The following is a 116,981-nucleotide window of genomic DNA, read 5'->3' as shown; positions in this document are numbered from 1 at the left end:
CAGAAATTGGGTTGGGTTGGGTTGGGTTGGGTGAGCTGGAGGTGGGGGGCGTGAGGATGAGGCAGAGGATAATATCTGGTTGTCACTTTGGACTTCCCTAAACTCTTCATCCCACTTGAACATATAATACAAACGTGCTCTGCTTGAATCACCAGGGCCTGCTGTCTCTGGCAAGCCTTTGGTTTCCTGAGCAGGTGGTGCTGTGTGTTCTGAAGGCCTGATTTTGACCAGAAGACCGTGCAAAAATAGTATGGTTCTCTGATTTTGATGGGAGACAAAGGTGCAGATAAGCTTCTGATGGAATCATTCTGCAATATTTTTGGAAGCATAACACATTTTAATAGTCATGAATTTTGGCTCTTTATTGCTTTTCCAGTTAATCAGGAATTGGGTATCTAGATGAATATTTCTGAGGCAGTTTGCTCACCAATATTGGACAAAAGTGAAGTCGTGCCCAAGCACTGGGTGGGGTGTGAACAGAGGCAGCTTTGAGCACTTACACCCTATATGGTAATCCAGGCACTGCTCTACACAGAGAAATATATTTTAAAACTTGCACTCAAGGGGTGCCTGGGTACCTCAGTCGGTTGAGTGTCCGACTCTTGGTTTCAGCTCAGGTCATGATCTCAGGGTCATGGATTTGATACTCAGCCAGAGCTGAGATCTGCGCTCAGCATAGAGTCTGCTTGAGATTCTCTTCCTCTCCCTCTGCCCCTCCCCACCGCTTGCACACACTCTCTCTTTCATGAATATATAAAAACTTGAACTCAAAATTGTTTCTTAAAAAAGTTTTCTGCTCATTTAAGGTTATTAGCATTCATAATATATGCTTTACATTATTTTCCCTTCCAACTGTGTATTTTTCACAATATATATATACAACGCTGAATAGGTTTGTACACGGTCTATTCAAATGAGCTCTTGTAAAGAACCTATGCTTAAATGTTTGGAATTTTTCCATCCAGCTATTTTACAGGAACTCATGTATATAAAGCCATGTCTAGTATTATTGCTTACCTGGCTGGTTCTTAAAAACACAGAAATTTAGAACTCCGCGAGACCCCAGAGATTACTTAATTGCCTTTCCCTTTCAAAGATGCTGAACAATATTCTCGTAAGTAGGACTATAACCACAGAAGTTGAAAACCAGACTTAACTAATTGCAATCATTTTTACTAATAATTTTTTACATTTAATAATGCACTGAACTCACGTTTTTTGTGTGTTGAAACCTGGAAGTGAATAAATACACACACTTTTGAACACCATGCTTATGCTATCTTTGGAATGTTAAATCCGGGAGTCTACCCTAACCTGACTAAACATTAAGTTCTAACATAGAATTATAACCAAGGATATTCTCAAAATGTTAACTGAGGAAGGTGATTTTTGCTTCCATGTGTACCATTTTCCCCCTCCTCCTTTCAGGTAATCCATTAAATAATAGCCAGAATAATCTTTTAAAATATAAACTGAAGTATTAACTCCCTTTCTCAAAATCATCCCCTCGGGGGAAAAAAATCCCAATTCTTTTCCATGTCCAACAAGACTTTTTATCATCTGACTCTAACTCTCCAACCTTATCTCTTACCATTCTTATGACCTTTCAAGACCTCTAGTCACACTGCCTTCTTCTGAGAATACCAGGTAAGTGCAAAGCAACACTTTGTCCTTGTTCTTCCTTCTGCTTAGAATATTCTTACCTGTTTTCTCCTCAGATTGCTCCATTTCATCTAAATGTTTGTTATGAAGTCAGTCACCTCCTTAAGCATTCTCTATCAGAATTTAACCTCTTACTCTATTTTTCTTTATAACACTTTTCTATGTTACATAGAATATATATATATATATATATTACTTATCTTTCTCCCCTCTCACAGAGAATTTATCTGTACTACCCACTGCTATCACCTTGGCCTGGCTCATAGCAGGCACTTAGCTGAATGCACGAGTTTCTTCAGTGGCTGACTGGTATATGTCGGCTTGGGTTCAGGTCTTTCTGGCTGTCTATGATTGTCCTCTATTTCATAATGCCACTCATTTCACAGTGGAAAGAAAAAGACAAAGTTTGAAGGAAGGGAAAATATCGTTTGCACCAAAATAACAAGCTTGGTATTATAGTTGGAAATAGGATAAATAATGTTGGTTGTGGCACAGGAAAGATGAAAGATCAGTTTTAATCCTGTCCTTTCCATATTTAAAAATGTGCAAGGGCTCCTATGTTTATCAAATTCTCATTCCTCAGTGTGTCATTAGGGCCCATATTATCTTGCCCCTATTTGGCTTTCTAGATTCAGCTGTTAATCAAGTTGACTAGATTTGTTTCTATTCCCTGACAGTGTCCTGGGATTCCCCCCAACAGTGTCCACTGCAGGGCCAATGGGATGAATCATTTGAAGGCTTAATGCATCCTGAGCGACTTCTAAAGAACAGTATTTGCCAGCAAACCTCTGGGAGCGCAGGTCACTGATTTGGGAACTCCCCTGGATTTTTCCTCCTAACCTTCCCAGCTGCTAATTTATCTTTGCCCTGATCTTCTTTGATTCTGACCTCAGTCTAAAAATTTTACCTGTCCTTTGATCCCTGTGTCAGAGAAGCTCAAACCTCTCCTGCTCACATGCCTGCTTCCTTGCCTCTGGCTCAATTTCCCTAACTGCCAGGTTCAGTTCTGACAACCGCCTACCCTGAGCATTCTCCTTTGCCTGGGCTTGGGGGGTCTCTCCCACACTACCCTGACTCACTTTCTCCTTTTGTGGAAAATCTGGGAAGACAACAGGAAAGGTCTCAAAGAATTCCTAATTTCATTTTACACCTCTGCTCAATAAGTAGAACTCTGTTTCACTAGAATGTTAAGGCAGAGGTTGTTTTATCAGACTTCATATCTAGTATATAAAGGGTGGTCAATAAATACATGTTTTCCCCCAATGAGTTAGGAACTATTGCAAGGAGGCAGTGATAAAGGTCAGAAAACAGCAACTTCCAGTGATGTCCTGCAATCCACTGTACTAAGAGGTGACCGTATCCTCATCATCCAATATACCAATTTGTTTCAAAAACAGGAGTTAGTTTTACTGAATTAAAATGAGGCAGATGCCTCATTTTAACCACAAGTCTTTGTCAGGGACTGTGGAACTATACCAAAGTGACACCTGTAACTCTGGTTGAGGGGGTTCTGAAATACACATTTCAGAGAGAGGCTGGCCTTATTGATTATCTGGGAGAGCATCCTCCCAGGGCAGTGCCACAGCAGAGCCATTAGAGAAGCAGCTCCCATCAGGGTAATTGATTAAGGCTCTGCTACCTGAGCAGATCACATAGTTACAAAGTAACTAATTTTGCCTTTGCTCGCCATGACCACCAATTTGAAGTCTTGAGGAATTTCTTCTTCACAAACAGGTCAGAGAGTCTTAAAGGAGAGGGCATGTATTTGTATGTGAAGGCAGGGGATAAGGCAAAGGAGAAAAAACATGTAGGTCACACTTCCCTGGTGAATATGTAGATGTACACTAATGATTTAAAAGTCAGGAGTAGGGGATCCCTGGGTGGCTCAGCGGTTTAGTGCCTGCCTTCGGCCCAGGGCGTGATTCTGGAGTCCCAGGGTGGAGTCCTGCATCGGGCTCCGTGCATGGAATCTTCTTCTCTTTCTGCCTCTGTCTCTGTCTCTCTCTCTCTGTGTCTCTCATGAATAAATAGATAAAATCTTTAAAAAAAAAAAAACTCAGGAGTAATTTTTATCTTTTATTATGGAAAATTTTGTACAGATCTAAGAGTACATATATTAGAGATGTACAATAGAAAGTATGTGAATGTGTATATACCTATGACCCTGCCTAACAGACTACCAATAATTTTTGAAATCTTTTATGTGCTTCTCCCATTCCCATTCTCTTTTCTCTCTCCCAAGATACAAAGCTTACTCACTGATAGATTTTCTTGGCTACTAACACCTAAATGGATTATGCTCTGAGAGAGAAATAAACCTTTATGCTAAGCCTCTCAAGTCTGGAATTGTTTCTTATAGACATAATACAGAATCAATTGGATTTGGGTGCTGTATTAACAAAATGCCAAAATAAAGAAAGTGATGTGGCATTAACTTAGCAGATCTGTAGTGGGAGGCAGGGCAATGTGTGAAAGAGAAGAACTGGACTTCCCTGTTACACAGAGCAGACCAAGTGCTTACCAAATCTGTAGGTCGAAGAAAAGATCACAAAAACCTACTACTCACGGTTTGTGGTGCATGTTACTGCCGGCCTTTGAAGGAAAGATGAGCTTAGGATATCATTAGCCAGTTCGCAAAAATTAAGAAAAGAAATAGAGTCTGAGAATCTTGAAATCTGGGGCATCGAAGGGCATTCAAGGGTTCAAAAAGCCAATACTTTTAGAACCCAAAAAGCAAGAGATAAGACAGAGAAGGGTTCTTAGCAACAGGAGGCCCTTAAGACAGTCCTATGGCAAAGATTAGATTATGGGTATTAAATATTCACCCTGACATATTAGCTGCCATTAGGTAGAGAGACATATAGGCCAAAGAAATGAATCATGCTCTGAAATTACCATTATTATACATGGAACTGGCTAATATTTTGATGCAGTTATATTAGCCAAGAAACCATAAACTTTGACTAAAAGCTTTTGACTTTTTGAACTGTGAAGTCACGTCAGAGTACTTAACGTTTGTTCAAACAGAAAATGAACCCTAAAAAAGCTGTTCATCCACAAAGGAAGGCCTCATCTCCAACATCCACTTCAAACATGGGCAAGAAGACTGAAAAGGAAGAAACTCCCATGGAGTAGTGCCGGAGGCCACTGAGAAACATGGATAAGAATATTCTTCTCTGGAAACAAAATCAGAATCTGATCAAGGAACCTACCCCATTCCCAGAGAAGAGGGCTTTCACCATATCTGCCCAATGGGATTCCATAAATGCTATGGACCAGTGATGTTGTGCATTCTTCCTTTTTTGAGTAAAGGTGAGTATGGGTATGCTCCCCTGCTCAGGCATTGGTTGGTGCATTCCACCAATGTTTGAGCACAGTCTCTTTGGCTATCAGTCTGTATAGCCTTTGTACTAGGCTTAAAAGAACAATAACCTAGAAAGTCATTGATGGAAAAGCAAGAGATTCTGTTTAGTAAAAAATAAAAAAATAAAATTCTAGTTATGTTCAGCAAACTGAAAAATACACTGAGTTAGAACCAATTTAAAAACATCAACTGAGGGGTGCCTAGTGGCTCAGTCAGTTAAGCATCTACCTTCAGCTCAGATCTTGATCTCAGAGTCCTGGGATCGAGCCCTGCATCAGGCTCACTACTCTGAGGAGAGCCTGCTTCTCTCTCTCTCCCTCTCCCTCTGCCCTGCCCCCTGCTCGTGCTCTCTATCTCAAATAAGTAAATAAAACATTTTAAAAAATAAAAAATATCAATTGAGGGGTGCCTGGATGACTCAGTTGGTTTAAATATCCTAAATATCCAACTCTTGATTTCAGCTCAGGTCATGATCTCAAGGCCATGAGATTCAGCCCCACTTTAGGCTCTGCACCCAGCACAGAGTCTGCTTGAGATTCTCTCTACCCCTTTCCTTCTGCCCCTCTCCCTACTCCAAAAACAAAAACAAAAAATATCAATTGATGTTCTAGAATTTGACTCAATGATGCAGGCAGGCCAGAGGCCATCACTACCAATAAATAGCTAAATTTATCTCTATGTGGTTTCAAAGAACAGTATCATTATCTACTGAAAAGAAAAAAAAAATACATGTAAGACTTACTAAAAATAATTTGGTGCTTTAATAGTGAATATCAGTTAACTGTTTCAACAAATAAAACCCAAATCTCAGTGACAACACATGCACATGCACATACACTCATTCACAGAAGGATTTACTTTTCCCATACACCACAATCAAATGAGGGTCAAGAAGCTGAGATCAGTGAATCTGCCATATGTAATAATTCAGGCACACATGTTTCTTTCATCTGTGGCTCTACCATGCCCTGATGCCTTGGCATTTACTTCTCAACCCTAGATGTCCACTCATCAAAATTTTCAAAGAGCACAACCAAGAATGATCACCTGGGTGGTTTTTATGGGCCAGTCACAGAAATGTGTATCATATATGCCTAGATTATATATATAGTCACAAGACCACACCTAGCTGCACACGTTTCACAATCGTATTTCTAAACACAGCAGCATATATACATTAACCACTACTTACCAGCATGTTTCACACATGTATCACTTTAAAAAAAAGTAGTATATGCACCAGGCACTGTTAGACCAACTGTTTCACACATGGAAAACGTGACCTTGTTCTGCCCCATTAGAGAAAAGGTAAGGAAGTCTGGTAAGCACATAGCAGCCTCACCACAGTCTATCAATTTGATCACCAAATATCCTTTTGTTCCTTTCTTCCCAGAATATACTTACCTCCCCACCAATCAAGACAAGACAAAGCCCTATCTAGTCATTTTACCCATTGTAAGTTTCAGTGATTAGGGTGAGAGAAATTTATTTAGGTGATAACATAAAAAAATGTTATAGACTGGAGTGTCTATGTGGCTTAGTTAGTTAAGTGTCTACCTTCAGCTTGATCCCAGAGTCTTGGGATAGAGCCCCATGGTTAGGTCCCTGCTCAATGGGGAATCGGCTTCTCTCTCTCCCTCTGTTGCTATCCCTGCTTGTTCTATCTCTCTCTCTCTCTGTCAAATAAATAAATAAATAAAATCTTTAAAAAATTGTTTTAATGCAATGCCCCCATATTTCTCATTTACCTCTATCTCTTGGCAGGTTATTATTATAAGAGTTACTCTCAAACTACAGTTCCTTTTCTTAAGGCCTTGATTCTTGGGTTATTCATATTTTGCTTTGTCATTCTTATATTTTTTACACTACAAGACTTTTTAATTCCTTATGTGCTTAAGGGTCCTTATAGAACATTTACCTTATGTTTAGATCCACCTTTTCATTTCTGATATTTAATGAGTGTCAAAAAAAATATGCATGTCCCTGAGGTAAGTTCTGATGGAGATACAAAGATGAATAAGACATGGCCCTACCTATACCCAGCCTCACCCTAAAGTCCTCCTCCCCCGCTGCCGCCAACTCAAAACCTGTCCTAGAAGCCAACTCTCTTGTAACAGAAAAGACATGGAAAGCATACAAGAAAATAAACCTATCATTCAGGACAGAAGGTGGTTAGAGCCACAGAAGTGGCATAAGCAAGGTAGTTAATCAAAGGAGTTTATTTACTAAAGAAGTCAATTCTAGTTAGGAAGATTAAAGAATTCTCCATGTCCATCAACAGGAAGTATTATTGACTGACTCTCAACACCCTAGTATGAAATTTTTACCCCCTTTTTCTCCTTTGTCTAGCTATCTGGCTATAATAAAGGCTTAACTAAGTTGTAACAATAAGAAAAAGGAAACGATAGAGATAGAGGAAAATATTATCCCTGAAAACTCCTAAACCCTAGAGTGAAATTATTTCATTGATCTCTTCCCACTATTTCCTTATTCTTTGCCTCAATTCCTTCAACATTATATAGACAAATTACTCTAGTGCTGTCAGCTACTTTCAAAACTTTCTTAACTATTTACAAACTGGAAAGTCAGAATAATTTTCTAGATACTTTATGATGTTCTATAATTTCTATTACTTGTTTTTATTACATTAAGATACCAGAATTATTGCAATAAAAATAATAAAAAGGTTTATACTCCCCTCTCTGTGCCACACACACACATAAAGGTACCTTTGAGATCAATTATTTCTATCTTCACTCTACAAAGTAAAATCTTGACAGGAAGTTAAGCAAGCCTTCCTAAGTTCGGCACTGTGTCAAGGTATGCTCCCTTGTACTCCACAGGTCTCCTCTTCTCCCTCCCGCTTTTCGCTAGCTCACCATTTGGAGCCTAATTCACATTCCTTTGTAGAGCTGGACAGTAAATTTGTAAAGCAGAAACATGTCTTTTGGCATAAGTAGACTAAAGCTCCCTTTTTGTCTCCTACAGATATATTTAAATAGTTAAAATCAATGAATTGACTTTGTACCATTATGTTAACATTCACTACTAAATCATCCCACGATATTATAAACTCTGTTTTGCAAACATTCATTTAAGTTAAACAAAATGTATTAACTACCTGTCCTATACTAGGTATTAAGCTAGCTGGTGACAAATGATGAATAAGATTGTTCATTTAAGTGCTAAGATAAATGACATTGAAGTGCTTCAAGTGCAGGAAATGTATGAGAGGAAATAATTTCAATATTAGAAAGTGCTGATTGCCGCATAATAAACTATGTGGATGAATCACAATCCACTTATGCATATAATTGTACAGTGAGGAAGTCTCCATTTTTTGGTATTATAAATGCTGTTAAACCATTTAACATCCTGCATTTTCTATACGCATGATTTTTCATTACAATAGATTATAGAAATATAATCATGGAGTCAATGTATGAATGTTAAGGCTAATTGAAAATATAATCAAATTGTTTTCCTAAAGAATTATATTTTATATCCCTACCAGCAGTATACTAGAACTTTTAAACTTCAGATGTATTAGTATTGAAAATTATCATTTTGAAACCACTGTTTAAAGAAAAAAGAAAACCACTGTTTCTTATAGATGAAAAAATATCTGTTTTTGGTTTACATTTAACAAGTGGCCATTAATAATACTATACCTGGTTTTGTTAGTTGTGGCTACTGGTAAAGCCATAATGTTTTTGTTTTTTAAATTTATTTATTCATGAAAGACACACACACACACACACACACACACACACACACACACACACAGAGGCAGAGACACAGGCAGAGGAAGAAGCAGGCTCCATGCAGGGAGCCCGACGCGGAACTCGATCCCAGGACTCCAGGATCACGCCCTAGGCCTAAGGCAGGCACTAAACCACTGAGCCACCCAGGGATCCCCTCCATAATGTTTTTGAAAGTCCATATTTACAGCCTACATGATACAATCACATTTCAGGAAGTGGATTTTCGTCTCTGGTTTTCTTATCTGATAAATGAGCAGGGAATCACAGAAGGGATTTTTGGCAGTCTTTGAATCCAACTTCCACTCATTGCAGGAATTCTTTCTAAGACATCCCTGACAAAGGTCTCTCAGCCTTGAACATTTCCAATAATGATAAACTCACTGTTGGGTGGTTCTCCAGATAACAAGGCTTTCCCTGTAACTGAGATAATATCTATGAAATTGCCTTGTTAAAATAAAAGGATATTCTATAAATTCAAAAATTTTCTAATTCATAGATCAGATCAATCTATTAGCTTCTTTTTATTTTTATTTGTTAAGATTTTATTTATTTATTCATGAGAGACAGAGACACAGGCAGAGGGAGAAGCAGGCTCCATGCAAGGAGCCCGATGTGGGACTTGATCCTGGATGCCAGGATCATGCCCTGGGCCAAAGGCAGGCGCTAAACCGCTGAGCCACCCAGGGATCCCCCATCACTGTGAATTAAGAAACATCATAAAATGATTTAAATTACTATGTGCTAAGTAGTAGGACCTTGTAGTTGAATAAATATTAGTTGTTTTTTTTTATTTTTTTTTATTTATTTATGATAGTCACACAGAGAGAGAGAGAGAGAGAGAGAGAGAGAGGCAGAGACACAGGCAGAGGGAGAAGCAGGCTCCATGCACTGGGAGCCCGATGTGGGATTCGATCCTGGGTCTCCAGGATCGCGCCCTGGGCCAAAGGCAGGCGCCAAACCGCTGCGCCACCCAGGGATCCCTAAATATTAGTTTTCTAGCAAAGTACAAAGCTTAGAAGTTGTATCATTTGCCTCCATCATTTTACAGATGTGGGAAATAAAAATGAGATGAAGGAATCTGCCCAAAATCTCCTAAGTTCACGGCAGGGTGGGAATTATAACCAAGCTGATTATTGGTTCAAGGCTATTTCTGTAACACCATGATAGTTCAAATCAAAATTTAAAATCCATCTGATTTTGGCAGCCCTGGTGGCGCAGCGGTTTAGCGCCGCCTGCAGCCCAGGGCGTGATCCAGGAGACCCGAATGGAGTCCCACGTCAGGCTCCCTGCATGGAGCCTGCTTCTCCCTCTGCCTGTGTCTCTGCCTCTCTCTCTGTGTGTCTCTATGAATAAATAAAATAAAAAATCTTAAAAAAAAATAAAATCCATCTGATTTGTAGCTTTGTTTAAACCATAAGTTTAAAAGACCCAAACAGGATAGAGCCTATAATAGCCAAATGTTTTGATGAATTCATATTTTTAGCTGATAGTCAACTAGAAACCAAATATAATAGCAATGTTACTATCAGCATATGTTATGGATATATTATTAAATGTTAAGTGTAATAATGCCAACCTTCAGGCTTTCTAGGATATTTCTAAAATCATAAGCAATGCTATTAGATGTTTTAGGATCTATCACTTGAGAAAATTATTTTCATACAGACAAAGGAACAAACTTCTGGAAGAGGAGCTAAACAGAAGTTTGATAGTTCTTTCTTGTCTATTTCATTCCCTGAAAAATGTGTTAAACATTAACTTCACCAGTTGAATATTACAGATGAAAAAAAGGAAGATATAGAAATCCACCCAGTTCTACAATTACGGATTGAGTTTTGGAAGATGGTTTGATCTTGTAATCTTTTTTACTGGTCCTCTCTTGGCATTCATTGTCTTCTGATTAACTGAATTATATCTTCTCCTGAAATAAAAGAAGTGTTAATCATAATTCTTCAGTCATCATCATGTACAGCAAAAACATGATATGCTTATAGTACCATCCTAAACAGCCATATGTATTACCATATTATCTCATTACAGATAGAGGAAACCAACTCAAGGGCAGATAATCCAAAGGCCTGGAAGGAGTCCATGAGGTGGCCTAATGTAAAAGGCTCTGACCAAAGAGGGATGAGATGGACCATTCTGATACTGCCTCTGGAAATATGAATTAAAGCTAAGAAAGTAGAGAGAAGCCATGAAGTCAGGCAGGGAGAATAAAGAAATAAGGATCTGTGAGTAAGCCAAAGATATGTACCTAAAATTATAATAAGATTGAAACTAAGATATACCAAGGTCTGTGATATTAAAAAAATGTAGAGAGTGAAGACGGCAGTCAGTAATGAGAAGAAAAGTGAAGTAGAGACTGAACTAGTTGATTATATAAAAATAACAGCAACATTTTTAAAGAACATAATTTATGTCAGGGACTGTTCTAAATTCTATTTATTAACTGATTCACATCAACCTCACAAAATCCCTATGAAGTAGGTACTATTATTAACCCTGTTATATAGGTGTGCAAAACAAGGTTATATAGTTAGTAAGCGGATCTGGAATTTGAATCCAGAAAGGCTGAGTTCAAAGTCTATGCCTTTAACTACTTTTCTGTATGACAGACCACTATAGTAGTGAACTAAGATGTTCTGCTCAGGTTTTTAAAGCTTCCTTGAATTCTAGTTTTAATACTGTGGGCTCAGTTATACTGGGATTCCTGTTCTTGGATTTCCATGGGACCATCTTTCCTTTATTGATTTACAGATCTTTATAAAGCCAACTTCCCTACACCCTTACCTAAGAGTAGAGTCAGCTTCAATTCCCTGGAAGGTGCTTTTCACAAGTACCTTACTCAGGGAGTGATGTCAGGAAAAATGACAGAAGGAGGACTTTAGAAATTTTTTTCCTCCATAAAAGCAATGGAAAAATTGGGAAAAGTGGTCAGAAGAAACTTTTTCAGAGCTCAGGAAAGTAACCAAGTACTTGCAGCAATCTTGGAGAATTTATTAAACACACTACACACACACACACACACACACACACACACACCTGAAACTTAGCAAAAATACTAAACTTTGTAGCATTTTAACTTGCCCCCTTTCCCCAGCTGTGTGGTATCCCTATGAAAAAAGTTGAAAAACTGATCCTAAAATTCATATGGAAATTAAAGAGACTCCAAAAAAACAAAACCATCTTGAAAAAGAAGAATAAAGTTGAAATAATCACCCTTACTTATTTCGAAACTTACTGAAAAGCTAGTCATCAAGACAGTATGGCACTGGCATAAGGGTAAAATTATAGATCAACAGAGAAGAGCTGAGAGTCAAGAAATGTATGTTTATGGTTGACTGATTTTTTAAAAGGGTGCAAAGACAATCAAATAAGGAAGAATAGTCCTTACAAAAAAAATGGGGGTTAGGACAACTGGATAAACATGCACAAGACTGAAACTGGACCCCAATCTTACACTATATACAAAAATTGACTAAAAATTGAATTAAAAAGAAGCTAAAGCTATAAAAACTCTTCGAAGAAAACATGTATAAATCTTTGTGCTCCTGGATTAGGCAAAAATTTCTTAGATATGATACCTAAAGCACAAGTAACCAACAAAAAAGATTCTAGGAAGCCAAGATCAATTGGGCTTCATCCAAATCAAAACTTTTTTGCCTCAAAGAACATCATTAATACAGGAAAAAAAAACAATAACAGAATGGGAGAAAATATTTGCAAATCATGTATCTGATAAGGTCTAGTAACCAGAATATATATAAAGTACTCTTATAACACAAGACAAAAACCCAGTTTAAAAATGGGCAAAAGGGGGTGCCTGGGTGGCTCAGTTAGTTAAATGTTTGTCTTCAGCTCAGGTCATGATCCCAGGGTCCTGAGATCTAGTGGCATTGGACTCCTGCTCAGTGGAGAGCCTGCTCCTCCTTCTCCCTCTACCACTCCCCCTACTTGTGCTTTCTTGCTCTCTCTCAAATAAATAAATAAATAAATAAAATCTTTTTTAAAAAATGGGCAAAAGATTTGAACAGGCATTTCTCCAAAGAAGATATACAAATAGTAAGCAAGTACACAAAAAGATACTTAACATCATTTGTCCTGGGGTAAGTACAAATCAAAACTACAATGAGATACAACTTCACAAGTACTGGGATAGCTAGAAAAAGAAAGAGTAATAACAAATGTTGATAAAGATTTGGAGAAACTAGAATCCATATACATTGCCAGTGGGAATATAAAACGGTACAGCTGCTCTGGAAAATAATTTGGCAGTTCCTCAAAAAGGCACAAGAGTTACCAATTGACCTAGCAATTCAATTCCAAGGCATATACCCAACAGAATTAAAAACACATATGCACAAAAACTTGTGTAAGAATATTCATAGCAGCATTATTCATAATAGTCAAAGGTATAAACAACCCAAATGTCCATCAATTGATTAATGGATAAACAAAATGTGACAGATCCAAAAACTGGATTATTCAGCCACAAAAAGGAATAAAATACTTATATATGCTCCCACATGAATGACTTTGAAAAATTATGCTAAGTGACAAAGTCATGCACATAAGGCCACATATTGTTTGCTTCCATTTATAGGAAGAATAAACAAATCTATAAAGACAGAAAGTAGATTAGTGATTGGTAGGGGCTGGAGGAGGGAGGAATGGAGAATGAATGTTAATGGGTAAAGGGGTTTTGGGGGGATGTGAAAATGTTCTTTAAGTATATAGTGAGGATGGTTGTACAACTTTGTGAATATACCAAAAAGCAATGAGTTTCACTTTAAAGGGATAAATTATGTGGGAGATATAAAACTGGACCACTTATGTGGAAGAATGAAACTGGACCACTTTCTTACACCATACACACAAATCAATTCAAGATGGATAAAAGACTAACTGTGAGACAGGAATCCATCAAAATCCTAGAGGAGAACACAGGCAACAACCTCTTTGACCTCGGCAGCAGAAACTTCTTGCTAGGCACATCTCTGGAGGCAAGGAAAACAAAAGCAAAAATGAATTATTGGGACTACATCAAGATAAAAAGCTTCTGCACACCAAAGGAAACAATCAACCAAACTAAAAGGCAACCTATGGAATAGGAGAAGATATTTGCAAATAACAGATTGGATAAAGGGCTAGTATCTAAAATCTATAAAGAATTTATCAAGCTTAACACCCAAAAAACAAACAATCCAGTTAAGAAATGGCCAGAAAACATGAATAGACATTTCTCCAAAGAAGACATACAAATGGCTAACAAACATATGAAGAAATGGTAAACATCACTCATTATTAAGGAAATACAAATTAAGACCACAATGAGATACCACCTCACACCAGTCAGAATGGCTAAAATTAACAACTCAGGAAACAACAGACATTGGCAAGAATGCAAAAAAAGGGGAATCCTCTTGGACTATTGGTAGGAATGTAAATGGGTGCAGCCACTCTGGAAAACAGTATAGAAGTTTCTCAAAAAGTTAAAAATAGAACTACCCTATGACACAGCAATTATACTTCTAGGTATTTATCCAATGGATACAAAAATAGTATGATTTTAAATCTTCACTTATAAGTGAAATTTAAGAAATGAAACAGATGGGGTGCCTGGGTGGCTCATTGGTTGAGCATCTGCCTTCTGCTCAGGGCATGATCCCAGGATCCTGGGAGCAAGTCCCACATCAGGCTCCCCTCAGGGAGTCTGCTTCTCCCTCTGCCTATGTCTCTCCTCTCTCTGTGTGTCTCTCATGAATACATAAATAAAATCTTTTAAAAGAATGAAACAGATGGACATAGGGGAAAGGAAAGAAAAATATAAAAAAGATAAAGACAGAGAGGAAAGCAAACCATTATGAGACTCTTAACTACAGGCAACAAAATGAAGGTTGCTGGAGGGGACGTTTTAAGGGGGGATGCGGCAATTGGGTAAAAGGCATCCGGGAGGACACTTGATGTAATGAGCACTGGATGTTATATACAACTGATAAATCCCTAAATTTAACCCCTGAAACTAATACTACACTATATGTGAACTAACTTAAATTTAAATAGAATCTTGAAAGGAAAAAAAAAGGGGGGGGTAAATTTTGGGGTATATCAATTATATCTCAATATAAATATTTTTAAATGTTGTATTTTGGGAATAAGCCATTTCCTGTGCAAAGAGTTTCCTTAATTAAATAACAATGTTTTAGAATAATTTCATCTTCTGGTATAAGAGGTAATTAACCACAAGCATTCACTTATATCATATTCAAGTAATAGCTCATTATTGTTTACTATACTACATGCTTTTATATTATGCTAAGGCTGTTTTAAATAGCTTCCTTAATATCAACCATTTCCATAAGATCTAACTGACATGATGACTAATCATCAAGCTGAGGTACATAACTCTAAAAACATGTTTAATCTACTAGGCCTCTTTTAAAACCGTGTTTTTTGAACTGCAGGATGCAATTCAATAGTTGATTGATTTAGTGAATTATAGCAATATAAAAAATAGAACAAAACAAAATATTAGCATGCATCACACATAAGGCTAAGTATTATTTCATACATGGTTTCAGTTATATATAAATATATATGTGGGTATATTGGGTCACAATATGTGATCAGCCATGGTCAACAAAATTTGACCTGAGTATCATAGTTTTTCATTTTTCATTCCTGAGTATCATAGTTTTTAATACATGAGAGTAGCTGAGACCCTTGCAAGATTACGCAAGCATAACAGTGTTATAGCTTTGTCACTTGCAGTTTCAAATTATTGTCATATGTCTTATTTTCTTCCCACAAATAAATTCTTTGTTACTTTATTCTTTATATTCAATAAAATACTACATTGTAGAAAATAATAATAGCTGATATTTATTGAACTGGAGATTTTTCAATAATTTCTAATTCTCATATTAGCCATTCAATTTGGATTTTGTCATTCTCATCTTATAGGTGAATAAACTAAATCTGAAGGAGTTACTTACATAAAGCCACATTAAATAATAAGTGGCAGAGGCAAAAACTGATTATCTGCTCCAAACCCAGTGCAAATTTTCATTTACCACCTTAATTTTACCATACTATTTTTAAAAATACCACACTGGATTAGGTACACAAATATTTACACTGTTGTTTTGACTTGAGGTATTCTATAGTCATTCTAGGAGATGGACTTTATTTTTATTTTATTTATTTTTATTTTTATTTCTCTTTTCTTTTTTTAATTTTTAATTTTTTCAGGGCAGTTGGATGGTTCAGTCAGTTAAGTGTTTGCCTTTGGCTCAGGTCATGATCTCGGGATCCTTAGACTGAGCCTCACATCAGGCTCCCTGCTCAGTGAGGCATCTGCTTTTCCTTCTCCCTTTGCCTCAGCCCTCCACTTATGCTTGCTCTGTCGCTCTCTCTCTTTCTCAAAGAAATAAATAAAATCTTTTTTAAAAGATATTTTTTTCTTTTTTTAAGTAATCTCTATACCCAATGTGAGACTCAAACTCCTAACCCTAAGATAGATCAAGAGTTGCATGCCCTACCGACTGAGCCAGCCAGGCAACCCTTGACTTTTCTCCTTTTTTAAAAAAAATTTTTTTAGTTAAGAGAGAGAGTGAGTGCATGAGTGGGAAGAGCAGAGGGAGGGACAAGCAGACTCCATGCTGAGCACAGAGCCCTGTGTGAAGCTCCATCTCATGACCCCGAGCTCATGACATCAGTTGAAATCAAAAGTCTGATGCTCAATGGACTAAACCACCCAAGCGCCTCGATTTATCTCCTTTAATATAATGTAGTTAAAAATTATTATGAAGTATACATACTCTTTTTTTTTTATTGGCTGCCCCAATCTTACCCTACAAAAACAAATGGAAACACTAACAGCAATTAGACACAAGTATTCCGTTAATAATTACCCTGACCTCCTATATATGTTTGGTTCCAAACGAAGTTTAGGTTTTTTTCTATATTTATTTAAAATCTGTATTGTTCTTTCCTTAGTAGAACCAATGGAACCTTATAAAAAACAGCTCCTTATCTTAAATGCCCTTTTTGAGCTGGGTAGTTTTTTGTTTTTTTTAAGATCATATTTATTTATTTGAGAAAGGAAGAGAGAGAGAGAGAGCACGTGCACAAGTAGGGGGAGCAGCAGAGGGAGAGGGAGAAGCAGACACCTCCCTGCTGAGCAGGGAGTCCAGTGCAGCTAGATCTCAGGACCCTGGGATTATGACCCAAGCCAAAGGCAGACACTTAACTGACTGAACCACCCAGGCACCCCAAGCTGGGTACTTTAAATTGTGTTAAAAGTACACATATTCTTATAGAAAATACTACAAAGTACAAATATAAATTATCCATAATCCCATTATACTATTTTGTATTATAATTTTTCTTTACTACTATAGGTAAACATTTAGCTGTATCAATTATCTATTTTCCTAGAATGTAACTTTTTGTAACTTTATAATATCATCACAGTTAATTGAATTATTCCCTTAATTTTGGATATTTTGGTTGTATTTTCTCTACTCTAGCTGCTTTTCTTATCAAAAGGAGGTTCCCTGAACAATCTGTCTCTCAATGAGTCTCAGAATTTCCTTCAGGTCCTGTGGATTCCAGGGCACTAACGATTGCCTTGTTACTTTCTTCTCTAGAGTTCTTAATCACTCTAGAACACTTCTAAGCAGAAAAAAAAAATGAGGATGTTCACACTAAAGAAAAAATAAATTTTACAGTTTTCTACTTTTAGGAATCATTACTAGTGGTATCAGCTTTTGAAGTCTTTGCTTCTAGGAAGATGATTTTTTTATAGTTATATGTGCCATGAGTCATTGTCATAAGGTTAACTATTAAGTTGGCAATTCCAAATCTCATGCTAAAAAGATCATTTCTCCTATTTATCTTAAAGGTGATATCTCTTATTTATCTATCTTTTTTTTAAGGTTTTACTTTTAAGTACTCTGTACACCCAATATGAAGCTCGAACTTACAAACCTAAGATCAAGAGTCACACGCTCCACTGACTGATCCAGCCAGAGGCCTCATACCCTTTTTTCAAATAAGTATATATAAGGATCTCTAAGATACATCTTACAGTAGCAGTATATCTCATTCATTTTGTGGCTATGGTTCCTCAAAGTAGGAATATATGTAATAGCTAATATTTAGTATCCCTCTCTGATAGATTTTTTTATAAATAGTATATCACAGTCAAATAGTTATTTTCTTCCTTTTTTTTTTTCTTTTTTTTTTTTTGAGAGGGAGAGAAAGCAAGCAGGGGAGGGTGAGGGGTAGAAGGAGAGGTAGAGAGAGAATCTTAAGCAGGTCCCATGCCCAGTTCATAGCCCAACATGGGGCTACATCTCATGACCCTGAGATCATGACCTGAACTGAAATTAAGAGTTGGATGTTCAACCGACTGAGCCACCCAAGTACCTCATCTGGGTATTTTTTAATGCTCTGATTTATTCTGAACATTAGGAAACTCCATAGTCAACATTTAGCATTAGCATATGTAAGAGTATCAACCAAAAGAAACATTAAAAGCCACTAAAACTTTATTTTTAAAACACTGCTTTAAGTATAGCACATATAGAACAGTGCACAAAATAGAGAACTAAGTTCCATGAATTATAATAAAGCAAATACTCATGTAACCACTACCTAGGTCAACAAACAGAACATTGCCATCACATTGGAAAACCTTCTATTTATCCCAATCAGCATTCTACTCCTTTCTTCTTTTTTTTAAAATATTTTATTTATTTATTCATGAGAGAGAGAGAGAGGGGCAGAGACACAGGCAGAGGGAGAAGCAGGCTCCATGCAGTGAGCCTGACGAGGGACTCGATCCCGGGTCTCCAGGATCATGCCCTGGGCTGAAGGCAGTACTAAACTGCTGAGCCACCCGGGCTGCCCTCTACTCCTTTCTATTGGTAACCACTCACTATCCTATCTTCTGACACCACGGTTTAGTTAGTTGTACGTGTCTTTGAATATTATATAAATAGAAACATATTATATGTATTCTTTTATTTCTGGCCTCTTTTCCCTAATACTGTAGTAATTATTCATGATTTTGTGTGAGCTGGAGTTTGTTTTTATTGTTATTATTCATATGTATATAATATAATGTTACTATTCATAAATATATGAATATTTGTTTTTACATAAGAATAACATATGTATGAATATATATCTCTCAAAAAATCTTATCCAATCTACTATTGATGGATATTTGAGTTCAGTCTATGGCTGTTATGAATAAAGCTGCTATGAACATTCTTGTACAGGTTTTTTGGTATAAATATATGCACTACTCTTTTAAATATATAACTAAGAGTGCAATTGTTGGTTTATAGAGTAGGTGTATGATCAGCTAAATGTATAAAGTAATACTAAACACTATTCCAAAGTGGTTGCATAAATTTACAATTCTTCCATATATTTGATAACACTTGGAATCATCAATCTTTAAAATTGTGGTGGCCTCTCATAATTTTAATTTGCATTCCATTGAATAAGTAATGATTTAAGTCCATTGGCCATTTGGATATCCCCCTCTGTGAGGTGCTTAATACTAAAACTTGGTTTAAAGACTAAAACTTAAAAATAAATAAATAAATAAATAAACAAATAAAGACTAAAACTTGAATCAAAAAGTTACTAAATTCCAGAGTTGAGATAGTAACTCAGAATAACAATATTTTAAAGTATAACCAATTATATATAACTAATTTGGAAGGTTATAGGTATATAGAAATGTTTCAATTTGAGTTATGTGGGTTATTAATATTTCCAGAAAGTTTTTTTCCCATTTGTATGATCATTTATTCACTCATGAATTCATTTAAAAAATTAGTAAACACCTATTTATTTATGCCAGGCACTGTATTCAACATTAGGTTCCATCGAAGGTGGAAGTGACATATCCAAAATCAAGCCTGTGCATTGCCAGAGGGCACAGACCAGCTTACTGAGCAGGTATCCCAGACCATGTCATCCACCTCTGATGCACTAGCACCTCCAGCTCAGTTCAGGCCTATGGCATGGAAGGATCCAAAGAGGAACTGATCATCAGGATGATATAGCAGGGGACAAGGAGGAATGGGTTGGCATCCAGGTCATCTACTTCAGTGTCCTTTAGTATCATCTTTCCCAATTTGACAATTAAGTGGATGAGAATCACTTATACATGGCCTGGAAAGGACATGGAAAACAGGGCTTTGACCGGGTAGGTCACCCCATCAGAGGAAGAGAAAGCCCACACTTTATTCACTTGTGAGTCAGCTTGATACATGAAGACTGCAGCTGCACTGTAGCCCTATTCTCTCCTCCAAACCTATTTCCTTCCCTTACCCTTGAGGTACTCATTCTAATAATGCTCACAAGCAAACTTCCTGCATGCTGATTTCCATTTCAGAGTGTACTCCCTGAGAGATCCAATGTACAACAGTATTCAGTGGAAAACTAAACCGTCCTAACAGACCTATAGTCTAATAGTACAGATGTGTGTGTATATGTTAATATGTGATTAGAATGAATTTTATTTGCATTTTCAAAATCTTTCCCCATTATTTAAGCAAATTTGAATAAAGAGGTATTATCTTTCTACAAGAAATTTGATTTGGAAGATAAATGTAACAATAAAAAAGAAATAAGTAGGGTAATTGTGCAGAAAGAGTTACTGTAGCATGGGATGCCTGGGTGGTTCCGCAGTTTAGCGCCTGCCTTTGGCCCAGGATGTGATCCTGGAGTCCCGGGATCGAGTCCCACATCGGGCTCCCTGCATAAAGCCTGCTTCTCCCTCTGCCTGTGTCTCTGCCTCTCTCATGAATAAATAAAATCTTAAAGAAAAAAAAGAGGGTTACTGTTGCAGGCCTAAAACTGCTGCCCTCAGAAAGACCTGTATGCAAGACTGGTTTAGTGGTAAAAAGTTCTCAACACTAATATAGAACTTTCCTTAAATGAAAAGGAATGGCTCACTGTACTTAAACTGTACAAACAATATGGTTTTCTGTCTATATATCTTCCTTCTGGAAGTTGGGAATTTAGTATATGTTAAGCAGAGGTTACCTACATGACTGGTCCCCAGTAAAACACCTGGGCTCAGTACCTAATGAATTTCCCTGGAAGATAAAATTTCATATGTTGTCACACATGTTACATGACCTATTGTTGGAGGAATGAAGTGTGTCCTATGTGACTGTACTAGAGGATTTTAAGAAGCTTGTGCCTAGTTTCCTCCAAACTTCATCCCATACACCTTTTTCCTTTGATGATTTTTCTTTGTATCCTTTGGCTGCAATACATCCTAGCTGTATGCACAAATATACATTGAGTCCTGTGAGTTGTTCTCGCAAATCACTGAACATAGGACTGGCCTTGGGGCCCCCAAGTATACTAGTTTTCAGAGGGAAGTAATTTTCCAGAATTTAATGTTTTAACCATATTATATTTCTATTGATAAAAATGTACAGGATAATGAATTATAATTTATTGATTTTATTTTTAAAGATTTATTTATTCATGACAGACACAGAGAGGGGGGTGTGTGCAGAGACACAGGCTGAGGGAGAAGCAGGTTCCATGAAGGGAGCCTGATGTGGGACTCAATCCCAGGTCTCCAGGATCAGGCCCTGGGCTGAAGGCGGCGCTAAACCGCTAAGCCACCCGGGCTGCCCCATGAATCATAATTTAAAATATTTATGACTACTCAAGGAAAATACACTTTCATCTAGCTATCAATATATTGGACAAAATGTTGCTATCCCATAAATCTCCACCAAAAATACTTGCTATAATATACCTTGAATGTCCATATTTGAAAAGAATTCTGATTTACAGCTAATTTTATATCATGGATTACTTTTTTCATATTGTTAAGTTATATAAGGATATATTGCCCCCACTACATAGAAAAGGTTATGTAAGACAAGGATTACCTGGATTAATTCTTCTGTACTCAGTACAGAACAAGAAAATTATGGGTAGATATAACCTCCTAAACCCATAAAATATTCCTCTGTTCTTTATTCATGCTACATTGCTTTTATTTGCATAGGAAAACACAGTTTATTATTTTATTTATTTAAATTTTTAAAGATTTTACTTATTTATTCATGAGAGACAGACAGAGAGAGAGAGAGAGAGAGAGAGAGAGGCAGAGACACAGGCAGAGGGAGAAGCAGTCCCACTTCATGCCAGAAGCCTGAAGTGGGACTTGATCCTGGGACTCCAGGATCAGGCCCTGGGCTGAAGGTGGTGCTAAACCGCTGAGCCACCTGGGCTGCCCAGGAAAACACAGTTTAAACTGCACTGTCCTCTACACTAATTTCAGTGTCCACATTTCATCACTAAAAAAGTTAAGGCTGGTAATTTAATTGTATTTATATTGTTAATGGTGTAGATTTATGTTCCTCTTGGGTAGGGTATTGTTTTAGTTTAGAAAATAAGAACTTACCATATTGGAAGACAAAACATATTCTTGGGATCTACAAAAATGTATATAAATAGTGAATAGAGAGCACAAAGTTCTTTAAGTTCTTCTACCATCTGTCTGTTATTTTATATCATTGCTATAAAATCTAGAAGTTACGCTTCCAAAATATAATGGACACCTGTTTTGTCAGTACCATTCACATGCAAATATAATTAATTAGAAAGGAAAGATATAGTTAGACTTACATTTTCACTAGATTCTCTTTCACTCTAGGCAGTTGATCCATCTGTTGCCTTTTAGAAACTTGGTATGAGTCAGAGATCTGAAATACAAACATTTGAGCATTTGATCTCTTATTTCATGACTGATTTTGGAGATAAGAGTTAATAGTCCATTCTCAATTAACTCTTTTATACCAGTATTAAAAGGTTTTTAAAGATTCTGGAAACTCCTTTATCTCAACCCCACATTCCATGTAGTATTTAAAATAAATAGAGGAAATTGTGAAAAGCATATCATTTTGTGATATAAAGATCATTGAAGGTTTTCATAATAAACATTGAATATAAATAATACATACACTTTGCCATTAAGAAAGATATGACAATAGTTTGAATTCTAGAAATTATAGATCAAACTAAAAGGATAACTCAGGAAGCAAATATACAAAATATTCCCTTAATCTAGGAAACTTTTATCTCCTTTTTACGTTTTTATAAAAGCTATAAATTTTCCTTTTACTTTCTATATTTAGAAAGTTGGTACATTTTCTCCCATAATTCCAACATATGTTTGTTTACCAAACCAAACCAATCAAAAGCCTAGAAGACTGAAAAATGTAATTTACAGTGAGAGGAAACTCTTAAAATTTGGAAGACAATAAAAGTTACCTGTGACATTTTAGCTAGGTATATACGGCACTCATTGTTGGTCTTATGGTAAGCCTACAGGAAAGATATAAAAGTAAATAATCTAACATCAGAGAGGATTTGCAATACTAGCAAGACTATTCCTAAGTCAAGTTTATGTCTCTATACTGTTTTTTAAAATAGTGTAGGAAATAGTTTTGTAAGCATTTTGGGATAATAATATAGTAGATTTGTAGATAACATATTAAAAATAATGGCAGTTACAAAGAAATATCTAGTATAGAATGAAAACAAACCTTTGAATCTTGTTCCAATCTCAGTGCACAGTCTTTCACTTAATTTTCAAGGCTCCTTTTCTCTTTTTCTAGCTATTTAAGCAATGTATTTAAGGATTCCTGAAAATATAAATAGTAAATTTTTACATGAACTCATGCTCAAAATAGCAGTAAGAAATTTCTTCTTTGGTAAATTCCTCTACCTCATAATGTTCTGTGACTTCAAATTCTCTAAAATGTACCTACTAAGTAATAGTAATAATAATAATTACAATATTTATTGAACCCTAACAACATGCCAAGTCAGTACCTGTGCTAAGTGCTTTCCACAGATTATTTCATTTAATCCTTATAAAATCCATGAAGATGACTAATATATTTATTTCCATTTTACTGTTGAGAAAACGGCATCTGACAGATATTGAATAACTGGTACAAAGACATACAGCTAATAAGTGGTAGAGCTGGAATTAGAACCCAGGTAGTTTGGAGTGCTACTACCAGTGGCTGGCTCAGTCAGTGGAGCATGCGACTCTTGACCTTGAGCCATACGTTAAAGATTTTAAAATAAAATCTTAAAAAAAAGAACCCAGGTAATCTGACTCCAAAGCCCACACATACTAAATAAACAATTATATATTTTTCATATGACTGATACCAGTGTAACAACAGTACAGTAGAGGAATAGACCATAAAGTTAATGACCAGGAGAAATGAGAGAATATTGCAAAGTGGGACAGTTCTGGAAACTAAGACCTCAGTCCAAATGCCATTCATCACAAATAGTTGGAGCTAAATATAGGTTTAGCCAAATGCCAGAGAAATACTGCATTACACCAATTTGGTTTAAAAATTTAATCCCTAAACCAACAACTAATTATTTGCAGTAACTCCAATTATTTCTCATATTCTTACACATTACCACAATAACATTAAAAAAAATCTCCAAATTGAATTCTACATAACCCTTGTTGGTCATGATCTAGGTAACTGAATATATTAAAAGAAACATTTAAAGAAAAACAGAAGCAGCTGATTTAAATATCCACAAAGTGACACTGCAAGATATTTTAGAGCTCATACCCTCCTCCTGAAAAACAGCTAATTCTCTAAAAATGCTTCTAGATACTTAATACTTATTAGAATTTTAAAAATTGTATTGATAGGATAATTAGGTCAGCTGAAACAAGACAAGTTCTTGTCTCTAAAAATAACACCAGTGATAAAACAAATCCCTTGTTGTGACAATTCTTCACTATGTATATTTGATAACCATTAAAACATAACTGGGTGTTATTTCTTAGGCAGGCATTATTTGTCTTTGAATATCATACATTGGGCATCATAAATGGCTTTCAGTCCCTTCCCCCAAATATAAACTTGCTCCAGAAGAAAGTCCATGAAAGCTCCACAAATTTAAGAGGTTAAACTGGGTTATCTTATAGAAAATTAAACCCTTATGAAATAAACCACTGCTCAAGTATGAAGAGTTTTTAAATTCAAATCAAGGAGTGATGGAAGTAGTTCAAAATTTTTGCTGTACAGATCCTTGCTAGGGGAATTCCAAGCTTAGCCTACCATAGTAATATGGTTTAGTTACATCATTTGTTAAATGCATTTTTATAAATGTAAAAGAGAATTTAACTCTTTTTAATATTGTTTCAATGGAAAAATGCACTCTAAGTTCTAAGAGAAATTAGCTTATTAATAAACTAATACTGGAATACAAGTTATTTTATATTAAAGATGACCAGAATGAAATATAATCCCAAACTCTAGAAACTCATATAAGAAATGTGCATAAGAAATGGGTAAAATTTAAAAAAAAAAAAGAAATGAGGAAAATTCGGGATGGCTGGGTGGCTCAGTGGTTGAGCGCCTGCCTTTGGCTCAGGTCGTGATCCCAAGGTCTTGGGATCAAGTACCACATCAGGCTCCCCACAGGGAGCCTGATTTTCCCTCTGCCTTTGTCTCTGCCTCTCTCTGTGTGTCTCTCATGAATGAATAAATAAAATCTTAAAAAAACAGAAATAGGCAAAATTCAAGGCAATATATGATTAAATGCCAAAATGTGAAATATAGATAATAAATGCCTTACAAGTTTTTAAAAGAAGCTGATCAACATGGGCTAGAGCACTCACGATCCCCCAAAGAGGAAGGATTTGGATGGACAAAAAAGAGGGAGACAGGAGAGATTGATATTGATCAAAGACGAGTCAAAATGATTGCTTAGTGGTAATAATAGAGCTGAAGCAAAATATTTGAGCAATAAATAAGAAATAAGGTAACATAAATAAGGAAGGACCTGTTTAATAGAAGATTTAGACTGCCAGGCTCAGGAAGTAAAACACTGGGAGCTATTGGAAATTATTAAACAAGTGGCATGATGAAAGCAGAGGGTTAGGAATACTAATCAAGTGGCAGTTCTTATGACAGAAGAGTGTTTTCTGTTATTTCTTGATGTGGATTTGCAGTTCTAAGCTTTGTAGCTTAAATTTATTTATTTATTTATTTACTTACTTACTTACTTACTTACTTACTTACTTACTTACTTATTGAGAGTGTGAGCGAGGTGGGGTGGTGGGAAGGACAGAGGGAGAGAGAGAGAGAATCTCAAGCTAGAACACAGAGCCAGACACAGAGCACCATCTCACAATCCTGAGATCTTGACCTGAGCTGAAATCAAGAATCAGACACTCAACCAACTGAACTACTCAGGTTCCCCCAAAGCTTAAATATTTTTAATATGCTTTCTTTGGGTTAGACTATATCTCACTACTATTCCTATCCTGACTAAATTCTTTGTCATTTAATTTTACAATTCATTAATTTTACTCAAAATACATTAAAAAAATACATTCATCGAGCAGCTCCTATGTGCCAGACATTGTGCTAAGGATACCACTGAGAATTACAAATCCAGACCCTGTCCTCATTGAGCTGAGTGTCTTATATGGTTTACCTTTATGAATGTTACATAAAAGCTTGAGAAGAATCTGTATTCTGTCTTTGGATGGAATACTTTATAAATGTCAATTGATTGTGTTGTTTGACACTGCTGTTCAGGTCAATTATGTCTTTATTGATTTTCCTCCCTTTTTGACTTATCAATTACTGATACGTTCAGTATTGAAGTCTCTAACTTTAATAGTGGATTTGTCTATTTTTCCTCCATTAATTCATCAAAATCACCATTTAAGTGTTCCTGCTAGTTTATGTTTCCAGCATCTTCTGTTCCAGGTAAGCAGAGGTTAGTGACTATCTGGATTTGTCTATTTATTAGATTTCAGGATGGGAGTTTGCCTAGCAAACTCAGGTCACTGACTGACTGATTTTCAGATTATTTACCTCTTGCTTGTTGTAATGACAGCACTATGAATATTGGAGCCGAAACCAGAAGTTGCAACTGTTCTTGGTCCTCTTTTCTAATTGGAACAAAAAGAATACGTTCTCCAAATCAGTGGTTACACGCCCTACACATGAAAACTTATTAGTTTGCTTAGTGGTAATACTACATCTGGCAAAGCAACTGCAGTTGGGGCTACTAACTGGTTAAGCCTGCAATGGCCTACAGTGTTTCTCCAAAATATATCCAGTTTTTGGGACACCTGGGTGGCTCAGTGGTTGAGCATCTGCCTTCGGCTCAGGGTGTGATCCCTGGGTCCTGGGATCAAGTCCTACATTGGGCTCCCCATGGGGAGCCTGCTTCTCCCTTTGCCTATGTCTCTGCTTCTATGTGTCTCTCATGAGTAAATAAATAAAATCTTAAAAAAAAATTCAGTTTTTGCAGAGGCCAGACTGGCAAATTAAACAGAGTAATAGCAGGCACTAGGACCCTTGCATCTTTTAGGTTTTTAATTGTGATACTAATCACTGCTGTCTTCCCTGGGATAAAAAAAATGGTTTTTGCTTTACAATTTTGGCATTGGGTTAGGATGGGACAGTTTCTAAAGCTCCCATTTTGTTTTTCCCATTGTAATAGTTTTTACTTCAGAGATGAAGGTCTAGTGTGGGGGTTAACTTCAACTGCCAAGTATATCTGTTTTAATTATGTACTCAGGGACTGGCAAAATGACAACCATGGGGGTAGAGGAGTCTACAGACACATGGAGCCCATGTGATTTGGACTCTAGGCCTAGATTCCTATTTGAGGAATCAATGTCAACTCAGATCTCAAAATGTCTGGTTGTTTCCTTTTCCACAGTGTACAGGCACCCACATAAATGGTTAGAGGCCTTTTTGGGGGAAGATTGGAGATATGGTCATGATATATATGTGGACTGTTATAGGGTCCTTTCTCCTAGGAACCCAGGTACCTCTTTGGTCAATGATTTCTGGAACTGAAAAGTGGTTAAGATCTGGGAAATGATCAAAGAATTGTGCTTTCTATTGGGTTAACTGTCCTCAACCTCCTGCTCCCCCATTCTGTTTTTTTTTTTTAATAGATGTTGAACAGCACCCTCATTAACTGGCCTGGCAGCCAGAAGAGGTGGAGGCAGATCTTGAGGGGAGAACCCACTGCTTTATCAGAGAGAGGACTCTGTAGCATCTTCTAAAACAGTGAGTATTCTAGCCCTTACTAGAAGTATACCTGGGCCAGAGGGTCCAGCTGGAGTTGCAGAGTCAATATCCTTAGGCCCATCCAGCCAGATGTCCTCTTATACTTTCCAGGATTCCTGGTTATTCTTTTTAGGGCCCTATCTTTTGCATAACACACGTGCATGGCCTGAGCATTTATTTTTTTATTTATTTTTTCTATTTTTTTTCTTTATTTATGATAGTCACAGAGAGAGAGACAGAGAGAGAGAGAGAGAGGCAGAGACACAGGCAGAGGGAGAAGCAGGCTCCCTGCACTGGGAGTCCAACGTGGGATTCGATCCCGGGTCTCCAGGATCATGCCCTGGGCCAAAAGCAGGTGCCAAACCGCTGCGCCACCCAGGGATCTCGGCCTGAGCATTTAAATGTCTCTGGAACTCTGTAACTCACAATCTGGTCTTCAGCTTTATTATTCTATGGTGTCTGCCCTTCTACTACGGGTATAGAAGACTTTTACCACCAAGACACTCTGGTTTTCACTCTTAAATATTAGTGCTTGTTCACTGTTCTCAGTCTCATTTATCCTTACACAGGGTGTCACTACAACTTAAAAATAACTCCATCTTTTCCAAATGCCTACATCTTGGATTCTTCTATAACATTTCCCTCTGTCATAACATTTTCCAAGGTCACCATCAGTGAGGTTTTTAGCAGTTGAACTGCTGCACTGAACCAGGATCTGCTATTGCCATATCTACAAATCAGGACAGCATCCTCTGCCTGCCACACAGTAAGTGAGCCAGGCCCAAATCCCCATCTTACCTCCTGTTTTTTTTTTTTTTTTTTTTTTTTTTCGGTTGTTTTGTTTTGTTTTGTTTTGCATCACTCCCAGTACATCTAGTTGTAGGCTTAGTCTTCTGAGAAGCAGACACCAAGATGGGATTAAATGTGAAAGGATTCTGTTATCAGAAATGCCTGCCTGAGAGGAAATAGGGAAAGAGCAGAAGGATGGGAAAGTAGTTTGATTATAATGCAAGTCTGAGCCTTAGGGAAGGGGAAAGGGAAAGAAAGTTAGGTAGAAGTAGAAGCATGCTAGGCTGGCATGCAGCCTAAGGAAAGTTTGGCAAAACCATCAAGGAATCCTTAAGCCAAAGTCACGGACAATGGAGTCCCATGTTTCCCAGGAATAGGGTTGCTTTTAGTATCCCCCCTATACCTACATGGGCAAAGAGCAGCCCATGGGAGGTGTGGCTTTGATGCAAAAATAGTAATGTATTTTGAAGCCCAATTCCTCAATTAACTTCCCTATTCTGGGAAGTCTGTGAGATGCATTCTCTGGGGAGCCACACTAACAGTCTTTTCTTTTCTTTTTTAGGATTTTATTTATTCATTTGAGAAAGAGAGAGACACAGAGATAGACAGAGAGAGAGATCGCATGAGCATGAGGAGCAGGTGGAGAAGAAGAGGAAGAAGTAGATTCCCCGCTGAGCCGGGAGCCCAACATGGGGCTGCATCCCAGGACCTGGAAGTCATGACTTAAGCAGAAGGCAGACGCTTAACCATCTGAGCCACGTAGGCACCTCACTAACCATTTTTTAAGGGCATTTCCATTTTACAACTGAAGAACTGTCCAATGTCCTACCTTAGCCATTTGTTTTCTGTGAGTAGTGCAAGGGGAGAGAGCTGAGAGTTCCATTATTCGAACCACATATTTTTGTTTAATTCCATCATTCTTAGACCTCTATCTCATTCTCATCCTCCTCTGTGCCTGAAGGCCCCAAATCCAGAGCTTCTGCAGTTTAATTTCTCCAGTGGGGCGGGGGGGGGACACTAACTGAAGGAAAGTATCCTATGTGGGATGGCAGAGGGGTCCCAGTGGCCAACTGTTCCATGTCTATATGTTCAACTAATTTCCCAGTTTCCTTCCTCATCTCCACCTTTTTCAATACTTGGGGCTGCCAAGTTCCAATGCACTAAGCAGGTCTAAAGAGTGACTGCTTTGTTTTTACTCATATGCCTTCCTCTTGCCAACTGCTTGTTGTTACTTTCTCAACTTTGTCAAGTGAATGACTACGGTCCACCTGAGGATCTTCAAAAATTTGTTTAAGTCTCTCACCTCCTGAGATCTTCTATATTCTCCTTATCCATTATAAACTATCATTTCACTGCTAATAAATATCACATCCAAATCTAAATCTGTGTGCCTATTCTTAACATTTGCTTGATGCCTCAATTTTACCAAAACCACTTTAAAACAATGTTACACAACTTCTATCCCAATAAACCCAATTCTTTAATGGTACCAGGCATAGTTTTCTAATTTCACATGGGATATTTGGATTTGGTTAGGAGGGAGTATTTTAGGACTTCTGTACATAGTAAGAAGAGTAGGAAGAAGGGTTTGTGAGACAGGGTAAGAGTGAATATGCCAAACAATGAATTGTAGTACTTGTTAAAATTTTTTTCCTAACAGATCTCAGGCCTGAGAGCCTACTACATATACCATCTACCTTCTTAATTTTATAACAGCAAAAAAAAAAAAAAATCTTGACCAAAATGGGAACCATTATAATTAAACACATTTTTAAAAGCACCATACTACTACTACTATTCACTAATAGTTCTTCAATAATTTATACTCAACACAGTGAATTATAAAATGGACTGTATTCAAGATGGTAGCTACCCATCCTGGTACTTGAGTTAGGAATTCCTAAATTAAAAAATGTTTAAAAATGGCAAAATGTTAATTTCATAAGTTTGTATATACATGTGGAAAACATATTAAGCAGAAACTTCATATCAGATGTGGACCCCTTGCCTTGTCCTTCTGACTTTCTTCGTAACTACCTTCAGCTTTAACATCTTGATTTCTTATCCTTCCAGCCTATAACACACCATCTTCCAGCTCTGCGCTTGTTTGTTCCCCTTTGAGTCTGCATGGAGACACACAGTACAGTATTTTCTCGTTAGCCTTAGGACTGCTCCTACAAGTAGAATTCCTGGGACCCACCTCACTTTTCTTCCCTGAGCCTGCTTCCTACAGTTGAGTTTTAGATGCACCATGCTTTGATATTATGCAATAACTCAGGAAAGTAGGATGGTTCATTAGGGCAAGCCCACGGGAATAAGGCAAACATAAAAATAAACTGTCTCAATTAATGGCATCTGTCATATCAACAGACTAAAAAAAATCATGTAATCAGATCAATAGATGCAGAAAAAGCATTTGACAAAATCCAACACCCACTGATACCAAAAACTCTCAATAAACTAGGAATAAAAAAAATAAAATAAAAAAATAAACTAGGAATAGAGGGGAACTTCCTCAACTTGATGAAGAATTATCTTAAACAACAACAACAATTATAGTAACATCATACTTAATGGTTAGAAACTTGAAGCTTTCCCACTAAGATCAGACGTACAAGGTAAGGATGACCCCTCTCATCACTTGCAACATGACACTAGAAGTCCTTGCTAATATAATAAGGCAAGACAAGGCATAAAATGTATACAGATTGGGAAAGAAAATAAAACTATCTTTGTTTGCAGACAACATGATCATCTACATAGAATATTCAAGATAATCAACAACAAGCTCTGGAACTAATAAGAGATTATAACAAGGTTGCAGAATACAAGGCTAATATATGAAAATCAACTGTTTTGCCAAAGGTCAGTTGAAAAGGATCTCTTTGTTCTGGGTGTTCTATTTCTGGGCTTTCTATTCTGTTTTATTTATATGTCTATCCTTTTGCTAATACTAATCTTGATTACTGTAGCTTTTTGGTAAATCTTGAGGTTAGTAAACAACAGTCCTCCAATTTTGTTCTTCTTTTTCAACATCATATTGGCTGTTTGGGTCTTTTACTTCTCCTATAAACTTTAGAATCAGTTCATCAATATCCATAAAATAACATGTTGGAATTTTGATTGAGATTGCATTGGATTTATAGATTATGGTGGGAAGAACTGACATCTTGACAATATAGAGTCTTCCTATTCATGAATATGGAATATCTTTTCCATGTATTTAGTTCTTTGATTTTGTTCATCATAGTTTTGTAGTTTTCCCTATCCAGATCTTACACACATCTTGTTAGATCTATATCTAAGTATTTCATTTTGGGGGGGTGCTAATATAAATGGTATTGTGTTCTTAGATTTCAAATTCTACTTGTTCATTACCAGTAAAACAAAGGAACAAAGATAGTCTCTTTTCCACAAATGGTGCCAGAACAACTGGACATCCACATGCAAAAAAACTAATCTAGACATCTTATACCCTTCACAAAAATTAACCCAAAGTAGATCACAGATCTAAATGTAAGATGCAAAATGAGGGGCGCCTGGGTGGCTCAATCAGTCAGCCTATGACTCTTGATTTCTGCTCAGGTCATGATCTCAGGGTTGTGCAATTGAGCCCTGCGTCAGGCTCTGTGCTCAGCACAGTCTGCTGGTCCCTCTCCTTCTGCTCCTCCCCCTGCTTGAGCACTCTCTCTCTCTCTCTCTCTCTCAAAGAAATAAAATCTTTAAAAAATAAAAATAAAAAGAAGTCTGGCAGTATCTTATAAAACTAAACATACTCTTACCATATGACCCAGTGATTGCCCTCCTTGGTATTTGCCCAAAGGAGTTGAAACTTATGTCCGTACAAAACCTGCATATGGATGTTTATATAAGCTTTATTCATAGCTACTAAAACTGGGAAGAAACCAAGATGCCCTTCAATAGGTGGATGGACAAATGAACCATGATACATCCAGACAATGAAATATTATTCAGCACTAAAAATAAATGAACTATTGGAAAACACATGAAGGAATCTTAAATTCATATTACTAAAACCAATCTGAAAAGACTGGATCTATAGGACATTCTGGAAAAAGCAAAACTATGCAGACAATAAAAAGATCAGTGATTGCCAGGGGTTGGGGGTGGATAGTGGGGAGGAACAGGTGGAACACGGAGGATTTTTAGGGCAGTGAAAATACTCTGTATTATATTATAAGGATCAATATATGTCATCATACATTTTCCAAACTCATAAAACATACAACACCAAGAGTAAATTCTAAGGTAAATTATGGACTTTGGGTGATTATGATGAGTCAGTATAGATTCATTCCAGTAATGGAATGAATAATGCTGATAATAAGGAGGCTATGTGTAGGGGTAAGGAGTATGTGGGAAATCTCTGTGCCTTCCATCCAAATTTGTTAAGAACTTAGAACTGCTCTAAAAAAGGTATTAACTAATTAATTTAAAAAACTGTCCTGGGGAGAACATGAGAACACATTCGGGATTTTGTAAAAACTGTATTAGTCATTAAATACTCTGGATCATTAAATGCAAGATATTTGTAATTATCCATTTATAAAATTATTATAAACATCAGAAATCCTTTAAAATTATAAAATTATACTACAGTAACTTCAAGGTTCATTCTAGATTTTGCTTCTTTATTTTACTAACTCCAAAATGAACTATTTTTTAAATGTTTTTATCAAAGTCACATATTCTCTTATCCCATCACTTCTGATTCATTAGAAGACCCATAATTTAATGTGCTTGATCTTCCCGAGGAGCTTGTTTTAGCTAATTATATAATCAATGGTCACACACTAGGAAACTATAGCCTGAAAAAACATACTAAAGCCAGAGGTAAATTGAAGACTACACTGGAAATTAACCAAAAAGAAATCGCGTACACAAAAATTAATTCTCTTATCATGGAAGAGGTGTTTTGTTTTGTTTCTGATACTAATTAGTTCTTAGTATTTCACCTATGATCATGTCTTAATTTGCTTGGAAAAGATCATTTTCTAACAGCACATTGAAACTATATGGCAGATATAGCACTTTAGGGGTAAGAATAAGAAATTTTAGGATGCTTTTACATACCTGAAATCAAATATACTTAGTTGTGCTTTTCTTAAGCCCCTTTTTTCTATCCTAAGTAAAAAGGAAACTCTATCAGCCACCAATTTTTTAAGCAATGGTAATTGCTATACTATACTAAAGAACACATAAAAATTACAAGTGAAAAAAATCACTCTACTGAATGGTTACAAGAGAAAAAATATGAGAATATAATTACAGCTCCTAGATATGCAGTACTTTTCAATGAAGGCAATTGCAGCAATGAATGAATACAGCCTCTGCGTGCTTAAATATCAAGTGCCCCCTTGTGGACAACATTGTTATTAAATTCATATATAAAATATGTGTTACTTGTTTTGTGATTTGAGGCTACACCTGTCTCCAAACTGACACATGATCTTTGAGAACACAAACTTGGTAATATCTGGGACAGAATACATCAGGAAGCAGCCTCAGATGGATTCTACATATCTACCACTAGTCAGATGACTAGTGGGAATTTCTCCTCTTGCTTTGTTTATATCACATTCTTGATAATCCAAGATCCCTTCAATAATCCTTTCACTATATGGCAGATATATCACTTTAAACACAAATATATTTAGGAGTGTCAATAGTGTTTTAGATTCATTACTATTAATGCCTGGCTATCAGGTTCTAAAATGTATATTTATGGCTTTAAAAACAAAATTTCTAAGAATGTTCTGAAGGTGGAAATGACCAAATTGAACCTACTGGGAGCATGATGCCACTACAGTGAGGTAATAGTTCCCTGGAAGGTCCAAACTGGGCTAAATGTTTGTCCAGGATCCCATAAAGCAGCATAACTAAAAGAAGAATCTGAATCACAACAAAGGGGATTCAGGAAAATGATATGGGGCATCAGGATGAACAAAAGAGTAGGATGCTGATTAAAGACATCAGCAGTCAACATGTAGAATTAAATGGACGAAAATAGAGAATGATATGAGGGGAGAGTCTTGTTTCTTTGAAGGCTCAAGTGCATGATGAAGAGACTAGTCCAGCTGTTTGAAATGCCTCTCCTACTAAGGCAGGGCAAGGAGAGATTTTATGGTTCGTCTTAAGGAAAGCTAAAACATCCTTCAGAAAGGAAACTAGGTAAATATCCAAAAGTTAATATTGCAAGAAGTCAATTGACCAAAGGATTAACTTGCAAAGAGGCCAATTCACCAAGGATTCTAAATTTACCAAATTATCCAAAACTTGCTTTTAGGAGAATCTTCCATGCATGTGAACTTATAACCTAAACATATTCTTTTTTGGAATATATTTTTCAATGATGATACTAAATGCTAAGCCATTTTCATAAGTTTTAGCTTTTAACAAATTGAACATTCTTTAAAATGCTAGGGTTACAATCATAAGAATGTATTCAATGATTTAGATTTTGGCAAATTAATTTCCTATGACTTGATTTTCTACAAATTGATCAAGAGTCTTCCAGAGAACATTTAATGTGAAACTCAAAATTTTCCTAAATATTGTTTCTCTGTTTCCATACTTTTTCCTTCATGTCCCCCATCATCAGATAGCTTTGTTGGCTTTGGGAGCAGGATCTTCTGTGCTATCTCCATCTGACTGACAGAGTGTGTGTTCTGGTGAGAGTTTTCCCTGAAGGGTCCAAGCTGTCTGGGTATAATGAGAAACAAAGGAATGCACTGATGGGAAAAAGAAGCAGAGAGAAATAGAAGTTCTGTGGTTTGAATATCTGTGTCCTTCCCAAATTCATATGTTGAAATCCTAATGCCTCATATGATGATATACAGAGGTGGGGACTTTGGGAGATGCTCAGGTTATGGGGATAGGAGCCTCAAGAATAGAATTAATGCTCTTATAAAAAAGACTCCACAGAGGTTCTTAGCCCTCTCCCACCATGGAGGGCACAGCAAGAAGGAGTCATCTCTGAATCAGAAATCAAGCTATTACCAAACACCATATATGCTGATGCCTTGATCTTGGGACTTCCAGACTCTAATGAGAAATAAATTTCTGTTGTTTGTAAGCCACCCCGTCTGCGGTATTTTTTTTATGGCAGCCAGAACAGACTATAAGATAAGGGGTCATCAATTTTATGACTCCTGATGAATCAAGGAATAGCATTTCCATCATGCAATAGAGTTGACCACAGGGTTATGGTAGAACTTTTTGATCAACACTTTATAGTAACTTTTCACAAGAGAGACTATCTTGTACATCTTTCCCTGAGGGATATAGATCCCCTAAATCTGTTATTATTGTTGTTGTTATTTTATATATTAGTGTTTTGCAATAGAACCTATTGTGATGTCTGCTAAAAAATGCAATGTCCAGGCCTTATCCCAGACCTACCCAATAAGGATCTCTGGGTGGTAAACCCAAGAATATACACTTTTAATAAATTTTTCACCATGATTCATGGTTTGATAATTAAAGGACCCCAACTCTATATACTGACCAGCAACTAAGAACATGGCAGCATTGGACCGTAAAGGGAGGCAGGGAAGTAAAGGGGCCAATCATCCTTTCTGTTTGTGGCATAGTGTAATAGATATTCAGCTTGAGTGGGCCTAAATAAAGTAATCAAAGAGAGAAGACATCAGCTACCAGTATGCTAGTAGTGACAGTAAAGCACTCAAAGATTACTCAAAACACTGCTGGGGAACCACCTACGGATGGGGCTGTCCACCAGGAGCCATAAAGTTCTGATAAAGAGTTCATCTGAATCCTCAGCTTCATATTCTAATTGGATATTAATGAGGAGGCCTAGAATGCCATGTCAGAACCAGAAAAACAGCTTCTGCTCATCAGAGTCAGCAAAGCCTAATTATCCTTAACTTTGAATCATTTGGAATGCTTAAAACAGATCCTAGTCTTCCAGTGAATGGCTACAGATCTTTGTTCAATACACCACAAAATTCTTGGAGATAACATTAGGTAGACACTAGGTTCTTCTGGTAGATGTAAATAAAAGGGGTTAGAAAGCCCAGCAACCCCAAGAGAAGTAAAATTTCTGTTCTTTTTATTATATCCCAAAAGAAGCCCCTGTTCTCTGGACAGGTACTAAAAGACCACAGAATTCTATAGTTTTAAGAGGTACCAGAATATTCACAACTTCTGTAACAGCACAGCTGAATAAGTGAAAACATACTGCACAACTTATCCTTGCCCTTATTTCCTTGAAATGGGCTAAACTTAATTTCACAACTGGCTTGTTCTAAGGAAGCTTAGAGCTCCCTCTAAAGTTCGAGTTATCAAAGAAGGGATGAAGGGAACTAACACTTTATCAAGGGAAGTGCTTACTCTGTATTATGCATGATACTATTTGCTTTATGTATCTCTAATAATCTTTATGACAACCTTGCAAGAGAGCATAATTAACTCCATTTTACAGATGAGGAAATTAAGCCTCAGACAGATGAAATAATTTCCTTAATGCCCCATAGTCTGAATTTGAACCAGGATAGTCTAATTCTAAAAGCCATGTTTCTGGGCAAGGTGGGTTAAACCCACTCCATTGTCTCACCCCTTTTTTTTCCACTACACAACATTTTCTTTCAATAGCCTGTCTTCTAATTAACTTGCTTCTAACCTGCTTACCTTGTTCCCCTTTGAATCAATAATGTGCTGGAATTTCAAATTATGTGCTTTATCCTACCTTGCACCTGAAATTTCTTGGAGAACATTCTTCTGCTGAACACTCATCAAACCCTTCTCCTCCCTTGGCTTCTGTGATACCACTCTTTTCCACACTTTTGTCTTCCCTCTCCCTTTCTCAATAATTTTTCTTCTTAGTTATCTTCACTGTATCGCCTCCTCAGCTAACATCTTAAGTGTTAGTACTCCCTAGGGTTCCATCCTCAATTCTTCTTTTCAGATTTTGTATTTCTTTCTGAACAATCTCATACTTTGATGACTTCAGATGACACTGATGATTCCAGGATCTCTCCTTTCAGAGAGACAACTTTCCATAGTCTAAAACCATGTCCAGGTGGCTGATCACTATGATTTGTGTAATACATACAAAACTAAACTCATTTCCTAACATTCTGCCTACTTCTGATGCCTACAGTGCTGTTGACTGTAATCATTGTTCAAGAGAGAGTCCTTAATCTCCCTCCAATCCTCTTCCAGTCTCACCTGAGCATCCACATACTCACAAAATCCACATTCTTAAATATCTCTTCAATCTGTCACATTGCCTCCATCCCCATATACTACTGTCCAAGCTGAACAACTTACCTTCCTGTACCTGGACTGCTACAAAAGCGTCCTATCTGGTTTCTCTGCCTCAAATCTCACTCACCCTGGGGAAGCCTTTCTCCATGGGGGGAAAGACTTAAACTTCTATTAAATACTTTTTTATGCTTCCCATTAAAAAAAAAAAAAAGTTTCTCATCACATATAAAGAGGTTCATATGCATATAAAATCCCTTGTTATCAAGGCCCTGCTTATATTTCCAGTCTTATCTCCCATCATCATCTCTTTTACTTATTACAGACCTAACTATAGACCTGGGGTGTCTTTAGATTGATTTAGAGGGATTCTATCATTATTTGAAAATGTGCATATCCCATGTTCTAAAATTTTCACTCTATGTATGTTAGAGCAGTTGTTCTCAAAATTGGTGTATATCTAAATTATCTGGAGAGTTAATAAAGAACTCAGAATTGGCAAGCTGTTTAAAGGATAGGGCAGGCTGGGGATGCCTGGGTGGCTCAGCAGTTGAGCATCTATCTGCCTTTGGCTCAGAATGTGATCCTGGAGCCTGGGGTCTGGGATTGAGTCCTACATCAAGCTCCTTGTAGGAAGCTTGCTTCTCCTGCTTCCTGTGTCTCTGCCCTTCTCCCTGTGTTTCTCATGAATAAATAAATGAAATCCTTAAAAAAAAAAAAAAAAGGATAAGCCTGGCCTTTGTATTTTTATGAAGTTTCCTACATGATTCTGTTACCTTAGGAAAGTTTAAGGACCACTGCCCTAACCCAAGGGCTGGCAAACTATAGCTTGAAGACCAAATCCAGTCACAGTCTGTTTTTGTAAGCCAACATTTGTTAGAATAAAATCCTATCTATTTATTTAGATATTGTCTATGGCTCCTTTCACACTACAACAGCGGCATCAAATAGTTGCAACGGAGATCATATGGCCTGCAAAGTTGAAGTATTAATTACCTAGCTCTCTACAGAAAAGTTAGCCAATTCTGGAGGAATACTTTGTATCAGGAGACATGTATAAGTATGTTCCCTGTGGCAATGTTTGTCACAGTGAGATTTTGAAAAATCCTCATAGGGGAATAAATAAATAAATAAATAAATAAATAAATAAATAAATAAATAAAGATATATAGATAGAAGAATACTATGTAGCAAATAAAATTTACCAGATCTTTATGTATTATAACATGGACAGAATAAAAAGAATGATATGTACAATATGATGTTTTTACATGCATTTTTAGATATATCTGCAGGTAAGATATTACTTAATATAAATATTAAGTAATATTTATCTTTGTCTTTTATTTTTCAAATAATATTAAATGAATATATATAACTTTAAAATGAAATGGTACTGGGGCACCAGGATCTCAAGGTCCTGGGATGGAGCCCCCCGTTAAGTCATGCTCCCTGCTCAGTGAGAGTCTGCTTCTCCCTTTCCCTCTGCCCTTCCTCCTCACCCTTACTTGAGTTCTCTAAATCTTAAAAAATAAGTGAAATAGTACTCATTGAAAGTGCCTTTGTGTGGCAAATAGAGCTAATTGCATAACAGATATTCATTCTACCCTTCTTCCTACTACTATGCTCAGTAAAACACTAAATATTCCAGCCTTTCTTGCAGATACAGGAGGCCATATGATAGAGTTCTTTTTTTTTTTAAGATTTTATTTATTTATTCATGAAGAGACACACGGAGAGGGACAGAGACATAGGCAGAGGGAGAAGCAGGCTCCCCACGGGGGGCCGGATGTGGGACTCCATCTCAGTGCCTCAGTACCTCGGGATCAAGACCTGATCCCAAAGGCAGATGCTCAACCACTGAGCCACCCAGGTGCCCATATTATGCAATTCTAAGCAATGAGATATAAGGGGAGACTCTGGGTACAGCAGTGTTAGAAAATGCTTTGAAAGAAAGCAAATTTGACTGGCCTTCACCTTTGCCCTTTGCCCTTCACCTACTTCTTTCTATGAAAAAGAAAGTGAAGCGGTCATCTTGTGAGCATTAGCCACTCATTAAAGGATGGCAGAGCGGAAAGTCAAGTCAGGAGCCTGGAGGAGCCACTGTGCCAACCCCAACAAGGATAAAGAATCAGTAAATTTACAAGTAGTGTTTGAATTCATATTCTATCACTCCCAAGAAGTTCAAAATCTTTCTCTAATTATCAACCTTAATAGAAAGTCAAAACTGTCTGCATTCCATAAAGAGTATGCATCTGAATTTCATAAATATTGTTTTTATATAAAGAATAAGGCTTAGTATACTATCTTCTGTCCTTGAATAAAACATTTCATCACTGGATATAGGATCCTTGGATCCCAATGTTTTTTGTTTGGTAGTTGGTGACTTCCACCACCAGCTCCTAGGCTAGATTCCTAATCCCTGCTGTTTTTGCAGACTCCTCCTGATTCCCCTGTGTAAGAAACACCAGATACTCATACATGCATCTGCCTAGAGAATAAAGAGAACCAGTTCCTTAAGAGCCTGAACTTTCATTATCTTTCCTTTCTGCTTGGTACATGACCCTGCTCTTAGTTTTTCTAACGTTTCTTTAGTCCTTTACTGAAGAGAAATAGAATTCTCTGCCTCCAGATCTAAACCTCTTAGAGAAACACATTTTTTTCAAGAATAACACAAATTCATAAAAAGAAAGAATTTTGTCAACATGAGTATGTTACAGTCTGAGGTAGCTGTGAGAAAAACCAATCAAATGCTTCTTATGTATGCTATAAAGTATCATACCATGTCACACCAGCACTTGCTGCTATTCTCCATAAGGCTGGAGCTAGCACTGAGGATGAGTTATCAAGCAACTGAGAATCAGAATATTTTATGTTCTGTAGGTAGTATTTTATATTTTATAGGTAGAACTAAAATTATATCCATAGTTAAAGAAAGACAAGGCCTAAAATAACCCTTGCAGTGATTTCTAAGTACCACAAGATGGAGATATAACTCCATGATTTTTCCTGACTTTGCAAGACAAAAATAAATTTCTGAGTTGAAAATGACAGAGGTGTACAAAATAGGTTATTTCTCTCCTGATTTATGATTAAAAAAAGATATTTTTATGTATTTTTCACTAAAGGTCTGCAGTTATTCAATGAGCAATCTCTGTAGCGCTCCGGTCCTCAGGACCTCTGTGAATATAGCAGTCAGTTAAGTGCTCTACATAAAACACGTTAAAAAACATGTTATTTCTGATAGGTAGTATAGAAGGGCTATTGGCATAGCACAGTATAGTCAAATGGGTCTGGGTTTTTTTAGAGAAACAGAATCAATTTCCACATTTCCAGACTGTGATTCTGAGCAAATCACTTAATTGTTTTAAGCTTAGTGTCAAATGTGTTAAAGGAAATAATATTAAATTTTAGCTCATGGGGTTGTGTAGTTCTGCCAGTTTAGCAGAGTATTATATTTATATTTTCAGATAAAGTACCCTTGATTTTTATAAGATTTCCATGTTTTTCTAGATATTCTAGAAATAAAAATTCAGTGTGAGTTCTAAAGAAAAGGCTATTTCCAAGCATATTCTAAATCCACCATAAGCCATGCTTTACGTCTCCTCCACATTTTAAAAAACAAACGTTTAAATGAATTAAAAACAAATACATGTGCTTTGTAAAGTAAAAACATATAAATTTAAGTAACTTATCAGGAGGAAAGGGCAGCCCAAAGAAAATTAGGTAAAGCAGCCAATAATTGTTTTTTTTTTTTTCATGTGATAGGGTAATTTTATAGGTTCTCTGTTGGATTTTATACATTATGTGTATATGTGTGTTAATGTGAATATGTGTGTGTGTGTATCTATACATGTGTATATCTATGTTCTAGAGGAAACAGAATGGAAATGTTTTTAAATAGGTATGATATATATTTCTGTGTTTAATAGGCTCTTTTAGGTTGCAGGAAGTAGAAACATTTTCCACCTGGACTGACTATTGAGATTTGAGATTCTTTTTCTTCCATTTTTTTTTTCCATTTTGTTTGTACCTGCAACCCTGCCCAGCTTTATAAGGGGGAGATTAAGTTGAAGGATCTACTATAGGATTCCTTACTTCCTAGAAACAGTTCCACTGAACAAAATATTTTATTTGGAATTTTCAACAGTCTTTAAACTTTTTTTTGGAACCTATCTAAAAAAGAAATACATAATTTCTTTCCTTCAATTATTCTTTTAGTTAAACCAGTCTTTACTCACCACTGGCATTTGTTCATAGACACGGATAGAAGACAATCTATCTACAACAAAACAAATATGAACAATTAATATTTTACCACTTTGGGGGCAGCCCCGGTGGCGCAGCGGTTTAGCGCCGCCTGCAGCCCAGGGCGTGATCCTGGAGACCCTGGATCGAATCCCACATCAGGCTCTCTGTATGATGCCTGCTTCTCCCTCTGCCTGTGTCTCTGCCTCTCTCTCTCTCTGACTCTATGAATAAATAAATAAAATAAAAATCTTAAAAAAATATTTTATCACTTTTAACTCAATTTATAAAACATATACATAGTTGCTTTGGTACCTGAAGGATTTCCAGGGATTTTTTTCCATTTTCTCTTCTAGAGAAACAATTTGCTTTTCTAGTTGTTCATTCAGTTCCAGTTGTGTCTCATAACGAACTTTCCATTCACCACCTGAGTGAAAAGTAGGGGGATAGGAGAAAATCAACTTGTCACCTCTCATTTATTTACATTAATCAGCTCAATCTTACTGCACTTGACTTTGTTAGCAATATAGATGAACTAGAATGAACTAATTTTTAAGCATGCATTTCTCTATTAGATAGGATCTTTGAGATTGCAGACAGTAAATTCAGTCAGATTACTACACAGCCAGACCTCACTAGGACTATTGTGATTCCTGGTCTTCTCACTTCCTATTCCCTTTATCCTTCAGTTCCTCACATACCCTTACACAGAATTTTATTAGAGGGACTATTAGGAACATGTTTCTTTCCTTGTAACCTGAAATATCCATACATAACAGTCTAAATAGTTCTAGCCTCCATCTAATGTCATATTCTCTTTTTTCCCTTTGCAAACAAATTCTGAAGTCTGTTTTACAATTACCACTTACATGTTTGTTACATATAAAATACACAATGCTTTACATATATTAACTAATTATTCCTCATTTGAAAAAACTTCGTTGCCTATTTTACAGATGAGGAAACCAAGGCTCAGGCATGTCAAATAATATTCTTAAGGTGACAAAGCCAAGAATGGGGAAACTGGGGCTTCAGCCCAGTTTTATCTGACTTGAATGTGTATCCTCTTAACCGCTGTGCTAAAACATGCAGTTACCTATTCAGTCATCTTCTCTTATCCTTAAACAGGTTTCTTTCACCAAACCCCTTTGGTTATTAAGACCAAAACATTTGTTTTATTGTTATAGGAGGGGAGGAGCATACAGCCTAGAACTAAAACATCTTTGGTCAGCTTCAAGGCCCAAAGCTATTTTCTTTTCTTTTTCTTTCTTCTTTCTTTCTTTCTTTCTTTCTTTCTTTCTTTCTTTCTTTCTTTCTTTCTTTCTTCCTTCCTTCCTTCCTTCCTTCCTTCCTTCCTTCCTTCCTTCCTTCCTTCCTTTCTTTCTTTCTTTCTTTCTTTCTTTCTTTCTTTCTTTCTTTTTTATCTTGAAAGTACACTTTATAGAGAGAAAAATGATGGCTTGCTTCTGAACCTTAATACTCTTTATATATATGAGGCAATTTCAGCTCCATCATAGCTGACAAGAAAAATCTAAGTAGGAAGAATATAAGCATATACTACCAGCCTCAACCTTCTAACCTGGCCACATGTCTCCCATACCCCCTCATCTCTAGCAAATAGTGTTCCAAAAACAGAGGCAGGAACCCTCTCCCAAACTGAGGTTGAAAGTTATTAATCCAAATGCTTCCAGGAACGAGAAGGAAAGAGGAATCTGACAGACTGAACATTTATCCAAAAGATACCACTGAGTTCAAATAGATGGAATTACCAGTATAACTGGCTAGGTAAAGTCTCTCTCTGTAATTGGACCTCTTTCCCCACCATGGAAATGGGGGCTTCAGATCAAAATCAGAACAGTTACCAAAAAATTAAGAATGTAATTCATTTTTAGCACATCTAACTATAGTTTGGAAATGTTTACCTCCACTTTAAAATATTGATTTAGAGATCCTCAAATATAGGTAAGCCTAATAGTATACTATCATGTATTAATGTTAATAAGTGCAAGGCCCTGGAGGTAATGATGTCAATATTCACATTCCCCAGTGTGATGAACTGACTTCAAATGTACACCTTCAAATGTGTAATTCCTTCAGGTACATAGATGGCTCCGGATTGTAGAAGACAAAAGACAAAGAGAAAGCAAATGGGCTATTCTTGAATTACAGGAGAAAAATTTTAAATGGGGAAAAAATAGTCTTATGGTCTTGTAGGGTCATATTGTGACTTCCATGGCCCCTTGACACTTTTGCCTTTGTAGGCCTCTTCCTCTATAAAAAATATTAAAAATTCTATTTTTACTACTATGCTGGTATAAAGACAAATATAGTCCAGACTGGATCATATTCATTTTTTCTTCTGATTTTAAAATAAAATATCTCATTGGCCTCTAGAAGTATCATCAAGGGTCCTTCATAATGCGCCCACTATGCCTAATGGATGAGTCAGCTGGGGCAGATATGAAAGAGAGCTTGACTAATTCTAGGTCAAATTAATAAAGAGTACAAACTAATCTGTTCAGAGCAAAGAATACTCTGTTCTTAAGCTATCTAGCTATGAGTAATCATTGAGACTGATTTCCAGAGTTAATTTGAAATATCTTTGTTTGATATTTTTGCAGCTAGTTCATATCTAAATCTAATCTGTCCTCCCTGTATTAATTATTGCCTCATTGCCAAAGTTGATCTGACAATGCATTCAGTGCTGTTTTGATCTTGCTGTGAGGAGAATGATACATAAAACAGGAGAATCTATTTTAGAAAAATCTTAAGCTGCATAAACTAAATGGACCCAACTGATTGGTTGCTGCTGTTGAACTGACAGGAAAATACAAACAGAGCTATAAAACAGTTAAATAATTAACATCGATCTGTTCCAGTCTATTATGTTTCAAATTCTAGTAAGATAATGTATACATTATTAACAATTCATTGATTAATAATTAATCAATTAAAATTCAACTGCATAAAGACTACATAAATTACCAAAACCTGCAGCCATAACTGATTTACATGGCTAATACCAAAGTGTGTTAGAATTTCTGATTCCGCAACAAGTGGATGGAGGCCCACAAAACTGGAGATTAACAAAATTGTTTTCTTTTCACAAAACAGCATTGGCTCTCACAAATCACATGAACTTTCTACTTATCAAGTATTTCTTTTTTCTAAAAGAGAACCACACTGATTATTTCTTTCTCTACCACATTTTGTTCCGTGATAATACAAAAGTACCAAAAGTATTAATTCTTTATCCATCTTTAAAATGGAATAATGTTTAAGCTACGTTCCCAATTGGGAGTAAGAGTGGCAGTTAATAATGGCAAGTTTTTTTAATAGTCTTGATACTAAGGGAATTTAAGAGACATTTGAAACACCTGAATGAGAGATGTGGCGCTATCTTTGAGATAGCCACAACATGCTTGAAACCAAAAAAGATGATCCCTGATCTTCAGCACAATAGCAGCCAATCTATAAAGCCCAACAATACACTTACCATAAACAATTATTTAAAATACAGATTACAAGGCTAAAAATTTGGCAGAAACATTTGTGTCTCTTGGTGGAAAAAATACCCAAAGCAATACTTCCATGAACCATTGCTCCTTCAGTAACTCTAAAAACAAACAAACAAAAGCATCACTCTTTTTAAAAGATTTGTTTATTTCTTTTTAGAGAGAGAGAGTGTGTGAGCATGAGGGTATGAGGGGAGGGGCAGAGGGATCTTGGCTAGGATCAGTACAACAGTCAGCAAAACCAAATCAAAAATTGAAACGTTTTATAAGTTTGATTTATGGCCAATTTTATGAATTGACCTTGGAAGAGGACACTCATAAGGTAAGAGAAAACTAAATTATGGTGTGCCTAGGTAGCTCAGTCAGTTAAGCATCTTGCTGTGGGCTCAGGTCATGATCACAGGGTTCTGGGATCAAGCCCCAAGTTGGGCTCCCAGCTCAACAGGGAGTCTGCTTCTCGCTCTTTCTCTGCCCTTCCCTGTGCTTGTGTGCTCTCTCTCCCTCTCTCTCTCTGTCAAACAAATAATAAAATCTCTAAAACAATTAAATTAGATACAGCCCTATCTTTTAGATTTTTTTTGTTGTTTTTTGTTTCGTTTTTTTTTTTTTGCCTTAGATAGCAGTGTTAACAAAAACAAAGCCCTATTAAGCAACAATGCTAAATAATACATTTTAAAGTGTTTAAAAGGACACAGTTGAATTGATTGAAACTTGACTCTATACAGACTTTAATAATTCAGTCATGTTTGTGTTGATCATTGCATTTATAACAGTGATGAAGTTATGTTAATTTGCAAAGTCTTGTAAAATAAGAAAATGTTAATAGGAAAGGAAAAGCCTAATATATGGCACTATACTGGGCACTAGAGATACAAAAATAAGATAGATACAGTCTATCATTTTATTCCAGGGTTTCTTTCTAGTGTAAAATCTCTTACTTTGAATAAGGTGAGAATTCTGGTTGAACTGTTATTACTGCCTTATAATCACAAGTCTTCTGCTATCCTTCATACAGGTTCTGAATATTTCTAATCAAGGCTTTTGTCTGATATTTTATAGTTTGGGCTGAAATTGGGAGTACAATCATTTAAGAACCCTATTTTTGAACTGGTTAGTGCTGTTTTTTTTTCTTACATAAACATTTCTTCCATTACTGCATCCAACCATTCATAATTCTTTACTAATACAGTAGTTTTTCAATTGATCTCTGGAAAATTCTGGATATCAAATTATAAAAACTAAAAATTATAATAATTTTATCTCTTCCTAATAGCTACAACTCTTATGTCTATTTCAAATTTTATTGCTTAATGGAAACTTTCAAAAATATTAAATTTTAATGGTAGCATCTGGCATCTCTGTTTTGTTTTCTTCCCCCCAGGGGTAGTAATACCTCTAATGTTTCATTACTAAATAATAGGCCATTTTAAGATAAATAGAAGTATTCCTCTGTTTAAAAAAAAAGACAAATTGAAGTTTATCAAAACATATTTCTAGCATTTACTGAGATGAATTAGAAAACTATTTGATCTGTTAACATATTACCCAATAGCCAAAGGGGCTTAGGGATAGAAACCATCCGATAAATGAAGATTAAAAAGAGCTCAAAGGAGAGTTCCCAGATGGAGATGTAAATTTGTGTGTTGTCATTATACAGACAGGATTTAGCAGCATCTGATCAAAGATCACCTAAGTAATGAGTGCATGTATCAAAGAAAAGTCAGAGCACTGAGCCCTTGGGCACTCCCAAGTTTTCAGAAATCATAAAGGTGAAGAGAAATAAGGAATGGCCAGTAGGTACAAAGAAAACTGAGAATATGGTATCCCAGGAGCCAAGTGAGCAAAGGGTTTCAAAGATAAGGGTGACCCCTTGTATCAGTGCTAAGTCAAGTGAGATGAGGACAAGAGTTGACACTGGATTTAGCAAATTGGAAATCACTAGTCATCTTGACAAGAGCAGTTTTGGTTGATTCGAGGTAAAACTTCTGTTCAAGAGAGAACAAAACTATCGTCCCTGTGCTGGGCAAATCTAGCCCATTTCTAATCCTAGATGAACAAGAGCCTCAGAGCCTCAGAGCCCAGAGCCTCAGTAAATCAAGTTTCTCTTCTCTAGATGAAAAAATATTGAGAAGCAAACTTGAGCATAAGAGGTTGAACAAGTAGAGGCTGAGTGTGGACTTTGATGCCAGAATGCCTACATTCAAATGCAGATCTATCACTCAGCACTTCTGTAGCCTTGAGAGAGATTTAGAATCCATGAGTCTCAGTTTTTCATCTATAAAATGGGGTAATAATATCGTTTTCAAAGGGTGGTTTCAATTTTTAAAATACACTTAAAGCTCTAACCACTGCTAATTCTCACTTTTTAAAAAAGTCATCTGAACGTGTTCTTTCCTCTTCTTTATCTTGTCACTGAACTTTAAGATGAATTTCAGATTTTATTAAAACATAAACCACTTCTGTACTCACTTTGGTAGCACATATACTAAAACATAAACTATTTTTTCTGCACAGAGTTTCCTATGAACCCTAAAGGCCACTATGGGAATGTGAAGCCCCTTGAAGTTGTATTTGCCATTTAGCCTAAAAATTAATACAGTTAATAAGCCAGATAGACTAAACAAGTATAAACATGTAAGAGTGGAAATAGAAACCACTCTTTTGAAGAGTTCTGCTGTACATAGAGCAGTGAAAGATGACACAAGAGGAAATGTGGGGCCAAAGGAGCTTTTTCATGTTTTTTCAACAAAATAAATCCAGCCCATTTATATGCTGAGGACAATTGCTGGAGTAATGTCCTTGGTAGGTGAGAGTAGATAGGATCTATCACATACGTGGAGGAGTCCCTTAGATAAGAATATGCAGGAGAACAGGAAAGAAGGAAGAGGATATACAAAGATGCACGTAGGTGGGTAGCTTTCTTGGTAGAAACAAGTGGAAATCTTCTCATTGCTTCTCTTTCTCTTTGAAGGTAAGCTCTTAGCTGATAGTGAGATGGGGAGAAAGATGATGGAGATTTGGGGAGAGTAGCTATGAAAGGATCATCTAAACAAATGTACCCAGAGTTGCCACTTGTGCACGTATTTCTTCTATGATATTAAAAATTAATAAATTCATTTTAGTACTCCTTTAATATTGTTCCATTGGCTTCAGGATCAATACGAATTCATTAGCATCATATTAAAGACTACTCTTAATTTGTCTTCATAAGCGTTAATCTCATCTCCTGATATATTCACAGGACAATCTATATGCCATTTTCATCAATTACTTAAGAGTTCTCCTCAAATGGCCCTATGTTTAATGCTCCCTGTGACAGATTATATTTTCCAAAGATGACTGAAATAATATACCCCCACCTCTATGTTCTTCTGTACTATGAACTTGATAAGTAGAGTTTCCTACTACATCCCTTTGAATCTGTGACTGTTTTTGACCAATAGAATATAATGGAATTGATGTTGTACCAGTTCTGGGAGTAGCCCTTAACCGGCCTGGCAGTTTCTGTCACTTGTGCCTTTTTGAATGCTTGCTGTTGGGATACATCCTCTTGGAACCCAAGCACCATTCTGTGAGAAGCAAAATCTACAAAAGCCATGAGTAGGTATTTCTGATAGGCAGTACCTTGCTGGGCTCCCAGCCAACAGCAAGTATGAGATACTAGCCATGTGAGTCATCTGGAAATGCCCAGCCCAATTGAACCTTCAGATAACTAAGCTCCAGACATCTGACTGTAATACATGAGACCCCAATTGCTAACCTCCCAGGTTTTCAAGCCCCTAAGTTATAAGGTGGTTTGCTATGCAGCTATAGATAACCAGAACTGTTCAGTGCTGATGTGGTAAATAGAAGTTGTCAAAGCGTGATCACGTAGGTACGTGATCTGGGATGAAATGATATGCTACATGATCTTAGCAAGCTATTTAAATTTCTAAATTCCATGTTTCCATAAATAAGGTTAATAATAATCACCTCACCTGACATAGTTACTGGCCTTAGTTAAAGAAAGGGTATGTGTTTCTGACCCCTCCACCTCAGGGTTTAGCTTTGGCCCCGAGGAAAGAACTCTATCATTTTACCTTTTCTTTTTATACCCACATACCAGTTCCGCTCCAAGAGAAGATACTAAGTGATAATAAGATTTGTTAGGCTTACATTTTCCTAGTGGGCATGGTTATTGCATTGCATGCATATTTGTGAGTGTGACTTGTTTTGTCTGTAACTGGTTAGATGAGAAAATCCCAGCTAGTCTCGCCAATTCAACTATTTGGTAAGTGCACTGACAGTCTCTCCTGACAAAGCCAGTTATATATTCCAGTATAAACGTGGAGACATAGGAAGCTACTCCAGATGTGGGACAGAGTAGTGTTCTCCATTCAAGCCTTAAAAAGAGCCTTGGGAACTAAGAATAGTAGCATTTTATTTATCATATGGTTACTAATTCTGTTTGTTTCATGGCTTCCCCAATAGAAGAGGAGAGAGGTGTAAATGGGTTTAAGAACCAAAGTCCACCCCCATAACCCTAATAAACTCCTACTGTTCTTTAGCATTCATTTCAAGCCCTGTCTTCTCTGGAAAAGTTGTCTTTATGTTTTTATCCAAGTTGTGTTAGGTTCCCTTAACTGAGTTTCTATTTCTCCTTTTGCAGAACTTAATTCCTTTCTGAGAACTGCATTTTAGTTTGATACTTTCTCCCAATAGTTAGTAAACCTCTAAATGGAAAGGTTTTCCATTTCAAGTGTTGACAAATGGCAGGGTCTCAATATTTGTGGAATGAATTAATATCTTATACATTATAAATTTTAAGGATATATGGGTATGTGGGTGTGTGGATGCATGTGTATGCACACAACACTCACCCCCTGCCCTTCACCATTCTTACAACACAAATAGCCAAAACCTAGATAAAGATTTTAAAGTTATAGCCAAATCCACAGAAGTTAAGATATGAGGGGTATTACTTGAGTTACACAGAAAATTTGTGACATTTTATTATTTACCAAAAACAATAATGTATTGGTGTCATGTAACAAAGGTTTTCCTAATTGATGAACATTTTTTTTTGATGAACATTTTGAACTTGAAAGTAGACAAATGATTATAGAGTAACAGGTTTGACACTGAAATATTAGTTTTAAAAGCCTCGATAACAAATTATTATTAATGCTGCCAAAAAGCAGTACTGAGACCTGGTACTATTATTTCCTACGTCTAATTTGATGCACTATAGGTATCTTGGTAAACTAAACAATAATTATACAAGAGTCATATATAAAAATATTTACTTATATACCTTCATCATCAGTATTGAGTTTGGCTTCCAGTTCCGCTATCTTGTGTCTTATTTCAAGCATTGATAGTTGCACTATATCCCTATTATTGAAAATATCTTGTTAATTATGATCCAGTATAATATGAAAATAATACAAAGTAACACACAACTACTTTAGGAGCAATTTATTATGAAACATCACTTATTGAAGGCATGGTTGAGAATCAGAAATCAAGCAAGTGGAGGATTCTGATAACCAAGTTCCACAAGGACCGTAATGTGTACTAAAGCTCAGAGGCTCCTAGGTAACCATTAGTCACCTTTACTCTTAATCCCAAGAAGTTGTTCTGGTTTCTCAAAGCCCAGCAAATTAACTGCAAATTATCAGAGAATGGAAGACTTAGGCCAATGGGTAACTGACAACCAGAGACAAAGAGGAAAAGAGAAACACACACACACACACACACACACACAAAACCACATACACACAAATAGCATTCCAGAGATTATCTATTCAGGACATTAGTAAATTAGTACATTAATTGTCAAAATATGATGAGAGAACCATTTATGCAATATGTATTTTTTATTGCCTACTATACATCAAGGCATTGTGCTATGTTGAAAATACTACAGTGAATAATTAAACTGGGCAATGGTGATAGCAGCAGCTAATTTCCATTGAGTGCTTATCATAAGCCAATGTTATATGCTCTGTACATACTTTTCACTCAATCCTGGTGACAACCACATGAGCTATTATGATTTATACACCAATCTTCGAGTTGAGAAAACTGAAGCTTAGTGGTTTATTAAGTTGATCATGTAGTTACAGAGTGATAAAAGCTGGGATTTGTATTTATGCAGGATTCCTCTAAAGTACTTGCTTTTATACTCTAAAATTCCTAAATTTATACTCTAAAATTCCTAAATTTATACTCTAAATTCCTCAGGGAACACATAATCTGTCCTCAGCATGTTTACAGTTTAATATCAGCCCAAGAAATAACCAAGCAATTTAAAAAGTGTGTTAGAGCTACAACAGAGGAAAGCACACGGAGATTTAGGGACACAGAGGAGTCCAAATCTCATGGGCCCTGCTGGTCAGATTGGAGGTATTAAAAAAAAAAAAAAAACTTAAAATGTGTCAAAGATTTAATACGAAGTATAATAGTGAGTATTTTAAGAAGTATATAGAAGGCGCGTCATTTTTACAAAATGCCACCGTTTCTTAAGTTCTTCTAAAGGGATGATGGAGAAGCCTAACTAAACAAAACCTTTGGAATTTGAAACAGAAGCTGAAGTCCGCGCAACATGAAAATCAAACGCATATTTTAGTATTACAGTCTGTGCACACAATACACTCCATCTGACCTGATCCAAAGACAAGAATCCTGCCTCCAAACCTGCCTGTTTGTAATATCAAACGCTTAATCAAAGGGCAAATGCTATGACACTGTAAAACACTGGTTTTCGACGTCGCAGGTCTGCCGGGGCTCGGATCACCCTGCAGGCCTCACGTCGGCTTCCGCTTCCCACAGCAGGACGCACGCAGGGGCCCGCCACTCACGTCGATGGGTTTCTTTCAGCAGCTCCATTTTAAGGCGATCGCTGCTCACCCGGTCGAAGTTGTCACCTCTTCCTTCCTCCATAGTGTCAGGTCAGAAATGTCCACGCCCTCCCCGTCTTCCAGCTTCGACCACAAGAGCTGAAAAGCCACCCGGAACCCGGGAAGCGAGCGCCGTCGCGAGCCGTCGCCGGGGCGCACCGACTCCCCGACTCCCAGTGGCCAGTGGCCGCTGCCGGCGCCGCGCTCTCACGTCACAGGGCGGCGCCCGGGGGCGCAGGAAGGCGACCCGAGCCAGTGCCAGTGCCAGTGCCAGTGGCAGAGCGGGGCCCAGGCTGGCCCAGGCTGAGCGTCCTGGGAACACGTCAGAAAAGGGACCCAAACTGGTGGAGGGGGATGTGCACCAGCTGGATGACTGTAAGGAGTAGGGATCTGCTGGCCTTGGTGCTTTTTTAAACACCGACCCATGCCCGATGTTCACTTTGCTCTTAGACCTTGTTAAGGGAAGTACTGAACAGTAGTTTTTTTTTTTTAATTTTTATTTATTTATGATAGTCACAGAGAGAGAGAGAGAGAGAGAGAGAGAGAGAGGCAGAGACACAGGCAGAGGGAGAAGCAGGCTGCATGCAGGGAGCCTGACGCGGGATTCGATCCCGGGTCTCCAGGACCACACCCTGGGCCAAAGGCAGGCGCCAACCCGCTGCGCCACCCAGGGATCCCCTCAACAGTAGTTCTGGCTGCGCCTTTCTTGCTTCAGTTTACTGCGCACAAGGGTTCTGGTAGGAGTGTCTGAAGAGAACTTGAGAAGGCACTGCCTGAACTGTTTCCAGTACAGATTATTTTGTTTTGCCAAGTGTGGGAATTGTCCCTGGACACAGCTCGAAGCTGCTTACAACAGCTTGAAGTTTCATGCCTGTATTTGTAATCACAAATTTTGCATTTTGCTCCTGATGTTCTGTGCTTTAGTTATCCCTGCTCCCATCCATCTTTGAGTAGAAAGATGGGCTGCCTTGACCTCTGATTTCTCTGGTACACTTTCCATATCCTGAGTCAGTTTTAGAAGTGTGAGCACGGGACTGTTTTCTGACAAATCAACACAAGTACTCCGGTAAAGAGTTGTTTATTCTGCTGTTTCATCTTCAGTGTTGAGAAGAGTGACCCTTGGTAGTGTCAGTAAATATGTATTGTTTATGCCCATAAGATACTCCTTCAAAGATGTTTTTTTTAAAAGCATAAAAAGCGTATGTGGTAAATGCTTGTTTCATGTGGTAAATGCTTGTTTCATTTGGTTTATGCTTACCAACATACTTTTGGAAACTCGATAATTCATGGGAAAAATAGAAAAAACTTTTGGGACCTATGGTTGCTACACTGAAAAGTTTGTATAAAATGGTAAAATGGTTCATTGGATACATGCTGGAACTAAGGCAAGTCTTCAGTTAGAAAGTGGGTTTTAAAAGAGAGAAGGGAGATTCTGGAAATTTGGAGACTGTACTGGGGGCTGTTTTAAGAACAGGGACAGTTTGGAATTCAATTGTTTGAACTGAGTGTAAGTGTAATAAGTAGCACACTCTACTGCCACTGTTTAATGTCCAAAAGAACAACCCAGATTTATAGGCAAAAGAGAATTTAAAGCATTTTGAAGAATCAGTTCAATTAATAGCAATTGAAGGTTATTATGTACAAAGTGATTTGTAAGAGATGGTAAATAGGTTCACTATTTTAAAAAAACTACAGTTAATTTAAAAAGAAGTATAATATGAAATAATTCTGTCAATTAAGTCATGTGGTATGGCAAATCTTGTATTCCCACTTTTTTTGCTCAGCCTCAGACAGGTTGTGGGGAGCAAGTTGCAGGTCTCCTCTCAGACACTCACCAGTTTCTATTTCCTGCCTTAGTGGCTTTCTTCTTTCTTCTCCAGCCAGAGTTCGTAGTTCTTTCCTCTCATAGACTGAAGGGGTGGAGGTGGGCGTTAGCTGGAGGACAGTAGAGGGATAGTTATGTACTCTTTCAAATCTTTATGATTTACACCTAAACAAAAGCTCTTGAAATATCAAAAGCCAAGAATTAATGTTTTTGTTCTCTGGTTTCTTTGTAGAGCCTTGTGCTTCTTTGGGTCAGGAGGGTCAAGAATTCTCTCCACCTCCAATGCTACTTCCAGCTCACTACTTTTCCATCCTCATGTAAAAACCACTCCTCTGATATGGATGCCTTTTTAATGTAAAAAAATTAGATTTTAATTCCAGTATAGTTAACTTAGTGTTATCTTAGTTTCAGAGGTACAATATAGTGATTTAACAATTCTATACATTACCCAGTGCTCATCATAAGTATACTCTTAATCCCCTTCATCTATTTCACCCATTTCTCCACCCATCTTCCCTCTGGTAAACCATTAGTTTGTTCTTTATACTTAATAATCTGGTGAGTTGTTTTAGTTGGTCTCTTTTTTGTTCACTTGTTTTTTAAATTCCGCCAGTGAAATCATATGGCATTTGTTCTGACTTATTTCACTTTGCACCATACCCTCTAGATCCATTCATGTTGTTGCAAATGGCAAGGTTTTATTCTTTTTTTATGACTAACTTTCCATTATATATACCACGTCTTCTTTATCCATTCATCTATCAATAGGCACTTGGGCTGCTTCCATAACTTGGCTATTATAAATAATGCTGCAGTAAACATAGGGGTGCATTTATCTTTTTCAATTAGTGTTTTTGCATTCTTTGGATAAATTCCCAGTAGAATTACTGGATCATTTGGTAATTCTATTCTTTTTTAGGAATCTCCATGATGTTTCCTACAGTAGTTGTACCAGATGCATTCCCACCAAGAGTGCACAAGCATTCCTTTTCCTCCACATCCTTGCCAACACTTGTTTCTTGTGTTTTTGAATTTCACCATTCTGTCTGGTGGGAGATATCTCATCCTCACCATTTGCGTCTTCTTTGAAGAAATGTCTGTTCATGTCTTCTACCCATTTTTAATTGGATCATTTGTTTTTTTGGTGTTGAGTTACATAAGTTCTTCATATATTTTGAATACTAATCCTTTATCAGATATAATTTGCAAATATCTTCTCCCATTCAGTAAGTTGTCTTTTAGTTTTGTTATTTCCTTTGTGGTGCAGAAGGTTTTTGTTTGTATTTTTGTTTTTTTTATTCAGTAGGGTTTTTATGGTTTTATGGCTTCAGGTCTCACATTAAGGTCCTTAATCCATTTTGAGTTTATTTTTCTGTGTAAGTGGTCCAGTTCTTTTCTTTTGCATTATAGCTGCGCAATTTTCCCAGCACCATTTGTTGAAGAAATTCTTTCCCCCATTGCATATTCCTGTTTCTTTGTCAAATATTAACCATGTAATCATGAGTTTATTTCTGGGCTCTCTATTCTATCTCATTGAGCTATGAATCTGTTTTTGTGCCATACTATTTGGATTACTATAGCTTTGTAGTACACCTTGAAATCTGGGATTGTGATAACAGTTTTGTTCTTTTTCAAGATTGTTTGGCTATTCAGGGTCTTTTGTGGTTCCATACAAACTTTATTTTGTCCTACTTCTGTGAAAAATGCTGTTGGTATTTTGATAGGGATTGCATTAAATCTGTAGATTTCTTTGGGTAGTATGGACATGTTAAGAGTATTTGTTCTTCCAATCCATGAGCGTGGAATATCTTTCCATTTGGTTATGTCATCCTCAATTTGTTTCAATGTTAGGAGTTTCCAGAGTACACATCTTTCACCTCCTTGGTTAAATATATTCCTAGGTATTTTATTTTTGGAGCAATTGTAAATGGCATGCTTTCCTGATGTAACACCATCTACGCCTTCTCCTTGCTTCTACTCAGAGTCTTGAGAGTCATGCCTTGTCTACTGCCTTTGACATTAGAAGTGGTCTTTCCAACTGAAAGTCTTCTCCACAACCTTGCCCTTCAACTTGCAACTCTCATCGCTTTTATCTCCACTCCACTTCCACAGCTATAAAAACTCTGAATTTGTCATCAGAGTGGCTTTAGCTCAGAAAATTTAAACTCAACAATTGCTGTCTACCAAAACCTCATTCTTTCAGCTCCCAACTCAGTTACTCCCTAAATAGCAATATTTTATTAACTAGGGATATTGTCTGTGGATCCTCTTAAACCTGCAAATGCTGGGACCTTATTCCTTACCACAGACATCTTACTTCTTTGATAAGCACATTCTCGCAACCTGCTCCTCAGCTGGCTTCCAAATTTGAACAAAATAGATTGGTGTGTGTGTGTGTGTGTGTGTGTGTGCGCGCGCGCGCGCCTATGTAGAGAACACTTTCCATTAGTCTGTTTCTTCCAATGAATAGCTTCCAGGGTGACCAAACTTTTTTCATGTATGACAACTTTTTGCATAGAATACATCTGAAGATATTATTTGGGTTTTTCTCATCTATGTTCTTAAAGACTTTAAAATTCATCTTTATCTTTAAATATATTATGAATAGAAAAAAAATTTGAAGAAAACAAGCTTTCAGAAACAACACAATGTTTTAAGTATTTCTGTTGCTAAACTAAATACAAAATGGCAATACCCATTAGGAAGTGTGTTTAAACCTGAGTTTGGCAAGAATAGATCAGAGAACTAGTTTCTGTTTAAGTAGAGCTTTATTCAGGCTTACTGAAAAAACGAAATATAAAATGATTTCTGCTTAACAAGCCCTAAGCTTCACTTTTCTTACCTTGCCCTAAAATACCTATGAATACAGAGAAAAAGACAAAAGCTCACACTATCACCAAATCTAAGACTTATGACCTATTTGCTACTAACTTGGGCAATTTTCTACCAACTACCAAACCAGTGGAATGGTAATAAAAAGAGAAACTAGCGTTAAGCAGCTGGAAGCAAAGGGTATCTATAAATGCCATTTGTCCTTCCTTATCTACCTCTGTTTAAGAAAAATGTCTGGCCTAACAATCACTCTACTGTGTAGGTCCCTCCTTTTTGAGGCTAGTCTATGACCTCTTTCCTTTCATACTGTTCTCTTTTCTTAGAAAAGATCCAACTAAACAGTAACCTCTCTTAACCTCACTGTATCTGCTTCGTATTCCGTAAAATGAAGGTTGCAATAGTGTGTGAATGTTATGAGGTTAAAATGAATTAGCCTACATAAAAGCACTTAGAACATTAATGGTTCACAGTAAGCACTACATAAACATTAGCTATGATTATTTCTAGACAGCTGGTGCCTGGAGGTACTCCCAGGAAACTACCCCATATAGCATGAGGGAGGGACAGTCTGTAGAGGCAAAAGTAGGAAGAACCCTGGTAGCAGTCAATATTGAGTACTGTTCTTTTATACACTGTATCTATTGAGTATCAAAGAGCCAAGCAGAGCTTAGTAAAAGTATACACTATACAGTGAAAACTGGGCTAAGCAGCTGTGATTTTTTCAGTTTCACTGGGCCACAGGGTATACACATACTTGGTATATTTTGGAGGTGTCTGCGAGGGCGTTTCTGGATGAGATCAACATTAACATTTCAATCAGTACACCTAGTAAAACAGATTGCCCTCCCAAAGGCAGTGGACCTCATCCAATCAATTGAAGACTTGAATATAACAAAAAAGGTAAGAAGGAACTCCTCCTGCCTTTTTCAGTTGGTATACTAGTCTTTTCTGGCCTTTATACTCAGACTGAAATGGGCTCTTCTTGGGTCTGGAGCCTGCAGGCTTTCAGATTGGAACTTATACCAACAAGTTCACCTAGTTCTTGGGCCTTCAGACTTGTACTAAAACAACAACACATCAGCTCTCCTGGGTCTGCAGCTAACTGAATGGCTACCTTAGGAATTATTCTCAGCCTCCACAATTTTGTGAGTCAATTCCTTGTAATGAATCTCTTTATACACACACGTGTGCACGTGTATATTTATCTCATATACTCTAATGGTTCTAGAACACTCTAATATAGAAGATATTATGATTGTGTCTATATTAATCTGAAAAAGAAACCCACAACCAAGTGAGCAGAGCAGAATGAAGTGAAATGGACAACTAAATACAAATTTAACAAATACAATTGTGACAAATCAATTTTGCTGACCTCTGCTCTAACTTTGTAGACTTTAGCATCCAATATTTGTCATTCCACATCTCAAACTTAAGGCAGAGACTAAATAGAAGCTATTTACCAATTCAATTTTATTTCCACATTATCCCTGGCCTTAGAGAAAGGATCTATCAATTCTAAGTGTTCCCAAAATAAATCCCGTGAATACATTTGAGGCCAAGTAATTCAGAAACAATTTATTCATAAAGAGCACTTTAAAGATAGTTTTGAATGAAGTCTAATAAACTAGCAGCCATTAAAGGTTCAGAAATATTAGAATGGACAACAGCTATGAAAATCAATACCAATCATTTAAAATCAGTAAACAAAAATAAAATGCCACTGGGTATTTGTACCTTATAGGTCTGTGAATGTCCTGTCTTCTGCCAGAGTGGAAACTATTATACCTCACCCACCACCATGGATTAAGCCTAAAGTCTTCACATTCTTTACCATGATTGTAAATAGAGCTTTTTCTAATAATTTGTTGGTTTTACCATATAAAATCCCAATGACTAAATCCCAAAATAAAAATATATTTACCATTCAAAAAATTGTTCATATTTTTAATAAATATTTAAGCCTTCTGAAATAAAGAAGTAGATATGGTAAAGCGATTTCTTAAAGTACTTTTTTGTCCAATTCAAGTGATGATAATCACTTCAAATTTTAATACATTATCATATACCAAAATTTCCTAGGCTCCTAGATCAATACCAGTTTAAATCCAGAAGACTTGAAAATCTCTTTGTATTCATTCTAAATCAGAAAGACCATTCCACTTCTGAATAAAGAGATAAGCTACCAAATAATTCTATAGACTTCATCTTATTTTCCATGATTAGCCTATTCCCTGTATTGAAAAAGTCTTAAATGTTATCTGAGAATTATTTTAGTTTAGGATTATAGTTGTTTTTAGCTTATATACTGAAAATTGACAAGCACCTAGAAAAAGAAATCCACAATTAGTGCAAAACCAGGAGACAATATTTTAAGTAATTCCTTCCAAGTACAACTAGAGCTAAGGTTACTAAATGCCAAATTTTATGTAAATATATAATTTCCTATCTTGCTTTTTGAAAGACAGCAAATACAAAAATAGCTTAACATTAGGTTTAATGAGGTTTACAGCACATGTATTATTAGTCTTATTTTAACTGCAAAAATATTTTAGCCACATTTAGAAAAAATAAACTTAATGAGAATATAACCCTATATTTCTAAAGGCCAAATGCAAGAACACTGATTCTTCTCCTTGTAAGCAGAATACATGCTGTAAAGCTTATGAAATAGTCACTTCATAGGAATGAATACATTTTTAAAACACTGGTTAATCTGTGGGGAATTCCACATTTGCCTATTTAACAAAAATGCATCCACCTTGTAAGGCTTTGGTATAGGTGATTCACAGCACTTCCATCATTTCTCTTTCTTCTTTGCCTCACTCTTCTCTAGGTCCTTTGTCTGCTCACCCGTCTCCCTTTTCATGTTTACATTTGCTCTTCCTTCTTGATTACTCCCCTTAGAATTATCAACTATTTTATAGTCTTCCAGGAGTGTCTGTCCTGTTTCTTTTGCAGTTTTCTTCACCATTGCTTTGATACCAATGTTATCAATATTATAGGCAGTTACACCAACATTGATGGCAGAATCTACTGCATCATGTGTAGCTTCTCCTGCAGTATGCCCATATCTTTAAAAGATTGAAAAAAAGTAAAATGAAATTATAAATATAAATTGAGATCTTCTGATTTAGTATTAAGTAAGTCCCATGATTAGTATGTTATTCCTGAAAGCAAAATCAAGGGTTATGTTTCAATTTAATTAATAATCTAAAACAGAGTAAAGAATAAAATCAAACTGTGCCAAGGCTGTATTTCTCTTTTAGCAGAAACTGCGTGAAAATACACTCGGGCTAGCTGAGATTAATGTAATAACAACTGTTTGTATTGAAGAATAAAATGCAAATATAATAAAGATCAGTCACTGTTTCCCTTTTCTAACCCACCCTTTCTGGAAATAGAAAATTTTCAATGAAGCAACTATAGAACACAAAGAATCTAGAGTCACTATAAATGGTTTCAAGTTCTACCTTAACTAGATTTGGTTAGGCCTTTTATTTATTTTTTAAAGAGGGAGTAGGGGTGGGGTGTAAGGGGCAGGAGAGGAAGAGAAAGAATCTTAAGCAGGCTCCATGCCCAGCACAGAGTCTGACAGAGGGCTCAATCTCAAGAGACTGAGATCATGACCTGAACCAAAATAAAGAGTCAGATGCTTAACTAAGCCACCCAAGCGCCCCTGGTTAGGTCTTTTAAAGTATCAGAATCCAAGCTTAGCTTTAAGCAAAGATTCTACAACACTTTCTTCCTCACTCCACTGCAGATTCACTGGCATTCTTGCTGTTCTTTGAACCCATGAAACACACATGCGCCATCTTATTGGAAGTAATTCCTTCCAATAAGTAAGACCTTTTCACTGGCTGGTATCTGCCTAAACTATTCTCACCCAGGAATTCACATGTCTCACTGCCTCACCTTCTTCAAGTCAGTTAATTATTGTCTTCTCACTATCTCACCTATTTTCAACTGCTTTACCCCACATGGTCCATCCGTCAATCTCCTGATAAACTGATAAGCTGTTCTTTTATATTCAATAATTTATCACCTGCTACATAGTATAGAACTTATTAACTTCCTTTTTTTTGCTTATCTTGCTAGAATATAAACCCTATTAGAAAACAAACTCTGCCATGTTCATTAATAAATCCTATGTGCTAAGAACACTGCCTGACATTCATTATTTCTTGAATGCTTAAAATGATTAATTCCTCTGCTATCTACCAACAGTTTCTTGAGCATCAAATGTATAGCAAAGTGCTTGGGAAATTATACAAGCACTATACAGAAGTGGTTATTATAGACAATTATCAATATCTGTGTTTAGTACCATTTCCATGAGAAAATACAAGTTGAAAGCCTATACAAAAACACTAAAAATTATCCTATTTTTTTCTCTTACCGTTTTTAAAGTACCAGATTTTTCCTTGCTCAGCAAGCATAAACTTAAAAAAAAGGCACATTTTATAATTTTCTCTAGGACACACTGAAGATTCCTATGTGCTTTGTGACTTATACCTGGACATTTTATACTAACATTGGACCCTTTGAATTCACAAGTCCTCTATTACCATTAGGCTAACCTGGAACAGTGGTTTGTGATCCTATTAGCTTGTTCATACTTGGGTGTTTTTTTTTTTTTTTTTTTCAATCTCTGTGCTAGAGTGTATCTCACTATGTTATTTATTTTAGAGAGAGGGTACAGAGGGAGAGTGTGAGGGAGAAGCGGATTACCTGCTGAGCATGAAGCCTGATGCAGGGTTCAATCCCAGGACCCTGAGATCATCATCTGAGCCAAAGGCAGACACTTAACTGACTGAACCACCCAGGTGCTTCATATACCACTTTTATTTGTTTATTTATTTATTTATTTAAAAAAGATTTTATTTATTTATTCATGAGAGACATAGAAAGAGAGAGACAGAGACACGGGCAAAGGGAGAAGCAGGCTCCATGCAGGGAGCCTGATGTGGGACTCGATCTCGAGTCTCCAGGGCCACACCCTGGGCTGAAGGTGGCACTAAACCGCTGAGCCACCTGGGCTGCCCATATACCACTTTTTAAAAAAGATTTACTTATTTGAGAGAGACAGAGAGCACCTGCGATTGAGGGAAGGGGCAGGTGGAGAGGGAAAGAGAATCCTGAAGCTGACTCCTCACTGAGAGCAGAGCCAGACACAGGGCTCAATTCCAGTAACCCAAGATCATGAACTGAAATCAAGAGTCAGATGCTTAACCGAATGAGCTACCCAGGCACCCCCATATCACTCTTGATTGGGGCTTTCTCACCAGACACTCTTGATTGGGGCTTTCTCACCAGACACTGAAGCTTCCTTAACTATTGTTTGCCAGTTCCTGTTGCTTTGCAATTTGCTGATTTTGCAAGAAGACATGGAACCTTCTGTCAATCATGCCCCCATAAATGCTATTATCAAGTGGCAATGGCTAAGGTTAAATGATAAGAAAGGGGTGGTAGCAGTTTCAGCACTAGAAGAATGACCATGATGTCCAGTTGAGGTTTTTCTTAGGGCTCCTCTTTTCCAGACTATGTGAGCTAAAATGAAGTGACATGGTTAACTTAAGAATTTGGCCATATCAGTGTTTTTGAATAAAGGAAATCCTCCAGATTCAAGAACTTCCACTTCCCCTATTCTACTGATGCAGTTTGATACCTACAACTGCACTCATGATATTTTTATATGTAACACAATTCCAAAGGCTACATTTTTAGCAGTAATGTACTAAAAAGGCATCTGTGTTGATACACTGATGTTTTGCTTGTTTTTCCATGCTATCTCCATTTCAGCAGCAATTCCTGTTAATTTAGGGAACAGTACCAAACTCGGAGTCAAAAAACTACATACTAATACCAATTGTGCCCAAAACTAACCATAAGAAGATTGGTGAAGTATCAACCTCTTCACATCTCATCAATTTCTTCTTTTTTATCTCATAAAATGAGATGTACAGATTAAAGCACTTTGAAAATTCCTCTATACAAAATGTGTAATTAAAGACCAAATAAAATGGCTTTTAAGTGGTTGTGTTTATTTGCTTTAATGTATCCTAATCTATCACCTCTGCTTCCTAATATGCCTCAGAACCAGTATTCCTGGCAGGCATCTATTCTTCTCTTCCTTGATAAGTAACTGCTCAGTTCTTTTCTTCATTCAAACTATACACTGTAGATTCAGACTATACTGCTAAAAACTAGAAAGTCTATTTCTGGTAAAAAAAGACAGTATTTTTTTAAAGATATTATTTATTCATGAGAGACAGAGAGAGGCAGATACACAGGCAGAGGGAGGAGCAGGCACTGTGGGGAGTGTGACGTGGGACTTGATCCCAGGATCACACCCTGAACAGAAGGCAAAGCTCAACCACTGAGTCACCCAGGTGTCCTGACAATGTTTATTTTTTATTTACTCCTTGAAAAGTTTAATTACAGCTTATTAGATTTTATATGCCAAGTAACACTACCAATTGAAGAGCAATAAAAATGAATATAAAGTATGCTCTAAATAAGTCAATGAGACTTCATATACAGTTTGAATGAGACTCTTCAGAAATTTCTCCAGGGGAAAAAAAATTCTCCAGCACATTCAGTAATGTCTACAAAGACAGCATATTGGCAGTGATTCTAGATTTCACTAATTATAACAAAATTTCAGTCATAACAAATTTCAAAAAAAATCTTCCTAAAATTCAATTTACATGCAACTTTCAAAACTATTCTTGGAAATATTAATCTTAAATATTCAAAATAGAAATAACACCTTCTTAGTCTATCCATCCAAGACAGGTGGGTTGTAGCCAATTTATGAAGGACCTTATAGGTGAAGTTGAGGAATTTAAACTTTATCTTGAAATCCATGGCAATGGCACAACCAAATTTATGTTTCTAGACAGCTCTAACTCGGTTGCATTGTGAATTGTAAGTAAGAGGGAGACAGAGGAACCAGATAGGAAACAAGCTATAAGATAGCTGAGAAATGATGCAGGTCTATTCTACAGTAGTGGTAACAAGCCTGGAGAGAAAAGAATAAATATAAAAAACAAGACTCAGCAAATGAATAGCTGAAGGGCTATGTAGTTGGGATTTATGAAGCATAAAGATTAAGACAAAAACTGGAAACACAAATATGATAGGTTGTAACTACAGACACCAGTATAGACAATATCCACAAAGAATAGAAAAGGATTGAGCATAGAGTAAAGCCTTAGAACCAATATTTAATGAATGGATATGGAAGACAACAACTCTGAGAAGTAGTCTGATAAGACAAAATTGAACAGTGAGCTAAATGACAATACTGTTGTGTAAATATAAAGTTCTTAATTTTAAAGTAAATATAAAGTTCTTAATTTTAGGTACAAATATCAACTGTCCAAAAATAAGATGAAAGCCCAGATTTTAAATAAACTTTCATAAAAAAAAAAATAAATAAAAATAAATAAATAAACTTTCATTAAAAAAAAGTTTCATGAGTCGATAAAATAACAGCTACTAAAAAGATATCTTTGTCTTGTATTCCCTCTTTGCCAAATGCTAAATATTACCAAACAAGGGATGCAGTCCCACTGTGTTCTACCTGGAAACAACACAAAATACTACATTCAATTCTGGGTTCCACTTTTCAAAGAATACTGATAAATGAAGGGAACTGGAAACCATAGTACATATAGAATTGTGAAAGGAGCTGGGAATATTTAGAAGACAATAAAAAGTAAGTAAAGGACATGATAATGTTTAAATACTTGCATAGTTACAGTACAGAAAAGAGAAGGCTGATCTTATATAACTCTTGAATAGATGCTATATAAAACTGGTTTTGAGTAATATGACATCTGCCAAAGAATTAGCTTTAATGAATTTGAATTTGCCCTGTCACCCAGTGCAAATTTAAGGGGAATTTTAATTAAAATTCATTAAATAAACCAATACAATACCTTTAAAAAAGTAAATTCCTTATAGAAAAACTATTTTACTAAGCTTATTATTCAGAAATGTGTTCTAAGATAACATTTTAGTGAGGGGAAAACAAAAATAGATCTTACTGAAGTTTTATTTTTTTTCCTCTCAGCAATTTATTTATGTATTTTTTAAAGGTTTTTTTTTTTTTTTTTTTTTTAAGTAATCTCTATACCCGATGTGGGGCTCAAACATAAGACAACAAGATCAAGAGTCACAATGTCATCTGACTGAGCTAGTCAGGTACCCTTATCCTCTAAGAAATTTGAAATGGAAAAAAAGGAGTGTAAAGGTGAAATTTAGAAGCTATGGAGAAGAGTAATAAATTATTTAGTAGATACTACACTGCAATTAATATAGTGGGTTGAAGTTACTTAATGCTTTTCATTGTTCCTGTAGGTCTTCATGTTCCTAATTTAAAATAAGAACATTAATGTAATTGACAAAAATAGTCTTAATGAGTAATGCCTACACAATTTACTAAAAATTTAAGAGTAAAATTGATTATACAGATCCTTAGTAAAACATTCATAAGCAATGAACATAATCCTATATAATAAAACCACGGATATAATTAAAACCATGAAAGGTATAAACAATATACTTCTGTAACACAATCTGCTTTTAAATATGCCTAAATGAAAAGATAACTTTTGTACTGGCTTGTACCATGAGAGATCAGGTAAAGAAGTACATATAATACATTTGTTTTTTACCTAGGCATAATGCACATAATTATGGCAGATTCAAAATGCTTGAGGGAATAACTTATTATAGGAAATAAGAATACAAATTTTACCATACTACCAGCAGTTGGAGTAGAGGAGAAAAACAAAAAAGCTTACTCTATCAAATACTTTTCCAAAGTATAAACAAATTTAAATAAATGTAAATTCATAAATATAAAAATATAAATGTATTACTTATATTCATAAATGTAAATTTATGTAAATAAATGAGAACTAAATTAAATCAAATAACTTGCTCTTCCATTTCTTCAGTGATAAAAATCATTAAATTATTACTGCTTTAATATTTTCAGTTTCTTCTCTTAAAAGAGAATTTCTACTTCTGGGCCAGATTATTCTTAAGAGAGGAAACAGTATTACAAAAACTCTTTACATCCTCACTACCCCTTCCATCATTCTAATTAAATTTCTGCTAAGACCAAAGTTAACTTTATATACAAGCCTACCTAACCAAATTCTCACCTGTTTTTTCATTCCACGAATCTTTGAAGGAAAGGATAAAAAGAAAAGCAATATGTACCATAACAAATAAATAAGCTCAGAACCACTGTTAAAAGTCCTTTTCTTCCTATTAGGTTCTCCTCACTAAGGACCAAAAATACAAAATCTATACCAAAACCTTGCTGGTTATGTGAATCCCAAATCTTTAATTAAGCTCTTTAATTGTATTTAAGCTTTTTTTTTTTTCATTAAATTAGCAAATGGGTAAACCTACTGACTTTTAACATGACTGACTATCTCTAACAAATGATACTGATAATCTAAAAATAATTCACTACTGGCATAAAAGGCACGTCTGACTTTCTTGGGTTCTTGCAACAAAAGAAGAAACTTTTTTTTTTTATTATGACTGATCCACCAAAGTAAACTCAGAGCCACAACAGAAGATGTGTTAGAGATCAAGGCTACAAGTACCAAGAGGGAAGTTGGAAGCCTTGGGTTTTATATTTCCACCAAAAGAACTTCAGATCTATTCTGTATTTTCTTTGCCAAATCTTTTGGTCAAATTGACACTTCAAGATGCTATGTTGCTTTGATTCAAAGGTATGCATGCCCCAGATGGAGACCAAATCAACTCAGGTTGGAAATTAAGTTAGTTTTTCCTAAGCCACAGGTAATTTACTATGAGGGAAGAGAATGTAAATGCATGATAGATAGTGGTGGAAAATAACTCTAGATACTAAACCTGCACAGATGTTCCATCAAGGGCAGAGTTGGTTCTTTCACACTGCATGATACAAAGAGACTTGGCTTATATCCTAGTTCTACCACTTAGTAGGGGTATTATCTTTAATGAGGTATTTTAACAGCTCTATGCTTCAGCTTCCTCATTTGTAAAATGGAGATAACAGTGTTAAGGATGAGGGATGTCTGGGTGGCTCAGCTGGCTAAGCATCGGATTCTTGATTTCTGCTGGGGTCATGATCTCAGAGTTGTGAGATGGAGCCCCATGTTGGCTTCTGTGCTGGGCATGAAGCCTGCTTAAGATCCTCTTTCTCTCCCTCCCCCATTGCCCCTCCCCCTACCTTTCTTTCTCTCTCTCTCAAAAAAAAAAAAAAAAAAAAAAGAAAAGAAATAGTGTTAGGGGCGTGTGGGTGGCTCAGCTGGTTAAGTGCCAGCCTCTGGCTCAGGTCATGTTCCCATGGTCCTGGGATCAAGCCCCACATCAGGCTCCCTGATCAGCTGGGAGCCTGCTTCTCCTTCTACCTCTCCCTCTGCGTGCTGATCCTCCTGCTTGTGTGCTCTATCAAATAAATAAATAAAATCTTTTAAAAAATTGTGTTAAAGATTAAACATATATTGAAAAGCACTGGACACAATGTCTGGTACAGAAGTATGAACTCAACTGCTTTGAGTGGATAATTAATATAAATAACAGAGTTGAGAATACCATTAATATTACCTTTTTGCTTTCTGAATAAAAATTTTTTATTAGGCTTTAAACTAATTTAAAGCTAAGAAAGCAACTCGGGTCCTTCATACTAGATTTATTTTTAGACCTAGATTCCCCTAGGACTTATAAAGAATAAAGAGCTAAAATCAAATGATCCTGTTTTAAGTCTCACATTTAATAGTTATCAGATTGGCTTGGGCAGAACACTCATTTCTATATTTGTCCACTTCTTAATATATGAAATAGATAACATGCCGTCTGTCCATTCCAATAAGAATGAACAAGGGTAGAGTCAAGTAAGATGTGACAATATTTAACATTCTTTGTATACAGAAGGGGCTAATGTTAACAAGGTACAATAGTTTAATTTTAATTCAAGTTTTTCCCACCAAAACTACTAGTAAACATCACCCATCAAGAACATGCAGTTAATAAGGTATTGAGTCACTATAGGCTTTTCTTTTTCATTAAACTTCTTTGCATTAATGATTAAGAAATATAACATTAGTAATATAAGATAAAGTCATAGTAATTCTATTAATTTGCCTAAATACTATTAAGAAAAAGAGTGAAAAAAATTTTTATCATATACCCAATTATGACACAATCATTTTAACTATCTTGAATTCTTATAACTGCCCAAAGAGATTTAGTCATTAAAATGATAACTTACTTGTATCTGACAGTTTGTACAGTTTCTGCTGAAACATTATTAACAATACATTTGGCTGCACATTCCAATCCCTGCCAGACAGTTGAAAATCCTGCAAATATATTTAAAAGTAAGTAAGACTACAGCTAAATGAATGGAGTTTCCTAGTAAAATTTCTGGGCCTTTGTTACCTTGAACACTACTTGCTGCTACAACCATAGCACCATCCAAGGTAGACTTTCCATTTCTGTCTTTTTTAAGAGATTCTGGAACAAGTTTGCTTCCATGCTTCTTGACATGTGGAGCTAGTTCCTTTCCAACACAATTTGCTACAGTGCAAACTCCATCAACTAATGTAACCAGAAAAAAAAGGAAACACTTAGAAAAAAATGTATTCTTCCCTTGATTTTATCACTCTTACTTATAAAAATTCTTACATGAGCATCTTACATGAGCAAACTTATTTTATTGCATAACTTATCATTTCTATATAAGGATGAGAACCATGGCTGGCTAGTTTTTAAACAAAGGCTCTTATTTGGTTTAAAGATATGTTTGCAGAGCCTAGTGATTAAAACCTTGCTTCTAAAATATAATTTTCTTTTTGGCAAGGTCCACCTTTCATATTTTCCAGTTATGTCCATTTCTATGTTTTCTCCATTTCAACAAATATCTCACTGAAATAGTAATAAGGTATTTAAGTCTATATAAAAGTAAACAAACCAAAACCTGATTCAAAGAATACTGAATACCAAAAAGATAATCTTCCTCTAATGATAATTCACTAAGGAGTGATCTGACTACCTTAAAATACAAACTTTAGATTTACGATTCTCAAAGGACAATGAATTAGTAGCATATTGCTTGGGAAGGCTGACACCAGAATCACTGAATCAACGTAGTTCAAATAAAACATCCCTCCCACTTGACCCCAACTACTATGCAGTGAGCTGTTCTTAAAAGAATGTATCCTATTCAAGGATAGCAAATATATTCAGAGCCATTCCTTTTGAAAGACACAGACACTCCTCTCTCTGATACACCAAAATAACCCTTTAACCAATGTTTCTCAAAATAATATGCAAACAACAATCACCTAGGCAGGGATCTTGTTTCTGAATCAGTTAATGTGTGCCAAGTACGTGAAATGTTTCTAAGGCTCTCAGATAGGCTGATGTTGCTACAAACCCTATTATGAGTAGCAAAGTGAAACTGTTTTGTCCTAATCCTTTACTTTTAAGGTTAAACCATCTAAATGAACATTCAGATTAACCTAGATTAAGAAACCGTTTTTAATTTAACTGAAAAAAAGCAGTCCTCCAAAGTTACTTTACCCAGGAACTGACTGACTTTCGCTGCTCCTCCTGTAGCCTGCTTTGCTATATAAAGTCCCCTGGTCACAGCTGGACTAACTTCCACTGGTTTTTCTTCTGGTTGAATCCGTTCACGGAGTTTAGAAGCGCCTTTCTGGATTGCTTTGCCAGTAAATTCAGCACCTTTGACCAAACCCCAGCTCACCCAGGAAGCACCTTTTTATAGGAAAATTTTAAAGTGTACAATATTAGAGCTGATTATACCTGTAAACCCTTTAATAAACCAACAGGAAAACAAAAACAAGGAATTCACTGTTCATATCTCAAACATGCCATAAACTTTCAACTTTACAATTCTAATTTTCTAACTGGATTATATATCTAAGTAAATTCATCTTTAAGAACTTAGGTCACAGATCACTCAACACAGTTCTGAATTACTCTATGCTTCTACTACAACTTATAGGTATCTATCTACATGTTACTTACCACAATGTTACTAGTAAGGACTAATTTTGGGTTTTGATGCCAGTAACATGGTATCTAGCTTGAGGACCCAGGTATCCTTTTTCTTTTTGCTTTAGTCCAGGAACCACTTTTCCTCTATGAAGTGTTAAAGGGTTTAGACACAAATAATGCAAATTGGAAACCAGTAAACCTAAATCTCAAACACCAAGGCAGAACTCTTGCTTGCTTGCTTTGGATGAAAGGCATAAGGCAGGGGGTCCTGGTCCTCCCTCAATCCTAAACCCAAACCCCACAATCTCAGCACCTTTTAGCTTGTAACATGGACGTGAATGACAGACATAAGAATACTCAAAGAACGCATGAGAAGAAAAAATATAAGAAGAAAACTGGGAAGCCTAGATTAGCCATTTTTCTTGATGGTAGTTTCCAGCCCTTCAATGCTTCTCTTACAGCATGCATGAAAAATGAGATTGTGACAGAGAAAGCAGGATAGCATAGACTTCTCTAGTGAAAAGGTCCTGTGCACATGTGGGAAAAGGAAAAGTCAGAAGGAGATGGGAAAAGCAAGAAAAAATATAGAAGAATAGTTTCCTCTAAGACGAACTGTTACCCTGCCTTGGAGAGCTTACGATATTAAATATTTCTTTTTTGGCTAAACCCTGAAACAACAAGCTTTTAAAGCCATACATATAAAATACCTAAGTATATTCTTCCAAGGTCTGTAGCATGGTTTTTACATAATTACTCTGGCCTATGAGTGAGCAGGCATTCAGCAATCATGTGAAAATCCTATTTATTTAAAAATGCTAACAATGAAAAATAAAGTGCCAAGTGATAACTGATTAGGAGAACTGTTGTTTTTCTTCCTATTTTAGTCAACATGTCTACCTCTAGCTCAAACACTAGCCTCCCTGGAGGAGGACCACGTCTCAAACCCAGACAAATACCATCCAGTCAGGAGTTCCCATAACAAAAAGGGATTGAAGACCTCTATTAAAAAAATACATATGGGTTTTTAGAGTTAACTTACAGGTTGAAAGATTTAGGAAGTAAAAAATCAGCTGAATTTGAAGAAGACTGAGAAATCATAAACGACAATGAAACAAAGGAAAGCTCCAGTAGACTATATACTCCTGCAATGAAACAAACCAGAGGGACAGAGTCCACTGATGACTAATAATAAATGGAAATTAGATAAATGAAAAGTCACAGGACTGATGAAGAGAAATAATTAGGATGCAAATTATAAAGAAGCTATCACCATGTAAGAGAAATAATACAGTAAAACCAAAGATACTACAATAGAAGATGAGAACATGTAATATTTTATTGGTAGCTATTAAGATCTTTTAAAGGGCATGTGTAGGGATCCCTGGGTGGCGCAGCGGTTTGGTGCCTGCCTTTGGCCCAGGGCGCGATCTTGGAGACCCAGGATCGAATCCCACATTGGGCTCCCGGGGCATGGAGCCTGCTTCTCCCTCTGCCTGTGTCTCTGCCTCTCTCTCTCTCTCTCTGTGACTATCATAAATAAATAAAAAAAATTTAAAAAAAAGAAAGAAATTAAAGGGCATGTGTAGTGCCAGATATAGATTTCTTTTATCCATATTCACATTATATGCATACATTTAATGCTGAGATATAGAAGGCAATGAATGTTTGCTGAATAAATAAGAAGTTGGCAGATGACTTAAAATGATTTCACTCAAATCTAACCCAATGGAGGGCTCTAATCAGTCTATTTTTTTAAAAGATTTATTTATTTATTTATTCATAGAGATGCAGAGAGAGAGAGGCAGAGACACAGGCAGAGGGAGAAGCAGGCTCCATGGAGAGAGCTCGACGTGGGACTCAATCCAGCGTCTCCAGGATCACGCCCTGGGTCGCAGGCGGCGCTAAACCGCTGCGCCACTGGGGCTGCCCTCTAATCAGTCTATTGTTACAGATCCTCCACTTCTTCCCAAATCAGCTTACTAAATTCTTCATCTAAAATGTTTGGCAGTTGCCTTCTTAAAATGTAATTCTAGCCTTTCAAACCAATATTCTATATAGGTAAGTTTTAAGCAGTTACTTTATGTTTTTTCACCTTTTATATTTATGAAACACAGGACTGTAGCTTTTACTGATCTTCACTGATCTGCTGACACAGGACAGAAACCAATCATGGGCTAAAGTCAATGAGCTCAGTTTAGATCCCTGATTACTTATCTTTGCATAGAGCCTGCATGGGTCAGGTAGAAATAGTCTCTTGATAGAGATCATTTTCCCTGGAGTAAATCTTGGATATTTTCTGCCACTTTGTTACTTGTACCTTAAGTATTTGGTGAGCTAGTTGGTTTTCATTCTATATACAAATCAAAACCACAATGAGATATCACCTTACACCAGTGAGAATGGGGAAAATTAACAAGGTAGGAAACCACAAATGTTGGAGAGGATGCAGAGAAAGGGGAACCCTCCTGCACTGTTGGTGGGAATGTGAACTGGTGCAGCCACTCTGGAAAACTGTGTGGAGGTTCCTCAAAGAGTTAAAAATAGATCTGCCCTAAGACCCAGCAATTGCACTGCTGGGGATTTACCCCAAAGATACAGATGCAATGAAATGCCGGGATACCTGCACCCCGATGTTTCTAGCAGCAATGTCCACAATAGCCAAACTGTGGAAGGAGCCTCGGTGTCCATGGATAAAGATGTGGTTTATGTATACAATGGAATATTACTCAGCCATTAGAAACAACAAATACCCACCATTTGCTTCGACGTGGATGGAACTGGAGGGTATTATTGCTGAGTGAAATGAGTCAATCGGAGTAGGACAAACATTTTATGGTCTCATTCATTTGGGGAATATAAAAAATAGTGAAAGGGAATAAAGGGGAAAGGAGAAAAAATGAGTGGGAAATATCAGGGAGGGAGACAGAACATGAGACTCCTAACTCTGGGAAACGAACTAGGGGTGGTGGAAAGGGAGGTTTGCAGGGGGTGGGGGTGACTGGGTGACGGGCACTGAGGGGGGCACTTGATGGGATGAGCACTGGGTGTTATGCTATATGTTGGCAAATTGAACACCAATAAAAAATAAATTTATATTAAAAAAAGAAAAAGAAAAAAAGTATGTAGAGAGATATGTATGTACTCTGATAGGAAGTTAAAATAATTTTAATGTAACCAACTATTAGGGCTATTGCCAGAATTGAGGAGATAAGATGAAAAGAAGAGTTACAAAAGCCTACTGAAATCTCAAGTAGTAAAGTTGGCCTCTAAGTGTTACCATAGTGTAGTTTTTCTCATTTTCAAACGATGCATTGCTGAAAGTTTTTCTGAAATCTCTAGATATCTGTCTCCAGGATTAACTGATTCTAAGGATGCTCCATCTCTTTGAATAAAACCAATATGTGGAATCTGTGTGGTACCTAGGAGTGTTAAGACTTTGTGGCATGCAATACCGTCCAAAGATAGCCAAATAGCATTGCCTGTTCCACATGTTCTTTCAACATGACGTTGACATTCCTCCTATTGAGAAGTGGAGTCTATGTCAAATCCCCATAAATCTAAGGTTTGTCACTTTCTTGTAGTGAGTAATACCAGAAATTTCCAAGAATATATCAGAAAGAGTATGTAGTTTCTGTTTGCTGTATCAGTCATGCTTGAAACCCTGACTTACCCTGTAGAAGCCTGACGAGCTAAAGGCTGCTAAGCTGTCAAACACATGGACACCATGTCTAGGCACTCTATCTGGAAGTCCTAGATTTTGAGCTCTTTCAACCCAGACACCAGATTTGTCAGTGAAGGGAGACCTCAGACTGATTCCAGCCCCCAGCTACTGAGTCAGTCATTAGTCAGCCATTGAGTCTTCCTAGCTGAAGTTCTGACATCACGAAGCAGATAAAAGCCATTCCTGCTGTGACCTTTTGGAATACCTGGCCCACGGTACTCCTAAGCATATACAAATATTTGTTGTTTCATTCCATGAAGTTTGGGATGGTTTGTTACACGGCAATAGTAAATAGAACAGTTTTATATCAGTATGAAAAAAAAACTTAAGAAAATAACCTTTGAAATTAGTTCTCTACATATGTGTAAATATAGGCAAGTTTCCTGAATACTGACTTAATAGTCTAGCAACCTGTAAAGTTATGGGGCAGGGTAGTAACAGTGAAGATTTTTCTTTAAAACTTCTTTGAAAATATTTTTCAAGGGTCCAATTTTAACCGTTAAAATTACAAGTGAAAAATTTGGCTTTCTCTTTTCTTATCTCCAGCAGCTCTCTGACACTGGGAAAGATATTATGTTAGCTCCTAATTAATTTTCACTTATTTTAGCTTGTTGGTTTTTCATGTTAAAGGTTTCCTCTGCTTTAGACATCTTTATTTTTTACTGACTTCTTATAAGGTACAGTGATGGAAATCTGTATTGACAGTCTTAAATGACGGTCAAGATCTCTTTACAGGGTCATGAATTTGGCTTGCTAAAGAGTAACTGGCAATATTTTTTAAAAACAAAACAGAAGATCTAAATCTGAGAGCTACAATAGCTGAAAAACTAAAATATTAACCGATGAAAATGGAAAAACATGTCAGTAATGATCATTCCAGTTTTAAAATAACTGATCTGATGCCCTCTCTAACCAGAATTAAATAGTAGGGCCTACATCCCAAATAGCTTAGCTATAATTCTAAGATCTCTTCATACCTCAATTGCTGTGTAGTTAGGGAGTGCTGCTTTGTTTCTAAAGATGGATGAGTATCTTACCATTTTTTTTTTAGAGAAAGAGGAAGGAAGAGAAATGGAGAAAAGAAAAGGATTAAAGGTGAACGTCAAAGGGGAAAGGAAAATCATTTTATGTTCAGAAGAGCTATCTGGAGAGTTGTGGGATTCCCAAAGCTTTTCACTATCAATTTTCCCCAAGAGTGAAACAGAAAATAGGCAAGAAGAACTTATGCCTTTATGATAATATGTAATGTTCTAAAAAATTAGTTCCTTTTGTTTTTGTTTAAGTATTTATTAAAAGATGATTTGGAACCAAAATACAAAATATTATCTTTCTAAATATTCTTACAGATTCCAAAGATTTCACATTATAGAGGAAAAAAAATTAACATTACTATAATACCTGACAAAATATTTTGAGCCACTTTCTCACTCCATTCAGGTAATTCCTTTGCTTTTTCTTCTGAAACTGGCTCATAGGGTACAATGTGACTCAGATTAACTTCTTCACTTGAAGTGTCTTTGGCCTAGTAAATATGTTTCAAAATGTAAAATAAGGAGGAAAAATTATAAGCATTATGTAATAAATTATCAAGCCAACAAATACTATATATAATTAATAAAAATATCTCTAGCCAACATAATTACCAGTGTATCTTATAACATAAAGCAAAATACCACAACTGTCATAAAGTATTTTATGTTATAAAGTATATTCTCCTAAGTCAGGTAGGTGGCTGAGAGACAGTTATGATATTCCTGTGTTATGAATTAATTCCTAATTACCAAGCACTTACAATATGGAATACAACAATGAACAATAAAAACATTTTTGTAATTTAATACTCACAAAATGCTGTTTTTTCTTTCTTTCTTTCTTCTTTTTTTAATGGCCATAAAACTTAAAACTTATATAGGGTCTCCCTGGTAAGTAAGATTTAAATACCAACATATCTCCAATATAGCATTTATCAAATCATATTTAAACTGATGAGACTATGAGTTCCTTCATAAACCTATCAATCCCTCCTTGATGACAGTATGCACAGGATACTCAATAAGATTTAGAAGATTTGTTAAATGACTCAATCAGTAAGGAAGGATGTATCCAAATAAACTAGTTTTTGATAGAAATCAAGTAAAAGCCATCTAAGTGGAAATGGGGAACACAGAAATACCTGTATTTTTTGCTAATTTAACAGCTATTATGAGGCCTAGTGTCAACACTCAAAATGTCAAAACTAAATTTATTCATTTTAAGAACTTAACAGCAGGCTAACTCAGACATCATACTATAAAATTAATTGAAAATCAAACTGCCCAATAAAAATACAAAGAGAACGTCACATAAAATATAAAACAATATTAAAAACAAAATAAAAACTTCTATATGGAGGAGGGGAAGCCATTCATAAGTAAAACCCAAAGACAAACAACATAATATTAGCAACTTCTATCTTTAATAATGAGTCAATGTCCTAATATATAAAGAGTCCCTGGAAAATGAGAAGAAAAGATTAGCAACCCAGTAATTAAAAACGCACAAAGGACAGGAACAGACGTCACACAGAAAACAAAATTCATGGAAACCTTAGCAGACATACAATATTATTCACAATAAAAAATCAATGCAAATTAAGATGTTCCAATATATCATTTCTCATCTATCAGACTGTCAAAAATACAGAAAGGCTTATCACCCACTCTGTGAACTAGGCTATGAAGAAATAGGTCTCCTACACTGCTGGTGGGAGTGCTGAAGAGTATAGTCCTTAGGGAAGCAACATAGCAAAATCTATCAAAAATACAAATGCTTTTACTTATTGACTCAGTAACCCCACTTCTAAGAATTTATCTGATGAATTACCTGGGAATGTATGAATCAATGCATCTATCTACAAAGTTACTCACTGAAGCACTGTTTCTAATAGTAAACACCTAAAACCATTCCAATACTCAATAAGAGATTGGTTAAAGAAATCTACTATAAATTCATACAGTAAAATACGAGGTAGCTATAAAAAAAAGATTTGAGAGGATTCTCCATTTAACACTGAAAGATTGGGATGCCTGGGTGGCTCAGCGGTTGAGCGTCTGCCTTTGGCTCAGGGTGTGATCCTGGAGTCCTGGGATCGAGTCCCACATTAGGCTCCCTGCATGGAGCCTGCTTCTCCCTCTGCCTGGGTCTATCTCTGCCTCTCTCTCTCTCTCTGTGTCTCTAATGAATAAATAAATAAAATCTTAAAAAAAAAAAAAAAAAAAAACACTGAAAGAACCCCAGGCTCTATTATCAAATAAAAAAAAAAAATACAGGACACTCTATGATACTACCTTCTATATAAGAAAAAGGGGAGAAATCTGTTATTTGCTTTTTACATGCCTCAAGAAACCCACAGAAGAAACACAAGATCCTGATAAAAAGTGATTACCTACAGTGACAAGGAAAATGGTACAAAGTGGGAGTAAAGTTTTTCAATGTATATGCCTGTTTATACAATTTGATTTTTTTAGTTAACAACTTAAATTTTTAAAAAATAGAGGTTTTAAATGATATGAAAAATTTCCAAATATACTGTTAAGTAAAAAAGTAAGGAGCAAAACAGTATGTCTCTCATGCTGCCATTTGTATTAATAATTGTATATAAGTGTGAATGTACATTTATATCCAAACACAAAATAAACATGTATATATGTTGGAATGTATCTGCAAGGAGAAGAAGCTAGCAATAATGTGTCTGCAGCAGGGAATTTAGGTGGTTGATGGACAGCAGAATGGGAAGCTGACTTACTTTTCACTAAGTATCTTTTTGATTTGCTTTTTGTGCATTAACTTAAATTTTTTTTTAAACAAATACATTTCTTGGAGCCATCTTGGGCTCCCAAAGTCCTCATAAATCTGATCTAAGATGTTCAAAACAAATAAATGTAGACTATTCAAGGGGTGCCTGAGTGGCTCAGTCGGTTAAGCGTCTGCCTTCGGCTCAGATGGTGATCCCAGGGTCCCCTGGCTCAGCAGGGAATCTGCTTCTCCTTCTCTTCCTCCTTTCCCCCAGCTGTGCACACTCTCTCTCCCCCTCTCAAATAAATAACATCTTTTTAAAAATGTAGAATATTCAAGTGGCATGAATTAATTTCTAAGATAATTATTGAGCATTTACAATATGGAATACAACAATGAATAGAAAACTGTAATTCAATACTCACACAATGCTATTTCTTTCTTCATACATTTGCTTATTTTACTACTTCTACCTAGAATCTCCTTTAACCTGTTGTATGTATGGCCAACTCTTGCTTCATCCTCAGGACTGATCTTAGGCAAATGCCCTCTCAGAAGCCTTCCTTACTGGTTACCACACCACAAGAGGCCCACATTATCGATGAGGCTAGGTTGTACATTAATGGTACAATCTAGCATACTATACAACCTATGTGCCTTCATCTAATGATCACACCGGATAGAAATTTTCTTTGCTAATCTGTCCTCCCCATTAAACAATAAATTCCTTGAGATAAGAAATTTAACTTTTCCACTATGTTCAGCATTCTAGCACTAAATAAATACTTACTGAACTGTATTCCGAATTTACCATCTAGAGCATATCATATACTCAAGATCTAAAAAATAAAAGAAAAAAGCCACTAAACATGTATTTTTTTAAAAATTTATTTATCAGGGAGAGAGCAAGCATGCACATACGAGCTCAGGGAGGAGGTATAGACAGAGGGGGAGAGAGTCCCAAGAAGACTCCCTGCTTAGCACAAAGCGAGATGTGGGGCTTAATCCCAGGACCCCAAGATCTAGACCTGAGCCAAAAACAAGAGTTGGATGTTCAACTGACTGTGCCACCCAGGCACCCCACTACTAAATGTATTTTTAAAAAAATCATTCTCTTTCCTGATGGCCATCCATAAAGAAAGGGACTGAATAAAAATGGTAGTGTAAGGAAAAGCGCACCTGGCTCCAAGATCCTGGTGTATACAAGAAGGTAGAGAACAACACAAAACAAAACAAAAAATATGCATTAACATAAATACAAAAATCTTTCAAATACTTCATAAAAATCTAGCCCCCAAAACACAAAATATGTTTTAAAAGAGTTTAAGTAACAAACACTGGAAAGGAAAATATTAAAGCTGATTCTAATTATTTTTACCAGAGATCACTTTGTGACTATGCAAGTTGCTCTGCTTTAGTAAACAGGGATAAGATCTTATAAATAATTGAAACTGGTGAAAGGCACCATTAGAATAGAATATACACACATACCTTATTGCTTTGTTTCTTATTTTACTTACTTTTTTCCCCCGTTTTCCTTTATGACGCACGTCCTTATTGTCTTGGTCCAATGAAGGACCCAAATGTCTCACATCAGTGCCACTGGCTTCCTTCAATTGGTCAGAGGTGCATCTTGCTCTTCCAGGAATTTGGAATTCATTTTCTCCTTCTGCCCGGTTCCAGTTGGCCTAGGGGGTAGACTAAACCTTAGATCAAATTCGAATTTTTTCTAAGCTGCACTCTAGTAATGTGCTTGTTCAAACACTGATGTGTTTGAAAGTCTAATACAACCACTTTTGCTGGTCTTTTCTCTACACTTTTGTGTTTATCTCATCACCAAACCTCAACCCCTTGAGTTCTTTAGTTCACAAATGGCCTAAACCAAATTTCTAAAGAAAAAGCATAAAAAATAAATTTACAGCAGTTGTTGGTTTAAGTTATCATTAAGCCAGATGTAGCTACATTTGAATTTAATTAAATAACATATGGTAAATTTTAAGAAACACATACATGTAATACTAAATGAGTTTAAAGGCAATAACAAAACTTACGTCCAGTTTAACCACTCTGCATTGTTGGAAGACTGATTTTGATTTTGTTTTTGTTTTTGTTTTTTTAATACATTTTTTATTTTTTTATTCATAGAGATGCAGAGAGAGAGAGAGAGAGGCAGAGACACAAGCAGAGGGAGAAGCAGGCTCCATGTAGAGAGCCTGATGTGGGACTTGATCCAGGGTCTCCAGATCACACCCGGGGCTTCAGGCGGCGCTAAACCGCTGCGCCACCGGGGCTGCCCTGATTTTGTTTTATGTTTGTTTTTGCACTTGAATACTGAAGGTATTCTGCTTGCAAATACTTTGCTGAATGAATATTTAAGAGTAAAGACAAGTCAAAATCACAGCTAGTAACTAACTTTTGTTTAGTTGGGATTTCTGGGACAACAGAGCAAACTAAAAATGCCATACAACCACAAAAAGTAAACATACTACCTAAAAGCTAGTTTAATTTCTATCCTAAAACCCAGTATTATAGGTCCAATAAATATAGGGGTGAAAAGGAGGAACTACTCCATAATAGGTCTGAAATAATTAAGGATGTCACTTCATTCAGCTAGTAAACAGCAAAGCTAAGTCGCGAACTCCTATCCATTTGACCATGTTTCTGCCTCTGTCAACTACTCACTCTCCATGAGCACACTGAGGCTACATACCCTTCTGTAAGGATACCATACGTTTTATTACCATAGCTTAAATGTTTAGCACTGACTATGCTAAAGTATATGCTGATCACCAGGTCATTCTCGTATATAGTTTATATAACCTAATGCTAGAGATGACTCTGACCTTTTACTTAGCTAGTAGTCTGCTCCCGTCACCTGTGATCTTTCTGATATAAGTACAGAATGAAAGTATACTCTACACTTCCTGAGAAAAGAAGAACATAGCTTTCAAGACTGAACTCAAAGGAAACTATTTTCTGAAATCTTCCCTGATCTCCTTCCTGAACTGTGTGTATACTTTTATTTCATCATCTATCATCATCCTGTACTATGATTATTCAGCCAACTACAAGTGCCTGAGAATAGGACCTGTTAAATAGCATCTTTATAGTCAGTCTCTTGTTCTATATTCTCATCCATCATTTAGTACAATACCTAGTTAAATAATGGATCCTAAATATACATTGACTGAAGTAGAGAATAAAACAGTATACTATCATTCTGTCAATCTCAACTTCAGAAAACTGTCAATATTCACAATCAAAAATATTCTTCCCCTCTTCTTTTACATTAGGATGGGCAAGAATACCTGATGAAAGCTTCTCCTTAATAGTCTATATATTTCAACTCCCTATGAGAGATCAACATGTGGGCAGAAAAAAAAACAGGCTTAATAAGGCAAATTCATATTTTTAATTGCACTTTATTTTCTATTTAGCTTTATTTATCATGAGAACAAAGACTCCCTAAAGTAAAACCTGTTTCTTCCTCAAAATGCCAATCATACCCCCAAAATGTCCAACATATCCCATCTACTAATGTCAAAATTACCTAAACTTCACCATTTAGTCCCATTAGGCTATTTTTCCAACTAAGCAGGAAGGCTGTGGTGACAGCAACAGTTAACATTCAAAGAACATTACTACTTGCCAGCACTGATATAAGACAATTAATATATTAACTTTAATCTTCACCAGTCCAATGAGGTGGATGAATTGGAAACTAAAAAGCAATAACTTGAGCAAAACAGCTGTAAAGAGGAAGAGTTCAAATTCAAATCCAGGTAATCTGACCCCAGAGCCCATAATCTTAATTCTATTTACTACCAATTTCTAACTAGTATTTGTGAACACACAAGCAAATTAAATATTCCCAGTTTCCTAACTGATCACATTAGACCCTATTATAATTTCTTTAAAAGTGTCAGTGCTAAAAGGATGATACAAGTTACCTGAAGCCGAAGGTCAGACATCTGTCTTAGTAAATCCTCAAAGAGTTCTCTATCATCTTCTGGTAATTCAGAAGACAAGACGACCCCCACAAAACATCCTGATGCTTGTAACATGGTATCAGGAAACATGTAGGCCCCCACAGTACATTTAAGAACTGGAGATCTATCAGGAACTAGAGGATATAACCAGTCACAAACCTGAAGGGATTAGTCAGGAAAAAAAAAAAAAAATCAATGAATAGAACTAGGTTTTCATTGAAGTTTTAGAATTGTTATACAGAAAATCAACATTTCAAAATTCTAAATGCATTTTACAAGCTTTATAGAATCATTAGCATCAACAAATCCTCACTAAAAATTAGCTATTTGCCAGTCTCTTTATGCATATCACTCACTCACAAGAACTGTCCTAAAAATGTCATTGCTTCTCTAATTATAGTCTCGAAATTAGTGACCTTAAATAGCCTACACATAATCAACAATGAGTCTAGTTTTAAATAAACAACAAAGTACATTAAGACTTTTTTATAATTCAAATTAGACATGCTTTTGTGAAAATAACTAAAATCAACCTGTTTTTAAGTACATGTATTTACTGATTTAATCCTCACGACAATTCCATAAAGTTAGATATTGTCATTCTATGTATGAGAAAACTGAGGCAGAGAGGTTAAATCGCTCAGAGTCTATGAAAAAAAGTGGAGCTAGGATTTAGACACAAGCTATCTGGCACCAGAGAAGCCAAACAATTCTTTTAATTACAAACCCAGCATTCACAGGGTCACCTGGGTGATTCAGTTGGTTAGATATTTGACTCTTGATTTGGGGTACAATTTTACTCATGATTTATAACCAAAAATAGGAGATATTAGAAAGAATAAAAACATTTTCATCTAAAGCACTCAAACAGGACAAATTTTTACTAGAGAACAAGTCATTTTAATGGTTGAGCTCAATCAACCAAAGTAGAGTGTTTCTGATATTCATTTCCCATATCTCCAGTAGCCTGGCCCCTAAAGGCTTTTTTTTTTTTACTGTATTTTATTGTGTTTATTATATGTATGTTTGTTTTGGGGGGTGAGGGGAGAGGAAGAAAGAGAATCTTAAGCAGGTGTCATGCCTAGCGCAGAGCGTGGCTCAGTATCACAACCCTGAGATCATGACCTGCGATGAAATCAAGGAGTCTGACACTTAACTGACTGAGCCACTCAGCACCCCACCACACCCTGGTTTTAAATTCCATCGTTAAAACAGAGCTCTATTACCAGGTCAGCAGAAAATATTACAGCTTTTATCAAAATCAGCCTCTTCACAATCCCAATCAATATGCCTACTCTTTCTACCTCAAGGATTCTTTCCTAAAATAACCTACAGGATCCATAATATTCTTCCTATCCAAAAATGAAGTCTTTTTTAAAGCAATGCCCCAAATTATCTCCTCCATACACACCTATTACGTCTCCAACTACCTTTGAACAACTTTCAAGCTGACTCCACGTAAAAGCTACATAAGAATTGAAAGTAAAGTATACTAAGTTGCTCAAGTAGTTACTTCTACATGCATGCAAATGCCTGTTACACCCAGTGTAAATGGAGTCCTCACTTCTAGAACCCAAATCCCTGTACTGATGTCCAACTTTTAAAAAGATTATTACAACATTACCTTCAAAATAGTTCATTAATTCCACAACAATGCCCTAACAACACCAGTTGTTACTTAGCAAGTGTCTTTACTACTGGACCACCAAGGGCAGTCTGGTAAATTTTTCTGCTTAGAATGTTAGAAATACACCTTAAATTATCATCACAGTCTCTACTTCTATACCAAAGTTTCTCAACCTCTGCATGGTTAACATTTGGGGTTAGATCATTTTTTAATTGACAGAAGTGATCTTGTTTATTTTTTTTTATTTTTATTTTTTTTAGTGATCCTGTTTAGATGTTCAGCAGTACCCCCTGGCTTCTACCTACTATATGCCAGTAGCAGTAGCACAACCACTCCCCAGCTGTGACAACCAAAAACATCTGCAGACATTGTCAAAATGTTCTTGGGCTGGAGAGTGGCGGGTATCACCCCAGGTTGAGAACCGCCATTCTGTATATTCACCATTCTGTATATTCGGCTGGGTCTAGTCCAGATCAACCCCTCAGATGCGGCTTGACAATACTTGTGGAAATTTAGTTACACATCCAAATGAGTTACGTAAATCCCTCTGAAATTGAAGTTATTAAGTTTCTCCTCCAATAAAGAATTTGAAATTTTACGGATGAATGCTCCAATGCCCCTCAGGTCTTGTCATCATAATTTTAATACTAAAACACAATTCTGTATCTAAAAAAAAAAGTTATCAAACATGCAAACATTTAAAGCTCATAAATTTCACAGGATATGTTAAAAAGGAAGAATGATCTTTTTTGCACTTGATGTCCTGAACACATAATAAATATCGACAAACAAAAATAATGTATTCTATCTATATTTCAAATTATGTTTACATTTTTCTCTGGCTTACCTGAAGAAACCCAGGAGGACGGTTTAGAACAGTATCAAGAGAATTATCCAAGAACCTCACAATTCGAAGGTACCCTGGATATGAAGGTGCACTAACCTCCCCTGCAGGATTTACAAAAAAAATCTGTACTCCATTTGGTATCAAAATCAACTCATCTGCATCTAGCCCTAAGGTTTCAAGAGGAGGTGGCTGGGAATGATTCCTGTAAAAGTCTTCTCCAACTGACGAAAATTCCCCAGATTCTGTTCCATAGGATACAGTGTAGTGGCCCTCAGCAGCCTGAGGTGTATAAGCAGGAGGTGCTTCTGCTGGATGACTTTGAGATGGTATGGATAAAGAACTAGGTGCAGGAACCAACCCTGTGCTTGTCGTTGAAGTGTTTCCATTTACTTCAGCATGCTGGTGAGGTGAACTAAAGGACTGAGGCTCTGGTGACTTTTCAGACATGTCTTTAGGTGGAAATTCTGGATATAACTTGGGCACCTCCTGAAGATCATTCCGTAGAGAAGTGGCAAGACCCTTCTCCAGAATTTCCAACCTGGTACGTACATTCTGTAGTGTTTCTTTCATTTTCTGTTGCATCTGTCTAGCAGATTCCCACCCAGGACCTATGTGTTCAGGCTCTGTTGATGATATGCTGATTCCTCTGAGCAGATGTCCTATTCCTTGCTTATAGTAGCTCTTTGCTTCTTCCTTCTGACCTAATTCATCTGTATTCAGTCCTTTATTAACAAATAAAAAGGCTTTCTTGTATGCTTCCTTGATGATCTTAATTTCAGCAGGTTCTCCATTTTGTGGCTCTTGCTCCATTTCTGCCAAACAGAAAATATTATCTTTAATTATCTAATTTAACTATTTGTTTACTGAATTATTATCAATTTCTCCTATCTAAATATATTTCAAAGGGACAGGGGCCTTTGCTGGTCTGTCACGTTTACTACTGTATTCCCTAATCTATTATTAGAACTGACATAAAGAATGCACTCCATTGTATTTGTTGAATAGATATATAATGCTCTTATTTCTAAATATCTTTTAAATCAAAAACAGAAGAGAATAAGTCAAAATATATTTACTGAATAATTTTCTTGTTACAGTTTCTTATAATAAAAGTTTCTGGGCGGCTTAGTTGGTTAAGCATCTGCCTTCAGCTCAGGTCATGATCTCCGGGTCTTGTGACTGAGCATTGCATTGGGCTCCCTGCTCAACAGTGAGTCTGCTTCTTCCTTTCTCTCTGCCTCTGCTCATGTGCATGCTCTCTCTCAATAAATAAATAAAGTCTTTAAAATAAATAAATGTTTCCTACCATATATCTAATGTTGGAAACAAAGAGTCTCATTCTAAAATTCATTATAATATAAATCCAGATTTTATCCAGCTAATTAAAAATGAGGTTGAGAGCACCTAGGTGGCACAGTTGGTTAATCATTTGACTCTTGGTTTCAGCTCAGGTCATGATCTCAGGGTCATGAGATTGAGCCATACATTGGCTCCAGGCTGAGCAAGGAGTCTACTTTGGATTCTCTCTTCCACTCTCTTTGCCCCTCATGCTTGTGCTCACATACTCTCTCTCAAATAAATAAATAAATAAATCTTTTTTAAAAAATGAGGTTGAATCACATATTGGAGAGGACATAAATGAGAAAAAATATCTAGATGAAGCTTTAAAGTTACCTCCTTCCGCTTAAAGGTGGCAGGTTACTCACACGCAGTTAGCCCTATTCCCTCCCAAAACTCCATTAAAATAATTCTAGCAAGATAGAAAGGCATAACCTCTCATTCTTGTTAATGTGAAAAAAAAAAAAAAAAACATGACAGGTACTTCACTAAAGAGAATCTTTAAATGGCACATTAAAAGGTGTTCAACACCTTATCTTGTGTCTACCTACATTTCAAAGCTTATGTTACATAGTATGCTCAAAGATTTCTTGAAATAATGTGTCACACTGGAGGTAATGGGATGGCCACTGAAAAGTCAAGTGTGAGGAGCAGGGTCAGTGGTGATGGTGGTGTAATTCCATGGGTCAGTTGCTGAACAGCATTTCTTGCTGGCATCTCCATCTTGGAAGAAAAAAAGTTTAGCAGGGAAAAAAAAAAAACCTGTAAATCTATCAGGTGAAATGTAGTTGATAATTTCTGCACAAAAAGTAAATTTTGTACTAAAATACTATATTTCTGAGATCTTCCAGGATTTGATGTATTCTCAGTAGTCTCTGTGAAAATGCGTTTCACAGAGTTAAGAACTTCAGAATAGTATTTTAAAAAATTAAAAGAAAATATGTCAGATCCCTAATCACAATTAAAAGCTTATCAAGTGGCTTGAAAAAAGTTATTATTACATGACTTCACATACTTTAATTTTTATTTTTTAAATTTCTTTTAAGGATTGATTTATGGGAGGGGGAGGAAGACAGGGTCTTCAGCAGACTCCACTGAGTGTGGAATGCCAGGCTCTATCTCACCACCACCTGATCTGAAACAGAGCAGCTTAAGGGACTGCGCCTTCACATACTTTCATTTTTAAAGTTGAGAACAGAAAATTTTGAAATGTCAATCTATAGTACTACATAAAACAGCACCCACACCAGTATAATTGTCTTAAAACAAAAACCAGGGATGCCTGGGTGGCTCAGTGGTTTGGGGGGGGGGGGCAAGGTCAGGGGGCAAGTCCCCCATCTAGCGGACTCCTTGCAGGGAGCCTGCTTCTCCCTCTGCCTATGTCTCTGCCTCTCTCGGTGTCCCTCAGGAATAAATAAAATCTTAAAAAAACAAAAACAAAAACAAAAACCCAACAACAACAAAACCAAAATCTACTTCCAGATACAAATGGTGCATTTCTTAAATGTTCTAATACAAGAAGTAAAACATGTTTGTTTCGGACATAACTATGTGTGTATGTGTGTGCGCGCATATATATAAGCTTTAAAAAAAAATGACCTCAGGAGAAAAGGTAAAAATTCTGAATCAAACATCTGACAACTTAGTTCAATCCCATATACCCTAAAGGCAGTAACAATCAAGCTAAAGGTCAGTATCACAAGTAGCCCCTAATACAGAAAGGGCTCTAGTGCCCGCTTACCCTGCCTCTTTACAAAAAAAGAAGAGGGAACTTTTACAAATATCTGCATGCAACTCCCTCCAATAACATCCTACGCATTCTTTTCAGAGGAACAATACAAATGACGTTTCAGAAAGCCCCACAGGTAAGAAAGAACATAAAACCTTCCTGTTTCAAACAGGTTTCCTGTAAAATCACCAAATGGGGTGTTACTGCAAAGGAGAGTAATAATTAAAAAAAAAATAGCTCCATTCCTAACTGGGGACATTTTTACATTCCCCTACTTTCTTCGTTTTGCTTCCGGAAATCAAAAAACAAAAACAAAAACAAAACAAATAAAACGTATTGAACTCTTAAATATTTAAAGCAGTATTCAGAAGCAGCAACAATCTTGAACGTATATCCATTAAATTACAATGCAATAAAGTGAATTCCGAAGATCCTTCAGTGACAGAGTAGAGCAATTCATTAATCAGTGGAAAACTGGGCCAACCCTTCCGTAACGCAGTAGTGCCGCGTCACGAAACGGTGCACGTTCCAAGTGAAACTTTTTCCGGACGCACACATCAGAGCGAGCGCCTCTGCAGTGCTCAAGCCCAAAGGAACGCGAGCAGGGACTCGAAAGAGCAAAACCGTGCGCTAAGCTTTCCCGATTCAACTGCTGTTGGCCGCTGGCACTCGGTAAAGATCACCGAACTTTCACGAGGCCTCAAGTGCTAGGAAAGGGCGGATGACCACAGCCATTTTCAAAGCCAAGTAAACAACGCGTAGGAGGCAGCCAGACCGGTCCACAGAGATGTTCCAAGAGCAGGATCTGAGGGCGGCAGTGGGAGCAGCGCCTCCACACCCACGCGGTCAGGGGCGCGCGGAGGTCGACGGTCCCGTAAATAGAAGGCGGGGGCTGAGAGAGCAACTTCTCAAACTAGTCTCTCGAAACTGCTCCCTTCCACGGGAGTGTCCTGTCTGGCACCCGGGCGAGGGCTCCGGGCCTTCCCTCCCCTCTCCTGCCCCTCCCCCCGTCCGGCCAGGCCGCGGGGATCGCGGCGCTCCCGCCACCCGCCCGCCTCGGGGGCCCAGGCCAGGCCTAATGCTTGGCCGCCGGCCGCCGCCCCACCTGCGCTTTCCGGGCTCCGGGCGCTTCGGCGCCACTTGAAGAGCTCCCCGCCCGGCTGCCGCGGCCCACACCCCTCCTCGCTCGGACGCGGAGCCGCAACGGAGCACCGGGCCGCGGCGGTCCCGAGGTTCTGAGCGCCCCGCCCGCGCGCGCCGCCGCACGCCGGGCCTCACAAAGCATTCCAAGCCGCGCGCTCCAGAGCGCGCCACGTCACGCGGCCGCCACGTCACGCGGCCGCCCCGCCCCCGGCCCTCGCTCCCGCCTCAGGAACCCGCGGGTCGGCTCTCACGCGACGCCCACTCGGGCGCCTCGCCCCCGGCCCGCCCAGCCCACGTCCTTCCCACTCTGACCCTGGAGGTGGTGTGTGCGAAGCGGGCCGCTCGGATGCCGCAGTCGAGGTGAACCCGCGGGGAGGACAGGACGAGGGCGGAAGGCCCCCAGGGAGTCCCGCGAGCGGCGCTCCGGCGGCCCCCGACCCCGGCCCGGGCGGCCACGTCGTCTCCGCTCGCGCTTGCGCAGTATCTTTGTCCGCGGTGGCCTGAGGGCTGCTGCGCGGCTGCGAGGGGGGCGGGCGGCGGGCGGTGGGCGCGTCGCGGCTGGAGGGAGCCCTGGACGCGGCGCGTGGGGGAGAACAAAGGCTGGTCTGCTCCACTCTCCGGAGCCTAATCTTGGTTTCTAACAAGTCTAAGACAGTCACCTTCAAAACCCGCGTGCGGTGCTTCGTAAAACTCTCGGGCGCGGCTCCGTGTGTGAGTGTGAGTGCGCGCACGCGCGGAGTCCGCGTAGCCGTACGGAGGCCCAACCCCGGCCCGGGGTAACCCGCCGCGCCGCTAGACCACCGAGGACTGAGGCCCCGAGGCGAGCGTAGCCCGCATTTCTCCCCTTCTTCAAAATCACTGAAATACAGTAGAGGATAGATCTCATATTCTTCAGTAGACTTGCCTTTGAAAGTTTTTATATATACTGCCCTGAGCATTTACAAATAGCTAAGTGACTTGAGGGATGGCAGTGACTTAATTACAGATGAATTATTTACCTCAATTGAATTAATTAGTGATGAGGACTGTTGGATGACCACTGGGTGAGGCTTTTAAATTAGGGGCCACTGGGGAATTTCCCCAAATCTAAGAAAGGTAACCGTCATTCATCCCAAAAAGAAAAAAAAAAAAAAAAAAACCGTTTAGGAAGGTATTTGTTAATACAGTGGTTTAAATGATTTTGCTCGCTCTTCTTATACTCTCTAAAAGAATTCTGGAAAAAAAAATGTGACTTTTTCCCTCATTTTTATATTGACCATAAAAATTTTAATCTGGGGACACCTGAACGGCTTACTGGTTGAGCATCTGCCTTTGGCTCTGGTCGTGATCCTGGGGTCCTGAAGTCCTGAGATGGAGTCCCTGATCCAGTCCCTGATTCGGGGCTCCTTGCAGGGAGCCTGGTTCTCCTCTGCCTGTGTCTGTGCCCCTTTCTCTGTGTCTCATGAATACACAGAATCTTTAAAAAATATATTTTTGATCTGACTTAAATAGTAGCAAAAGATGCAAATTGTTTTATTGTAAATTGACATTTTAAAATAAAACTGTCGGGATCCCTGGGTGGCGCAGCGGTTTAGCGCCTGCCTTTGGCCCAGGGCGCGATCCTGGAGACCCGGGATCGAATCCCACGTCGGGCTCCCGGTGCATGGAGCCTGCTTCTCCCTCTGCCTGTGTCTCTGCCTCTCTCTCTCTCTGTGTGACTATCATAAAAAAAAAAAAAAAAAAAAAATTTAAAATAAAACTGTCACATAACCCTTTCAAATGTAGCCAGTGATACCTAAATACCAGGCAACTTGATATACTTCCATTTCTTTATTCTGGAAAGTCTTTTATTGATCACCTATCATACTTCTCTGCATCATACATAAGTACATAAATTTAAATCTAATTTTAAAAATTTCCAGTAGCATCAAGTAAAGTTTTATGAATGTGAAATTTCGAGGTTTCTGGGTGGCTCAGTCAGTTAAGCATCTGCCTTCAGCTCAGGTCATCATCATCTCAGGGTCCTTGGATACAGCCCCCAGTCAGGCTCCCTGCTCACGGGTAGTGTGCTTCTCCCTCTCCATCTGCCTTTCCCCTGCTCAGCTTCTCTTTCTCACTCTCTCAAATAAATAAAATATTTTTAAAATATTGAATTTCTAAATACAAGATAATTATATATGTAGAAAACCTTAAAATTTACTACAAATCTACTAAAACCAATCAAGTACATCAAGGTTGCAGGATAAAAGGCCAGCTTACAAAAATCAATAAAATTTCTAAGCACTAGCAATGAATGCTCCAAAAATGAAATCAAGAATGTCATTGAGAAAACTATCAAGAACAAAATTCTTGGGAATAAATTTAACAAAATAAGTGCAAGACTTGTCACCAAAAACTGCAAAACATTGCTAGAGGGTTTATAGAAGACCTAAATGAATGGAAAGACATTCTACATTAGCATGCTGAAAGATTGAATATTGTTATAATGGCAATATTTCCCAAATTGATCTACAGATGTAACATGATCCCTAAGAAAATCCCTGACAACTATTTTGCAGAAATTGGCAAACTAATCCTAAACTGACATGGAAATTCAAGAGAGCCAGAATAGCCAACAGTCTTGAAAAAGAACAAATGTGGAAAATGTACACTACCTTTTTTTTTGTTTCTTTTGTTTTTTGCTTCTTTTGTTTGTTTTTCAAGTTTTTATTTAAATTTCTGTTAACATACAATGTAATATTAGTTTCAGGTGTAGAATTTAGTGATTCATAACTTTCATACAACACCAGAGCTCATCACTGCAAGTGCCCTCCATAACTCATTGCCCATTTAATCCATCCCCCTGCCCACCTCTGTCCTGTTTGTCCCCTATAGCTGAGTCTGTTTCCTGGTTTGCCTCTCTCTCCTTTTTTTTTTTCATAGGTTCTTCTGTTTTGTTTCTTAAATTACATATATGAGTGAAATCATATAGTATTTGTCTTTTTCTGGTTGTCTTAGTTCACTTAGCATAATACTCTCTAGCTCTATCCACGATATTGCAAATAGCAAGATTTCGTTCTTTCTGATGGCTGAGTAATATTCCAGTGTGTGTGTGTGTGTGTGTGTGTGTGTCATCCCTTCTTTATCCACCCATCAGTTGATGTACATTTGGGCTCTTTGCATAATTTGGCTATTGTTAATAATGCTGGTATAAGCATCAGGGTGCATGTGTCCCTTCAAACCAGTATTTTTAATCTTTTGTGTAAATACCTAGTAGTGAAATTGCTGCATTGTAGGGTGGTTCCCTACTGTTTTCCAGAGTGGCTGCACCAGTATGCATTCCTACCAACAGTGTAAGAGGGTCCCCTTTCTCTGCAACCTCACCAACACTTGTTGTTTTCTGTGTTGTTAATTTTAGCCATTCTGACTAGTATGAAGTAATATCTCATTGTAGTTTTGATCTGTATTTACCTGATGATGGGTGATGTTGAACATCTTTTCATGTGTCTGTTAGCTATCTATATATTTTCTTTGGAAAAATATGTCATCTGCCTATTTTTTAACTCAATTATTTGTTTTTTGGGTGTTCAATTTTATAAATTCTTTATGTAATTTGAATACTAACCCTTTATCATATATCCTACTTGCAAATATCTTCTTCCATTCCAGAGGCTGCCTTTTAGTTTTGTTGATTGTTTCCTTCACTGTGCAGATTTTTATCTTGATGAAGTCTCAATAGTTTATTTTTGCTTTTGTTTCCTTTGCCTCAGGAGACTTATCTAGTAAGAATTTGCTACCACCAGGGTTAAAGAGGTTACTGCTTGTATTCTCCTCTAGGATTTTGATGGTTTCCTAGCTCACATTTTGAGATTTATTTTTTCACCCATTTTGAATTTATTTCTGTACATGGTGTGTAAGAAAGTGGTCCAGGTTCATTTTTTTTTTTGCATGTTGCTGTCCAGTTCTCCCAACATCATTTGTTAAAGACATTGCCTCTTTCCCATTGGATGTTCTTTCCTGCTTCGTTGAAGATTACTTGACCATATCATTGTGAGTCCATTTCTGGGATTTCTATTCTGTTCCATTGATCTATGTGTCTGTTTTTGTGCCAGTACCATACTGTCTTGACTACTGCAGCTTTGTTATATAACTTGAAGTCCAGAATTGTGATGCCTCCAGCTTTGCTTTTCCTTTTAAAGATTGCTTTGGCTATTCTGGATCTTTTGTGGTTCCATACAAATTTTGGATTTGTTCTAGCTCTGTGAAAAATGCTGGTGGTATTTTGATAGAGATTACATTAAATGTGTACATTGCTTTGGGTAGACATCTTTACAATATTTGTTCTTCCAATCTATGAGCATGTAATCTTTTACCCTGTCTTTGTGTCATCTTTAATTTCTTTCATCAGCATTCTTTAGTTTTCAGAATACAGAAACCTAACCTAACCTTTTTGGTTAGGTTTATTCCTATGTACCTTAGGATTTTTGGTGCAATTGTAAATATGGTTGATTTCTCTCTGGCTGTTTCATTATTAGTATATGGAAGTGCAACAGATTTCTGTATGTTGATTTTGTATCCTATGACCTTACTGAATTCATGTATCAGTTCTAGCAATTGTTTGGGTTTTCTTTGTAGAGTATCATGGTATCTGCAAATAGTGAAAGTTTGACTTTTTCCTTGCTGATTTGTATGATTGTTCTGTTTTTGTTTTGTTTTCTTTTTGTTGTCTGATTGAACAAGCTAGAACTTCCAGTACCATGCTAAATAACTTTATGAGAGAGGCTATTGCTACCTTGTTCCTGACTGTAGAGGAAAAGGTCTCAGTTTCCCCACTGAAGATAATATTACCTGTGGGTTTTTCATATATGGCCTTTATGATGTTTGGCATGTTCCTTCTAAATTTTGTTGAAAGTTTTATGGTAAATGGATGTTGTACCTGTCAAATGCTTTTTTTGCATCTATTGAGAGGATCATATGGCTCTTATCCATTCTTTTATTAATGTGGTGTATCACACTGATTTATTTGTGAATATTGAACCACCCTTGCAGCCCAGGAATAAATCCCATTTGATCTTGGTGAATGATTCTTTTAATGTACTGTTGTATTTGATTTGGTAGTATTTTGTTGAGAATTTTTGCACTCTATATTCATCAGGGATATTGCCCTGTATTTCCTTTTTTTTTTTTTTTTTTTTTTTTTTTTTTTTTTTTTTTTAGTGGAGTCTTTATCTGGTTTTGGAATCAGGGTAATTCTGACTTCACAGAACAAGTTTGGAAGTTTTCCTTCCATTTCTCTTTTTTGGAACAATTTGAGAAGAATAGGTATAAACTTTTCTCTAAATGTCTGGTAGAATTTCCCTGTGAAGCTATCAGGCTGGCTTTTTATTTGTTGGGAGACTCTTCATTACTGATTCAATTTCTTTGCTGGCTATTGATCTATTCAAGTTTTCTATTTCTTCTTGTCTCAGTTTTGGTAGTTTATAAATTTCTAGGAATTTATCCGTTTCTTCCAGATTGTCTGATTTGTTGGCAGATAATGTTTTGTAACATTCTCTTTGTACTTTTGTGTTGTTATTTCTCCCCTCTCACTTGTGATTTTATTTATTTGGGTCCTTTCTCTTTTCTTTTTGATACGTCTGGCAGAGGTTATCAATTCCTGGTTTCATTGATTTGCTCTGGGTTTTTTTTTTAATTTCTATATCATTTTTCTGCTCTAATCTTTACTGTTTCCCTTCTTCTGCTGGCTTTAGGCTTTGATTGTTGTTCTTTAGCTCCTTTAGGTGTCAGGTTATTTGAGATTTTTCTTGCTTCTTGAGGTAGGCCTACATTGCAATATACTTCCCTCTTATGACTGCTTTTACTGCATCCCACATGTTTTGGACCATTGGATGTTCATTTTCGGTTGTTTCCATGTATTTTTAAATTTTTCTTCTTTTGTTTCCTGGTTGACCCATTCATTCTTTAGTAGCATGTTGTTTAACCTCCATGTATTTGTAATCTTTCTAAATTTTTTCTTGTGGTTGACTTCAAGTTTCATAGCAGTGTGGTCAGAAATTATGCATGGTGTGATTTCAAGTCTTTTTGTACTTATTGAGCACTGATTTGTGACCTTGTATGAGATCCATTCTGGAGAATGTCCCATGTACACTTGAAAAGAATGTGTCTTCTGCTGCTTTAGGATGGAATGTTCTGAATATATGTGTTAAATACATCTGATCCAGTGTGTCATTCAAAGCCATTATTTCCTTGTTGATTTTCTGCTTAGATTATCTATCCATTGCTGTAAGTGGGGTGTTAAAGTCCTCTACTATTATTGTATTATTATCAATGAATTCCTTTATGTTTGTTATTAATCATTTCATATATTTGGGTGCTCCCAAGTAGGTGGCATAAATATTTACAATTCTTAGATCTTCTTGTTGGATAGTCCCCTTAGTATGATATAGTGCCTTTCTTCATCTCTAGTTACAGTCTTTGGATTAAAATCTAGTTTGTCTGTTATAAGTATTACTACCCTGGTTTTCTTTTGATGTCCATTTGTATGATAAATGTTTCTTCATCCCCTCACTTTCAATCTGCACATGTCTTTAGGTCTAAAATGAGTCTTGTAGGCAGACTATAGATTAGTCTTGTTTTTTAATCCATTCTGACACTATAGATTAGTCTTGTTTTTTAATCCATTAGATTATAGTATTTAGTCCATTTACATTTAGAGTAATTGTTGATAGATATATATTTAGTGCCATTTTATTACTTGTTTTGTCATTCTAGAGATTTTCTCTGTTCCTTTCTAGTCTTTGTTACTTTTAGCCTTTCCTTCCCACTCAAAGCATCCCTTTTAATATTTTTTTACAGAGCTGGTTTAGTGGTCACAGACTCCTTTAGTTTCTGTTTGTCTGATAAACTCTTTACCTCTTCTTCTGTTCTGAATGATAGTCTTGCTGAAAAGAATATTCTTGGATGCAGATTTTTTTCCATTCAGCATGTTGAATATGTCATGCCACTTTCTTCTGGCTTGCCAGATTTCTGTGGAGAGATCTGCTGCTAGATTATGGGTCTCCCCTTGCAAATTAGGAACTTCTTTTGTCTTGCTGCCTTTAGGATTTTTATCTTTATCACTATATTTTGCAAATTTAACTACAATATGTCTTAATGTTGGCCTGCTTTTATTGATTTTGATGGGAGTTCTCTGTGCCTTGTGGATTTGGATGTCTGTTTCCTTCCCCAGATTAGATAGGTAATTGTTGATACCTATCAATTGTTGTTGGCTCCCAGAAGAGCCAAATCTGCTCAAATAAACCCCTCGAATAAACCCTCAGTCCCCTTTGTCTCTCTTATTCTTCTGCAACTCCTATGATATAAATGTTACTACATTTAATATAGTCCACTGAGTTCCCTAAATCTGGTCTTGTGATCCACAATTTTTCTTTCTCTTTTGTTCAGCTTCATTATTTTCAATAATTCTATCTTCTGTATCATTTATTTGTTCCTCTGCTTCTTCCATCCTTGAGGTCATTATAACCAGTTGGTTTCAAAATCTCAGTTATAGCATTTTTAACTGATTAAAATTTAAAAATTAATCATTAAAATTAAATTTTAATTAATAAAATTAATTAAATTTTAGTTAAATCATTGAAAGTTTTTATTTTTATTTTTTTTTAGCTCTTTTTATCTCTGTGGTAAGGGTCTTTCTAGCTTTTCTCAAGCCCAGTGAATATCCTTATGATTGTCTTTTTAAATTCTCCATCAAGCCATATGACTTATGTGTGTTTCAATTAGATCTCTGGCTGTGACTTTTTCTTTTTCTTTTAGTATGAATTCCTCTGTTTGGGCATTTTTTTAGGTCTCTGTCTTCTTCTGTACATTAGAAAAGCCTGTTATATTTCCTATTCCTGAGAATAATGGTTTTACAAAGAAGAGGTCATATAGTGTCCAGGGCCTGATGCTTCAGGGAGTGTTTCTGGTATGTGCTGTGTGTGCTCTGCTGCTGTGTTTTAGCTGCTCTTTCCCTCAGGTCAGTCATCTGCAGAGGTTCTCCTTGCCTGCAGTGGACAGTGTTTGGGCCTTGGCCAGAGTGGCGAGTTTTAACTAGGTGTGCACTGGTCTGCTTGTTAAATGAGACCTGATGCTTGCTACTTCTACTAGAACTGAAGCCTTGCAGAACTCTGTGGTCAGTATACATGGTGTATGCAGGAGTTTTGCTGGTCTTCTTGGGAAGGGGCCTGCTGTGCTGGTCCTTAGGCACACTTGCCTGAGAAAAACAGTACCAGGAGAGTGCATGGAGGTGGGACTTGATGTAAGCAGGTCAGGTAGCCAGGGTTGGCACTATGATATTTAGTAAAGTTGGTTTATGCTGAAGGGTGGGGAAGGGAAATGGCATCAGCCAGCTCCTTTCTCCCTGGAGAAGGGACTCAGTGCTTGCTGATCCTAGGGAGGCACTCCCAGAAGAACAAATAATTTCCCCTAATGCATCCCAGGCATTTTTCAGATCACTGTTTTCATGCTGTCTCCAGGTTCCTTGCCTGCCTGGAGCAGTGCATTGCACTTTGGGCTTTATCCCAGCCAAATCTGCTGGTTTTTAAAACTGAAAACTTTAGGGACTTTGTGTGGTGGAGACCTGTGCTGGTCTTCCAGGGGAAGGTCTCGCTGTGCTGGAACTGATGCAGGTTTGACTGAGAAAGGGCAGTTATGCTAGAGCACAGGGCTGTGGAATTTGGAGCAAAGGAAGCTAAAGCTCCAGTGTCTGGGTTAGCCACCCTCAGTGCCTATACTGAGGGGCGGGGGAGGGAAATGGTGCTCTGTTGGATCTTTTGTCATCTGAGAGGCAACCCTGCAAATGTCACCTCTCAAGATGCATTCTAAGAAGAATGAACAGTCTCTCCCTGCACCTTTGGTGATTCTCAGATTGTGCCATCTGCCCCGATTGCTTGCATGCCTTCTCTCCTGGAGTAGGGCAGTACCTTCAAGGCTCTATCCCAGCCAAGCCCATGGACCTCTAAAGCTCCAGTCTTTGAGCCCCTCTGGTTGCAAAAAATCATGAAAATCAGCCCTTCTTGTTTACCCAGCCAACAACTTTGGGGAAGTGTTCCCCTTATGCATATCCCTGTGTGCTCCATTCTCTCTTGCCTGTTTCCACAATCTGGGCTTCCTTGCCTCTGCAGCACCAAATGATCTATTTCTCCCCCAAATCCCAGCTCCATAATTCCTACCTTCCTGATGTGGCCTCTTCTCTCCCTCTAGTTGTGCAGTTTGTCTGTCAGTCCTCAGGTCAATTTCTTGGGTAGTGAGAATAATTTGATAGTTATCTAGCTGTGTTTGAGGGACAAGACAAGCCTAGGGTCCTCCCCTTATGCCATCATCTTAGCTCTCCTTCACACTTCCTGATATCAAAATTTACTACAGAGCTTCAGTAATCAATTCAGTTTGATACTGGGATGATGACAGACATATGTAGGGTAGAATTGAACAATGGAATAAAATTAAGAGCCTATAAATAAGCCTATTTACAGTTAGCTGATTATCAACAAAAGTGCCAAGAAAATTCAATGGGAAAGAAATCTTCTTTTCAACAAATGAAACAATTGGATATTCATTTAAAAAGATGAATTTGGACTTATACCTCACACCATACTAAAAGGTTAACAGAAAATTGATAAAAAATTTAACTATAAGAACTAAAACTCTAAAAACCTTAGAATAAAACATGCGTAAATCTTCATAAAGTTGGGTGAAGCAATGAATTCTTAGTTAAAATCCCCAAAATATAAGCAATAAAATAAAAATTAGTAAATTATACTTTATCACAATTAAAACCTTTGTTCTTAAAAGATACCGTCAAGAAATTGAAAATACAACCCACTATGAGAAATCATTTGCAAATTATTATATCTGACTTGTATTTAGGATATATAAAGAACTATTATAATTTAATAAGATATGTAATACAATTTAAAGATGGGCAAAGGATTTGAATATAGACATTTCTCCAAAGGTATACCAGTGACCACAAAGCATATGAAAATATGTTCAATGTAATTAGTCTTTAGAAAAATGGAAGGAAAAAAACACAATATGTCATTAATTTACCCACTGGAAAGTCTGAAATGAAAAAGATAGATATTAACAATTGTTGACAAGGATGTAGAGAAATTCAAACCCTCATGTATTACTGGCACCGATGTAAAATGATGCAGGCATATTTTGGTAATCAACTTGACTATTTCTTAAAAAGTTATATGTAGACTTATTATATGACCTGCAATTCCCATCAGAGGTGAAATTATGTACATGTTTTCATTTCTCTTGGTTCAAAAAAATCAACTGACATTATAAAATTCCTTCCACTTCTCTTTATTTCACTTAGGGAGATAGAGTTTCTCAGCTTTCTCATCTGTAAATGCTAAAATTGTAATAGAATTGGTGCTGAATCCTGCCTTATTCTGGAAATGGAACACCTATAATACATATAATACAAATAATAATACAAATACTTGTACACATATACAAACTGTACAGGTATACTTGACAGAAATGTTCATAGAAATGTTATTTAAAATCACCAAAAAGCAAAAATAACCCAAATGTATATCAATCAACAGATGAATGGATTTTTGAAAATATAGTAAATCTATATAGGGGATATTATTCAACCCCCAAAATATTGCAATGTAGAGGAACTTCAGTAAAAGATGCCAAACATGAACATATATTGTATGATTCTATTTTTTTCATTTTTTTAATGGCAAATATTCAGAAAGTAGAGTAGTAGTTGCCTAGGGCTGGGATTGTTAATTAGAATTGACTGTAAATAGGCATGGGGTTTTTGTTTAGGGTGATAGAAATGTTCTAAAATGAGATTATGATGATACAATTCTATAAATATAATAAAATTCAACTAATGTACATCTAAAATGAGTGAACTTTATGGTATATTATATTTAAAGCAGTTTGAAAAATACCTCCTGGGCAAAGAGATTATTATAATTATCTGTATTTATAAGTATTTTAAGTTTGAATAAAAATTTATTGAACAAAGAATATATATTTATTGGAGATATATCTTGAAGAGATGACAGGGACTTTTTTCAATTAATTCATATACTTCTGGATGATAATTTCCAAAATGGGACATAATTCAGTTTCAATTCTATTCTAATTTTAATATTTATAAATGTAAAGGCTGAGAAACTCTGGCCACATAAACAAAATGAACTGATCTAGGTTGTCACTGGTGATATTACCTAATTGATCCCAGCTCATATTAAATTCAATAGAATGACTTGGTGTAAAATAAAACTCCTGCTAAGTACATTATTATGTTGAAAGCTAATGTGATAATTATAATCTAAAAGTTCTGCGTGAGGCTAGGTCTTCAATGTATGTCATTACACATTCCTTCCTTAAAGTTTTTGCATATGGAAAGTGTGAATTTGACCAAAGGTTAATAATTGTGATGTTTTTAGTACAGTATAATTTTCCCCTTTAGAACAAATAGTGGATACTGGCCAAATGCAGCATTTGAAAAACTGAGTACAAATGGATAAAAGTAATTTCTTATTCATAGAGTTGGAGATACTTAAGTAGGCTTTGTAAGTTTATATTTCCATATGAAATATTGAGTCTGTTCCTTAGCAAATATACTTACCCTTAAAAAATCCAACCTATTAAAGTATGGAAAATAATTCCTTTAATATTTCTTACTAGCCTGATTTGGCTTTGTTCTAGCTAAATTGATATTTTTAATATTACGTTACAAAGAAGCTAATGGCTGGTTCAGTAAAGTACCTCATTTTCTATACACTTAATATGCATAACAAAGTGGGGGGATAGAGTTTAAAACTAAACACCAAAATTATTCTTATAGCAACTGCATTGCTTTCAGAAAATCTTGGTAAGCCACTTAGAGTCAGGGTGAGGTCCCCAAGAACAGGCAAATAAAAGAAAATAAATCAAAGAATACTTATAGCATTTCGTAATACTGTTACATTAGAAATAAGCAGACTGGCAGCAGGTGGAGTGGAGAATGAGGAGCAGGGAAAACTGAAAGAGAGGAAAAGCAACATGGCAGATTGACAGAGGACTCAGAAGGAAAAAAAATTGCCTTATTTTGAATTTGAGGTTGTTTTTGCCATTATGATGAAGCCTACATTTCCAGAATCCTTCAGTGTAGTTTTCAAAAAATTCTTTGTGTTTTGTTTTGGTGACAAATTTCAAAAGAGCCTCAATACCCATCTTGTTTACATGGTCCAGAACAAGACAAATATGTGAATGATGCTGGGAGAATTCAGTTCACTGAATTAGGGAAAGTAAAGGCCCAGACCCAGAGGTGTCCTTAAGACTATAAACCCTGTGGGAGTTTCTGGACATCTCAAAGATTTTCTACGAGAGGTAGAGATGGAGCTCAAAGAAAATGTCAATGCCCTTCAGTCAGAGACCATCAAGAATATGCCTGAAGTTTGAACTTCTGTTTAAACACTGCTTGTCTTTTTATAGAAGAAATCTGTAAATAGAATGTAAAAGAATCCCTTGATAAGACACCAAAGCAGTTATCTTCAACATTATTAAAATGGTGGTTATATTTAAGTATTCCATGTATACTTATAAAGGTTTTTCAAGTTCTACATAATTAGCAATTATTATAAGAATAAAAACTAGAAGGTATCTTTAGTGCTGGTTGGCTGTGATACTAGCCCCTTCCCCTCTTGAGTATGTCACTTATTAGGAAGCTAAGAAGAAAAATGTGTGATGAATTGCTGGTAAAATCCACTGAACACCAGAATTCATTATTGGATATCCTGATTATCTTAGAAGAATTCCCTCTGCAAAACAGCTAACACTTTTCTGGCAATATTCAGGCAATTTCAATGGAAAGATCTAGGTCTAGAAATTCCATCTTCAGCACTCTCAGTTCTTGGAGCTGGCCCCATCCCAGCCTGACTGCCCAAATAAACTGATGTTATAGCAGATAACTAGGAACACAATACTCAACAAAACACAAATTTGAATGCATCAGTTCATAGAGAGTTCATACGCAAAGATCCTGTTCATGAAATAAAAAAAGAAAGAAAAACAAAAGCCTGCTAATTTTGTGAGACTTTATAAAAATACACCAAGGGTTACATTCTTATAGTTAAAATTTTCAAGCGATTCTCTCCAGAAATTCCTTCTTCATCATTCACTCATATTATTTCCTGAACAGTTTATGTTTCTTAGTCGTCGTTGTCTTCTTGTTCTTGTTCTTCTTTTCGCCAGTTTGGATTTCTAATTGAAATTGTTTTTGTTTTTTGGGATCCCTGGGTGGCGCAGCGGTTTGGCGCCTGCCTTTGGCCCAGGGCGCGATCCTGGAGACCCGGGATCGAATCCCACGTCAGGGTCCCGGTGCATGGAGCCTGCTTCTCCCTCTGCCTATGTCTCTGCCCCTCTCTCTCTCTCTCTGTATGACTATCATAAAAAAAAAAAAAAAAGAAATTGTTTTTGTTTTTAAAGATTTTATTTATTCATCACACACACACACACACACACACACACACAGGTAAAGACACAGGCAGAGGAAGAAGCAGGCTCCATGCAGGGAGCCCAATGTGGGACTTGATCCTGGGACTCCAGGATCATGCCCTGATTCAAAGAGCAGGTGCTAAACCCCTGAGCCACCCAGGGATCCCCTGAAATTGTTTCTTTAAAAATAAAATCTCTTTTCCTAAAGCAACACAAACTTTAAAAAGCATTCATCAACCTAATATAGCTGCAAAGACTTGGTGCCATGTGAAGATGAGAAATAAAATAAATTGAATTTACCTATGTTTTTTCTACAGGCTCAGTCTTTTTGGAACAATTGCTATTGTTATTACCAATAAAACAGTTGTTGGCTATTAAAAAATCACATTCAGGACAGAGGTGGAACTTGAAAATACCTGTTTCTTTTTAAAAGAGCCAGCTCTATCATCCAAAAAAAAAAAATCTTTAATTTACATATAGACAAGTCCCTATGGTGTCAGATCACAGCATAACTAAACATCACTGAACTGTATTTAGTCGCAAGCCTTGCTTGTAACAGTGGGGGTGCTTCCTATGCACTACTGAAGTGATAGAAATTAAAATGCTAATGATACCCAGTTTTAAACAGCCCACAGAAACTACATATGTATTAAGCCTACTCTCAGAGTCTATAAATTACTCCATCAGAATATATTAAGTCAGGACTTTGGAACTTAACACTTTCAGATGAAAACAATTTTCATTAAATTTTCTGAAAAGTCAAATTTGGGGCCATAGTAGTGTCAGTTTTTTAAAGCTCAACTATATGGAAGGTCTCTGGGTGGTCATTTTAACTCCTTTATTTTATTTCCCTCCCCAATAAAGCAATAAGGAGGCTATCATTAGATCAAAAAATGAAAGCTCAGGAAGTTTAATATATTCCAAACAACACAGCTAATACATAACAAAGCCAAGATTCACAAAGATTGTTTTCGGAATTGCTATTTTGTCAAAATTGATGGTTTGTTGAAGAACTATTACTGTATGTTCAGGATGAGTAGTTTTCATATATTATCTTTGAATTCCCCCCTCTCCCAAACCATACAGAATAAAGTTTGTTAACACTAAGTAACATGATCAAATTCTCACAATCGGTAAGTGGTAGAACTATAATTTAAACTGGAGTTTTTTGTGGGGGCACCTGGATGGCTCAGTTGGCTAAGCATCTACCTTCGGCTCAGGTCATGATCCCCGGCTCAGGTTCTGGGATTAAAACCCGCATTGGGCTCCTTGCTTAGCAGAGAGTCTGCTTCTCCCTCTCCCTCTGCCTGCTGCTCCTGCTTGTGCTCTCTCTCTCTCTCTCTCTCTCTCAGTCAAATAAATAAAATCTTTTTTAAAAAACCCTGGAGTTGGGGATCCCTGGGTGGCTCAGCAGTTTGGCGCCTGCCTTTGACCCAGGGTGCGGTCCTGGAGTCCCGGAATCGAGTCCTGCATCGGGCTCCCGGCGTGGAGCCTGCTTCTCCCTTCTCCTGTGTCTCTGCCTCCCTCTCTCTCTCTCTCTGTGTGTCTATCATGAATAAATAAATAAATCTTAAAAAAAAAAACCCTGGAGTTTTAGACTTTAAAACCTTTCTACTGTAACACAGTATCTTATAGTTGGTTATCCAGTTCCCAAAGATAACATACTTTGGAAGAATCTGAAACATCCTGGGACAGAGAAAATTTTGCCATGACTACAAATTTGCTGGTTTCTTTTTTTTAGCTCTAAAAATATACACTAGAATCATGGACTATCGAATGAACTCATGTTTGAATCCTAGCAGTCTTACCTACTGCCTAATAAATTTGGGCAATTTCCCCTCAGCGCTTCAGTTCTCACCTTTGGTAACTGGGGTAACAACAGCTACTTCATAAGACTATGCTAAGGATTAAATAAGATAATGCAGAGTTCTGTACCTCATAAGAGGCAACCAGTTGGTGTGGTCAAGAGCACAGACCTTAAAACCAGCTGCCTGAGTTCAAATTCTCAATCTGTCATTGATTGCCTCTGTAATCTTGGGCAAATTTACTTTATTCATCTGTGCCACCGTAATAATAACTATTTCATGAGTTAGTATGTGAAAAATGCTTAGGATAAAAATTATTCCATTAAATCAGATGTGCCTGGCACATTGTAAGTACTATTTAAGAGGCTGTTAAATTTTAAAAATACACTTTGAACACAGCAGATGCTGAATAAATGGTAGCTATTTTACTCCGCAATCACTTGGGCAATTTTAAAATAATATATACATATATACTTCCACTGATACTTAACTTTTTTATCTTTGGAGAAAATTCCTCCATTTCCATTAAAATAACATGTAAAACTGAATCTACAGCCCAGAATAATTAGTCTTAGAGTTACCCTAATAGATTCCCTGAACTTGGGGAGGGAGAAGAGACATGAAGGGAGAGGAAGGTGTTAGGGGGTCTTTCAGATTTGCGGTTAAGCAACTGGACATGCTATTTACTGAGATGGGAGTAAATCCTCTACAATAGATGATTGTACCAACGAGAAAGGGGGAGAGAAAGAGAACTAATAATTGTTTGGTATCTCCCAGGTACCGAGAATTATTTTGTGTCCATATTACCTCATTTCGCTCTCAGAAATGCCCTAAGGGTATTGCCCTCTCTGTTTTACAGATCTGTGAAAATCTCTGAAGAAGCATGTTGTGCCTTAGAGGCAAGTGAATCAATTTGTCAAATAAAAGTTTATTGCATATGGTGGTAAGAATTTTTTTTAGCTCCCACACCTTCCCCCTACCCTTAAGTTCTGAATGTTCACATCAATATTTACATTGGTGTGTTAGAGTAATCACTACTTTCAACCCAAAGTGACACTTTCCTATTCCCATTAGTCCTTTAATATCTCCATGGACAAAGAACCTTTAGAAATGCCAGGGAAGCTTTAGAAAGTTTAGTTATAACTTGACAATCTGTAATAGTTAGATTACTCTGCCCAGAAATGTCACGGGAGTTCCTGTCTTTCTCCAATACTTACCGTTACACACAGACATACTATCATAGAGCTAAAATTCAGTTTAATGATACTGCACATTAACCTAGTAATGTTGTCATATCGATTTCACCGTTGATATAATGTAATTGGTTTCAACTGGAAGCAAATCAAAGTATATATGTTTCTATTTCAATCTTCTGAATAACTCATGCCATTTGTATTCCCTGAAATTTTGGGGAACAAAATGCTTTAAACAGAACCTCATTTGGTCAAAAGAATTTGTCTTTTTAAGAGTGGTATTTCTGAACTCTCTAACAACAACAACAACAAAAGTTCTTTTTTTTAAATTTTTTAATTTATGATAGGCACACAGTGAGAGAGAAAGAGAGAGAGAGAGAGAGAGAGGGGCAGAGACATCGGCAGAGGGAGAAGCAGGCTCCATGCACCGGGAGCCCAACGTGGGATTCGATCCCGGGTCTCCAGGATCGCGCCCTGGGCCAAAGGCAGGCGCTAAACCGCTGTGCCACCCAGGGATCCCAACAACAAAAGTTCTGAGTCATAGAATCCATGAAGTTTTCAAACAAAACCACCACCAAAGCAAATTTCCCATCCATTTTTCAAATTCACCATAGGGCAAATATTATTTAGAACCATATTAAAATGTTGATAAAAGCATTTTCACATGGTTCCACCTAATAGATCATAAAGAGCATAGTTCATAAATCTTAAGGAACATTAACTATCATAGTTATTTTTAAAATCCCTTCATTCTTTAAAAGTCTTCTTTTTATTTGAATGGAAAACCAAAACTGAAAACTCACTAAACCTTACTATTTATTGCCACTACTTATGTTTCCTATTATATTACAATATTCTTATAATCAAGCTCTACTAGTTACAACAGAAATATTTACAATTGATATTTTTGCTCTTTGGTTTTAAGATCAACTCTTGTCATCGTGAATATCAATGATAAACATTTTATGCTTGTGGATGCTTTACGAGTTGTCAGCATAATTATGCAGATACTATGTTGTGCAATCCCTATGACCTTTCATTCTAGGCAGGCATTTATTATCACTCCAGCCCTCGCACTGAACATGGGCAAATATTATCCATGTATTACAGAAAAAGAAGTGAGGTGACCTTCCTGGAGGGGCCAGGCTAAATCCAGATCTCATGAGTCATCACTCATGTAATGTATTAACTACATCTCTATTAAACAACCTGTCCAGTAGTGACAGTCATTAAACAAAACATGCATTCCAATATTACACTCCGAAGGAAGCATGGCTGTCAGATGGGGTCATACCTCAGGACGCAAAATCCCTACTTCCTCTCTCCCCTGGCTTTTCCTGAACTCCAGCTCCTCTCAGGCAGCCTTCACACTATGGAAAAGAGAAAGCTCAGAGCTTTGGCCAGGTGGAAGCTGAAGGGGCAGTGAGTGTGGGCCCTTCCCTCTACCAAGCTCACTCACCATAACGGTTGCTTGGTGCCCAAGAAGACCCCACAGCCTGCTGCCTCTTAGCTGCTAACCCAAACCCAGCAGAAGAAAACAGACCATAACATGGAATAGGAAGATTTTTTTTTTATGAGATTTTGTTCACAGAGAACTTAAAAATTAGTATCCTACTCTATGGATCTTTTTGATACTAATTTTCTGTTGGTGATAATGAACATGGTGGAAACACAGGATTGTCAAGAACAGGATTTTGCATCCTTCGATGTGCATACACATCCTCTGAATACTTTGAAAAACAGATTTCTCTTCAGTAGGTTTGAGGTGGAGCCTGGAATGCTATATTTCTGGCAAGCCCCCACAGGATGCCAATGTTGCTGGTCCCCAGACCAAATATTGAGCAGCATGGAACCAAATCACTTCTAACAGTCCTTATATTCTCCAGAATCTGTGAGAATGGGATAAGTCTGAAGATTATTAATGATTTTATTTTTCCTGAAAGCAACAACCAAAAAACAATCTAACTGATCTTATTTTTTCCCTTATTAATTTTTTCAGTGGAAGTATGTGAATGAAACAATTTGTTCTCCCAGTGTCTTGGGAATAAATCAGGTGTTGGGTTGAATAGGCATTTCTTCCTCTCTTCGATCCCCAGTGCTGCAGAGAAGGGCTGAGCTGCTTCCTGTGGGTTCATCCCCTTCTCAGAATTTTCCTGTCTAATCTTCTCTGCCTTTGCCTGATTTTTTCTTCTATAAAGATTTAGCGGTTTTATTGATTGGAGACAGATTTTAGCAGGAATGTCACAGTAGTTTTAGCTTGTGCAGTTGGTTGCATTCTTTTAAAATTAGCCTGAAATTAGATCACTGCTTAAGAGAGCCATAAAAATAATTATCAGTGCACAATATCTTACTCTAAATTATTTGGCTGCTTTGGGTCAGCCCAATCTAAATGCTGCAGCCTTGATTTTATTTTTAACATTTTATTTTGAAACCAAAGACTCAGAAGAAGATGCAAAAATAGTGGTCTCATGTACTTTTCAGCCAGCTTCCCCCAAAATAACATCTTACAAAACCATCATATATTATTAAAAACAGGAAATCTACACAGACACAGTAAACTGGACAGCAAGACTTATTTGGATTTTTGCCAGTTTTTACATGCATTCTTTTTTTTGGGGGAGGGGAGCATACAGGACCATGAAATTATACAGATTCATGTACCCACCACCACAATCTGATTGTGAAAGGCCAGTATCCCCAGGATTCTGTCCAGCCCTACTCAGTTCTCATTCTTCACACTGTCCATGAACCTTCTCATCCATGATCATGACGTTAGCCACCTTTTGTATTTGCATAATTCCCAAATTGATCACCCTCACCTCTCTCTTGGGCTCTATTCCTAACCCTTCCATGACCTATTTCTGGACACCCACTGGATATTTTATCTGCACTTCACACTTCAACTATTCAAAACTGAACCAGTATCCCTTCATTTTTAAACTTTTCTGTGTATGGGGATATTGCATCCTGTAACCCAGGCCAGAGTGCCCAGGGATCATCCTAGATGTATTCATCAGCCAGATCTCACCTTCACATAATAAACACAACTGATACTCATTTAGCAGCTACCATGTGCCACACATTCAATGTAAATTAGCTCACTTTATCCTGAGAGCAACCCTAAGCTTTATCAGAAATGGCTCCAAGTTCCCTGAAGACTAAAACTTGTACAGTTTTAGGATCCCTTTTAAAGAAAAAGAACAGAAAAATACAAATATCAGGAAATCTTGCAGTACGCTATACTGTGGATGAACCCTGAAGAAAGATGTTGTGCTAAGTGAACAAAGCCAGTCACAAAAGGACAAATTGCATGATTCTATTTACATAAGATATTTGAAATTGTTAAACTCATAGAATCAGAGACTAGCACGGTGGTTACTGGGGGGAGTTGCTAATCAATGTGTATGAAGTTTCAGCTACACAAGATGAATAAATTCTAGAGATCTATGCAACATGGTGCCATAGTTAACACTGTATTGTACACTTAAATTTTATAAGAGGATAGAGCTCATATTGAGTTATTTTTTTTCACAAGAAACTAAAATTTAAAAAAGAAAATTACAAATACCAAATTAGTACTTACAAAAATAAATACTTGGAATGCCACAAGTGATGGGTCCTGAAAATTGACCTTTATTCGTTTCATGACACAACCGCTCCCAAGGCAGGGGCTATTCTTACTTCTGTTTTATGATAAGACAATTGAGGCACAGAAAGTTTGCATACTTAACTTGACCAGGGTCTTCCTGCATGGGAAGGCCCATCACCTGGTGGGCTCCTATGTGATCTTCCTGCCACTAAACAATTCTCCTTTGTCCATTCTCCATTCTGACCCCAAAAGCATCTGTGCATAGACCATGTCTCTCCTGTTCAGAATCTGTACTTAGTTTTTTATTACTTTTAGGATAAGAGACTCTTTTGCATGACTTCTGGGCTGTCTCTGGCACTTGATGCTGTGGGATGCTGAAGTGCCAATGGCTCTCCAATACTCCACACTTCAGCTCCTTTCCATATGCCTTTCCCACTGCCAGGATTGCTCTCTTCCCCTTCCCTCTACCCTCAATGCTCTTTATTATTTTTTTCCAAATTAGAAATAGCATTATTAGTCACTTTTAGCTTATAAGAGTAATACATAGTTAAAAATGAAAAATATATATATACAATACAAAAAAGCAGGAACATTAAATGAAAATCACCAGGTCTATAAACCCATTATCTGGGAAGAACCACTATTAACAATTTAGTATATACACTTCCCATATTTCCTGCATGTCAGAGAGAGAGAGAGTGTGTGTGTGTGTGTGTGTGTGTGTGTGTGTGTTTTAGTCTATAAAATTGGGAGATGTTACTATGTTTTCTTTTAAGATTTTATTTATTCACGAGAGACACAGAGAGAGAAGCAGAGACATAGGCAGAGGGAGAAGCAGGCTCCTCGCAGGGAGCCTGATTCCAGACTGAGATCATGCCATGAGCCGAAGGCAGATGCTCAACCACTGAGCCAGCCAGGTGTCAGTTTTTGTTTTTGTTTCATTTTTATCAATCTACCAGACTCTTGCCCCAAATATTTTGTTGTTGTTAGTTTAATGTATCTCTTTGGTAACTGGGAAGGCCAAGCATCTCTTTATGTGTTTCTTCTATTAAGAACTGCCAAAGGATATGTATCCTTCTCTATTAAGCTTCTGCTAAAGATATTGGTTATGTATGTTAGACTATTATTTCAACTTTATCCTTAGTCCTTTGACTTTGTAATGATGTAATTTGGAATGATTTAATTTCATATACTGTTGGTATCGTTAGAATAACAACCACATATTTTTATCTCTGTAGCACCACAATCTAGTACAATGCCTGCAAGAATAGGTGGTCAACAAGTATTTGTAGAATGAATGAGTGGACTAAAGTTACATCACCTCATTTTAGGGTGCCCAATATATTGGGGATAAAGTCTCATCCTCTGATTTCCTTTTCCTTTTTTACACAGAACCAAGAGCCAAATCCTATGAATTTCACCTTCAAAATGCTTTAAACATCCCACTATTGCCACTCTAGTTCAAACTACTGTCATCCCTTACCTAATTTCTGTCATAGGTTTCTCTTTCTGATCTCTCTAACTCAATCTTTACTCCATCTGTGACCACAGTTTTCTAAAATAAAATCTGTTCACTTCATTCTCCTGTTTAAATTCCTTGAATCATTCTATACTGCCTGGAGAACAAATGTAAAATCTTTAAAAAATGGTCTAAGAGTCTCCATAAAAATCAGGTCGGATTTCCCATCTCAACTTCATTTCTTCTTCCTCCCTCTCTTTACACCTCCTGTGCTCTAGCCACACTACACTTTCAGCTGTTCGAGAACAAACTATGCTTTCTGTATTCTTTGCTTTCTAGATCTATTCCAAATGCCGCAATTGCCGTGGAAACTTGTCCTCTCTCTCCACTAAGATTATCACACTACTATCACCACCATCAGCACCACCAGTACCACCATAACCATCCTTGCCTTGGGCACCTTTCTCTAAATTTCTGTACTTCCTCATTATTTTGAAGATAATCTTACATTTCTCTCTCTATTCCATCTTCCTGCCTGGATAGGAATTCTGGTTCAGCAATTTTAAAGAAACAAATATCTGAGTACCTATTTATGATGCTCAACTCAGTTTCCAGCTGAAATTTTGAGCACAGCTGAGTTCTGAAAATATATTAGTTATAAAAGGCTAAAAGCCTACACGTACTTTTTTTGCAATTTTAAAATAGTGTAATTGGAGCTCCTCTTAGAGCAGGGGATCTGAGAACAAACGGGGAGGTAGAAGTCAGTATTTTCTCAGCCTTGTTAGTTAAACAGGCAAAGGAGAAGCAAGCTTCCCTGGTTACATCTTCTCACTCGCCAGTGTGATTATATAGTCCTTAACCTAAAGAATTTTTGGTTCAAACATAACAATAGATACATATTAAAATTACTTTTATTAAGCTTTAAAAACATAATACAGTCTCTGAATAAATATGAATAATCATTTGCCTCGACAAATTTACAGTCCATAATTTCTTTGTGTATTCCCTATTCTTGCTGGAACATGGCTGAAGTCTAAATATTATCAACAAGAAAAGGATTCAATACATATATATTACTATTCATAAGCTAAAATGATCATGGGAACAAAATACTAAAGCTCATTATTTTTCTTTCAAAGAAATTATCAGTTTAAGGTATTTTAAACATGTCAACAAAAAATACTGTTTCTTTTGTTGCTTCCTATCTCCTTTCCATTTTACCCACATGAGTCAGGTCTTCCTTAGCTGCTGAGATACAGGAATAAACGGGCATGTCCTCTCCCCTCACTGGGCTTACATGAGCTTCCAAATAAACAAAAACCAATCTGGAAAATTTTTGAGGAAGAAGGGCCATCAAAAATAAAATAGAATTTCAGCATTTAGAGCATGCTTATCAATCATTGAAATGGACTATTACTTCCCCAAATTTCCAAATTTGCAGCCAAGATATTTTTATTCCTCCTTACTTTAAAAAATTTGACAATAGGAAGTTATTTCTAATAAGTCATTTTATGTCTTTCCTGCTAGAGTTGCAAGCTTAAGTGTCAGAATCTAAAACATCTTGTCAACTTAATCAGTTCATTATGTGTCAAATGCAGTATTTAGAGAAGTCAAGCTATCTGCATATTTAGATGTTTGTTTTATATTTTCCAATCAATTTTTACTAAAGTGAAAATTTAAAAGCCTAATGTATCAAACCATAAGTTTCTTGAGCATAAAAATAATGTATTAAAAAACAAATTGCAGGGGTTTTTTTCCTTCACATACTTCCATGTTTCTTTAAATTAAATCAGCTATTGATTTGCTTCCAAGGTCATTGTTCCATATCTTTTTCTCCCAAGTGTTGACATCTTGTCCACATCACTGTTTATTAAGATTTTATATAGCAAGAGGCCCAGACAGAACGAATAAACCATATTAACTCACTTAGTCACTTAAAAGCCATTGCAGAAGCTACAGTAGGAAAAATATAGAATTATTAGTATTGCAAAGGAGAGACATAGTTTTATACTCTTCAAGATAATTGGTGTCATAGTATTAGCAGACACCTTAGTTATATGACATATAACATTTTGTCTCCAAATCTTGGTGTGATTTCACCACTGCTTTTTGTTGTTGTTTTTAATTTGGGTTTTCATTTTCATTTGGAACCATAACTTATCCCAGTTATGAAGGCTGCCTGGACTCTGATTTGGAATGTTTCCCAACCCAGGCATTATCCTCTTCGAAAATAATCTTTGCCCAGACCAGGAAATATATAAGGATCTGGGTTGCCATGCTTGACTTCAGGGTGACTCGAACATGACTTTGTGTCTTAACTCTCATTACTCCTAAATGTAAAGGAAAAATCAAAGTATTCAACTCTCATCTGGCAAACAGGAAAATTTCCCTCTGATTTCCATTACCTGTTTCCCTCATCCCTCTCGCACATTCACTCAGTAATTCACCAAATATCCACGGAGCCCAGCACTTCAGGAAGCATTGAGACACGGACCCAGGTTTGACTCTCCATCCCTCTGCCTTCTGAGGATGTTGAGGCCAGGGAGAGGATGGGACAGACCTTAAAATACAAAGTGCTCCTTTAAGTGCCTTCTGAAAGGTAGGATACTGTGCATAAGTAAAATAATAGTGATCCATAATCACAGTAAAGTTTATTCCTTTACCTACTCACGAGCAATCCTTCCTAGGCAAGTCACTTATGATTTCCTTCCAGAATTGAAGAATGCATTCCCAGAAGGAAGGTGTGGCTGCTGCTGGTGCTATGCTGGGCATGGGGGCAGGAAGAAGCAGGGAGTGAAAGACTCTTTCATTCCCTTGACAAAGGCAGCCTTGCAGCTGGGGCCCTGGTCTGCTCTGCTAAGCCTTGGCCTCTTGAGAAAGAGCATGTGTTCCTCTCATGATCTGAGACTTAGCCACTAGCCTCTGACAGCAGCCAGGAGATGTGGAAGACAGTTAAATGACCCATTTAATTTTATAAAATGTGGGTCAACATTTTATTTTCCCTCCAAATCAGGACTATCTACTGAACTTAAACTTTTACCTATAATCCCTCTACCTTAGAACCAGGATGGTGAATTTCTGAGTAACCTGGGCATGTCAATATATACTTACCCCATCAGCTTCCTCATCTGTAAAACAAGAAGGTGGTAACAGATGTTCCTAAGGTTCCTTCCAAATGAAAACAAATATGATTTTTAAATCAAGAGAATTTCAAGCGACCCACACTTGACTGTCAAGGAAAAGAATATATATATATATACAATATAAAAATATATAAAATATATATTAATATATATTATATATAATAAATATAAAATATAAGATACTTTTATGTGTATATATATTTATATATATATAAAAGATATTTGCCTGTTTCCCTATCAGCCTTTTTCTATCATTTTAGATGACTTCTTATAACTCAGTGAGTGCGCTGTGTGTTTGTTATTCCTCCACTAACACCCTGGCTTAAAACAAGCAAAAATGTAAAGGTTTCTATTCTAATCCAAAATTTTAAATGTGGACACACGCACATAGCCTGGGATGCAGCATGAAAATGAAAGCCCAGATGAAATGTAACTCAGTAGTTACATTAGAATCACCTAGCTAATTTGGTAGGTAAAGGCAAAGCCCAAGAGTTAATGTTTTTAAAAAGTTCTAAATGATATTGATGCTGCTGGTCCAGGACCACATTTTGAAAACCAGTGCTTTTTAGCAGAATTCCCATGGAGACCTATCTCCAGCATCTGTTCTCTTCAGATCCCTTCAAGTCAGGACGTGCCTCAGACAAGAGTTTCTCTCCACCCCGCCCCCCCAATCCCAGTGTTTGTCAAATGTCAGCAAGTCCTGATGATAATGGTGTTTTTCTTCGTGTCAAAGCATTTCCCACCTATCCCAATCACCCACCAATTTCTCTGCTCCCTTGACTATTTCCTTGACAGGATTTCAAGCCACTGTGAAACTTGCATTTTAATACTCAGCATGATGTTTTTCTTTTGTTTTGTTTTCTTTTTTGCAGATTAAGAACTATCATTAGTGGGTATCCCTTTCTAATACCTGGGCCACTGTGATCCAAAAGTCTGCCAAAAGTTCTGTGCTCCCAGAACACAAAAGAAATGGAGAGGCCAGTCAGGTCAGGGTGGTGAAGCAGAATGTTTGCAGCGTGTTTAGCTAACGTGCATAGAGGCGCAGTGTCTGTTGTACCAAGTGTTTGTCTTTGCCTTAAGCAGGATCTAAGCCTAAGACGGTGAAAAGAAGGATTCTGTTTAAAATTTTCATTTTGTGGGATTTGAGTAGATAGTCTTTAGTAACAGAGAAATACTCCTGATCACAGGAAATGCGTTTCAATTAATGTTTCTTTATAATCAATGTGTTCTCAGGTCCCTATACACTAAGAGGGGTCTAGAGAATAAATTACTCTGGAAGTCTATGGTATAGCCATAAAGAAGAAGAAGGGGTGTTTGTATGAAATAAAAAACAGTGCTGGGTTGCGGCCGCCGCCGCCGCTGCCGCCATCGTGCCAGCCCCTCGGGTCTCAACAAGGCCGGGTGACGCTCCAGAAAGGGAGACAAGCCAATTTGGGAGCAGATTGCGTCCAGCTTCATTCAGCAATACTACCAGTTATTTGATAACGACAGAACCCAACTAGGCGCAATTTATATTGATGCATCATGCCTTACGTGGGAAGGACAGCAGTTCCAGGGAAAAGCTGCCATTGTGCAGAAGTTGTCTAGCCTTCCGTTCCAGAAAATCCAGCACAGCATCACGGCACAGGACCATCAGCCCACGCCAGATAGCTGCATCATCAGCATGGTAGTGGGCCCCTCAAGGCTGATGAAGACCCCATCATGGGGTTCCACCAGATGTTCCTACTAAAGAACATCAGTGATGCTTGGGTTTGCACCAATGACATGTTCAGGCTTGCCCTGCACAACTTCGGCTGACCTCTTCCCAGCCAGGCACTCATGCTGTTTCCTCCTCCTTCCTCTTCCTGATAACTATTCACACTCCTCCAGATGCTCCAAATATCATACACAAATGAGCAGGGCCGCGGTGGGAGCGGGCGCAGTGCGCTGCTACTACCGAGGTATTGTGCACGATGTTTGGATGCTAGAATAGTTGCATCTGACAGGAGAAGTTTGTGTGGTACCAGCGCATGCCTTGGAAAGACTTAAGTAATGCAAAAGGTTGTCTTTTTTTTTTTTTTTTTTAATCTACTGACAAGTTGCTCTAGTAATCCAAAGAAGTAAAGGAGAAAGCAGCTGCCTCACCGCCCAGATATTGATTTGTTCTGATGTTTCAATGGCTCATGATATAATAAAACCACAAAAATTTTCTTAAAAAAAATAAAATAAAAAACAATTTCTTGAGGTATTTATATGACTTAATTTCTTAAAAGGCTGATACATTATGCTAGAGGTGTAGTTATGTACCCTATTCTCTTTTTATGTGCCAGTATGAGGAGTCATGCCTGATATCCTGTTAGAGTGCCAGCATTTAAACAAAACAAAACAATTCTAGAGGCTTATTTAGCAGCCCTCCTTCTTTTTTAAAGTAAATGTACCCTCAACATGGGGCTGAAACTCACAATCCTGAGATTAAGAGTCACATGCCTTACTAGCTGAGCCAGCCAGTTGCCCCATTAGTGGCCCTCTTTCAAGATGATAAAGCAAGGTCAGTTCCCATTACCTGCCCCTCCTTCCCCCTTCCCTTCCTGCTCATAAAGAGAGTCTTGGCATTTGGCAGGAAGAGGAGTGAATCTGGAGGCTGGTAGGAGCAGAAGAAGCAGAGGGTTGCTGCTGGTGGTGATTGCATGGAGGGGCGGGGGGGGGGGTTGCTAATCTCACCCCTGTACTAAAAAGATCCAAGCTTCACTTGCAGACAAGCTTGCTGAAGCCAGCCACTCATCCCAGCCTTTCCAAATTCTGCCCATCCAATGGCCCTCCCAGGTACTAAGGCATCTCTTTTTTTCCATTGTTGGCTATTATGACATATTTTTAAATTGATATATATGTTTTTATTATGTGGTCTGTGTGTGTATGCTTGTGTATGCATGTGTGTGTGTGTGTAAGGGTGACAGAGTTACCATGCTTCAGGCTTCACTATCCTAGCCATTGCCCCCCATCTCAAGAATTCCAAACTCCTTTTCATCTGATGCTTCTGAATTAGAACTTTCTACTAAATTTAATCTATTCAATAGAACTTCAAGCTTCCCTTTAAAATGGCTTAAATATATCAAATAATTTCTTTTTTTGAAAGCTCCTCACTCAAGGACATCTTTGACATTTCACATTTCCAGGAACATCTATCATATTTTACTAAAGGGATTCCAATGTCACACAAAACTTATCAGCACATTGCCTCAATTCTAGTGGTAGTGTTGCAAATTATTATTATTTTTTTTTAATTTTTATTTCTTTATGATAGTCACAGAGAGAGAGAGAGAGAGGCAGAGACACAGGCAGAGGGAGAAGCAGGCTCCATGCACCGGGAGCCTGACGTGGGATTCGATCCCGGGTCTCCAAGATGGTGCCCTGGGCCAAAGGCAGGCGCCAAACCGCTGCGCCACCCAGGGATCCCAGTGTTGCAAATTATTACTATGGGCAGCAGGTATAGTCTTAGTCTTACTCCAAGATTTTTATCAGTATAGATTGGTGGTGACCTAAACATTTCTTTTTTCTAGATGTCTTATATTTTTTTAGTCTTTAATTAGACTGAGGTACTGGAGTACATTCCTTTTATAAGTGAATGTTCTCATTTCTACTGCTATTTATAATGCAAAGATAGATACTTCCTAATTATTTACTCTGGCCAGGAGCATTATTTATTTACAGAGCTGCTAATGTTTTATAACTCTTGTGAACTGGTCTACATCCATGGTTTTGCTATTGTTCTAAATTTTGCTTTCCATTTAATTGTAACTTTGAGCTAATACAGATATTGTTCATCTTTAGCTTTTCACTAGGGATTCAGGTCAAGAAGATAACAGACCTCTTGTTTGAACCCTGAAAAC

General features: G+C 37.0%; 2 protein-coding genes and 1 pseudogene across 6 annotated transcripts; 1 reads left to right on the top strand and 2 right to left on the bottom strand.

Moving 5' to 3' along the window:
* Window positions 1-10,132: 10,132 nt before the first annotated feature.
* Window positions 10,133-60,085, bottom strand: CCDC169 (coiled-coil domain containing 169). Its single transcript, XM_077868078.1, is given in 9 exon segments — window positions 10,133-10,711; window positions 22,477-22,553; window positions 23,122-23,175; window positions 23,397-23,495; window positions 42,212-42,252; window positions 42,534-42,555; window positions 42,557-42,645; window positions 51,027-51,106; window positions 60,033-60,085. Coding segments are annotated over 8 exon segments (543 nt in total). The 5' UTR covers window positions 51,088-51,106; window positions 60,033-60,085; the 3' UTR covers window positions 10,133-10,611.
* Window positions 54,303-89,156, bottom strand: SPART (spartin). 5 transcript variants are annotated; one of them, XM_077868067.1, is made up of 10 exons: window positions 88,437-88,596; window positions 84,265-85,076; window positions 81,752-81,949; window positions 79,322-79,489; window positions 75,426-75,549; window positions 69,869-70,063; window positions 68,726-68,884; window positions 68,556-68,646; window positions 60,033-60,345; window positions 54,303-54,549 (listed from the first exon to the last, which is right to left on the bottom strand). In XM_077868067.1, the coding sequence occupies exons 2-9, from the start codon at window positions 85,072-85,074 to the stop codon at window positions 60,072-60,074; spliced, it is 2,019 nt and encodes a 672-aa protein (XP_077724193.1). In that variant the 5' UTR covers window positions 85,075-85,076; window positions 88,437-88,596; the 3' UTR covers window positions 54,303-54,549; window positions 60,033-60,071. The 5 variants fall into 5 exon arrangements, with proteins under 5 accessions (XP_077724193.1, XP_077724191.1, XP_077724192.1 ...); XM_077868065.1 differs by lacking the exon at window positions 54,303-54,549 and adding an exon at window positions 86,154-86,325 and having other exon boundaries at window positions 58,835-60,345; window positions 88,437-88,583; XM_077868066.1 differs by lacking the exons at window positions 54,303-54,549; window positions 88,437-88,596 and adding an exon at window positions 89,134-89,156 and having other exon boundaries at window positions 58,835-60,345.
* Window positions 89,157-106,164: 17,008 nt separating this feature from the next.
* Window positions 106,165-115,716, top strand: LOC144296593 (nuclear transport factor 2 pseudogene; annotated as a pseudogene).
* Window positions 115,717-116,981: the final 1,265 nt, after the last annotated feature.

Source organism: Canis aureus, chromosome 24, assembly GCF_053574225.1.
Source record: "Canis aureus isolate CA01 chromosome 24, VMU_Caureus_v.1.0, whole genome shotgun sequence".
Lineage (NCBI taxonomy): Eukaryota > Metazoa > Chordata > Mammalia > Carnivora > Canidae > Canis > Canis aureus.
This window is presented reverse-complemented; position numbering and strand designations above follow the sequence as displayed.

What these genes read in the sequence shown, in the direction of transcription:
- SPART (XM_077868066.1), bottom strand. Translation starts at nt 85,074, where the DNA reads ATGGAGCAAGAGCCACAAAATGGAGAACCTGCTGAAATTAAGATCATC. An exon ending in GTCCTCCTGGGTTTCTTCAG is followed by an intron (nt 81,950 to 84,264) that starts GTAAGCCAGAGA and finishes TAATCCCTTCAG; the next exon opens with GTTTGTGACTGGTTATATCC. An exon ending in AAGGAAAACGGGGGAAAAAA is followed by an intron (nt 75,550 to 79,321) that starts GTAAGTAAAATA and finishes CATATTTACTAG; the next exon opens with GCCAAAGACACTTCAAGTGA.